The following is a 144,179-nucleotide window of genomic DNA, read 5'->3' as shown; positions in this document are numbered from 1 at the left end:
TTGTGGTTGGATGAGCGAAGCAGCCAAACAGACCAAGAGCATGAGAGCTTCAAATGGAAAACAAAATGGATTTGCTGGATGAAGGCTGACAGCAGTGCCGGCTAAGTGGGGGGCCTGTGGGAGAGTTGGTACTCTGTGTTTCTTGTGTTTAAAGCAATGGCTTACATCCATGCCTACATTGGGACAAGGAATGGGAGGGGAGGAAGGACCACAAAATCAAAATACTTTGGAAATATATCTCAGAAATGTGTTGACACAAGCAGGTACCTGCAGCAGCATGGTGGGAGAGTGCTCCCCTGCCAGACTTTACAGCTGTCTGGAAACTGAACAGGCCAGCTTTGTTCTTTTCAGACCTCTCCCTGTTTCACATCATACTTCTCAGTGTTTTTCATCACATGCTTTGTGTCTTTTTCAGGGTATGTCTGCCAGGTACCTGAAGCACTGCTGGCCATGGCCATGATGGTTTGACTTTACTGATTTGCTTAAACCTCACAATGGCCTGGCATCCACCATGTATAGCAGGGCAACTCATAGCCTGGACCCTCTGCAGTGTGGCTTTATGATCACCCTTATTTCACTAGCTAGGTTAAAACTAGCTCAGATGTACTTAAATAATGCTATAATCCTAACTATCCCAGAGAATTACAGAAGTGTCTTCTCAGTTGTTACATGTGGGAGCAGAGAGGAATATTCATGGTGCTAAGGAAAAGCTCATCCTGGCTGAAGCCAGTGCAGACAGCTCAGTGCTGGCAGAGTCACCACAGAGTGCAAAGACTGTTTTTTGCCTCAGAACTGTTCAAGCCCTTTCTATATATCCCAGCAGCAGCTTTTTCTTACCCCTCCCTTGTTATGTCCCCTGTCCACTTCTATGTTCATGATGTGCTGCTTCTTTGCTTTTGCTATACTTTTATTTTTCTGTAGTTTAGTTGCCAGCACTGGCAACTCTTGGTGGCAGCAACACTTTATATGTATTTCCACTTTTTACAATTTCCTGTGGCTTAAAGTCAGCTCAGCCTAGTGCTCTTTGCTTGCTGATTAGCAAATCCAAACACAGTTAGAGCTTGCTTTTGTAACTAATGCCCTGGGGATGCAGGAAAACTGCAGGAAAAGTCAAATGCTGGGGTATTATTTGTAACTGAACTGGCCCCAGAGTGCCTGTATGCTTTCTGCTGAGAGAAGTGGGATATGAGTCCCTTGGCAATAGAAAGATACAATGGAGCAAAGCTTTGGCCTTTGTTGTGTTGCACTGGGTTTTCCTGCTTTAACAGAGACCTTTCATGAGCCAACGTGTATGAACACTCTTTCACCAGACTGTGCCCCACCAAAAATCACATGCAAATAATGAGATCTTCACAGAAATGTTGGGAGAAACACAGTTTCAGGGCACCCTGGAAAATACATTTGTCCCAATAGGATGGTTCCCCAAGTAAACTTCTATCTCCAATCTCCATTCTCTTTTTCTCTTTATAGCACTACAAATCTGGGGCAGGAAGAGTCTCAAAACATGAGTTCACTCGCCCACAAGGTACAAAGTCAAATCCAGTAGGTTTCATGACACTAAGAATGATCTGCCTGTCTGTATCCATGCTGTGCAAGTCGGTAGGAAGCCTGTCTTTGTTTCAACATGAATAAGGATTGTGGAATGGTTATGCCAATATTAGTTTCTGTTTAAAGGGGAATTTAGGATTAACTCAGGAATCTCAGGTAATTTTCCTTCAGATGCAGATTAATGGGAAGGTGCTGATGGGAATTTAGTTTTTCTGAGCTGATGTGGCTTTATATTCACTGATAATGTGGTGTGGCTGGAGATGTGTAACTCCCTTTACTTTAATCAGAGCTGTGTCTGTCCTGTCACTTTAAAGCACAAAAACTCTTTGTATCTACAGGCTCAATTTCTACCACAGCCCTTAATCTCTCTGTGGGAGAAAGGTTTGAGCCCCATGCAGTTTGCTGGGTAGCATTTGTTCTAATGGCACCCAACAGTCAGGTATCCTGACTGTGTGCGAGCACTGCAGACTTCCATTTTTGAAGCTTTTTTTGTCCTGTGCTTTTCCTCTTAAAGATTACAGGAATCAGGTCATTAGTGGTGCCTTTATAGCTTGTAACAGTCTTCAACAGCCTTTGAGATGCAGTATGTCTTCTGAATGGGGAAGTATGTTCACAACTCTCCAAACTGCTTATAATGAGAAGTATTAGACAGAGAAGGCTGGCATTTGAACATGTGCTGAATTAGTTCAGACAGTGAAAACTAGGATGAACAAGAGGATGGCAGAGGGGCTGGCAGGGACTATTTCACATTGACAGAGAAGAGGACAGTTAGAACATATCGAGTGACCATAATTCCAACTGATTAGGAAGTGTTTGGACCACCAGGATGGGTTATTTTTTCCATAATGCTAGTAACTGACCTCAGCAGCATTTTGAGATGATGAGTCTTGGCTCCTGAGGGTTAACAGGTATTGTAAGGGTGTGCAGGAGCCCCAGCCACCATGGAAGGGTAAGCTCAGGACTAGGAGCAGTTGTACATTGTCTCTGAGAAATGGCAATATACTGTGCTGCCAGCTTGGTTGTACACCCCATTTCCCTCCTATGGCAGTGGTTGGCTTCCCATTCAAGCTTCAGACTTTTGAAACTGATTGCTTTTAGTTTAGTGGTTAAATAAGCTCAATGACAGTTTTTCATTGTCTTTTTTATCTTCAGCCTCTCTCATTCTCAAGACTTGTCTTGAAGGATTTTTTTCTAATAAACTCCCACTAGACTTCCTTAGACTCCCACCAACCTTCCTTAGACTGCTATCACTGACGTGGTGAATGTAAAACTTGCCCTTTTTAGACAGTGGTCCCATCAGTTTCTCCCCACTTGTAAGGTATCTGCTTGTCCCAAAGGGAGGGTGGTATGACCAAAATTACCTGTCCACCCCCAACCTTTAAAACCTTCTTCCTCCTGACTGTCCTATTTCAGTTTGTACTGTCTGGTTTCTTAATTATTTTAAAAAGGTGCTACAATGTGATATGGAGCCTGAAAGGATAGAACTTCAGAATTATTTTAATATGCAATTATAATACTGCATAATTAGAAATGATAATTGCAATTAATGAATATAATTGGCCCTTTCTGTAGCAGAAGTTGCAATATATTTTCAATTGAAGTGATCTGAGATCTTTATTCTGCTGCAGAGTCCATTAATCTTTGTTGATTCAGTCATTGCATAGCATTTTAAGCCTCTTATGCACTAAAAGTTGCAGAGACATGGAGTCCAAAGTACAGCTGAAAAATTAATAGATAGCTATCTTCATAATTTCATATAATAGCATATAATATATATACCTGTGGGTTGGTTTTCAGCTACATGATGAATTTTTTATTCTTGTATTTCAGTGTTTACGGAAGATGGAAATTTATGCAAATTTCCTTTCCGGTTTGGTGGAAGGTTTTATCATTCGTGTATATCAAATATGTTTTCGAGAAAGAAATGGTAAGTTGACATTGCTCATAAATGAAGACAGCCTTCAAATGAAATTGTCATCCTTTTAGTGCTTTAATCTTGCTTTTGGAATAATTAAGTTGAGCTTGACATTGTGCCCAAGGAGGCCGGTGCAGTTCTGTGATAGTCAGGGCCTTCAGGTCAAGACTCGTGCTCAGGGGGAAGGGAGCACAGGCACTGCATCTCTTGTGCCATGGAAAACTCAGGAACAGCAGAAGTGGTTCCCTGCTGCCCTTCATATTGGAGCTGTGACTCACATGAGGGACAAGAGCTTGTACGGAGAAAACAAAACATGTAATGACCTGATGGAAACCCTCTGCTGAAGGAGAGAGATGCAGACACCTGCAAGAGAGGACACTCCCCCGAGGAGCTGTTTGATTTGGGCAGGCTGTACTTGTATTGCAGCAGAGAATATCTGATTTTTGAGGAAAGTTGTTTTCCCCACCCTTCCTCCCTGCCGTATCTCTAATTTCTATCCAGATTGGCACCAAGCCCTTTTTGGACAGTGCAGTACTAAGAGGTGAGGTAGTACTCCTGTTTGTTGGGTAATGATTTATTCTCCTAGTGTGTTTAAGGCCAGGTCCCCTTCTTTTGGGCAAAGGTTAATCTTTTACATATGCAGAAACTGTTAAAATTATTCATGATTCATTTTGGGGTAGGGACACTCAGGTGGGAACCCTACTGAGGCAGTCACTGAATAAACAAGACTAACTTGGCAGATAAACCCATATAATAGGTGCTAATTAACAGAAGTCAAAGGTAACAAAGCAGAGAGTATGTGGGTACCAGTAATGTGAAAATATATGCCCAGATGAGCCCTGTGAAAGGCAAACACTTGCATGGTTTCAGGGTGGAGATAATAGAGTTTATTTTACTTGCCCATGCAGGGGAGAACTCTCATTTTTTATACCTGTCTGTCTAATTTTTTCATGATCTGTGGTGTCTTTCTGATGACACATCTATTTCAAGTGTAAGTGCTGGCGTAGTGTAAACAGAACAACATACCCCTGCTTACACAGACAGACATAGAGCTCCAGGCCAGGAGACCACTTTGGAATTTCCCCAATATCCATAGATACAGCCCAGATAAGAAAAGACTCCAGCAAACAAGGATTTGAGACTAGCTTAATAAAGAAGGGGAACTGGAATAATTTTCCAGTTTGAACCCTGTCTTTGATGAACTGCAGCCACAAAGAGTTTGACCTTTGGACCCACTTAACTTCATACAGTGCTTAAGATGGATCCTGTTAATACATGACACTCTGTGTATTTGTTTTTAGCCAGTTAGGCCACAGAAATGGAAAAACCTGGGAATAGATGGGATCCAAGGTTAGAGCACACTTTAAAGCTGACCTTGGACAACTTGCTCTCATGCTTCCGATTTTTTAAAAGCCATTTACAAGCAGGGAGACGAGGAGGAGGACAGCTGGAGCTGTTTGGTTTTGACAGGCCATTTCACCCTATGGGTGACCTTCTGGCCAGTGTTTGCTCATCACTCATAAGCTAAAAGCAACTTAATGTGTGACTTCAGGCACAGAGGTGCTGGCAAAAGAGCCCCGAATAACAGTTGGGAAACCAGTTCCGTGCACTTTTGTGTGACTTGGCATTAGCCCAAGCTGGAGTTATGCTGAATAATTGATCCCAGGGGACCTGGTAGGCAGCAGGTGAAGGCAAGGTTCATGTCCTTCCTGCTCCTGCCTGCCTGCAAGCTGCTAGTAAGGACTGAGTTGATGGGAGGCTGCATCCAACCTGCCTCTTTGGGGGCAAGTGCAAGAAGACCAGATCAGGAGAGTGCTGGCTTTTGCATTTAAGTTCATGCCCTTAGTTGTCAAGTCATACTTTAAGGCAGGACTTTACAGTGCAGGCCAAAGCCCACTCCCATTGGCTTTAATTTTATGTTCTCTCCTACTACATATGTCACAGGTACTATGTTCCAACACAAGTCACCTCCCAACTGCAGAAAGCTCTCCCTAGTTTCTTTGAGAGCAACAAGCAAGTTGTATCTTTATAAATATTTATTTAAAATACAAGAAAGAAGACAAAATAATTGCAGTATTTAAATAGCAGCCTTCCTTTAACAGCATCCTGTATTGCATTTCCCTTTAATTATAATCTATTTTCACAGATACATTTCTATTTAGTGGCCTCTTACCAAGTCTTACATGATAACTTACTAAAGATACCATACAAATTTTCCTTTTGTGCTGAGGAGAAAAAAAGCCAGCTTGAGTTGCTGCTGAATTTCATTGGTGCCTCCAGAAAGACAGAGCAGTGTAGGGACAGACAAAATGGGGATGCAGTGAACCTCTGTGAGAGCAAATGGGGAGGGTGGCCTGAAGTGAACAAAGCCATGGCTGCAGGGAAGCTGCCAGCACCCTGCCCCTGAGTCCCATAGTGGGACAGGTCCCTTGAGGTTCTGCTCAAGGGCAATGGCAGGAGCAGGCCCAGGCTGAGATTTTGGCTGTAAATTGGAAGGTGTCCACTGATATCCTGGAGAATCCTTATCCCATGCTTGAGTCCTGGATGTCCCCTGTGCAAGGCTAGGCTTGGGTCTGTGTAGGAAGGGCATGATCTTATCACCTTTCCTGGAACACAAGAAGATTAACTTTTGGTACTTTGGCCATAGACTGAAAACAGTGCTGAGGAGGGGTTTTTGGCCAGCTGGATTACAAAATGGAGAGTTTATGACAGTCCTGGAAAGGAGAAGTACATGTGAGTTGAGCTGGATGATGCCAAGTATCAGGCTTGGAATTTTCCTGCTGCGTGTGGTGGTTGATCTGGTGTTGTCAGGTGAAGTCTGTCCATCTCTCATGATCAGAACAACACCTAAAAGAGTACAGGCAACCTCCAAGTCTCAAAAACAGTGGCAGCACCAAGAGTGATGGCAGAGCTCTTTCCTTCCACCAGCCTGTCCTGAACCTTTGCTTGTTCTCTGAAACATCCTGTTGTTACGGCTCCCAATGCTCCTGATGGGTAAGATAGCCCACTTTCCATTATCTTGCCTGCCAGTTAGACCTCATGTGTGGCACACTATTTTATTTGTCCATTCCCGTGTTGTTCATCATGTATGAGTTTAAAATGTTATTTAAATCTATCCCTAGGAGTGGACTTTTGTGGTGTAATTAGTTCAGTATCTGTGTCTTTAAGTTTTCACTGTTTTTTTAAACAATTTTATATGACAGGCTGATGTAAAGACATTTGTTAACTTATAAATTTCGAGCGTGGGTGCATTTGCAAATAGCACCAAGAACTAATAAGTCCATTGGGTTGATCTAACTGCTGGAGGTCACGTTCCACAAGACTGAAATACCATCAAATTTTTGGTAAGACTCCAAGCAAAGAAGACATTTTAAAAAGAAAAGGAAGGAGGCAAGTGAAGTAGCTTTGAGGATGTGCTGGGGTTCTCCCAGGCAGTGAGAAATATGTGGTGGAACATAGAAAAGGATTATGTGACTGTACAAGAAGCCTGGAACTGAGAAGGCAGCTTGGCATCACAAGTGAGCACCAACCTCTGTGTAGTCACTGCGAGGCCATAGGGAAGGAGAGGACTGGCTGTGGAGAGCATTGAGTGGGAGGACCAGTGGGTTGTGGAAAGCTGGTAGAAGAAGTCAGGGACTTTGATAACAAAATTAATTTAATACAGAAAAATTTGAGATCCTTCTTTGCTTAGAACTTGGCAGCTGCTGGACAGACTCCAGAGAGCATTAATTTGCATAGAAATGTTTCCCCCCCTGTAGTGATCAGAGTTTTCTTTTTTTTCTTTATTTTCTTCTTTATACAGAGCCTTTTCCATTTACTTCTTTCATGCTGCCCAGAGTAAAATTACTCAGTTAAATCAGAAATTAGTCAGAAAAGTTTGGATTCTCCTTCCCCATCATGGCTGGAAGAGATGAAGTGTTCAGTCAGAGATGGTTTTGACAACAGTGACAGAAGCAGTGATGAAAACATTTTAACTCATTCCTCACCTCAATCCTCATACATACTAGACAATCCTTTACAAAGGCACAGTCCACTTCGCAGCAAAGGTTCACAGAGAAATTTCCCAGCTCCCAGCAGAGTGGCATTGACCTTAATGGCTGTAAGAAAACAGCCTCTTTAAGTATGTGCCAAGTTAATCTTCACTAGACTTTTTTAGAGCACCTTATATAATTGAGGTCACCAATCTTAATATTCATGGCCTATTCAGATGCTCCATAGGAATTAAGAATTTAAATACCATATAACATCTAATTAAGACAGAATGTAGGGCAGTTAAAATGGTACACATGCGCTACAATAAAATTTCAATTTAGTTTGTGACATTCTAGGGTGAAAAAATATTTGATTTTACAGCTATTCAAGGTATGATAAAACCATGCATAATAAAAATAGATCATCAGGCACATTGAGTAAAGCAAACTCCAATTTCTTCTAATGCCATGTAGCTGATGTTTATTACTTTGCATTAGAACTGGTTAGGGAGAATGTTTTGGTGGATGGCACACTGGGACATGACATGGACCTCCAAGATTCAGTGTCAATTCAGTCACAGGCTCCCTGTGTGGCCTCAGGAAAGCCTACAAGTCTACTTTGCAAATGAAGAATAGCAGCTCAATGCTTTTTGGAGTGCTCTGAGCCTCAGAGATAACAGACCAGTGAGGGCAAGGAAATTGTGCAGAAAGCAGTTGTCAAAATTTGCCTTGGTAGGATCCCCACAGGCGATGTGACGTGCAGGACTCCATCCCCTGCTCTGTAAAAGGAGAGGTTTTAGCTGGAAATCACCACCATGTCAGTTATTTCCTCATTTCATCTAACAAGTTCCAAAATGAGAATGCTTTAAAGGAACTGAGTGTGAAAAATGTTTGTCACTAAAACCAGGGAAAAGTCCCTCTGTGGACAGTCTCCTGCCTCCACAGATTATTAAAGTAACTGTCAGGCATCAAAAGTGGGCTGGGTCCTGTTTTGCTTGTTTTGTAATGAGTAAAGGAGACATAATTAATTTGCTTAGGTTTTGTTTTTTATTTCTGTCTTTCATTTTCTTATCTTAGAAGTAGAAATAATGTTCTTTTTTTTTTCCCCTGGAGGATTTATTGAAAATCTCAGGTCCTGATTCTACATCCAAGTTTTATTCTGTATTTAATTTGAGAGAAATGGTGCAGAGCAACTCTAACAGATGAAAGTGTATTTTTTACTCTGGTGTTAACACAGTTTGAATGAAAATGATGCTAATTAGGAAAAAAAAGTTGTGAATTTCCAGGTTGCCAAAGGGTGAAGGTCATGTAGTTTCAGTGCAAGCATCCAGGTTGTTTAAAGTTGCACTAAGCTTCACCTTTGATTTTTTTCAGGTGTTCAACAACATCTAACTTTGACCGGGACAGGAGCTGGGGACACTGTGCTTTGTTACACAAAGACCACTCAGGTAAAGTGGGTCATTGCTGGGTTGCTCCAGACATGTGTCTCCTACTTTGCAGTAAGGAGGGATGGTGCCTTCAGTACAACTTTTATTAGGTGTACACAGAGCAAGCCTTTGCATCAGCTGCTTCCATAATCTCTCTGTGACTCTACACAACCATAGAATTAAATGGTGAATATTCACACAGTCTTTAATTCACTCTCTGTTGACTAATTTGAAGTCATGGTGAGAAATTACAGTAACGCCAACACGGAAATCTGAACTCCTGCAGGAGCTGAACATAGAGGTGATTATCTTTTCCTCCCTCATGGCTTGGAAGTGCCTTTTAGCTTTTCCTTCTTTAATCAGCTACTTTTTCTGTTTGTTTGGCCAGTTAATTTTTCAGAAGGTACTGAAACATTTGACACCCTGTACAGCACACAACTATCACTTTCAGTTGTCCTTTCTTGAGGTCTCACGGGAAAAAGCAGACCTCAAACCCAGACTTCCTCAGGCTTTGGGCTGTGGCAGAGAAGACAAGAGGCCAGACACGTTCATTGCAGCAGTCCCAAGGGACAACGAGAGGATTACTTAGCTGAACAGTGGCTTCATGTGGTCACCACACTCCAGTGCTACAATTACCTCGTTGCCAAAGTCTGCCTAAAATGGGAAGTCAAGGTCTGAGACAAACTATCCTTTCTATATGTATAGATATAAGTCACTTTAATTGACACGCTGGGCAAAAGTACCACGTCCCAGGAAGTTCAGCTGGAACCACACATCCCTCTCCTCAGCAGTCCCTCAGTGACTGGCCTTTGCTGTCTCTGCCTTCCTAGCTGGATACTGGGGAATCTCATTTTATAAGGATCGTATATATCTAATTCTCAATTCATACAGCCACAGATCAGCATTGAAAAATCAGGTGTTGCACTGGTTAAACTTGATGGCCCTGAGATTTTTTTTTGCCACCTCACTACTTTTAAATGGGACTTGTCTTATTTGGTCTGCAGGATATGACCAGATGTCCTTAGACATTCCTTTTCCACTTTCAAATGAAGGGCATTTTCCACCATCCCCTTTCAGGGAGTTCTCCGCAGTGTCAGGAGTCTTACTGCCAAGCTGATTGCAATCTACCAGAGCACTTGAAAAGCCAAGGTTAGCTGAATCATGCTGACAGTCTAAAATTAAGCAGTGCATAGCATCACCCTTTTAAACTTAATGACTTCAAATTATTTTCCAGCCTGGCTTTATAACAGATTAACAGTAGTTCAGAGACAAATGACCTAACTCCCAAACAAGAAGCAGGGTATGTGCCTTTGTAATGCAAGTGTGTCAGACATGAACACAGACTTTATAGGCAGTTCATGCCTTATAAGAGCCAGGTTATGGGGGCTGCACTTAGTTATTCCTGAGTGGCCTTCCAGAGCTTAAAATATTGGTAACTGTAACTCGTGACTGCTATAATCCTCCAGTGAAACACTGCCTGTCACAGTGACAGCTGGATGACTCAAGGAGACTCTTGCAGGAGCTGAAAGAGCTCTCCAAACTTAGTCTTGTGTTTCTGGGGGTGCCCTGTGCCACCTCTGCCCCTCTCTCTGCCCATCACCATTGTCTTGCCAGACATTTGGCTGCCTGCAAACCTTTTTGGGCTTCTCAGCTCATTTTTGGCTGTTACCTGCAGCAGTGTTAGATAAGGTGGGTCACCTTATCCAAGAAAGCCACACTGTCTGCCTGCCCCTTTCTGAGGGGTGTCTCTGTCAATGTGCCTTAACATCAGTGAGGGCTTTCCCTGACTACTGTTTTTTCTCCAGGAAAAAAACCCAAACTGATTTATAAGTGTGACAGAGGACAGGAAAGGGAAAAAGGATGGGGTAACTGGAAGAGTTCACTGCTGGCTGTTGCAAAATAAAAACAGCTTTATTTCTGGAAGCATTTAGAATTAAAAAAAGAAGTATTTTAGCTGCTGTTTTATTTGTAAACATAGGTGTGTGTGTATATATATATATATATATATATATAAACAGCAAGCTTTGTATTTGGAGTTAGAAAATGTTTAACAGATCATCAGCCACAGCTTAAAGAGAAAAGTTTTGTGGTCAAGTTGAAAGGAAAGGAGACATAATAGATGAAGGGAATTTCAAGCAAACAATGAGATAGTTCACCTGTTGAGGAAGATAAGTGGTAGTAAATAAGCAGTCAAAATGAGCAATGCTGATCTTTAAAATAATATAATTTTGTTGGGGAAAAATCCACTAAAATAATAAACATTTTGGGAAATCTCAAGCAAGATTAAATGAAATTTCAGGGCAACAGTATGCTTTGTCCATGAAGGATTGGTCAGAAGTGTGTCACCTTGGATGGAGAAATAGTTTCTTTAAAGTAAAGGCTGAAGCACAAACTCTCTCCAGACCAAGAATACCATGTATATGTGGGGAACTCACTTCAAAACATTGGAGGCACTTGCAAATCAATGTTAAGCAAGTGTTGGATGCATTGATCCAGAAAAATACATCAGCCAAATTCAAGGAAAAGTTTAACCAAAGAGCCTTTAAGCTTCAGGATGCAGTGAAGCTCAGGTATGTAGTTTGTGCTGGAGGGAGGTGTTAGTACTGAAGTGTGCAGACTCAGAGCTTGATGGATCTGCAGCCACGGCCCTTGTTCAACTCCCCGTAACATCTGTGGGAGCTGTCGCTGCCTTCAGGGGTTATTTGTTCAGGTTTCTAGACATTGTTCCCCCCTGCCCAGAGGATACCTGTGGTGTGTGTGCACAGGAGCTGCCCAGTGTGAGCCCCCTCATGCACATGGACCAGCTGGGTTGTGCATGCATACCTCACATGTTTGTACACATATGCATAAATGTGCAATGCCCCTATATGTGGGACTTTCAGATCTTGGGCAGTCTGGTAGAACTACTGCTCTGAATGTCTGAAAATCTTGGACAAATGGCCAAAACCCCAAGAAGGCCCAGACATGGGAAAAAAGTGCAGAGAGTGAGTATTTTTAAGATACTTCTGGGCTCATATGAAAGAAGAAGTAGAGCAATGTGGGCTGTGCATCATCTCAGAAGGGGCTCTGGGGACGATGAGTGGCAGAAACAGAAAGTTTTTGTTGGGATATAGAGGTGGAAAGGTAAGACAAGGCTACTGCACATTCAACAGAGACTCAGAAGGGTAGAGCTGAAGCCAAGATGACCACTAGCAAGCATGGAGTGTTTTGCCCATGAGGGTGCTTTAGACATTGCTGAGAAGGCAAGGACTTGGCACTCCCCAGTTAATAGATAGTTAACGGTGATCAGGATTCCCTGCAGGGAACTGTGATGTGTCCATGTGCTTATGAGCAGGAGTTGTTCCTGGGCTCAAGGAAAGCTGGGATGGAACACAGAACACCTGTAGGAGGTCAGACTGGGGTCGTAGGTGGGATGTAGTGAGGTGGGAAAGAAATGGAGGACTGGAAGTGCTTTTTGCAGATTTAAAAGAAGTACAAAAAATTATATGAGCACTTGTTGCAGCAGAAGATGTCTTGGAGATCAAGCCATGGTTTGGATGTGATGGGAATAGGAAATACGGGATTTTCCTTTGAGGAAACATTACCCCATCAGAGATTTCATAACTATCAAAAGCAGGAAGATAAATGCCACTGACTTTACTTGCTTTCCCTTGATGTTATCCTGGAGTGAAACTACCAGTAAATACACTCAGACCTGCTATCTGATAGGAATTACATCACTCTCTTCTGAAGTGAACATTTTGGTCTGTGCAGGGGAATCTCACATTTACACTGCTTTAGCAAACTTCAGGATGTAACTTTTGTGTTTTGCTTTAGCCCTGTATGTGTGTGCTGTGCACCTGTGTGTTGTATCCTGTGCTTAAAACCACACTCTGTAGCTGAAGAAGCATCTGGATTGAGTAACTCTAGAGCTGGCAGAATGTAAACAAGCTGTTGGACCAGCTCTGGAGCAGGTGTAAATATGCTATAGGTTAACTTCAGTGGAATACATCCCTCAGCACTGACTGAAATCAAGAACATTGCCTGGACAGCAAGACTTACTATGTTTGCATGGCACATTGCCATCTAAAGCTTCTGTTGCAGGAATTAGAAGGTTGTCCATAATCCAAAAATCTGTAGCAAATTGTTGTGTCGAGGGTTGTCCTCCATGTAATTTGAAAAAGAGATGCCTAACCCCGGTGACTGATGTTGCAATGTGAAGGTTGCAGGGCAGAACACCGGGCAGAGGCAGAGCTGCAGCCTTCCTCCCTCCCCAGTGTAAAGACACAGCTCCATCTTGTGGGCACCTGTCCCATCTTCTTCCTCACTGCGGTGCCAGCTCTGGTAACTTCAGGTGTGCCTGGACCTACTGCCTTTTGACAACTTACTCTGTGGGAGAATGTTCAGCTTAGTGATTTACCATACGATTTTTAAAAGCTGGATAAATGTAGCTGCTATACAGCTTAAACCCAACATAAATTGGTTGGATAAACTTTGTTTTAAGTTAGTAGGTGGTATTAAAAGCACCATATATTGAACCAAAATGGTTCATGTAGCCAAACAGACACCTGACACAACAAAGCATGACTTATCTGGTGCCTCTTAGCAACAATTTCTTCTCTGGCCTCTCTAGATCACTGTGCAAGCAACCCCTGCCAAAATGGTGGGACGTGTTCTCTCACTCACAGCCATAGGAGGTACCACTGTACCTGTCCTGAGGAATTCACAGGCGAGGACTGTCACCTGAGTAAGTATCTTCTTCCCTGAGTGTTACAATATGAAATCTGAGTAGTAAGTAGAGCTTATTAATATTTGCTTAATGAAAAGGTAGTGCTGTTGTGATGGGAGAGACCACTGCAGCATGAATGCTCATGTAGGTGGATTTCCAAATGGTTATGACAGACAATCCATTCCTGACGGAATATCTGAAAATAGCTTGACTGTACAAATATAAATCCAACTATGTTTTGAGCATGGGAAACACAAAAAGCCTCTTCCCCTTTCCTTGCTGTTTGTAAAATTGAAATAACCCTTACATGTTTGAAAATTGCTAGTACCTAGTAGATAGGGCATAGATACATGAAAAAGCAACACAGTTTCTGGTGATACCTTAACATATGCACATATGGATCTATTATGGCTTTTCCTATGATGTCAGCTTTGTACCTGGTAGCTGCTCCACCTTCAGAGCAGTCATTTTCAAAGGAGTAGAATCAGGCCAGAAAGCTTTGCTTGGGTTATTTTTCTAGTTTTACGGTGTTGTCACTCCCAGTTTGCTGCATATCAAGCAAGGAGTCTGGCTTTTTCACTCAGGGTTTTCAGTTGTGCTTGCTGATGTTTAATGCAGGCTTTTCATAGAAATGTAGAATTGTTTAAGTTGAAAAGGAGCCTTAATATTATTGAGTTCAACCATTAACGCAGCACTGGCATGTCCACCACTAGCCTATGGTCCCCGCAGCTCCAGACTTCTCTGCTGACAATAAACAAGGAAGCCTTTTTCCAGTGGATGATGCTTTAAAATGGGGCAAACACAAGTGTATACCACTGATACGACCTTTTGTGTTTGCTGAATGGACTTATGAAAGAGTTTAAGTAATGGTGATGCTGTCCTGCTCATAGGGCTTTAGGAGAAAGCCACCTCTGTCTCCAGGTTCTTGCAGTGCTGCTCTGGTGGCTTGGTACCTCCACACAACAAAGACTGGCTTGCTTGAGAAGCACTGTCAACAAATATGCATCTGCTCAGCAAGAAAAAAGGGATAAGCAAGGAATAATGGAGATTGTGGTGCCATTTTTTGCAGGAATAATATCTGAAAGCCTGTGTTTGTAAAACTTTGTTTCAGAGAAATGTTTTGACAACAGTCTCTACGTGTTCTTTGATGTGGGTGTGAGCTGGTCAAGAGTCCAACACGGAGTTGTGGAGCAGTGCATGTGTGAGGACGGCCAGATCGAGTGTAGGCGTGTTGCACACAAAAGTAAGGCACTATTTTGTGTTACAGTTACAGGCCTGCATGGAGTGGGGGGTAAAGGACAGTGAGGGTATCAAAGCCCCAGTGGTGTTAACGTAATGCTACTCTTGCAGCTCACATGCCTTCCCTAAAAGAGGTCATTTTAGCTTTCCTTTTCATGTGTGAGCAGTAATACTGACCCAGGAAATAATTTCAATATATCCATCCTTTTTTGAGGATGTAATGATATGCATTATGATGAATTTTAGGGACATCCCTCATGGTTTTCTTTGAGAGGGATGTAATCCCGATCTGCAGCATGTAAGAGTATGCAACAGATTATAGAGTAGAAGTGGTAAAATTTGTCCTCCAAAACTGTAACATGCTTGAGAGGCACACCCTGCTTGACTCTTCCTCTACACACCTACAATCATTTCATAGTGCTGTTTCACTCTGTGCTTGTTCCCAAGCCTGTCCTGCTCTTGAGTCGCTACATGTAAACTTCACCTACCTCCAGGATCCTATATGGCCTTCACTGACCCCAGAGTCTCCATGTTTTTTGGCCCAAATTACCCATTTCTGGCTGGGTTGATGCTTAGGTTATGAAGCATCCTCAGCTGGCCAGGATATGCACTTCGGTTTGACACTTACCTGATAAAGCCAGAACAGCACCTTCCATTTGTAAGGAGAGATGTGAAGCAAACCATATGTCTCACCTCAGCCATTCAGTTAGTCTGGCTGACTTTTACCCTGCCCGGACTCCCAAGTAACTTACAGTACAAATAAGCTTCATAAAAGCCCTTTGAAAAAGGTAGGTGCTTTTATTCCCACCTTACGTAACTGGAAACTAAAGTATGGACAGTCAGTGGCTTTTTAGGACATTGGGAGTCCATAGGAGAGCTGGGGAATTTGATTTGATAGGACTACTCCCTAATCACAGATGTTAAATATTTAACTGAGCTACCTACTAGATACCTTATTATAAGTTTTAATACAGTTTAGTACCAAGCCTGGAATTGACAGAACAGTCCATAGAGAAAGAAGTGCTAATACCATCACCACCAGTAATAATAATCACCACCCCCTTTTTACCTATTGTTTATTGATAATATTTTTCAATAGCTGACATTATCCAATAGCAGTGAAAACAACAAGACAGACCTCAGTGGGCAGAAATCTGCTGAATTGCCCTTTCTTTAGTTTATATCAAGTGTAATTCTGAGATGAGTAAAAAAGGAAGAACTTCCCCAAAATCTGTATGCATGGAGAAGATGTACTAAAGTAAAATAAAATGGAGTGATTCTCTGGAATATTTTGTACCTTTGGTTTTGATCTTTGGTTTGTGCTTGTAGGTTGTGCTCATGATCCTTGCATGAATGGTGGAGAGTGTAAAATGGTTACCTCCAGTGGGAAAGTAGTATGTGACTGCAAAGAAAATTATGGGGGAAAGTATTGCAATATTGGTAAGTATAATAACCTACTGGCAAATGGAAGATGGAGTTTTCATCTGGGTGTGAGGCTGGTGGGTTTTTCCTCTGTGTTGTACTCTGCATTTGAGGACATTTCTTGTAACAACCGAAGAGTCACCCAGAGCAAGGATTTAATACACTTCTACAGTGTAAAACATAACACACACTTCACCACTGAGACTCTGATTCTGAAAATATTTGTTCATGTCCTCAACTTTATACAAAATCAAACACAGAAATTTTAATCCAATTATTCATTCCCGTATGATAAGTGCATGCTTCCTTTTGCCTGGATCAGGCACAGAATTGTGGTCTAGAGCAACTGCCACCACAGATCTCTGCATCCCCTCATAAAGCTGCAATTTATGCTCTGACAAAATGTAGCATCTGTGTTTGGTAGCACTAGATTACTGTGGGAAGAAGACAAAGAGAACATGCACACCCTTTGGGTTACTTTGAACTTGAAATTAATAGCACCTTTAGCTCAGTACATCTTGCATAGGAACCCTTGCTTTCTCTGGTGGGTCAGGGCAGAGGAATCTGCTTTTTGGTCTCTATGCGTTAGTCCTGTTTTTGATATGAGATTCCTTTGGAAGACTTAACATTTATCCCTGCAGGGGTTGAATCTGCTTGTAATGCTTGTTTGCATGCTAAATCCTCAATTTGTATCAGTGGTTACTTTTTAAATACAGCAAGTTTTTGGCATAAATTATAACAGACCTTCAGTCATACCAGCCTGTGATCCTGTCAATTCACGGGCTGTATCCTTCTGGGTGCATAAATCAAATCCCATGTTTCATCCAAACTGAAGACATGACTCCCAGTAGCTGTGGTGGGCACCTATTTGGTCTGAAGGGTTAGTGAGGTAAAAAACCCATGGTAATGAACACTGTAATTGGTATCTGGTATTCTTTTTGCTATTCTGATAGTTAACAAATTTTGTAGCCAACTATTCAAGCTGGAAAAAAAAATTTGTTTGGTAGACCAGAGGTACAGCTGGAATAACAAACAGCAAGAGTGAACTGGCAAAGTGGACAATGTGGGAACTGGTCCTGAATCTTCACTCACCAGGTACCCAATAAATCATGCTAAAAGGGTCTGTGACTCTTTTAAGTTCTTCATAGGGGCATTATTTTAGCTCTGTTGTTCTGCCCTTTAGTTGCCCCGGGGAGAATGTGTCAGGCTTTGGGAATGCTGCTGCATGGATCTGGGTGAGGGGCTGCATGGGCACTGTGCACATGTCACCTGGAGCTGCAATCTCTTCGTACTCAAACAAAACTGTTTTTCCAATCCCTATTTTTTTGCCACCTTCCCCTGCCCAAAGCAGCAGTGCTGCACACAGACACCCACCCAGCAGGGCCTGGATTATAAATATCAGGATGGCAGTGTTACAGCAGTAATGCGGGTTTCTGTCTGACTAGCTTAAAACAAGAAATAAGCAGGTGCTCTTTGATTACTTGAAAATAATAAAGCAAACATTTGATTTGCTAAACAAATGGCTTTGGATGCTTACAATCCATCTGTGTTCAGCTGCCTTACACTCCCACACAAAATGGGAACTGAAGGATTGTGTTTATTTGTCAGGGCCTTGGAAACATGTCTGAAAAATGTAAAAAACTCTTTGCCAGGATTTACTTGTTCTAAATTAATGCAAATAAGTCAGTGCTTGGTAGTATAGACCCGGTAGTATCAGCACACTTGGGCAATGGCATTGTGGTGAAAGAAAGAGAAGCTTGAACTGATTTTTAAATATGTGTTGGATTAATTTTTTCTTCAACCCTTCAATCTGATGCTGTGAGCACAGCTGGCTTTTTTCTTTGTTTCCTTTTGACTGTCTTGTATAGTTTCTCTTGTCTAACAGGATGTAATTGTGAGGGTACCCTTTAATCTGGACAGCTTATGGTTATAATGCTTGATTTAGGGGAAGTTACAATGTTCCTAAGTGTACTTTATTCTGAATTATTCAGTTATAGAGGCAACCTTAAGCTCAAGGTGTGATGCTAAAATATTTTAATTTTATTAAAAAGAAAAAGAAATAAATTAATTTAAAAACCAGTAAGTCTCCAAGACTGTCACTGAGCTATGATGTGTTTGAGGTCTCTCTGCCCTTACCTTACACAAAGAATAACCAGTCTTGATATGACTCTAATGGAAAGCCAGCTAATTTATCTTAACATTATATGCACAAATATTAATAATCAAAGTACCATCCTGAGGCAGATCACAACTCTAAGTACTACTGTGACTAAAGCACTGGAAAAGTAGACAGAGGAGTAAAGAAAGTATAAGGAAATTACTGAGAAGTACTTCTTGTTGAGGATTTTCTCAGCAGATGCTTGGACCATCATGTCTGATAGACCTTTACCTCTTTTCCATGAACGTGTCTAAACTCTAGAACTTCTTTATGCTTTTCCCTTTCACAGCATGCCATGTCAAGAAGTTCCAGAATTTAAATAGATATGATGAGGAGCAGTATTTTCTATTGTTAACTAAAACCCTACTGCCTGGTAATTTCATTCTTCCCCTCTGAACAGTGAGTAATGGAATAATCACAACTTTTGTGATTTTAAAGATACCTATTTATCTGTCCATTTCTTTTTTTGGACTACAGAGTCCCTGTCAGCACTTAAAAATCATCTTGTCACTGATCCTAAAATTCTCTTGCAAACTATCATAATAAATATGTCTGTGTATTTATGTATGTATATATTTCTGTATGTATATATGTGTATATATATTGCCAAGCCATTATCATAAAAGACCATGCAGATACTGGAAAATTATGGGCTGACTTAAAAATATGGGAGGTGATAAAAGTAACATAGGAGATATCCATAACAAAAGAGGTTGATATACAAAAGAAAGTTTCTAATAAAGATTTCTATTCTTTGTGCTAATACATTATTTTCTTGCCCTTAAAGAAGAAACTTTCAGTACTAAAGAAAGAACTGCCATTTAAAAAATGTTCTCAGACAGTTTATATGCATAAGATTTTAGCAAAGTTTAATTTCAAAGGAAATCAGATACATCATCAACAAATCTCTCCCCAAGCAGATGCTGTTTAAAATTGTTCAGGGATCCACGTTTAATTAAGTTTAATTCATAATAATTACCCTTAAATATGCATCTATTTTGAGAAACAAGGATTTCCTATTAAGAGGGGAGCTGCATTCTCTTTGGAAACAGAGGTCTTGCTGAGAGAGCTCTGAATCCAGGCTGTAGGTGAAGATGTAGAATTAATTATCCAACCATGAGTAGCAATGGTTGTCTCATTATACAGAGTAAGTTATAAAAATGGCCCAGGCCCAGCCACTTTGTCAGTGTTAAATGTGAGCAAGAAGTGAAAGCTGAGAAAGATATGAGTGGGATATTTTTTCTCTGGCCCAAGTTGTTATAGGAAGTGATGAGGGAATTTTTTTTGGAGATATTTAACTTCAGAAATATTTAGCTTCACTTGAGATGATAACTGATGACAAAGTTATAAACATGTAATTTGTGTTTCTTTGACAGATGGGAGCCATAGTGGAGATGTTGCATGAACACAGAGGGACACACAGCTGAAGAAAGAGCAGTTATAGGCCAAAGGACAGATAATTCATTATAATAAGCAATTATGAAGAAGCCAAAGGAAGTTGAAGGGTAAAGGAAGGAGGTGTAGAACTCTTTTTTTAAGGGATTGGTGCCCTTCGGTTTCTGTGATTAAAACCCTACCACTGCATTCACAGTATTTGCCTCAGTTGGTATGTGAGTGGAAATTAATATATATTTTGCCCAATTTCCATGTAAAATCACTTTCTTCTCCTTACCATTGCTTTTTATTGCATTTTGGATGTGGATTTTTAGTAAATTTGGGGTTCTTCGTTGTATTTTAAATTCATTCTTGAATTATTGGAGGATATGTTAGTGGGGTATCTTTATTCTGTTTACTTAGGTGTCAAAGGTTTTTCTGAAACAGTGTCTTTAGGGGAATAGCTGATAGACATATGTGGGGTTTAATAAGACCTATTTCAACAGATGGATTTTTATGGTGTAGAATTACGTTAGGCATCGTGTGGTCACTGTTCTTGATGGCTGTCTGGCATTTATTTATGGTTCATGTGTTGCATCAGGACTCAGCAAAGTTCAAGGTGTCTTCTTGTGGAAATATTTGTGAAAATAAGGTAGCCATGTACTAAGTAAATCAGTGGCAGATTTTGGTGCTTTTCATGATTAAATTAATGCAGAGGTAGAAAGCAGCCCATGGACAGCCTGTTCGGATTTGTGTCGCTGTGGCTGTGGGTTACAGTAAGTCTGAGAGTATTGGGAGGACTGTACAGGGGATTATACATTTTGAGTTTTCGTAGGATTAAGGTTTAGGTAGCAATAATGGTTGTGAAAGTATTTTGGTCATGATGAACTGTGAATTTGGTGAAGGCATTTTTGAAATCTCTTTATGTTTTCTAGTTTCTTTTTCCCTTTTGTTTTTGTTTTTCTTTGTTTTGTTTGGGGTTTTTTGTTCCATTTTTATTTCCTCCCCTAATTAGGCTGTGGGTAATGGAACTAGAGGGACACCATAGCTTTAAAGAAAGTATGAGTTGGAATGCTAATTGTAGAAGGCTTATGGTTATGTAAGGAGATGTGGTGTATGTCAAAAGTAGGTTGAAGACTCTTAGAAAAGGAGGATGACAGAATAGCTGAATATATAATTACATACAGGAAAAAACCCCTTTCTTGGCCACATCTTTGAGGGTTAAACTGGGGGAGTTTGAGGTAATAGAATTAGTAAAAATGACAGCAAACCCACCTTTTTAGTGGGTCTTTAACTGAAATAGGGTGTTTGCAGTTTTTCTACTATAAAAGGTACTTTAGTAAAGGAAATTCAGCTCTGCAGGTTGGAAGGAAAGTTTTAAGACTTTTTCTTCTGAAGAAGACAGAACATAATGCATCTTAACTTTTTGGTTTGAATTTACCATCTGCTAGAATGTTTTTGGATTAGTGTTTATTTTTTTTTCCTAGGATCATAGGGGGGAAAAAAAAAAGAAAAAGAAATAGAGTGAAGTTAATGAGGTCTGTTGGCTGACAATAATAAGTGAGTCTTCAACCAGTCAGAGAGACCCCCACCGAGCTTGGACAAGTAGATCTGTGACTAAGACTTGAAGAGGATTTCTAAGTGGGGCTGAGATGATCCTTGTTGCTTGCATGTATGAAGTACTAGGATTAGCAATAAAACTAGGTTGAAAAAGAATGAAAGTATTTCTCCATGGTTGTGGAAAAATAAATTGAACAGCAGATAAAAAAGCATCATTATGGCTGAATATAGCTTGGAGAGGTGATTGTGTTATTTGCAGAGGTAAAGTTGTATGGGTCCCCTGGGAAGCTGCATGAGTGGAAGGCAATGGTTAATGATGCAAGGACAATGAAGAGGAAGCCCAGGGCACCACTGCAGAAATAGTGATGGTGGATTGGATTTCTATCAGATTTTGAATTATTCCAAAATAATTCAAATAATGCTGGAGTTACACGGAGAAAAGGTATGTCTAGTAGACTGTCACCTGCAGTGATAAATGGTAAGGGGGATTGGAAGATGAAGACATGACTGGGCATGGCATTGCCAATGGAGTACCACCTCTGATTCACTGCACTGAGATGGTGCCAGTCTAAGGAATGGGGAACAGGAGACTGGAGATAATTGTGCCTTTGCCAAACAACAACTATAAGGTGTCATTTATGCAGATGTGAGCAATAATTGAGAGCTATTATGATCTCGCAGCTTTCTTTATGGTTTTAGGACAATAATAAAGATTTTGGCTAATACAGAGAAAAACCTAAAGGAGGAAGGCAGCACTGTTTGCATGGAGATCATGGATTAGTCATTTATATTTGACACTGTGGCAAATGTGGGCTGAAGAGGACAGACATAACGAGCTGTACTGGTAGCAGTGTAGTGTATAGTAAGGGCTAACTCTGGAAGGACTGAGTGATAAGGCAAATGCTAAAGAAGAAGCAAAAATTTCTCAAGACAGAGTTTATATCTCCAGATAGGAGTAGGTTCAAGATCAACATAGGACTTCTTTATTTTTACAAAGAAAGGCATTTTCAAGATATTGGTGGGCAATAAGGTTTTTGTGGTATCCTCTGCTCCTACAGTGGTGCCTTTTTAGATTACAAGTCTTTGTTGTAATCCTAGTATAAACTAATATGATTAATATTAACAGCTGCCAATATGAAGCAGCTGCTTAGATCTTACTCCTGTGATAGAGTGCCTGACTTGGCAGCAGTGTTAGTTATTGGGTGCTGGTTAATTCAAAGCCATAAGGGTGTTTTTAATCCTATTTTTGGTTTATCTGAGACATGATAGTGTCATCAGTTAATTATGTTTTATAGAGGACACATCTTCTCTGAAATGTGAGGGGACCAACATCTCTTAATCCATGCAATCTGTTTTCCTATACGATTGTCAGTTAGGAAGGTGGTTGGAGGAGAGATGTGGAAGACAGTACAGCAGCTCACAGGCTTTAAGCTCATCCTTGGATTACTGTATTGTTTGTCTCTCCCATCGCCTGCTTTCTCCCCCAGGCCCACACCAGGTGCTTCGGGGGCTCCAGAGACCCTCAGCTCATTACTGTCTCCCTGCAGAGCAACTGCTCATCTGCTGGCCAACATTAATCACTATACAGTCTGTTCCTTTTCCTATCCAGAGACTTATTTTGGCTCATACTCCAAACATAAGGACCTAGAGGTATAGGTATAAAATTAAAACTTTCACCATGAATTAGGCACTCTGATACTCTTGAATGTCCTTTAAGGAAGTCTGAGCAATAAGTTGTTTCCCTGAGAAAGTAATATAGCACTGAAATTTGCTTGTTGCTGGAATTTCTTTCCCCTAGCTCTTGACAACCTACTTCTTAAATACATTGCTCCTCTTAGCTCTATGTATTTACCTATTTGATTGCATTCAGGACTGTAAATCATAACTGTAGTACTAGAATTGGAGATAACCAATAGAAAAATGAAATGGAAGAGCCAGTCCGAAGAAGAGCCAGTCCTTTCTCTATCTCAGATATTACTTTTCTAAGCTGTAAGAAAATACTGTCAGAGTTTATAGATTTCTAAATTTAAACTTTTATATTAAAGAATTCAATTTATTCAGAAGGTAGCTTTGTACATTAACTTTTATAAGAAAAATAAACCTCAATTTTAGCTCTGCTGGTCTAAGCATTTTCAAGTACAAAGGTACAAAGATACTTTGAAGAAGAAATATGTTAAAAAGTAAGTCTAGTTTCAGTGAATGGCATATCCCATCCTTATTTTAAAATGCAACTAAAAGAGATTTTTTGTGCTATGAAAATCACTTCATTTTCCTAGTCGTAAACCCATTCTTGTTTTACATTACTTAGTTTTTATTAGATTTAGTTAATTAGAAAAATATGCCAATTTTCCCACCTTTCTGCCTAGTTTTTCTCTCGGGCAGATTGCTTGTGTGTGTCATAATCAAGCTATAGTTTCGGCAGGAATTCATTTCAGTGTTAGGTGTTGTCAGTCCAGAGGTTTTGCTGCTGTTCAACAAACCAGAAAGCACAATTATTTGAATCAATTGCTTGTTCTAAATAAGTGAAACCACTGAAATCTTGGTATGTATTACAAATGTATGATAGAGTTATATAGAAATACAGCTATATATATATAGCTTCCCTTATACTTCACCTGTGGCATATCATCTTTAATTTTCAAACTCTGGAAGATGTAGAGGGTGATGTGATTCTGACTTTCACAGACAGGAGTGAAAAGCAATTTGTTTCAAGCCAGGAACAGTCCAGGCCTAGGGCTGCTGCCATGCAATCCTCTGCCCTAGTCATTAGACTTCACATTCTTATGATAAAGAGTGAAAAAAATGGCATCGCCTTCTTCTGTGAGGTCTGTGCCCACCTGGGCCTCTTCCCAGATATTTACAGAGATTTTTGGTGGCACAGGGAGATGCTGGAAGATAAACCAAATCTTCCTTTGGAAGCAGACTAGGTTAATGTGGATGTCTTTCAAAGCTCTCTGTGTGATATTTGTTTCATTTTGCACAGGAATATTTGCCTTAATTCTTTCAGAATACCTGGCAGGGTGTGTGCCTCTGTGTGTTGTGCTTCAGTGTGTTATTTGGTGAAATGAGATGCCTGTAAGAGCAATCTCTGTGAATACTGGAGACTCCTTTCTGTCCCACATTTATTGCCAGCCCAGACCGGTGTGCAGCTGCGTGTGCAGCGGGGGAAGTGCAGCTCCCTGAAATCAAAGGATTTCACACCTTCCATCTCTGAGGGGATCTCCCAGATACCCAGGAAAGGGGGTCAGGGAACTTTTAGGTGAATCAAGAAATACAGATCCTGCTGCAGGCATCTGATGAGTCTAAGTTCATGCAGAAAGGAAATTTGAAATCAACCTTGTAAAGGATGTCCTGAAAGCAGCACATCTTGCAATGCCGAGGCTGTGTAAGCAATAAACTTATGCAGAGGCATAAAATGTCATTGTTCATTGCTTTTCATCTTGAGGAAATGGCATGAAGCTGAGTCAGGGGAGATTTAGGTTGGATATTAGGAAAAGGTTCTTCACCCAGAAGGTGGTTGGGCACTGGAAGAGGCTCCCCAGGGAAGTAGTCACAGCACCAAACCTGTCTGAGTTCAAGGAGTGTTTGGATGATGCTCTCAAGCAGATGGTGTGATTCTTGGAGTGTCCTGTGCAGGGCCAGGAGTTGGACTCAATGATCCTTATGGGTCCCTTCAAATTCAGCATATTCTATAATTCTGTGATTGTTAAAAGATGAAACAGGTTGAGGTGGAAATACACATTCATAGAGGTGTTAGGGAGTCTTTAGAGAGATATGTGTGCCCTGGCTTGCAAACCAGTTGCTACTTAGTGAGTGCTGAAGTGCTCTCTCTGCCCAGCACAGGGGACGTAGGGCTTAGGCTCAAAGCACTCCAGTCTTTGGCTCTGGATCTTCCTGAGGCACTGCAACAGGAGTGGACATGTGCTCCAGAAAAGCTCTGGATGGAGGATAAGGATGTTCTCCTAATTCCACCAATGTTTTGCTTTAGTTTATAGTTTCATAAGAACTCTTTCACTGGGGTAATCAGTGTTTTATACACTGGAGAAGACCATGTGTAAAGGCATTTGTAAGTAGAGAGGGGACTTATGTTCTCTTCCCCTTCCCCCTTCTGCCTTCCTGCCATCAGCTTAGACAGAGCAATAAAAACTCAAAAAACCCAAAAGAAATTCACCAAAATCAAAAGCACTGCAGGTTGTTTGGGGAAAAAACCCAAAGCATTGCTGAATGAAAGAGTTACTTAAAACTTAGCTGTCCCAGAATTAGGGCCATCAGGGGAAAAATGTATTTTTATTACCAGAATGAAAAGCTTATATATCTGGAAGTAAAATACATTCAAAGTGCAAAAACATCAGGAAATTGCTGATGAGATGTTTTGTGGAAAAGAAAATCCAAAAGATACATTGTTTTCTGCAGAAAGACTTCCAAGGCAATCTCCTAAAACTATTCTGGTATGTAACTACAAAACTTGAAAAAAGAGCTGGAGAAAAAAAGTTTGTGAAATGTTTTCAGGCAGTTAGCAATTAGAACTGGTTGTATAACAGCTACTTCAGGTTGCTGGTAATTTTAAGGCCCAAATCTGCTTTTTATTGAAAAATTAAAAAGCAAAGACTTGGTGTGACATGCTGATAAAATATGCCACCCTAACACAATTGGAATGTTTTATGTGAACTATTGCAATATCTTGGACTTTAGAAATAAAACATAACATGGAATTACTTCTAGTTTCAAATGTTAATTATTTTTTTCCCCCAAAGACATGAACAGCAGTGATAGTGGCATAGGACTTAACCTGCATTTGCATCAAAACTTTCACAATATGAAAGTTTAGGCCATTTCTATTCTTAACATAGTGCCTGGCAGTAGCACAGGGAAGTGAATGAACCAAAAAAATACATATCATGTCCTCGGTTACTTTCTTCCACATAGGAAAATAAATATGTTTGAGAGCTATCAGACATTGTGGAACCTATATAGATTTGGGAATGAACAATTCCCAGTCAGAGCAAACCATTAAGAACTGCTGAAAGCAGACCACCTACACACCATTTCTGACAAAGAGGGAAAAAGAGATTTTTTTCAGTGCTGTAACAGCTCAAAAAAAAAAAGAAAAAAGAGGGTTAGAGAAAAAAGATACATGACTCCAATAGTTGCAAAGTTTTGGGGTCTTTGTTTGTTTTGGTAATTTTTTTTTGATTGTGTTTTTGTTTTTAACTGTTTGTCCTGAATTATACGTGATAAAATGTATTATACCTCTCATGGCCTTAGGTACTTAATGAAGTGCCCTTCAATGAGAGGTGCTGTGGGTGCTGTGGTGCCGCTGCCAACCAGTGACATAAAGATTGCTGGAGTGGACCACAGAGCGATGGAAAGCTACTAATGAAGCAACTGTGTTCACTCAGAAGCTTCTTTACAAGATATGAGATTAAGTCATGTTACACTTGTGTCCAAAATACTCCTTATAAAACCAAAAAGCAACAAAAATCTGAGAGATATTACTGTTCCTCTCAACAAGTGCAAGATGTAATCCAAAGTTCTTAGTTACAGAGCAGAATGTGAGGGATGGTTTAAAAAGGAGCCAAATTCTTCGAGTTAAAATATTCTGTCAGCTTTAGCAATGACTGGCAGACCTGATGAAACAGAGATGCACTGGAATTTAAGCCTGAGAAGGATGAACACAAGTTCTAAACACCATCTGCAAGATGTACGAGCCATTGGCATTGCAGAACATGGTCCTAGTTCTGCATTAAAAAGAATCTCTTGTTTCATTCTCATAAATATAGTCAACTCTAAATTGATTCCGAATGTAATAATACAGCACAAATGAAAACAGCATCTGGCACTTGCCCAGGCAAATGAAAGAATTTAGAATACAGCGAAATGACACTGTTTCAGGGAAACAAAGGAGTGTAACTTGCAACTTGCCCAGAAAATAAATGGCAGGATTGCCAAGACATGGTTACTGTTGCTAGCAGTACACATGACATACAAATTATTTTCTGTGAGCTCCTAGATTATGGTTGTTAAAATATAAGTTTGATTTAATGATATATTCATAAGAACTGAAATAAAGAGAATTTGATTCAGTGTGAAGGTGGGACAAACTATGGACTCATCAACTGAGAAGTGTCTGCCAGGCCAAGCTAGAAAGTGAATTTTGCTAAGTGTTTGTATGCTAACTCACACTGAAGTTCTTGCACCAAACTTTTTTGACCTCCAGCTCCCAAATTTATGCCATATGCTTGCTTGTGGTTTTGAGGTCTGTCACTACATTGAGATCAGTAGCTCAGTGCTGTGATTCACTGTTTCAGTGCTGTTTGTGGGCCCTGGTTCATGTGTCACATTATTCTGTCAGACTAAATAGATCTTTGGCAATAGCTGTCTGCACTGTGTGGTGTGATGGATCATCCTTGCGGTGTGTTTTTCAACAGCCAGGCAATATCATGATGTTACATCTTAAAGTATGTTTATAAGTTTAGAAGAAGATTCCACCAGTCTTGCAGATGTCAATGGTAAGTCACATTGACATGGCTGGGCTAAGAAACCCTCTGAGGCTCGTTCACAACTAATCCTCTTTGTGCATTAGATGGTTTTGTGTTTCCTTTGGGGTACTCTAAGCTGTGTTTTGAGGTGTAGGCTTTCTGCTCAGTAGAGCTACTTGTACACAAATGCATCCCCATATGTTTTTCAGCCATAATGCTGGTATGTGCTGTTGATAGATCTTGGCAGCTGAGTATACAGACCATAGAATATATATGTTGTCAGACCTATCTGAAGAAATAACCCATATGACAAAGAAATGAGTTTTGAATAAGAAAAGTCAATCTATTTGTTAAATTTTTGCAAAATAGATGTATTTGCAATATATAACTACATATATGTAATGTACATGGGTAAAGTCTATATATAGGTACATATGAGCCCATAATAAGTATTTTCAAAAATCAGACGTTTTAAGCACTTGCTGACAAGGCAGGATTGTTTTCAGCACTTTTCAGCACATACCCTATTTGAGCTGGTTGCCTTAAGCATCCTTTACTATCATTGGAGACACAGTCAATGTTGGCAGGTGTACATGGCATCCACTACATCTTAAAAAAGTCACCTCAGACAGGCTGGATCTGTTTGGCCCTACCAATTCCTGTTTCTCTTAATTGACTAAAAAGGCAGTCTCCAGTGATGAGCTCAGTTGGGCCTAAAATTAGACCAGAGGAATCCCAGCCATATTGCTGACTTTGCTACAGATTGCTGACTGAAATCTTCCATACACAGTACAAATTTTAGGTCTAATTTTCTGCCGTTCTGCCTCTTGAGTAGTTATTTGTGCACGTGTAAAATGAGATTCACTTACTACTAATCTTAAACAGAAGATTTAACTGCTTGGGTTCCTTTTTCTTTATTAAAAAAAAAAAACATTTGCTGCATTCACTTTCTTTGCAAGGTGAAAGGCACTTTACAGACCTGGGCCCACTGGCTCTCCTTTGGGAGCTCAGCTATAAGGTAAGTATTTGACATGCAGTGGGCATTGGTTCCTGACAAGTCTCTTTTCTCTGCCAGTCCCGAGCCATCGGTGCTACGTTGGCAATGGCACAGAGTACAGAGGTATGGCCAAGACAACCATTTCTGGACACAGCTGCTTGCCTTGGGATTCAGATCTGCTTTACCAAGAGCTTCATGTGGACAGCATTGGGAAAGCAGTGCAGCTTGGCTTGGGGCCGTTCCCCTACTGCAGGTGAGCAAAGTTCTTGTTTGCTCTGTATTTGGGCAGCAAGAGTTGGATGTATTGAGGCAAGAAGGGCCAGGAATCTCAGAGCAGGTGTTCTGCCTGTCTCAGAAAAGCCAGATTGAATTTAACAGCCTGACAAGAGGGGTTGTTCAGAAAACAAGACCTGGTAATAGGCTAAGTCAGTAGCTGAGTCTGCCAAGTCAAGCATAGACACAAAATAATGCCAGAAATACCAGGTCCTTTTTTCCCTTAGGCAGTGTTTTTTTTTTTTCCTCAAATGAGACCACAGGATGAAACTTTTGAAATTGTTCATTAATGGCTGTTCAAAAGCAGAAAGCAATGCAGTAGGTAAATTTAAATGGTTAAATTTAATTTCTAATTATTTGCTCATGAAAGACGTATCATAAAGTAAAATATTTTCAAAAGAAAGAAGTTATTTGAAAATGAAAAAATCAAAGCACTATATTTATGTAATATTAAAATGGGATGTCAAATTTATTTCTTGGATTTCTTACAAAACAACTATTGCCAAATAAGATTTCACAGTGTTTCAATTTTGATCGAACCACATAGTGATAAACTACATTTCTGCTGAAGTTTTCTGTTGAGCTATCCTAAAAATAGCTTGTACTATATATGTTTCTCCCTTCTCCTCAGTCACCTTCTGTTCCCCCTATTCTGAGATCTGCATGAGATCAATGGATATCCACAAATAAAGGAAATGATTCTATTTAGAGAGAACATCTCTCACCCTGGAGATGAGCGAATGTTAAACCCAGCAAACTTTGGATGATTCTCTTTTAATTACTGGTTGATGTCCAAAGGTTTTTTTTATCCTGGCAGAAGTTAGACCAGTGTTTCAGGAAAATCAGAATGTACTGCATTTCCTAATTTGTTTGATGATAAAAAACATGCATGCATGCTGAAAGTAGCTCCTCTCTATCTAACACAAAGTAACAATACACAATTCCTACCCCCTCCTTTAAAACCTCCCAACTGGCTTTCCAGGACTTGGTCCTCATGCCAGCACTTCAGTATTTGATTTATGGTGTCCCAGGAGAGTGTGGAATTTTTCTCTGGCACATATCTTATGCTTTGATAAAACTTGAGCCCTTTGATTTGCATCATTTATGCCCAATATTAATTTTCAGATTTGAAATTCAAAGAACAAAATGGTGTAGGAGCTGATGTGTTCATGTTCTGTAGAGCTGAGAAAAAAAAGCTTTTCACTTTTGTGTCAGCTTGCTACAATTTCTGGGGATATCTCTGCTGCACTATATAATCCTGCAGATATCTTCTTCAAATAGTCTAATTTAGAAACATTGTTGGCAGAAGATGACTCAACCTGTGTTGCTTCTTCAGTTCTGAGAATTTGAAACTGCTCTAATCTTTTTCTGAAGAGCAGTCAGATAGAAAAAGAAAATTATTGAAGAAACATACAATAACAGACAGGGCTTGTGATAAATCCAAGTGAAATTAGAATTGCTGTTTATCTGGAACCCTGAATTACTTTGTTGATTTGTCTTGCTTTAATAAAGATCTTCCTTGGTTTTCAAAGTCTCCCTATATTCTTGGAGGAGTAAACTGGACAAATTTCTGGTAACTTATAAGGCATTGATAGAGACAATTAGGCTTTATCACAGAGAAACCTTAAGGGAGTCAAGCAAAAACCTGTTTAACAGCAAGGTAACAAAGGGCTAAATCATTTCCATTACTCTTTCCCCCCCACTTTTTAAAGGAATACAATGTTTTCTTGAGGTGGTCTTTAACTTCCTCAGACTCTCCAAGGAATGCGAACCCGAGTTTTGCAAATTTGTTTTTGCTAGCTGTTCTTGTTACGGATTTTCTGTGAATCCACCTGTGTTGGAATTTCCTCACATAAAAATAAACCTCAAAAAGGAATCTCTCCTATGGGATTTAGTTCTGAAAATAGCTGAGCTCGTATCTGCTAAAGCACTTCATTGTGGGTAGTAGTTGAATGCTGTGAACGTGCTCATGCATCCAAATACTTGCAGGCAAGTTTTACAGAAGTTTAGTCATGTATCTGTATTTCAGGTCCTAGAGTACCTTAGGCTTGGTGATGAATTCTATGATGAAGAATTCTACTGAAAGGCTGCTCATCCTTGAAGGGGTTAGCAAGTGCTTCAGCACTTTGTCAGGTAGCTCAAAACCTGAGAGTTCTGACAGCCTTCTTCATGGGGCAAGAGAGAAAATCAGAAAACCTCTGGGAAGCTTGCAACAACACTGTGGTTAATGCTTGTAATTCTCTCTGCCCCTGAATTGATTAGAAATCCAGATGATGATGAGAAACCGTGGTGTTACGTCATGAAGGACAACAGTTTGTCTTGGGAGTATTGTGACATTCCAACTTGTGGTATGTAAAGGCTTTCTTAAAATCCATGTTATGAATGAATGAAGATTTGTTGATACTGCAACAAGCTTTCACTGTGTAATTTTGAATGTTCCACTGTTCCCATGAGTGGTTAATATTTTACTGTTTGCAGTAAATCAAATGACAACAAGCTTCTTTTGCATTTTTTTGAGTTGTGATACAATCTGTGATTCTTGTCCTGAAATAGCAGTGGTGTCATACTACTATTTTCAGTCACAGTCATGCCAATATCCCCGATTTTTCTGCTAGAACATGCAAGGTGTCAGAAATGATTGATGCTTTGGTACAAATTGTCATCACTCTGGGAATTACAGGCCCAGAGAAAGCAATGGGCTGCTGTGAGCAATGAGAGGTCTCCATCCTGAAGATGTATAAGACATAGTATTTATTTCCAATAACTAAAGATTCTGCCCTTCCCTTCAAATAATATTTACCTTTTAATAATGTTGAAGCCACCCTTTAGAACACAGTTATAATTTGAAAAGTCAGTTTATAATGTGTTCCTTTTTTTAATCTTTTATGGTTCTAAACTGTTTAATAGGTGATATTAACACAAATGCCTTGTCCTTGCTATCTCAATGTCAAAGGTCAGTCCAGAATCCGAAAATGAAGATGTGATGTGTCATGCATAATGGGAAGGTTGTATTTGTACTGGCTAATGAAACAGTGTCTGGGAGGGTTCATAGGTGCATTTAAATTGTACTAGTACACGTGTAGTCAGTGTTGAGAATAGGCATTGCTTTCTATCTTACAAGTCTCCCAAGGAACTGAATAAAACTCAGTTGTATGTTAATGTTTAAGGATAATATTCAACCTGGAGAAGAGAAGGCTTGAGAAAGATGTTACAGTCCTTCAGTAGATAAAGGCATCTGCAAGAGAGGTGGAGAGAGACTTTTGACAAGGAGCAGTGACAGGACAAGGGATAATGGCTTTAAACTGACGGAGAAGAGATTTAAACTAGATAGTAGGAAGAAACTCTTTACTGGGAGCTTTGTGAGACACAGGCACAGGTCGCCTAGGAAACTGTGGCTGCCCCATCCCTGGAACTGTTCAGGGCCAGGTTGGATGGGGCTCTGAGCAATGTGGTCCGGTGGAAGGTGTCCCTGCCCATGGCAGGAGGTTGGAATGAGATAATCTCAAACCATTTTGTGATTCCATGATTTAATGAATTTTTCTTTTTAAAACTCCTATAAAAGTTACAGTCCTCAAAACCCACAAGGATTCATAGTCTGATGCCATATCCCTTTTTATCTCAGCAAGAAGGGAAAGGAGGCCACCAGTTCCAGACAAGGTACATACTTATGCAGTTGCCAGAAGACCATGTGGGAGAAGACATAAAAAAAGAAGTTTTGTGAGACCTAGGATTGTTGGAGGATCCTCATCTTTGCCTGGATCTCATCCCTGGACAGCAGCTATATATATTGGAGAGAGTTTCTGTGGTGGAAGCCTGATTCAGACTTGCTGGGTTGTGTCAGCAGCACACTGCTTTGCCAACAGGTAAACTCAACCCTTAATGGGACAGTAGGTCCTCACAACAAACCCAAACTGAAACGAGTAAGAAGGAAGATAAGATCATAAAAGACCAATGTGTCAAAAGGAATTTCTGGCAATTTGAGTGCTGTTCATGAGCTAAAAAATAGTTTGTGGTTCTATAATCTCATAAGTTCTTATCTTGTTCCTTAAGGAGTCTCAAAGGAGCTAAATGACCTGACCGAAGGAATAAGTTAGAGTGAAATAGGACACAGAATGAGAGCTTGCATGTGGATGAATCTGCAGGGGGTAGAAGTATTTTGCTTCTTCTCAGTTACCTTTTTCAGTATTTATGCCTGTTTTGAGATATAACAGAGGAGACTATGCTCACTGCTGTGTTTTGTTTAAAAACGCTGAGACAACCAAACAATGATTTATTGGAGGCAATAAATTATTGTTGGTTGACACAAGTAAAGTGGGCTGAGCTTTACAAAAAGGCACAGGGAAGAACTAAATTTTGAGGCTGAACTTCTTGAGAAATTTTTTTTTTCTTCTATGGGCACTGGAGAAAATATTGACTATAGGATGTTCTTACTTTATTCTAAATACTTAATTTTTACAAATGTTGAACACTTTCCCTGATTTAATTTTGATCACATTGAAGGGAAAAATATTACATAATTTCATACCTACTGTTCCTTTGTATAGTAAAGAAGCCAAGAGAAACAGAAAACCTTCTGCCAGAATACATACACTGATAGCTTGTGGCGCTAATAATACCACTATGAATGCTGTGCTGAAGCATTTGGAGCTTAAGCCACAATGCATTTGTTTTTCAAATGTTGTGAAATAGCTACTAACTTTGGCAGCTATTCAGGACATTTCCACCCACTTCCAGCTGGTGGTTTGGTACATAGAGATTTTCTATAACTACTGCATTGTGATTTGCTCTCTTCTGTTTGTTTAGTACCTCTGATAGTCACAATTCCAACTGTTTTTCACTAGGAGACAATAGATACCTGTGCAGCTCAATTATTTTTTCCCTTTTCTGTAAACCCTTCTGTTTTCTTTCTTTTCCTGAATGAACCATTTGTAAATCATAGTAGAACCATTCAGTGCTTCTTAAATCCATGTGAACTTCCACTCTGTTTTATAGGTCCAAAATTTGATTTTCAAGGAGGTTGGTTTACTACTGCAAAAACACTGAGAAAATCATCGATCAAAGAACATTTTATTGTCTGCTTGTATTCCAGCAATACAAAATAAACATTGTCCTTTCATTTGTTAACCCTAAGCATAGTTCCTGTTGAAGGGTCCTTGCTGTCTCTCTGCATTGCAATCAGCCAGAATCTCTTTCCTCTAAGTCCATGACTGCAGGGAAACTGCAATGGTGGTAACCACTCTGCATCCATGCGTGATGTGGGACAAAAGATATTTTCTATGCCTACACTGGATAACAAAACATAAGAGTGCTCCAATGGTGAAGGCACTTGCTAACTAAATTCATTGTAGAATTATGCAGATGCAGATTGAATTGGTTTTAAAATAAGAGAGAAATGTGAATTGTATTGCTTTCAAAGCTAGAGAATGTGTTGCTTTCCCCAAACATTGATAATTTCCTGATTACTCCCAAATTTTCCTTACTTCACAACTGCTGCACTGGTTCTTAACAGTTTTCTGTCCTAGGACACTGGATATGAAAGGACTGTGGTCTTCTTAAAAGTGAAAAATGGATAGTTGAAAAAGGTGATGGGAATTGCAAATACTGTGTTCTCCCCTGGTTGTGGTGTCTCCCATTAGATCCATGTGCTGTTGGGACCTTCCTTCACCAGGTTACTTTTGATTCTGGACAACAGATTTAACAGATCCATCTAATCTCAGGGCAGAAGTCATGATATCTTTCAGGTGGAGGGTGTCTATATGTTCCTGATCTGTCGATGTCCCAGCACCTTTAAAATCTTGTCCCATGCCTGTAATTTTTTTCTGGGGACTGATTTCCCAAAGAAATGAGATATCCACCACTGACTCATCTTTTGATCCCTAGTTTCTCTCTCCATAATTTTTGTACTCCCTGGCAAAGTCTGGTTGAGGTTGACTCAGTTAAGTTCCCAGAACAAGAAGTGCATACAGCCCCCAAAGATGCTTGTTAGCCAGACAGCAACAGGGCAGCAGTGCCTGTGCTTGCCTTTTCCTTCTGTCAAGAAGCAGAAGCCTTTCATTAGACTAATCAGGACCCACAAAGTCTGGATCTCACTGTAACATTAGTTATCTTTTTCCTTGCCCTCAGTAGGCAGGAAGCCTGGGAAACAGGTCAAGGCATTATAAGAGAGTAAATAATGGACTTGGTGGGAGTGTGAGGTTATAGCAATTCATAGGATACACAGCCACTGGAAAATTGGCTGCATTTGTACTGCCAATCACAGAACTGCTTCTTCTCTCTTTTGTATTACAGTCCACTAAAATCCACTATTAGAGTAGTTCTGGGTCAGCAAATATTTAATAAAACGACGGATGTAACCCAGACATTTGAAATAGAGAAATACATCTTGCATCCTGAGTATTCCGTCTTCAACCCTACAGATCATGATATTGGTGAGTATTTTTGTTCCTACAGTTTTATTTTCCATTTACTCAACTTAGTTTCCATTTAGTTGGTGTGATAAAAAATGCCTTCATAGAGAAAAAAATCATAGATACTGTGAGAGGCTTTTGAATCCAGAGGTTCTTAGTTCCACTGGAGTTATAACAGCATCTGAAAGCTAGACAAATTCAGATGAAAAATAAATTGCAAATTTTAAATAATTATGATAATTAACCTTAGGAGCAATTTACCTAGATGTGTGGCAGATTCATCATCACTTCAAGTCTTTGTGAGATTAGGCATTTTTTCAACTGAACTAGAAACTGTGGGCTTGATGCAGGAATTACTTGGTAAAATTCTATTGTCTGTATTGTATAAAGGATCTGACTAGATGAATGTAATAACCCCATCTGCTCTGAAAATCTGTGTTACTAAGAATCATTTTTTACACTGAGATGGGTTTAAAAATTAGCTATCTTATCAGTCAAAAGTTAAATGCCCTTCTGATTGACCTTATAATATTAGTCAGAATGACAATGGAACAGCAACTCACTTCTTGTTTTCTGATCTGCTCTTGTGAAAGCTGGCACATCACCTCAGTTTATCAAGCTGTGTGAGCACTTTGTCTATGAGACTTTAATAGGCTGACACTGGGAATATTTTAGGTCAGGCATGTACTGGCTTTTTTGCTCCCAGATGGTGAACATTTTCCACTCTGTAGCAAAAAGCATTCAAATTCTGTGTTGGTGGGAGCTCTGTCACAGTATACCAGGAGATTTGAGGCATTACTCTGCTCTGAAATATCCCACCAATGACATTTTGGGATCTCACAGCCTTTTTATTTACTCTGAAATTTGTCATGCCTCACCAGTGTGCAGTGTCCAAACCTAGGGAGAGCTGAACAGGGAGTGCCTGAGATGAGGCCAGTTGGAAGAAGCAAACGAGCAGGCAGAAACTTGGGGAAAGATGCAGGGGTGTATTCTGTCCAGTCAGTGATTTCTACTGATGTAGCAGAAGAGATGTTTCCTGCTGATGTTTCCTGAACAGTTTTCTAAAGGAAACAAACTACAACATGAGTGTTTGTTAGAAAGTTTGGGGGGTTCAGAAACAGTCAGAGTTGGTAGGGAAGAGGAGCAAGGCGAGGAAGAGCAAGCTGCTGAGTGTTGGAGCAAGATTTGTGCTGCCTTCTCAGCCACCATAATCTTCCACCATGGCCAAAAATTGTAATCTGTAGAGAAATAAGACTATCCAGTGGGATCACTTACTTTCTGCACAGCTGTGCTCATGAAACCTTGAGCTTCCAAAAAATGCAATGAGAAGGTTTAGTAGGCATGTCCACGTTACCTCAGCTCTGTTCTCTTTTGAGTATTAGGCCAAACTGACATGCTGCCCTTATTCCACCAAGTACAAAGCTCCCTCTGCTGCTCTACATCCAGATGAAAGAGATTTGCTACAAGAGTCTGCTACAGCATTTTGAAATCTTTCAGTATCAATCTCATGATGCTGCACAGCTTCGTAATGGCACTGTTTTCAGCCCCATGAGGTGTTAGTAAAGGTTGTTCAGAACATTGGATTTGAAATATCCTGGGGTTTTTCCCCTTAATTTTCAAGATCTTGAATTTTACTGAACTAAGTGATGACAGAGCATGAAATACACCAGCTCTTGGCATAATTAATTTTTTTAATGGAATTGGAATTAGGCCAGTGGCCAGTCTTTTTGAAGCAGTGCATACTTGCACATCCCACTTATTTCAGCTGGAAGTTGGGTATATGTCACTGTTATTTAACTATAAGGTGGGAGGAGACATATGCATTTTCTATCTTCCTCCTTCTCTACAAAGGCAGTGAAGCAAAATCTGCTCAGTGAGCACAGCATAAAATAAATATTCCCACAAGGGGAGTAGCTGAATGTTTCAGCCTTCAATTTGCTGTGAAATCAGGTGCTGTTGAAATGAGTCTGTCTGTCTTTGATTGAAAGATCTTAATTAAGAGAGGCTTAGGGGATAATTAAATTTGTATCTGAGACCCATTGCTGCCAATCCCATTAAAGAAAGGGAACAGTCACTTTCTTCCTCCTGTATTATCTGTTCTGCAGCTTTGATTAAGCTGAAGAAGAATGGCCAACGTTGTGCAGTGAAGTCCCAGTTTGTTCAGCCCATCTGCTTGCCAGAAAGTAACACTGTTTTCCCTGACCATCGGAAATGTCAGATATCTGGATGGGGACACAGGCATGAGAGTGAGTAAAATGAGAGCTGGTATCTCTAGAAAAAAAAAAAAGATGATAAAAACATAATGCTCAAGTATATGTTTAACAACTGAGAGGTCATTAAATATTTTGCAAAGGACTTCTGGTGCGATTCTTTTAACCTGCCTTTAGACATTTACAAAATTTGCATCTGAAATAGTCATTCCGAACTTCCTTTATAGTCCTCTCAATTTGGAGTGTGGTTTCCTTGACCAAATGTTTGCACTGATTTTAGGATGAGATGAGCTTTGAGCTAAGATCTCTGTGGACTGGGAGGGGAGCAGGTAGCTTGTTAATGGTACCAATGACCTGGCACCTCAGTAAAGTGAATCCTGCCCCTGGTCTCTCAAGAGAACTATCAAAGACTGCAAACCAAACACAATCAATTTACTAGTCTGTGATAGAGGGGATTTTTGACTTCATAATCAAGAAAATTTGGAAACATCTACTGGAGAGGGCCAGATAGACTTTGGGCTAAGAAGTTCTTACATCCAACCTGAGAAAGGTGGAAAAATCCATCCCATCATTTCAGGTGAGGAGTTTCAGCATTGTGAGGCTCGACCATGCTGCTTCAATGCAGAGACAGATGTAGATAGATGAGAAGGACTGAAGAGCTGGCTGCCTCATTTTGGTAAGAAATGTAGTATGAGCAAGTGTTGTTCTGGTCTAAATGTGAAGTCTGAAGGCAAAAACAAGAAATGGATCATTCAATAAATGGATGATTTACTACCACATCTGGAAAGAGAGGGGAACAGGAGTGGCAGGGGACTGAGCCTCTAGGAAATGAGAGAACCCAAAGTGGATTAATGTCTGGACATGGTATACTGTTATTTTAAGGGTCACAGAATCCAACTGGAGGATCAGAAAGTTATCAGATCACTGTAAAAATTATTATCTTCTAAAGATATCCACAACATGAATATTACTGAGAGGTGTTAACTGTGTTTGTATGTTGTATTGTGCCTTGTGTTTTCATGTTATTGAAAATCTAAAAAAATTACTTTCTTTTTCTCTCTGGGAATTTTTTAAAGATGTATCTGGTTATTCAGATGTCCTGCAAGAAACACTGGTTCCACTTATTCCTGAGGAGAAGTGCAGAAGTCCTGAAATTTATGGAAGAGAACTCACTGAAAATATGTTCTGTGCTGGCTACTTTGACAGCAAATCTGATGCTTGCCAGGTAATGCTGTGAGTCATCTCTAGGCAGGGGATAGAAATGCATATTATGGCCAGAAATGCTGCAGTATTACAATTCTTACTTTTGATATTCCAATGTTCTTCACAAAAAGAAATGTTCCTAAAGAAAAGAACCTTATGTGGCTGCAGTTGCTTCCACCTTCATTTTTTAACCTGCTCCCCGTCAATTAAATTCTAGGCTCCAGGGTGTTATATTTCTCCTACCTTCACAAAAGACACTGGATGTGTTGCCTTAGCTCCTGGCTGAGCCTGCAGGTGGTGGCAATGGATTCCTGGCCAGCTGGCAGGGATACACTGGAAGGACAGCTGGCAGGAACCTGTGTGGGGCCACATCCCTGAGCTGCTGCTTCTTGCCTGAGGGGAAATAAGGACACCTGGGGAGGAGGTGAGGAGCAGTCTTGAGGTGTGCAGAGGGAAGGAGCTGAGGTTTCTGCAGTAGATGTGATTGAATGTGTAGAATATCAGTCAGTTAGAAACTGTTTTGTAATCTCAGTCCTTCATTGAATGACCTTAACCTCTTACTGCTTTGCATCCATGCTCTCATAGATGCATGCTCTTAAAACTTTCAATTATGCCATCCCTTGGCTCTGAATAAGGATTTAGAACTGTTCTGGCAATAGATGAAACTTTTTAAAATGAAGGATCAGATATTATTCCTTACATAAAACTTCGGATTTTATATTCAGTTCATTTTGAAGGAGGAGGGTTATGCTTTATTGACATAAATTAGTGAAAAGGCAGCACATAGCTAATAGTTGGCAGTGAGATGAAGTGAGGCAAAGAATATCATGTATGTGGTGTGCTGGAAGCCCTGTAGTCCCATATATGTGTCATAAACATATCCAAGGAAAAGTGCCAAGAGTGAAATGGAAGCAGCCAGCAGGGGTTCAGGATTTCCAGGCCAGAGCTGAGCACCGATGGTAGTTACTGGCTGCAAGAGTTCATACTATAGCCAGAGAGCTGAAAACTGCCCTGCTTGCTCAGCGTTCCTTGCCTTGCCCAGGAAGTGCAAATACAAGAGGCAGGACAACAGCTGATCCTCTCCCCCTGCCCTGGAAAAACAGAGGTCAGGAATGAAGGGGTGAAAGAAGAAAAAAGAGGGAAGGAGAAAAGAGCTGCACAAAGACAAGTGGTCTGGAGAGAATAGCAAAGTCAGATGTTGCTGAAGAACAGTGTTCATGACATGAAATAATTATTAGTGAATCAATAATTAATTTTTTCCCCTGTTGTTAGACTTGTAGTGTGATCTGAGGAGAAATAGTGTAGACCTCTTAATGTCACAACAGATGTAGCTGATCTCTGGGTTTTCTTAATGTACATTTAGGTTATTAACCTGTAAAAGATCTGGTACCTATAAAAGTATTTCAAGACCAAGCAATGCCAAGCAGATAATGTGTTTTGCTAGATTGTTTTTTTTAAGATTTTCTTGGAAACCATTTTTTTTATAAGTGCACTGATACCAAAATTGCAATCAATGGGATTAGTTGTGGAAAATAAACAAGGTTCTGAGAATTAAGCTGGTCTCAGATGCAAGACTTCATTTGATGACCATCATTTATCACAGAAATTTCAGAAATTTCCTAGTATAAGGACAACATAATTTTTCTATGTGTTTTGCTCTCAAGGAATTTTTTTTTGAAATAGGAAAAAATGTGTTTCTCCTTGGTCTCAAGTAGAAGTGTTCCAAATTCATCCTTGCGGTAGTGTGGTTTGGGCTGCTTTTCCGTTTATGGTTTTAATGACAAGATAAATGCTCAGTAACATCAAATTCAACAGATGCCAAACCCCCATATGCCACATAAAATTACAGCATCCTACAGTTACATGGAAGAGTCTGTCTGTATGGAACACCTTTCTTTGAAAACTCTCATGATCTCTGGCAGTTGCAATAAAGTGTCTAGAGAAACTCTCCATGTAGCCCATCCATGCAGTGCTGATATTACAACACAGTGCCAAGCCTCACAGACTTGCTTACTCCCATTGAAAGCAACCTCAATCAACTGCGCTTTTCATGAGTTGTCTAAATGTAAAAGAATTTCTGATTTTCAAACCAAATCTGATATATGATACTTTTATTCAATGTGTAATTAAAAAAATTCCACCATTATATTAAAAGTATGACTAAACAAGCTTTCTATTACAAAACTTCAGAAAAATGCTGCTTCCTTTTTTTATTTTTAAGTTTAAATCTCACATGCAAACATTCCCAATTTAGGACTTTCCCAAACTGATCTTTTTCTGACTGCTTTCTATCAAATTAGATAATCTTTGTTTATTTTTAAAACAGGGTGATTCTGGTGGACCTCTGGCCTGTGAGGAAAATGAAATCTCTTACCTCTATGGAATCATCAGCTGGGGAGATGGCTGTGGCAGAGCCAACAGACCTGGAGTATATACACGAGTGACAAACTATGTAAACTGGATTAATGAGAAAATAGCCCCCCGAAAAACTAGTTGAACAGTTAAATATGATGACATTTGGAGCAGGGTTCAGGAGTCTTTTGGTTTCATTAAAGTGGCATAAGTATTTTATTATAAGCTGGTATGAAAACTGTCATGGTAATTTCATAGCAATTCCAAGCCAGACCACCAAAAGTAGGCCTGCTCCATCTGATGTCACCAGCCTTAATCTAGAATTCTGGGGCTGTGGATTGCACAACATGCATAAATGTCTTTATTGGTCTTAATATAAAAAACCCCAAACATGTTGAGACAGTGCACAAAAATCTACAACTCTCTCTCTGCTTGGTGGATTACATAAAAAGTGATTAGATGTGTTTCTGCCATTTCTGGTGGAGTTGTCACCCCCCAAACCAACCCATAACAACACTGTACTTGTATTCTCAGATGAGATAATAAAATAAACAGGAGGAGCACCAAAAATGAAATTCCCTGTACCTCAGAAATGACCTCTTGAAGTTCAGGTCAAGAGACACCCATACAATAATATAGGTAAAGCTGCTCCTCAGCTAACAGAAACAAACCAGTGCTGGAGAAAAAAAGCAGAGGGTTTAGGTTTTGTTTCAACCAAATATGGAAGCATATTTTTATATAAACATATTTCTATGTTCCACTGACGTAAAATCAGGAACGTGCCTCAGAGCTCTGCTCAATATGGTGTGCAATTTTTCAGCAAGGCCAGTGCAACGTCTCCTGAAAGCTCAAAGTTTCTTACTGAAAAATGTTGGAAGTTGGAGCACCTGATTTAAGCCAATACAGCCACGACCTTTTACAGACTGACCTGCTCCTTGCCCCAAGGATAGCAATGGAAATACTTCACCTTGATGATAAATCCCTAAGCATTTCTTTAATTTGACAGTGTTTTGAAGGTGTCTTAGATTTTGTACTAACAAATTGTTCAACTGTTTAGACAATTCAGAAAGGAGGTTTTTCTTAACAGATTTTTCAACTGGATGACTGAGGGACCAGCTTGACATTTTCCTTGAGGATTTGGTGTTACCATAAATCCCACTCTGCTGTCATGGTCTATGGAATTGTTATGGGAACAATCAAAGAAATTATTACAATATATAGGTGTTTAGAGGTCATGGACTCAGCATGTTAGAAAAAAAGGCAGAAAATTATTCAACAACAACAACAACAACTGGACAAAGAAGAATGGAAAATTCCAGTTCCTTTTTTTTTTTTTTAAATACAGAGACTCTTTTAGCCATATCAACCCTTTACATTTGATGTGAAATATATTTCTTCCCTGGAACTGAATGTTTATGAACTCTCTTAAGTGTTTCAAGCAAAGTTGTGCTTTAAGATACAGAATTTTAAAGTGGTGCCTAGATACTCAGATATGTGTTTTGTTTTATAGTACTGGCAGTGTCCTCACAGGTTTCTTAGTAGAGGTGAATGATCTCTCTAGTTAAAAGGAACTTTGTAAGGAAAAATAACCAAAACCTGAATTCGTGTAAGTACAAATATATAACAATGATAATCTAGATAAATTATGTAAACTGTTTAATAAAAACATTTACCCTCTGTTTCTTGGACTTATGTATAAAGTTACAATAAAATTTTTGAATCCCTCTGTAGGTTGTTCTACAGGTTGAGAGCTGGTAGAAAAATGAAATAACACTTTTTGCTGGAAGGCATCTGAAAAACTCTGCATAAGGCTCTGTTTCAGCTGGTGGTGCTCCCAGTTCTATGCAAGGGTCACACAAATTTCCAGTAGACAGATATAAGCACTTGGATAGTTTTTCAGCTATGAATACTGTGAATCCTAAGATCAAAGCCTTTAGTTTGTTTTTCTGAAGCACTAAGCACTTGAAAAACTGGGATCCACCTCCGGGATCTTGATTCCAAAACAAGTTGAAGACTGTCCTTGTCTGGCTCTGCCGTCCTGGCCATTTGCAGTATGAGTCTGGCTTGCTTACCTCCCCAAAATTAATGTGACTGTGTAACAAGACTAACTGTACCTGCTGCTGAAAGACAAGCACTAAATCAGCATGAAGGAACTATTTACTCTCCTTTGGAAAGGATTCATTAGGAACAGGTTTCCACTCAAAGCTTAAGCCATTCTGAACATCTGTATCTGTTCTGTGACGTCAGTTTCGCTTTGAAATGAATATCCATCCACGCTGTGAATACATAACTTTGATCATCTGGTTTTGTGTTCTGTATCTTCTCTTGGTCTGTTGCAGTAAAGAAGGTGGCTGTTTGATGGGAAAGGTGTTAGACTGATGTTTTTGATAATTTATGTAGAGCTTTTAAAAGTCTATTCTGCTTGTAGCACTATACAGCAACACCAATACAAACAATAACACATTTTTAAAAAATATATTGAGTGGTCTGTTTTCTGCCCTCAGAGGTCTAAATGACAAATCTCCAGTTGATACAGTGATACTTTGAATCCATTAAACTTAATTTTTTGCTTTCAAAGAAGGCTGTTTGTCCACTATTACTGCATTGACTTGGTGGAACTATTGTAAAATCATTTGAGCATTGGCTGTATGGTGACTAGCACTGTATTAAAAGCACAGATCCAGAGCAGGGGTGGCAAGGAAAGGTCCAAGTTTAGTGAGATGTCCTTGCCTGACCTCTCACACCCCTGACATCAGTCAACATTCCCGTGGGGCACTCCAGCACCTTATGCCTCCCACCTTTCTGTTGAGCATTACCCTAGGAAACTCATCCTCCATATTTTTTGCCCTCTTGAAGTGATTATCACTTTGGTTAAAATGAAAGCCTAACTTAGATGTACTAGTGAAAGTTTATCTTCTATTTTTCCTAACTTTATATTGAAATTTAATTAGAATGCAAAGCCAGTTGAATAAACACTTCCTTAATTCATTATGAAACACACTTAAAGATGGTTTTATTAAATTGTATGTTATTCCATGCAAACTGACCAATTAAAAGGAAAGAAATAAATGCAAATATCTAAAACAACTCTTCTATTGTGCTATTGAAAGAAAAATGTGCTGTGGTGCTGTTTAAAAAAAAAAGCTGAAGAACTAATTACCATCAAATAAGATACAGCAGGATTATTTTTGGAATAATGGCCTTTAATTAGTCCATTGCTCGTGGAAATAAATCTGGGGACATCATTAACACATCTTATTCTACTAATTGTGGTTGCCCTGGGCTTGGTGTAAGCCTGTTGTTATCCTGTGACAGTTGCACTGCAAAACAGAAAAAAAAAAGAGTATTTTTATCTGAGATAGTTGGCTGTATGTCTTCTGGGAGCCAAGGATAGCTATAATTATACTTTTGAAAAGTGAAATTTGGGCGTTTTAAGGAAGGTGCGGGAAGGGGGTGCTTTGGCCGTTCAGAGGCGGGCCCCGCTCCGCGAAGGACATCCGGTCCGGGCTTTGCGGCCGCCCGGGCGCGGGGCAGCGCAGGGCGGGTCAGCGGCAAGTCCCGGAGCGGGGCTGCCCCGCCGGGCGGCCGCAAAGCCCGGAGCCGGATCAGGGTGGGGGTCGCGCCCGGAGCGGAGCCACCGAGGTGGCCCGCGCAGAGCTACGACGCTCCGGATGTCCTGGCGGGCGCCTCCCGCTCTGAAACCCCGGGGAAAAAAAGTAATAGTTAAAAAAGAACCAAACAAAAAAACACAAAAGCAACCAAACCACAGCCACAGTAAAATATGTGAACAAAGAATGAGCGAAACTGCTCCCGGGACCCCCGTTCCTCCCGGTGCGATGGGGCCGGGCAGTGCCGCGCCGCCCGCGCGGGGCCCTAAGAAAGCTATTTTGGAAGTGACCCCTCGGGCGGCCGGAGCGCGGGGCGGGCGCAGCGAGCCGGCGCAGCTGTCCGGAATCATGACTGAAGATGACGGATTCCGTGGTGGTGGAGGGTCACGTCAAGTTGAGAGACGGGAAAAAGGTCCCCGCTCCGAGCGCCCCTTCGGCCCGCGGGTCCCCGAGAAATCCCCCTTTCCCGCGAGGGCAGAGAGCCCGCTCTGCCCTGCCCGGCCTCGGCTAACCCCTCTCCCTTTGCCTCTCGTTGCAGTGGAAGAGCAGGTGGCTGGTGCTGCGCAAGCCCTCCCCGGTGGCAGGTAAGAGGGGGCCCGGGCTGGGAGGATGCAGGGCCGGGGTGTCCCTCCTCCTCCTCCTCTTCCCGGCGCTGGGGGACAGGGGACAGGGCTCGGGACCGCGGGGACTCGCAGGGCATTCCCCTCGGGGTGCGCACCCTCGGGGCTCCCCCAAAGCTGCACTGCCCGGGCGCCGTGTCCGGCCTCGGGGAGAGCTCCTGCGCTGCTCAATGACAGGTTACAACCAACGGGAAAAAGTCACTTTCCAAGTGACACAGCCATTGCATTTGGTACCTCTTTAAAATGGGTATTTTTCCCCATTTTTTTAAGTTATTGTTATTTCTTCAGGGTGATTGCTGAGTATAAAAAAAAAGCTGGCATTAAGCTTGGTAGTTATTTTTGATCCGTGTTTTGACAGAAAATATCACTTCAATTTAAAAATAAAATGACATTTTGAATTAAGGGGGAAAAAGAAATCGTTTCCATGCTTCTGAAGGGGAAATTGAAAATGTTACACAGAGCTGATGTTTTACTGCTGCAGAGGGAAAAGTAGGTTTCAGGTTTCCCCATCTATTCCCAACAGGGAAAACATTTGGGCCCAAAAGTGTATTTTTCCATGGCTAAATGTTGCCTACACTTAGCAAATATGAATCTGCATTACTGCAGAATGTATTATGGCATCTGTTGCTAGTAAACTGAGGATTTCATGGTAATTGACGCTCTTCAAACCTGAGCTCTTCATTGTTACCTGTCTTGTTACAGTAACATTTTATTGTCTTAAATACTTGTATCTTATCTGAAACTGTGAGACTTCTCTGTGTGAAAGGGCATCTGTCGATCCTAGAGCATGAATGTGGGCCTGGATTTCTGAGTAAGCCAAGTCTGAACTGAATAGACGACGGAGCCTGACTGATAATATAGCTTATTCCTCAAAAATAGTATTAAATTAAACAGGCTTACAATAAAAGCCAGCACTGATTTCCTTTTCTTGGTATGTAAAGCATAGCTGAGTTGTTTCTTCAGACACACAACTGTCCTGCAGAATGCTTAAATATTGTGGTTGCAGCTGTTTTTGCTAACAGGTGCACAAAGACAATTGGGGATCCGAGCAGAGCTCTGCATTAGTTAGCAGACAGTTCAGTCTTTCAGTCATTTTTCATGTTTGGAGATTTGCCAGTCCCTTGACCAGCTGAGAGCCACAGGACACCTCACCAGGGTTTGGAGCACCACACCCCAATATTCATAAAATGGTGTAGGGAGTCTTTTTTTGTGGTTTGTGCCTCAGTTTAAGCTGTGGATGTTGCAGCTTTGATACTGACCATTATTTTAATTTACAACTGAGTGCTGTGTGATAGGGAAGGAACCTGGAGGAAAGATGGCTGCTTTTGTCATAAATGCAAGAATGGGGAGAGGTCTCTTCCCCTTTTTCTTGTTTTTTGGATTTGCTTGTGAAATGTGCCTTTCCCATTGAATTGTGGCACTTGATTTGCTGCCTTCTGTTGCATGGTTACTGTGTAATAAACTGTGTAATTAACTCCTAGGAAGGAGTTAAAAACAACTGGTGACACAAGCAAACATTAAAAACAAATAAATAAAAGAAGGTGTGGCACATAATGGTTTTTAGCAAGGGCTACTGTGTAGCATTTAACTGGGAAACCTGAGCTGACTCACAGTGCAGTCTGCTCGCTATTTAATAGTTGGGTAATCTGTGTGCTACTGTAAGAATTTCATTTGTGGTTCAGTATGTTCTAATAGAAATAGACATGACAATAGCCTCTTGGTCCTTAGAGTTTGTAATGTGAACAGGTAACTCCTAATGTTCAGAGCTAATGAGTCCCCTGCCAGATACTATGGAGAGTATCTGAAAAGCCACTGGATTTTGTTGAGCTGAATAGGGAAGACTTATTACTGGCTTCCTTATTTCTGAGCCAGCAGATACCCTGGAAACATGCCCCCAGTGTTTGCTTCCTGAAAACAAGGGTTACAAACTACCTGGGGACGAGGTGGGAAAAGGAATCAGGGTTCTTACATTGCTTGAATAAGGCTGACCCTCCAGTTGTTTGAAGCACCTTTGTATTGCAGCAGAGTGCTGAGAAATGTGTTACGGTCTGTGCTCTGCCTCATCATCTCTGACAGTTTTGCTTCTTTTAGACTGTTTGCTCATGCTGGTGTACAAGGATAAATCTGAACGAGCAAAAGGGCATAAGGAGAGGAGCAGCATGACCTTAGAAGACATCTGTGGCTTGGATCCTGGGCTCTCCTATGAGGGCCTGAATCACACGCTCGCAATCATCTGTCTCTCTCAAGTCGTGATGCTGGGATTTGAGAACAAGGAAACAATGTATGCATGGGATGTACGAATCCGCTACAGTCTGGGGGAAGGTAACCTCTGTCTTGCACCGTTTTCCCCCCTCCGTGCGATAAATAACCAAAGAAAAGCAAAGCTAAAATGCCAATAAAAAAGTACAGTTCAGGAAAAGACACCCTCATTTGAGAGTGAAAAGACTGGTCCTCCCCTTAGATGTTAAAGCAGGTGTTCCTTATGATTGGTTTTGACTACAGTACTGCCCTATACTGGTGGAGAATTATGAGACCTCTTAACTTAGGTTTTGGATTTTGGCACTGACAGTGAATAGCTTTGAAACAAAGGGGTCAGATTTGGTCTTATGATTTACTCAGTGATTCTGGAAAAATGAATTAAGAGATAGAGTCCTGAGTTGTGCTTGGCTAGCGCTGACCAATTTTGCTGAGCTGCCTGCTAGGTGTTGCATTCACAATGCTTATTGCTATGAATGTCCCATTTTAGAAAGAGACTTCTTGCAATAATGACTGTCATCAGACACATTCTTTGCATCTAACTTCACTTTTCTGCATCCTTTTATTTTATTTTCTTGGTTAGCAGCTCTAACCAAGCACAGTGGTGAACAGAGTGACAATATTGGTAATCCATAGTATCTGTCTTATGTTTGTTTAGTCATAACTAGGGAAGGAGGGTAGGTGTGTGGGAGACACACATTAGCCATTTTTATCATTTGTTACATATGCTTTGCCATATGTTGGGTTTGTGGCTCGTTCCTTTGCAGTCTGTATGTTAAAAGATGGCCTGGGAATTTCACTGTAAAAAATGTAGAAGTATCAGAAGTGAGGTGTGTAGATGTACTTCTCAGAGCTATCAAATATGAAGTCTTGCATAACAGAAAAGGTTAGAGGGAGTTTCTGGGTAATACTAACATGAAAAGCTGGAGTCATTGGTACATTTCATGATACAGCTGTATTGTCTTCCAGTTGTAATTTTTTTCTAGATTTGGGATCTATATATAGCATAGAACTGTCCTAAAACCTGAAGGAGAGATTGAATTTGACAGGATAGGTCTGGTTTTTATGATTTTGCACTGATTCAGTGCTGGGAGGCACAGAGTAATCTCAATCTGGATATGAGGGTTATGCTTGTAATTGGAGGAAATGCAAAAGCAGGGAAGAATTTTTTCAAGAAAAGCTGTGAATAAGGTAGGAATAAAGCCTATTGGATGATGACATGCAGCCATTGAATAAAGGTGAAGTGGCAGAGAATGTATGTGGAGGTGGAGAAATGCAAACGTAAGAAAACAAATATAGCTGGTTGAACTGGCAATAATTTGCAGAAACTTAATTGCAAAAGAGCTTAGGGGAAGGAAACTAAACCAGAGCATAGAAAAATTTTCAGGATTTTATCTTTCAGTGCAGGTTCAATTAGAAGAAAGAAGTCAAATCAAACTGAGTCTAGTTTGAGTAGACAAAAATATAAGAGAGGAGACTTAGATGAAGAGAGGATGGTGATTAGTGTTTTTTTCTTAAAGTGTAGTAAGGGTGCCTTTGTGTGCCTTGAAAGTAAGGTGGCTGGATGATAAAAATAGACTAGGGACAGATGACCTCAAAGTCTGGGAAGCAAAAAAAAAAAAAATAGAAATAGTGAAAGGAGTGGACACTGTTCTTGAATGAGAACCTCAGAATGGAGTCATTCACATTGGAGTTCCTGGTGTTTTCTCTCAGTTCTTAGCAGATGAGGCAGATGTGATTCCTGGAATGTGCTCAAGCCCACAACTCATTCTGAGAATTTAGCATACTGCAGATCAGTGAAAAGCTGTGAAGATGAAAAGATTAGCTGAAGAAAATGATGAATTTAAGTAGTACCTTTTGTTCATGGGTATATTCAGCTCTTTGTTGTCATATTTTTTCCCATATAGTAGAAGTTGATGGCCTGGGAGAATTTTGAAAAAAAATCCAATTTACCAAGAAAGCAGCATATGGAAAAAGCTTCATGGTTAGATATGCCTTTTCCTCTACTTTGGCTTTTTCCAGATTTGGATGTGCTGGTTTTTTGACAGTGGTCTAGAATTTGAGCTGGAGGAATTTGTTTTGAGCAGCTGTTGTGATTATGTGAAGAGTGGGCTCCATTCCTCATTTATGAAGCAGAAAAGAACTCTGATGCTTCTGCTCCCACAGTTCAATTGCCAGCAAAGTACTGGGCAGAGTTAACTGAGCAGAAGGGTCCAAAAGACATTAAAGATTCCTTACTGAGTGTTGTCCATCACGATGGTTTTGCTACCTGTTTCACAGTTTATGTTTAAGCTGGTTGCATAACAACTGTGTGCCCAAAAAGGGACATCGTGTGACTATTGATTTGCTCCCCAGCAGTACTACTGGCAGGGCTGTAAGTAGAGCTGTGGTTAGTTAGATCTATCTCTGTCTCCTTGCACATTTCACTGGAATGACTTTGTGGCTAATTCTGCTGGAGCCTTAGGGAACTTACCAAATGCGTGTCATAACTGAGGAGTTGACTTACAGCTCAGATCGTAACTAAGAATATAGCGAGTAGTTAGATGAGAAGCAAGACTCAGACCTAGGTGAAATGCATGATGCTTGGAGAAGCATAGGCAAGAAACAGGGAAGAGTGATTGTAAGAAGTAAGACTACCTGGAATTTACCCTGTGGATTTCACAGACAGGGAGCTGTTTGTGTGATCTTTGATACATAACCAAAAGCTAAATCTATGTGCTTCTTGATAAAAGCTCCACTAAAAATCTCTGCTGGGAAATATAATAGTCTTGATGCTTCCCTCTGCCCAGACAAGTGGGGGATTTTTGGTAGTGTTTTTTAATATTTTTTTTCACAGTTATAATTATTAATTTTTGTGCTGTTATTCGATTTTTTTCTTTTGCTGTCTAATCACAATATGAAAGAAACTAGAGGAGTAGTGGAGGTCAAAACCATTGTTTGAGAATTATATGCTTGCATACTTAAATTACTCCCTTTGAAACACTGAGATGTGAGCCCTTGCAGCGATCCCAATAACTTATTCAAAATGCAATAGCTCTGGAAGAGAACATGAGAGACCAGCCTAGAACAACTGCTACTTTACGTAAGGACCCTTGCAACACAGGGGATACTGGAGTTGGGGTTTGAACCTGAATTTTGAAAACTTGAATGAGATTTGTTTTTTTCTTTTTTTTCCCCCTCCACTCCTTTGAAATTTAGGCTGTGAAATATGAAGAACTAACTGACATCTAAAAGTGATTATTACCAATGAATCTCTTAATTTCCTAGGAATTTTAAGTGTCTGGGCATCTACCATCGCTAATTCCTAAAAGAATCACAAAGGTGGAAAAATGCAGTTTTCCCCATTTTTAATACTAGGGAGGAAGTGAGGCACTTTATTACAGGCTGCAAATGAGTCAGTGACAGATCTGGTTAGAACTTGCCTAATTCTTTGAGCCTTGGGTTTTGAGCTCCTTCAGCACTGTGTTATTTGTGTGCATACATGTAGGAAAGGAGAGATACAGGTTAGATGAGAAGACAGAAAGAAACCCATGTAGTGATGTAAGGATGGAAGAGGTAAAGTGAAGTGTTGTCTGGTTAACTGACTAACCTGAGATAGGGAGTAACCTGGAAGACTTAGGATAAATTAACATAGCATTACAACTTTAATAGTTTGTAGCATTAATCCAAGGTATGGTGTTTTTTTCCCAATTCTAGACTGGCATAGTACAGAGTGAGTAGCTTACATTTACTTACATGAGGCTGTCTGCGCTCCAAGTAGAATCTCGTGGTGTGGGCAGGGGTTGGTCCAAGTACCAACCATCTGAACAGAATGACTTATGTAACATAAGTCACAGTACCTTACTTGTATATTGTAATTTTTTTTCTTCCTTATTTGATAGTTCATAGATTTCAAGTCTTTGTAGCACCTGGCACTAAGCTGGAGAGTGGGCCTGCCACCCTGCACTTCTGCAATGACATTCTTGTGCTTGCAAAAGACCTTCCTCCCGCTGTCATGGGACAGTGGAAGCTCTCGGATCTGCGTCGCTACGGAGCTGTCCCAAACGGATTCATCTTTGAAGGGGGTACCAGGTGTGGCTTCTGTAAGTACAAATGGAACCTTCTAAAAGTTGCTTGATACCTTTTGTGGAAATATAAAAGTGGAGACTGCAGCACCAGCTGTGCTTCTTTGTCACACAGGTGGCCTCATATTAGAGGGTCTGTTCTGAGCAGATTTCTGCAGTAAAAGTGTAACTGTGTGGAATCCTGACTGAACATTGTCCTGTGGCTCTCCAGAAGATGTTTAGTCAAAAGTTGCTATTGGACACAAAGCAAATACAAGGGAATGAAATTTTATTATTTTTTTCATGTAAAATATAAAGCAAAATGGTTTAATGTTCAGATTATCAAATTATGATTAATTATTTAGTTGTTTGCAGAGAGGAAAATGATATGGAGCTTTGAGGTTACAGGCAGCATCAGTGTTCTCATTGTGTAAACAGTAATGTGTCTAAATCCTGTAGAGGACTTTCGGATCCTAAAAGTTAGGAACATCTCTCTGGTTCCTTCCCTGTTAGTAGCTTTGTAACTTTATGGGGCCGTGAGATTTATGGGTTCAAAATGAAAGCAAGCAAGGTGAAACTAGTTTCTCTGGCCTAGAAGCCAAGACTCACCTTCAGATGGAGAGAAATCTGTTTTCCAATGTCCGATTTAGGACTTCTCAAATTCTCACTTCAGATAAAATGCAGAGTTCCTGTGAAAGAGCTGAATAGGAAAGATAATTAATGCACTGGTATAGTAGCACATACATAATTATGTTTATATTTATTATTATTGTGATTATATATATAATATATATAATATATCATATATATATTCCATAGCTGCATATATATATATATATATATATCTCATGTTTTTTTATTGTGATTATATACATATCATTAGGCTTATATTCATAAAGTTTTAACTTTAAAGCAGAGCTTTAACTTTAAAGCAGAGCTTGAACCCACGGTGAATTGATGACCTGTGAGTAAAAGTGGCTATGCAGATTGCCAGTTTGTATGTGAAGTTGTTTGACTTCCATACTGAAATATGAAAATAATGGATTTCTTCAGTTAACAAACTGAAAAGTTTAGAAGGTTTCAGAGTTGATCCAAATCCAAATGTGTTCTGCCCTGGGACATGGACAGTTGTTCTGTCTATTCCTTGGGACTTGTGTGCTGTTGCTCTGCATGTTAATTCTAGTTGCCATACTTCTACAGAGTGGGAAACTCAACTTCCTGCTTCCTTCCATCTGCAGGACTTCAAATCTTTTCCTTCCTGAGGAATGCTTGGTGCCAACATAAAAACCAGCCTACTACAAGGCTTAGAAGTTGCCTCACTGTGTAACCAGGCATGCAAATATCACTGAGATCACAAGAGAAAAACTGAGTATGTGTTTATACCCTAGATTCTGTTCCCTCTTCCTAAGCTTGAATGCTTAGTTCCCAAGATTAGCTATTACATGTATAAGAAAGCCCAGAAATAATGGAATGTGTATATATATATATAGAGAGAGAAAGAGAGTATATATATAGTCCATCATTTATACTCTTTAGTTAAATTGTGGCATCTCTTCTGTAGCTTGTTCCAAATCTGATGCAATTGCTGTGCTCCAAAACTCATTTGGCGTTACTGAGTATTGCTGTATGTGACCTCCACGCTGCAGAAAGCATGTGCTTAGTCTAAACATTTGATTTAATATTACCACTGTGGGAAAATATTTGTTCTAAAGACAACCTAAATAAAAATATAACTGGTTATTTTTGACAGAAGAGTGTTGGTATAGAGAAAGATCATCTTTCTTCAGGTATCTGACTCTTTTACCTCAGTCCTCTGCAATTCTTGAGTAATAGGCAAGCAAGTTCAGGAAAAAAGCCTGGTCTCTTATTACAGTAGTTGTTTTAATTCCTAAACAAAAGCAGTCTCCATTACCCTGTCATGGAAATGCCATATAATATTATGCAGACTCTATTATTAATGTTACTTTCCTACAAGTTAAACCATATCTTTGCTCACATTCTCTCTGTGGAGCTCTGAATGCAGAGGATTAGTAAATTTAGGGTTTAAATACCCCTGTAATAAATACCTAATTAAAAGGAACCGATGATCTTGTGGTTTGATTGCCTCTCCTCTCCATATTAAAACCCATGAAGATCCAAACAGAAGCAGAGCTTACTTTTGGATATGTCTGTGGTAGAACTGAGGTCTAAAAGGGTATGAATCGGTTTTCACTTTCTGATACTTGCTTCCTCTCAAAATTTTTCATAAATATAAAATCCTTCATTATGTTCTGGTATTAGTTACTCAGTGCAGGTTTTGTTCATCTCCAAAGGCTTTGGTCCTCAGTCCAGGTAGAGGAAAACCATGTGAGATAGTGCTGATATTCCAAACCTTAAATCTGGGTGTGTTTTCAAGATGGTTAACATATGGTTATTCACAAATAGGAAAAAGAGCATTTATGTTTTGAACTTCTCTTGCTTTTGACATCACAACTGTACTGCTAGAGATTAGAAAATATTTTTTCTGCTTCTGAAAGCTGCAAATAAGTTATTCTCTGGGGAAAAAATTTGCTTTCTTTGTAGCTGAAGCTTAATCACACATACTGTTTGCAAAAAAGCAGGCATCTTGGCCTAGGATCCAACTGAGAGGAACACAGAGGAACAGGCTGGAAAAGCGGAGCCTCTCACTTTCCTGAGTTGCTAACTCAATTACTGGGCACCAATTAAAATGACCAGCTCCCAGGAGAATCTTGGCTTGGAGGTCAATGTGAAAAAATTCAAGTACAGTAATAAAAGGTCACATTAACACTGTGAGAATTCAGGCTCTCCAATGTTCATGTGTTTCAGGATTAGCTTCCAGAGCCTGGTTTAAAGCTGCCTTGGGTTTTCTGACAGCATCTTCTTAAAGAAAGGAACCTGAAGGATCCTTAGAGCTCTTTGAAAGAACAAATGCTGCTGCTAATTGCAGGATAAGCAGGAGTATATATGTGATTGTTTTGGTGTTTTGATAAAATTAGGTATTTCCTTCCCTCCTTCCCTCCTTCCCTCCTTCCCTCCTTCCCTCCTTCCCTCCTTCCCTCCTTCCCTCCTTCCCTCCTTCCCTCCTTCCCTCCTTCCCTCCTTCCCTCCTTCCCTCCTTCCCTCCTTCCCTCCTTCCCTCCTTCCCTCCTTCCCTCCTTCCCTCCTTCCCTCCTTCCCTCCTTCCCTCCTTCCCTCCTTCCCTCCTTCCCTCCTTCCCTCCTTCCCTCCTTCCCTCCTTCCCTCCTTCCCTCCTTCCCTCCTTCCCTCCTTCCCTCCTTCCCTCCTTCCCTCCTTCCCTCCTTCCCTCCTTCCCTCCTTCCCTCCTTCCCTCCTTCCCTCCTTCCCTCCTTCCCTCCTTCCCTCCTTCCCTCCTTCCCTCCTTCCCTCCTTCCCTCCTTCCCTCCTTCCCTCCTTCCCTCCTTCCCTCCTTCCCTCCTTCCCTCCTTCCCTCTTCTGCATTTACTTAAGAAGTAGAAGTAGTAGGGGTGGTTAAACTGAGGCAAGATCTGGAATTTCTTGAAAAAGTCTACATATGTGGATGTTGTTGTGTGCTGTCTCCTACATAGACCTACAGCACACAACAACCATCCTTATTTTATTTTCAGTAGTTGTGCCCATATCTTAGTTGGCAATACTAGGAACATCCTTTGTCATTTTCCCCAGAGAGAAGAGCAGCCTGAGATACCTTCTAAAGGGGCTTGCTCAAGGCCAGGGTTGAGATGTACTGGTTGGACAATATGCTGATGGCCATGAAATGAATGGCTACTCGTACCTGTCCTGTAGCTAAAAGACTTGAGGCTGTGGCATGGTCTGCCCCCTGTTAGGAGTAGTAATTAATGAAAAGGAACTGACTCTTCCTCCTTGCTTTCGCACAGTACAGAGATTGAAGTAATTTTTGGCTATTGTTGATTTTGAGGGTGTGTTTGCAGATGGCTTTTCTTTATTAATATGAATTAAAATCAAACATTAGCAGGATTTAATACTATTTAAAGAGTTCTATGAAATTGGCAACTTTTCTTGAATGTTTGAAAGACTGTACTGTGCTTTACTGCTGACTGACACAGAGGACTGGCTTGTGAAAGTGGCTGCAGGCTGCTTTTCACCAAGTCTCTTACCCTATGGAGAGAGTGAGCGAGCCCTTCAGTCTGGTAAACAGCTGCATGGTATCACAGTGATGCATACCACATATTCCTCAGCTTCCAAATGCCTGTGCACCAAACCTGTTTCAGCACATGACTGAGATGTGTAATTTCTAGTACTGAATTTGTCAGTTTTCTCAAGAAAGCAGAAAAGAAATGTAACTACTTGCTTTTATGTATGCTTCTAAAATTTTACTTAGTTAAGCCTTACCTACTCATTTATCTCCTTGATGTTTTTTGCAAGGACCCTCAGATTTCTTCCTTCACTTGCAATCTTGTTCTATCTAGCAAAACAAGAAAGAAAATGTTTCCCATGAGAGTCAATCAGCAATTAAGGGGTTCATGTGAAAAATATCATCTGCAGAGAAATATTTTATGTGTATGTTGGATTTGTTTCCACATGCACATGGACCTCTACTGTTTGTTATATGAAGGCAGTCACGCTTGGTTTTGGGATTTCCAAATGAGTGATAGTTCCTTGCAGAAACAATCCTTTGAGTTAAACAGCCAGCTTGCATACACACATTTACTCTTTTTGTTTCCATTAAAGTAAAAGGCTTGTGGAGCCTTTTAGGAGTTTAGGCAATTCTTGACAATAATGATAAAAGCATAAAGTGATCCAGATATACTCTTTATGTACACAGATACTCAAGGAATCTTTTTTTTTCCCTGAGTGGCACCATGGATGTGTAAGATTCTGCTGAATTATCAAGCCACATAGTATATCACCGTGCTTGAGACATGATTGTTCTCTGCTGTGTTATCTCTGTATCCTGCCTGCTTATTGTGCATGGAATGTGAAGGTCGTGCTCAGAGTGCAGCCAAACTTTGTGCTGCCTGCTCGCTCAAGAAAGGCATGACTTCTGGCATTGGTGTGATTCACGGGGGAAGAGTCATACCATCCAGATTAGGCAAACTGATTTCCATAGCCTCCCTCTACTCTGTGCAGGGAGGAGAAGTCAGCTCAAACAAAAAGCTGAATTTCAAATCATGAAATCAAACCTGAATATGTTGCACCCAGGGGTTTTCTTCCTAATACAGTGTTCTCTGACTTTGGCATCTCTTGGCAAGGGGAAGTGGTGCAAGACTGCAAGTGAGTCACCACCAGAAGCCTTCATACCTGTCAGACTGTGTGGTTAGTGTTGTAATCTCCTAGATGGTCTCTGATCCTGAAGCCAGGGTGTGTATATGTTTCTTTGGCTGAAGAATTTTTGATCAGCAAGATGTGAAGAGATGCAAATGTGATGGAGTGACAAATCAAGTTATGAAGATGCTGCTAACAATGTTGTCTAGAATAGATTTAAGCAGAGCAGGCATAGACCTATATGTGACACAAATTGAGAATGAAAAAAGAATGTGGACCAGAATCTGTTTTTCCTGGAGTGGTCAGTTTGCTGGTTATATCTAATTTTCTAAAATATTTAGTGTCGTTTATGGTCCACTCTTTATTATTGCTTTTGTTTGCATCCCAGTCCTTTTTTCAAGCTGTCAAAAGTGTGTCCATTGTTTAAGTGAAATGTGAGTATCCTGTTGGATATGACAGGATATATACGTGGAAAGTGTTGGGGTTGCAGTAATTCTGATCAAGACCAGCTCTGCTGCTTTAAGTAAAATTGGAAAAAATATGTATGCAACTCAGAATTGGCTACAGACATGCAGAAGTCACACATCTGTCCACATTAGGGGCTCAAGTCCCTAGGAAAGTCATGTGCAAACTCCTGCTGCAGGTTAAGGTTTGGTATTGTAGTTTTCTGGTGAAGTGGCAGCACTTCTTCAAGGTCTGTATACTAATTTAATTTCCTTCTGTGTCTGGTATTGAATTTTTATGTCCCTGAAATTGCTGGTGACTGGGGTGGTCTTTTGCCTGATGTTTTAAGGTAATATTTTTTTCCTGATGTGATTTATATTTGGACTGACAATTCTAAATAAAATGTTCTGTGGAGCCCTTCTAGTGTTTTGTGTTGTTCATGTAGTCATGTATCACAGAGCTCATAACTTGTTTGTTTATTTAGTGATTCTCATTCTAATTTTGCTTGGGGCTATTCTTAATGAATGGAAAGCAAATATCAGAATAGAGCAAAGGGTAAAGATCTGATGACAACTTGTGGAGTTGTGTTACTTTCTGTTAATAATAGACAGATAGGACTTAGTCTAGGAAAATTTATACTATAATCCAGCAATATAACCAAATCCTAATTTGTTGGTACATAAAAAGCTTCTCTTGGTAAAAACCAGTTAAAAGCAGAATTAATTTGGTTCGTTTTGCTGGAGACACTCTAAGTATCCCTGACACTTACCATAAGATTTAGCCTACAAAATTTTAGGGGTAAATAAGAATAAAGAGCCAGACAGCTGTTGAGAATACGTCTTCTATTTTGACATTCAGGGTGAGGGCCTTTGAGGGCCTTTCCAACCCAAGCCATTCTATGATTCTATGACATTACTCTGTGATTGAATGTCAGAAAATTAACATAAATTATTAGGTAACTATTGAATTTTTACACATTTGTGTTATAGTGTGTGTGTGCTGACCTGAATTTTTTATTTCTTTTCCCAGGAGAATGTCTCATTGACTTATTTTCATGGCTTGCACTTAATATTCCATTGATTGCTACATTATAAATAACTTCAGCTAAATATATTTCTAAAGTATCCAGGTGAAACCCACATATTTATGCTGTGCTTTCTTGCAGGGGCTGGTGTTTTTTTCCTCTCTTGTGCTGAAGGAGAGCAGATCAGCTTTCTGTTCGACTGCATCGTCCGTGGCATCTCCCCGACCAAAGGCCCTTTTGGGTTGCGGCCAGTCCTCCCAGGTTAATATAGGAAGTATAGAGTAACTGAGTGGAGCAGGATTTGCCATGTCTGCCACTTGCTGCTGTGCTTGTAAGAACAGCCTGCAGACACTGAGGGTGTGGAGAGTGCAGAGTGGTTTTCATTCTGAAATGTCACAGTACAGATTTATAAGTTGAATGTACCCAGTTTCCCCCTGCAGCTCTGGCTCATTCATATTTCTGGTGATACTGCTGGCTTCAGTCTTCTCCTGTGTAACAATACTAAAAGATGGCAATTCGAGTTGAAAGGAACCCTAACTTTTAGATTTAAACTTACCAATTTAACTTGGATCCATGTCTGCTTCACTATTTTGATAGTTTAATGGAAAACTAACTTCTGGAGCATATGAAGCTCATCCAAAACACTAAGTCTTGTCGACCTTAAAAAACTTTGTCAGGCCTCAACATCCTATTTCAGTTTTGCAGTTCAAGCTTTTTTTCTGATGTGTGAGGATTAAATTCCTTTTCCTTTTTCATGGTAAATGCTGCATGCACTGTAATGTTCAGTGAGGAAATTGGATGGCATCATGGTAAGCCCTATTGCCTTTTGATTTCAGCAGATGGAATACAATATTGAGTCAAAATGACTGTGTCAAACAGGACAAAATGTAGAAATGAGATTGCAGAGAAGTATCTGTGACTTGGCAGTGGAATACAGTGGGAATAGGCTGTAAGAATGGTGAAGGATGAGGTGGGATTTGGGGGAAATACTTAGTTTCTATTTAAGTGTTTGGCAGTTGATAAGTGTTTGACAGGGTTTTATTGCTGTTATAAGATGCAGATAATTGCAGGAAGGAAATGTGATGGAAAAGATTAGATCTGCGTGTGAAGCTTGTGAAAATAAATGATGAAAAGTTAGTTAAAGTAAATACAGTAAACATGAATACAGTAAAATAAATACAGTTAAAGTAGATACAGTAAACATGTCTTATTTCTCATAATTGTAAGATTGAAGTAAATTAAATAATCAAGTAGAACAGTGGACAGGAAAGTCATTCTTCTTGTATGATGATATGTTTGCCTTAGATTAAGTGTAGTGTTGAAAAAAAAAGCAAACAGCAAAAAAACCAACAGAAGCACAGAAATTACTGGTGATACTTAAAGCTTTGTTATTGAATTCATTTTTGTACATGTCTAAATCTGCATTAAATATATACAACTCCTAAATCTTTCATTTAACAAAAACTTTTGTCCAGAAAAATTAAGCCTACCAGCAACTATTCCAAAGTGCATAAAGTAGATGTGGGGGTGATCTGCTTTTTTGTAAGAAAAGACCTCTTTTCTGAGGTCTTTTAATTTCTCTTCTGTACTTGATGGACTTGCCCCTAAAATAAGGTGAAGATGTACTCAGCCACTTGATTTTATGTCATTTCCTTGGACAGAAGTGTTTTGTAGGGAAGTGTGCTAATGTTCTTGTAGACTTCTCTTCCTTTATCCAAGATACCTTGACCCCCCAAATTTTCATTCCTGTGTATTTTCCCCTTCTCTTCCAGTTTGTTGTCACACCCTATGTACGTGTTCATAGAAAAAAAATTTTTATGTTGTCCTTCATTTATTATCCCATGCAGAAACTTGCACAGATCTGTTTAAGGCACATGTACAATACTAGTGATTAATTCATGAACTAATTTTCCTTATCAAGTATGTTGTTACACAGAATGTACTGTATTGCTTTAAAAGTCATTCAGCTGCATACTGTGTCTGTCAAGTATTGAAATTCACCCAACCTTTTGAAAGGATTAGCTGTTAAATAGATTAATTATCTGTACATTTCAGGTAATTAGATCAAAACTTCCAGACTGGGGATTCTACCAAGACACTTCTAGTCAATGTTATTCATATGTACTGTAGTGCAGAAGGCTACACAGCCTCAGCTGTACTTTATTTATGCAATGTTCTGCTTTTGTGTAATTTAAAAGCTTTTAGTGAAAGCAACCTCCTCTTCACAGTTTGCTATTTGAATTTGGCTTCTTGCCATCGTCTGTACCTTTCCAACTTAAACATGACATGTACTTCAAGCACTCTGGTATTTTCAAGCAAAGAAAACACACAAAGGGCATTTGTACAGAGAAAGAACACAATATGGTAAAAAAGTCACATTGACAGTGTTAGACACCAATGCCCACAACACAAGTATAATCTGTAGATGTTATGCAGTCAACATGTGTGTAGTCTGTAAAAAAAGTAATGAACGAAACCAGTTGCTTCATATTGCAAGCAGCTCAATCATATGGTTAAAAGGAGTGCTGAAATATTTGTTACGTTAGCATGAAATTGATAGGAAGTGGTAGAGACTGGTATGAAGAGGACTGGAAAATGATCAGTTTTCTTACTTTTACCTCTCATAGTGATACTTTGAAAAAATGTAAAATACCCAGTATCCAAATGAAGTTTGTAAAGTGCATGGGCAAGGGATACTTGCTCAAGGACAATATTCACATCTTCTTTTCAGGATTGTAGTTTTAAAAATATACTTTATTTCCTTAAACCCATGGTGTTCTTATCATATAGATATATGATTTTTGTTATATATTTGATTATGTCATCTGTAAAATATGTAATTAAAATCCAGTGCAGTGGAACTCATATCTTGACTGACCACTGCACAGTGTCACAGTCTGATCTAATCTCTCATAGTGGACCCTGCTTTGAGCCGTAGGTTCGGCTACAGAACTCCTGAGATCCCCTCCAAGCTGAATTATTCTGTGCTATTTTGGAAATGGGCATTAAATTACTCTTCTCATGATAAAAAATAATTCTCTATGTGTCCAAAATAAAATTGAAAAGGAAAAGAACATTAGGTATTTTACAGTCTATTACTTGTGGTACTTACCCTTGGAGTCCATTAATTCTTCAGAATTGTACCAGAACAGCTCTATTGATATCTCCATTAGCAGATTGGAGGGTTTGATTTATTAAAAGCTGCATGTTGAGGTCTCATTAGAAAAACCCAAGGACATTGAGTGGGAATGCAGAGGTAGTGTTGGCAGTGTTGGTATAGGTATCTGTAAATGTTTTTAGGCAGTGTAACACTTTAAATAAAGGGCTCAAATGAGTGATGTGATGTCTTTGGATGGCTTGTTTTGCCCAGTTACTAGTTGGACGGTACCTGCTGTAATAATTGGCTACTGGTATGGTCTCTTTTTTGTTCCCCTTGAAAAGATATTTAGAAAAAGAACAGAGAATTTTACACTATCTTGACAGAAGTCTAGATATTGACTTAGTAAGAAATCACTGACTGCATGGTTTGTAATCCATACTGAATTTGCACGCATGCTATTTGAGAAATGTTTGTTTATCAGGTATGTGCTGAGTTCCTTCTTTTCACTAGCAAGATTCATGTTGAATTCCAAACCTGAACACAGCAAAGGCCAAATGGCCAATCAGTGATGTCTTTCATCAGTGGGCAGACCAGTACTCTCTAAACCTGACTAAGGCTATGTGACAGTCTAGTCCTGCAATCTGGAAAGACTCCAGGTGTAATGTTCGTACTCTTGATGCTCTCTTTTAATTTTGGAAGCTTTTTCAGGCTGCTTTGTGACTGACTGGAGAGTGTACAGTGCTGCTTGCTGAGGATCTAGCTGATGCTCTTTTTGTTGAAGCTTGATACACCTTTGACCATTGCAAGACAGCTCTGTGGCTGCCTTCTGCAGTATCTGTGCCAAGTGGATCCACCTCAAAATTTTAGGACATCTTTTTATTCCTCCAGACATCTTCCAAGGTGTGGAGATGTTAGCAAGCACGTGAGGGTCCAGGCCTGATTTAGAAATGTGTCTGCAATTACACAGGAAGAAAGAAAGAGATTTTCAGCCTAACTTATCTAATTTTGTTTAATGAAGTAATTAACCAATATTGCATTTCAAAGATGCATGTAATCAATTAGGTAGCTGCTGACTTAACTGGATACAATACATTTTTCCCTGATAGGTGCTTATTGAACAACCCTGGAGCTTTGAATTACTGTGACACTTTATTCATATTTTACCAAAGTATTCAAAATCTCCCACGATGAGCAGCTGATGTGGCTTTAATGAATACCCACCAACGTAATATAAAAATAAAGTCTCCATCAGAGGCATTTTTAGTCCACCTAAATTTGATGTAATCCTTCCCCTTTGCCCCAAAAGAGCATTTAAGATTACAATGACTTGCCTCGTACAAAAGATATTTTTCCTCATAGCAAGGGATCAATTTTTGTTTGGAAAATGATAAAACATTTTATTAATTGAAGGATCTAGGTGAATCTAACCATCTAAATTTCATGGGAGTAAATCACAGGGCAGGATACTTTTGTTAAGGACTGGGGAAAGGAAGGTACTAATTGGTACTTGAGTTGTTGGAACTACAGTTGGAGGTTGTGTGGGCAGAAGCTGCCTGACCTTCCTTGGGCAGCTCTCTCAGTGCTGGTCATTCTGCTTCTGCCCTCCTGAGTTACTAATATGGGAAATTGCCACTCAGTTATTTAGAGGCTGTGTATTGTGCATTGTGTACAAGGTATGGGATGATGCCAACAAATCCAAGGTACGGGATGATGCCAACAAATCCAGCTCTGCTGTTTAGAAAATCCTTCTTTTTTTAAGTTTTAAACCATAATTCTACACTCATGTGTCAAGATCTCATTGGCTATATGCTTCAGTAGTGACTGGTCTCTAAAAAGTGGCTGCTAGTGGCTTCAGTCCATAACCTGATCTTGTAACAAAAGCTCCTGGTTAGAGCTTGGCCATCTGTAACCAAAAATATTGCTATAAGAATCTGTGCTTCTGGGGAGTAGTATTATGTGTGTTTTCCATAGAAGTCTGGCTTATCAGCAGAGCAGATTAAAGGCAAAACAAAGACTTAGGTAAGACAGATAGTTGTTTTTAGTATCTAGCTAAGACTGTAGTCTAGCTAGTCTGTATATACTTGGCAGATTTTGGAGCTATTTCTCTAGATATTTCCTAGTACTTGCTGAGAAAGGTTCTACTACTCAATCTTCCACAGGGCTGGGCAATGAGAGGTTGCAGCACATAACTATGAACCTAATTTTGTACACATCTTTTACACATAGGCAATCCTTAAAGTTTAACAAAAAATTATCAATGCTGCAGGACAGAGAGTATGCCTTCAGGTTTCAAGTTGTTTGCTGTAACCTGTTGTGTTCCGTAGCTGTGTAGCTAGTAGGGAATTTGGCTTGTGGAAGCAATTGAATATGTGAAATGCAAACTCACTGACTTCCCTCCTACCTCCTCATCTTGTATTGACCAATTTTTTTTAATTATATCTTTTGCTGTCGGTAAGAGGGATAGCTGTTACTATAAACCTCCTGGTTTATGTGCCCTAGTAATGTTCTGAAAATCTGTATTTGTCAAATAATCATACCCTGAGGAAAGGGGAAGGACCTTTCCTACTGACAGTTCGTTGCTGTGGGAAGGGTTATTGTCTGTTGCATCTTGGTTTGAGTAATTTTCTGATCTCTTATGCCAACTTTATACTCAAAGGGCTCATAGAACCATCTGTGTTGGACCTTTTTTGGACACAAGGGCATTTAAGTAGATACAGCAGAGTAACAAGAAGATATTAAACAATAGACTCAAGCAGCAACTTGTAACACTGTATGCTACTGAGCAGATCCTTGCATAGACCTGTCTGGGTTGCACCATGGGTGATGGTGGCCAAATCTTGTGTTTTCCTTTGCCAGAGATCCGTATGGAAGCACTGGGTGGTTTGTTTGGACAAGTAATTATACAGGTTTGAACTAGTCAGTGCTTAATATGAGTTGTCTTGCTGTGTAAATAGGAATGGAGAGCTAACAAAATAATCCACATCAAACAGTCCTATTTTCTGTTCTTAAGTTTGGAGGGTGTTAAGCACTCTTTGAGCTGGGAGACACAGAGGTCACAGACCCTGTTTGCCATGGGCATTATTGCTTTGTCCCTGTTAGAACATCTTTGGTTTCCAGTGAATGTTATTAGAGGTGGACTGTGCTTGTCTTGCTTTTTCTGCTAATGTTATCCAGATTGCAGACTGCTAAAGATGAAAACTTCTTCTACATGGGACAGAAAGTTAGAAATTTCAGCGTTGTTACTTCTGTTTTGTGATGCACTCAGATCTGTCCAGGATAGGTCAGAAAGTGAATACAGTGAGGGATGAGAAATGTGGCAGCTTCTTTCTCAGGGTAGTTAATAACGTAGGGAGCTCCCATGGAGCTTCTGCTCACCTGACAGTGCTTCTCCCCATGATTGTGAGTTTGCTTTGCTGTGTTGGCAACATCAAACCCAAGTCTTTTAACATTAAAAGACCTGTGATGATAATGAAACGTTTCTGTCATCATTACAAGTGTTTTTTGTCTTACTAACTCAACCACAGCAATGTATAGCCTTTTTCATCCTTTTTAAAGCTCCTATTTACTGATTCAATGTTTTTGTGGTGTGCTACTACTACCCAGTTGATCAGATATACAAGAGAAGCAGTTGTGAGAAAGCTAATTTGTTTTATCTGTCATTAATTATTTTCTCTATGTATTAATGAGGACTACTGAAACTTCTGACATTGAACAAGCTAGCAGACCACATCCTTTGCAGCTGCTGAACACAGCACACTTGTCAGTGCTGTTTGAAAGAATCCATAAAGTTTCCCTTGGGATAATGGTTATGATACTTCCATCTGGTTTTATTGTTGTGCCTGGCTGGAAACAAAATGATTTAGAGGAAACTGGCCTGTTTTACTGATGAAACTTATTCTACATTCGGTGTAACTTTTGGTCTTTCTCTTTTCATTAGAATACAATGAGCCTTCTTCAGTGAAATAATTTCAGCTGGAATGGCAAGCTCCCTAAAATGTATGGGGAAAATTCCTGACAGTACATTTTAGGAGTGTTTTATATCATTGTAAATTGTCTTGTATTAACATGAAGACAAAGAGCCACCAGCTTGCTTGTTTTATCTCTGACTTCTGATCTTAATGACCTTCTGAACATCAAATTCAAAAGTGAAGTCTTCGTAAACAGATGATATGGATTGGAAAGTGTCAGATAGTTTAATCACTATGACTCTGACTCTATGATGTAGATTTGTAAATTTGTAGAATGAAAAATTTTGGTCTTTCTCATTGTTAAAATTCTCAATGAATTCAGTGAATTCAGGACACATTTTACAAGTCAAATTAACTTTCAAAGTCCCCTATACCCACTGGATGCTAATTATTTCTGTACCTATTGCCTTTGGTGCTGTGCTCTTCAATGTTCTGTCCCTGGTGGCAACTGCTACAGACATTGGGTATAATCTCTGACAATCTTTGACACTTATAACTTGGTATGGAGCACGTCTCCATGACTGTCCCATACATTTTTCCAATCAGCCTTTCAAACCTGAGAATATCTAACATAATAATGTATCTTTTTCCTTTGCTTTGTTTCTATATATTTTCCGTGTTTCCTTATTTATTTGGGTTTTGTTTGTTTATTTCTTTATTTTCTGTTTATTTTTAAAGATCCAAGTACAAATCCAGCCTATTCAGAAGAAAGATTGGCTCATGAAGCTTTGCAATTAGAAAAGCGCTTGAGCTTGCTGTCCCATACAAGTCGCCAAGGCAGTGGAGGTAAGAAATATCTTTAATTAAGTAAAAATAAATGATGTTGCTTCCTTCTTAGGCTTTAAAAGTGAGTATAGGTTATAAGATGTGGAGCTTACAAGAAAAGTAGAGAAATGGTCAAGACTTTTGATTACCTGTAAAAGTTCCTTTCTTGCTAGTATGAGTGAGGAAAAAAATTTTTGCAGTATATGCATAAATGAATCACAGAAGTTCTTTTTGTATACAGATATGTAAACATTTTTGTAACAGTAATAGTCTCATTTTACTTGTACAGTGATTTATGGTTGTGTTTCGTTATGGTGACCTAATTAACTACAAAAGTAAAATATGTTTGAAAAAGGGAGAACTTGGTGCATAAACTTAAAAAATTTAGCCTTGAATGTGTTATGCCACATTGTGGTGGGGTTGTGGCAAGGTACCACAGTACTGCGTTTCATTTTTGCCATGGGGATATGAATTATTGCAGGAATTCTGGCTTTCTGAAAGCAGTTCCCCTTACAAAAAGCAGCTGGAGCCTCAGGGTCCTTCCAGTTTGTATACACCTGCCATGCTTCTCTCTTGAGAAACTTCTCTCCTGATTGTGTTTTAAACACAGATTGATGTGTCTTCTTTTCTAGGAGATGACAGGAGTCTCTCAAGCTCATCCTCGGACACAAGCCACTCAGATGTGAGTGTTGGGAGCAGACTGACTGTTTGGCCTGAACAGTCCTCAGCCAGCACCTCTCAAGAGAGCCATGGACTGGCAGCTGCCAAGGGCATTCATCTCGGAGAAGAAAAGACCCTTCCAGAAGCGGCACGTGGCACTACTAAACCACCTCTGAAGCCCCTCAGATCCAGACAGCTGCAGGAAATAGGTCGTCAGAGTTCTTCTGACAGTGGAATAGCTACTGGTAGTCATTCTTCCTACTCAGGAAGCTTCTCTTCCTATGCTGGGAGCCTGGACATTTGCCATGGTGATGAGTTTGGATCATTGCTAAGCTTGCCGTTGAACTTTCCTTCAGATCAGAGTTTATGTACTTGTCCTCACGGCGAGTCCCAGAGAGGTGTGGGATCAGAGTATCAGGTTCCCAGCTCTCTCAGACATGTTTATGATATACCCAGGAGTGTCTTACAGGCAGCTTCTAAAGATGTGCAGCCGAAGAGTGCAGATTCCACGCTACCTAAGGACCAGGCCCTGCCACCTCAAGGTGCTAGTGACTTAAAACTGAGACTACCACACGTGGAAGCATGGAGGGTACCTGACCACAGCCAGGACAGAGGGAGGCCTTCATCCTTACTCGCAGAAAGCAGCAAGGACTCAAGTGATGAGACATATGTGGATTTTGTTTCAAGGTGGTCAGACACAAAACCACAAGGACAGGTGTCAGACTCCAAAAGTAGTGAGTTGTCACCACCTGGTGGGGCCTCAGCTGACCCGTGTGACACATGTAGCCCCCACCTTGGGATGACAAGAGCTCTTTTTTCAGCTTGTCCAATCTGTGGTGGACTAAAGGTAAATACCTAAGACTGAGCAGATGCTAACAAACCTTAGTTAATATAGCGTGATTAATTTAGGATTACTTAAGTTGTAGGTCAGAAGTAATATTGTTTCCTTTATAATTTGAACAGGTAATAACTTTTTTGTGTTGTTCATGCTCAAGTGGAGAGGCTTAGCACATGGTTTCCTCAAAATCTGTGCCTGGTCAAGGAAACACTGAACAGTATAGGCCACTAATCATTATTTTTAAATTGGCGAATTTTGTCTGTGGGTATATGTGAGTGAAAGATAAAAGTTTTGCAGGCAATGAATTTGTCATACAATAGCAAGCAAACATAAAGGATATTGATCTGTCTTGCTGCTGGTATTTACAAAAAAAAAATAGAATGGAGATCAAATGGTATATGCTGCTCTTAAGGTGACCAGAGTGCATATTTTTCTTTTCTTTTCTTTGTCACTGTAGTTTGAGCATGCCTTGCACAAGAAGCCAGATCAGCCATGTTTCTCATTGAGGAAATACAAAATAGTCAAGTCAGCATGACAATCCATAGCAGATCAGCTAATCCAGTACTGTCACTGGCCCAAACTAGAGACTTTAGACGAGGGGCACAAAAACTCTTTAGTAATCTATGACCAAGACAATTTATTTGCAAGAAAAATTGTTTTTATTACCAGTGACATTAAAACCTAAACTGTGGAGATTCATATGCCTTTCTAAACACATTTGCTAGTATCTGTTACTATGAATTTGATATTCTTAAAAATTCTTTTTGAACCTGCTACATTCTTTTCTTTTAATGGCAGTAAGATTTATCCCTCAACTATACATTGCATGAAGAAAATGTATCTGTTTTTATCCATTCTGGAGAAGACTTTTTTTGGTGAATGTGCTTGCTACGCTAGAATTAGTAAAGCTGTTCATATCAGTGAGCTGTTGAAAGGCTATGAAGGTTAGAGGGATTGCTCAAATTAGGGAATGTGTGAAGCAAGGATTCAGCAAGAGAAACTTCTGCTTGAGGAATTAAATACTGCCACTGAAGTGTGTGCACTTAATTCAGCATGTGAGATTACATAAATCACTGCTATGGAAAGGGCTTGAATGTATAATAGGTGATGAAAGAAAAACGTTATAAAATTGAGGGATTATTTTCTCATGAGGTGTTTCATGCATTTGGATCATGCATCTGCAAACTTGAAAGTGCTGTCTGCCTGAGGCACCTGCATAGCCATTGTCACAGCACCCTGGATGGTACTTTGTCATGGCCTTGCAGCATGTGGGAGGCAGGGAGGCTTTTGGGTCACAGACTTTATAAGGAAGTGTCTCCACAGGTCAGGAGGATCAGTGGTCTTCCAAGACCATCCTTGCCATCCATCTGCACCAAAGGCTCTCAGTCCAATTCTGAAAGCTTGTCTGGATGCAGGGAGCTGGGATTGAGTCTCCCACTTCTTTCTGCAGTGTGAGCACCAGGGTACACAGCAGTATGTCTGTTGAATTTCTGTGTCTGCTGCCTGTAGTTTGAAAGAATTTGGGATAAATGCCCAAGAGTGCTTTCTAGAAGGGCTCAGATTTGGGATCCGAAAGTTCAAAGGTGGCCTTTGTTATGGGCAACCAGAAAAGGATTAGTTAAGGTACTGTTAACTCACATGGTCTAAATGTTTCTGGGGGATCTGAGTTGTTGGTTTAGACTTGAATTTATCAAATCTTACCCTGGATATCTGTGGAAAACAGGAAGCTGAAAGTGAATATTCCATTGTATATCTTCAAAATCATTAAAAGCTGAATTATGTCACTATTTTTTTCATTGCCTGTTGACCCCAATGACATGGGTACCCATATCTTTTATTGCAAAGTGCTGTCAGGTTTCATGCTGTTTCTGGCTTCCCCTATACCATAAGTTGGCAAGAATTCCAGGAATTGTCAATATTTTTTAAAAAAATAATGATAAACTCTGCTGCAACTCTCATACTAACTTTTTGGTTTAGCATGAGATATGCACATCTGCTGTTTTGTTTTTTTTTTTAATACCTGTTTGTGATCAGTCAGGAGAGAAATCTCATTAAATTGAATGGTTCATGGGTTTGATTTCACTTTTGAAAGAAAAAATAACCTTTTGATACATTCTCTTGAACTGTCAAGATGAGTTATTTTAGCAGTTTTTGTATGGACACTGTCATTGGCGTTTCTCATGATGAATACAGTGGAGGCACAAATCCATGTGCTGTAACTAAAAAATAATTCTTATTCCTTGTGCTCTGAACAGGATGTGTTTCAGATGCAGCTAGTGCCAGGAGGAGTTGATTTATGGATTAATGAAGACACCAGGTTTTCACATTTATTCAAATTCATGTTCAGAAGGCTTTAGTGTGCCAATGTTTGGAGTTCCTTTGCACTTTCAAGTTCAGCTGTTAATTAAATTGTGCTAATCGTTTTTAAATGCCTACTATTTCAAGTGAGTAAGTGACCTGAATAGAGTCTACAGCAGTGACTGAGGATAAGAGCATTTATTTTTTTTCTACCCTGTATGTAAACTTTGGCAAATTGAGCTTAGTTTTGGGCATGTTGTGTGTGCATGTTGGACTTCAGCATGTGAACAGTTGGAGATGGGTTGGAGGATGAGGACATGCATAGGTGGAGGGCATGGGGGTGTTCATGATTGGGATTGACTCGTTAATAACCACCTGCTCCACTAATGACAAGGATGATGATGAATATAGGGAGAACATACCCTGGGAAAGTGCCAAGGCTGAACAAAAAATAGGGCAAGGAAGTCTTTGTGTTTCACTCGGTGTGATGAATAGAACCAGCGCAAAGAGAATCACTAAATATTTCTTCTATAATTTCTATATTGTATTTCATATTAGACATTGGAGATTAAAAAGCAAGCATGCAGGGTGTTTTGCTCTCTGTTGTACGTAATTGTAGTGTGCTGAAGATGTTCTTTACAAACTTCAAAAGGTGTGCCTTTGCTATGTAATTTTACCTAGTTGATTTCGGTGCTATAGATGATTGCAGAGATGAATTCATTGTGTATTGTAAGTATAATTTAAGCTCAGAATGTTGGATTGTTATGGGATTTCTGAGCAAGCTGTAGAGTTCTATTATTGGACTTTACTTATTACATTTTTGACTACTTAACTAGTACTAATTCGATGAATAGAATTTCATTGTACACTTGTTGCTCTGTAACTTTATTTGATGCTATAGTTTGAGAAATGATGTCAACCTTTTTATAGGGTGGGTTGTTTTTTTTTTTTTACACTACCATTGTTTGTAAATTTTCTTAGAAGTCTGAAAAATAAAATTTTTTTCCAACTGCTTTTGTCCTTTTCCATCTGACAAGTACTGGGTTTAGTTTTGCTTTGCTTTTTGTCCACTGACCTTCATCTTCTTGCAAGTTGAATTAATACAGAATGATTGTGGCTGTCTCTTCATACTACTTAGCATAATACTCAAATCACTGTTGACAGCTCAAAATGTGCCTATTGATAGGAATTACATTTATGTATGTCTAGCTCATGCTAAACTCATATTTATGTCAGTAGGAGTTCTTATTTATGTAGAAATATAGTCTTGATTACTGCTTTGGTAGTTAACTTGCCATGATAGAGGGCATGATAACTTGTCAGTTTGTGTGTGGCTGTTGTCATCAATTTGTATTGGTATTCAGCCACCTACTTAAGTTGATAATTTTAAAATACCAAAACCTTCTTGGAGACAATGGTCCCAAATTAGGAACTGTTCTACCCATAGTAATTGTGTGCCTCAAACTGAATCTTCCAGCATATCTGGTAGTAAGTGGAGATGTTGTGGTCGTGATGGACAAAAGAGTTTAGGGGTGTTGTCAGGCAGCAGGATCCACAGTGCTGAGGGGCTAAGAACTCTTCCTTACATAGTATCTGGAGAACTGGTACCTGCCTTGGGGGGACATGGATCTTGGTTTAAGTAGAACTTTAATTAGGTGATAGGATATTTATCTCTTTTAGTCTGCCCTGTAGAAACTGCTTTATTTTGCATTACAACTCCAAAGGAAGGTGTGCATATCTGCACTGTGATCCTTGAGCAGGCTCTACTAGTGCATTTAATCATGCACCACCATGTCCTGCTTTCAGAGCTTGTTAATCGCCTGCGCCTTGGGTGAGTGCAGAGTCTCTGTGGAGATCTAGAGCAATTCCAAATATCTGTGTCCCTTGTGCATTGTAGGCCAGGGAGAGACTAAGCCCAGAGAGAAGCAAGGCTGGTGTGTCCCCAGGCAGAGAAAGGGCTTGAACTCTAAACAGCATCCTGTGCTGAGGTCTTTTGTGGTCTTGCCTGGGACTGATTTTCCCAGGGTCATGAGCAGCCTGTAACTGGGTTGGGAATCCAGTCTTGGTCTTCCAAATCCCATACAAACCCCTTAACCCCGGAGTCAGCTGGTGTGTCTTCTTTCATTGTAGATGCTACTTTTGAAAGTGGGGAAAGAGAAGACCTATATGGGGTTACTTTGTGTAGTGAGATTTGAGAAATAGCAGCTTCATGACCACATGGCCAGGTCTGTGTAACTGAGAATGTTTTAGCTTTTTTTGGCTTTTAATCAAGTGCTTTTCTAATGTAGTAATAAAGCAGATACTAAAGAAATCACAATATATTGTTATCTACAACTTTAATACAGATATTTTTTTTTCAATTGGAGTCATAACCTCTTTCCCCATGAGACCGAACACCTTATTTGTTTATCTTGTAGTGTTTTTATTGCCTCTGAAAATGTAGGAACATGATTATTTGTAATTGCACACCTTTTACATCTCTCTTCAAGATTTTTTTTACAGTATTGATGTGTGATGCTGTAACATTTCATGCTTCCTCCCACCTTTAAAAAAAGCTACAGGCTGTCTAAGTTCTCAGCTGAGAAGGATGCATTTGTCATCTTCTACAGCATTGTTGCTACTTATATTTCTGCTCTAATCTCAGAGCTGTGGGCAGTTGGGCAACACACATAATGGCAATAACAGGAACAGTTTGCACCTCAGAGGAATCTGGAAGTCAGTTGTTAGTATTGACCCAAGTGGTGATGTATTTGTGAGACTCTTGTGTACTTTGATGACCCTCGATTTTCAGTCTTACTGGCTTTTGTCATGAATTAGAAAACTTGCTCTTGTGCTCTATTCCTTTAACTCCAACTGGGATTTTTTGTGTCTTGACTGTGATACATTAACCTGCAGTGAGTTGCATCTTTCATCATGTGTCACCACTGAATGAGGTGTCTGCACTGGACAATGGTTTGGCAATCTGGCATTTTACTTACATTACAGTTACTGTAAAAGGCCCTGAAATTTTTGCAATAGTGTTATTTTTTGACTTCCACAGATTCAAAAGAATCTTAAACTCCACCAATTTTCCCACAGCATCTTTCTGAAATAGCAGAAATCTGTTGCCATCCCTCCTCTTGACAATGAAATGCAGTAATTTCTGGAGCTGGTTGTGCTGACAAAAGCACACAGTACTGTGAAAATCAGACTGGAGCAAGAATATATTCTCCAGTTGAAGCTGACAGAGGAAAGGGGCATAAAACAGGTGGGTGTAGTGTCAAGACTTAGGGCTGGATTTGTTTTGTTTTCTTTCTGTGGTTTGGGCCAGGACCACAAGTCTATGGAGTTGACTTCCATCCTCTCACAAAGTGCTGTCAGGTCTCCTTATGCACTGTGGTGTGATGTTGCTTATCATTGACTTAAAGGGAAGGAAGATCTTTTTTTCTTAGTTTACCACTATTATTTTGTAGAATATTATGATACACCTTGGCCACAGGCTTCACTCCCAAATAATCAAGAAGAGACCCAGTTTTCTTTTATATTGCCATTGATGGTTAAGGGCTCATATAAGTGTCCTGGCTCTTCCAAAGGTTTGCGTGGAAGAGATCACTTTTAATGGGCAAGACTCTGGATTTGAGATGTCACAGTGAAACACAAGACATGCCAACCCTACCAGAACTGTGCAAATCTGCTTTTAGCTCTGTAGAAAGCTCTCTTATATTTTACCTAAAATATTATACTCAAGGTGCTTTCTATCTCTAATGAAAGAATCCTCACAGCATTTGTGCAAGGAATAAAGGTTCTAATCTAAATTCAGAATAATAAGAATTAAACTCTTGGCACTTCTTGGGATCAGACACTATGGGGAACAGAAAGCCTGTGGTCTGTACTGGGGAAAGAAGTGCCTGCCACAGAAGCCCTGGTAAGTGAAAAGACAATGTCAAGAGAAGAGAGCATCTTTCCTACATGAGGGAATGTAGACAATGTAGCTCAGCAGAATTAATTTTTCTGTACCAAACAGAAGTGTTGCTGGTTTGCTTTCTGTCAGAGAGCCTTGGAGATATTGATAAACCATGATATTGACCTTCTATACCCACCAGAATGAGAAAATGGGAAAATTTGCTTCCTCCCATAAATACAGTCAAGCTGGATAATGGGGTTTAGTTTTACTAATACTGATGGCTACTTCTTTCTCTGTTGGGGGAGTAATTTTTCTGAAGGGAGAGAAAGAAATACTTTGAAGGGGAATGCTTTATCTGACAGTAAAAGGTAGAAGAAATTACTCCCTTTGGAATGTAGGGTTTGTGAGGTTTTTGTTTTTGATCCGCTTGTGAAGGAGAGTCTTCAGATCTCTAGGAATGTGGTCAAAATGGGAAGATGGAAGGCTTTTCTCCTCTCTTTCTGTCTTTTTTTCCTTTTTTTCTTTTTCCCTTTTAAATAGAAGTCCATCTCTTTCTGGAAAAATTCAACAGAATCCTACAACTGTTAGCAGACACTTTCCATCTTCATTTGCTAAAAAGGAGAAAGGAGAAAGTAGAATTCACCTAGAGAAAGAAAACACAAGAATACATAAGGGAAGCAGAGACTACATGGAGCTGAACTCTGGGGAAGTGAGTAGCTCTAGCGGTAGCCCTGGATTAAGATTCCCAAGTTTGATTCCCATGTTGTTCATCTCCTTCAGCAAGATCATGAGTTAAGTTACTTTCTAAAAACCCTTCTTTCTTGACTTACAAACTTACAATGTTTATAATGTATGCTAACATTCTATTTTAAGATTGTGGATTAAAGAAGGCTAAACAGCAAATGTGTTGTTTTGGATAACAGTCACTGATATCAAAGTAATCGCATGGCTCAGAAGGAATTGGTGAGTGTCAGTAGGATAGCAATCATTTGGATGGGCTGTCTGGAGCGCTGACAGCAGCTCACTGGGAGTAGATGAGAGGACTGAAAATAGATGCTCAGTAGGGGTGTGACCTTTCCAACCAGCCTTTTTGGACAGAGACACTTAAAACTGGAAGCATGCAAATTAAAAGGATGAAATGTGTTCCAACAATATTACACAAACTGTGCTTAAACTTGTACACAACTCATGACAAGACACATGAGTGGAATTCGTTTTGGTAATTCAAGATTCCCAATATACTTATTACTTCCAGATATTTATGGAAATATTTTCAGTCTGGCTGATAATATCCCATATGGATTTTTAATCAGATTAGATCTGAAGGTATCAGACATGTGGAGGTTGTGAGGTAGGAAAATCCTTACTGTTTCTCATATAACTTTGCAACCCTACACCAATTTGTTTTACTTTGCTCATAAAGAGTAAATATTTTGTCCTAGTATTATGTTAGTAAAATTTAATAATCTGGTAACACCATCTTCCTATAGGTAATGCAGTTTTGGCATTTGTTAGCATGAAAGTACGTGACAACAAATCTACTGAATAGAAAACTGTTTATTGCCTGCTCCACTGAACCTGTTTCATGGTTTCATTACACTGAAACCAATTTGAGGAATGAATCACTGAAGGATATTTTTATGTTCAGATCTGAATGAATACTTCCCATGGGCAAAGTAGTTAGTAAATGTGCATAAGCCATTCTGATACACAAATAACTACCAGTTTTCAGGATGGCATGTTTTAAAGTTGCCTCGTGATTTTTATGTATTTCTTTACTATGCATAGTTCTGGTTCTGAATGTTTCTGCTGAAATGCTGGGGAACTTGTGTAGAGGAGAAAAGAAAGCAAAGTCATTGTAAGTGCATACAGAAGACAAGATTGCCAAATTTCTCTCTCATGCAATTTTAGTCTTGACCAAAATGTCCTACTGAGACCAGCAGAAGCCTTGTTGCACCTTTCCTCTGACACTCTTAGAAGCAGGGGCACTGAAATCAGTGTAGCTAAAGTGTTCACTGATTAAGAGAATTGATCAGCGTGGGAGGTAAAATAAATAAGGTGGATCCTTGACATCTAAGAGAAGCAAATTTCAAATCCTGTCCCATAGTGGAAGAGTGAGTTGATTGCTCTGTATTTCAGAAGTACAGAAGAAATCCATACTGAATTCTGGTGTTCTTGCTCTGCCTGGCTTCATGTTGGATGCATTTGACAAACCTGCCCACTGTGCTATAAAGCTGCGTGTCTATGGTAGACTCCTGGCAGGAATCTGTGATGGCAAAGTGGTGTTTTGGGCACTGTCTCACTTTAAATAAAGAGTGGTAAGAAGCTTGAGATGTGGGCTGATCTAGGAATTTTGGTGTTAGGGTTTTCTTCTTGTGGCTCTCATCAGCTTACCTCAGTCTACCCAGCTGTGTAACATCTGTGTCTGGAGGCTGTTTGTTTCCCAAGGCTATTGTAAGAATGGGTGGGATGGTGTTTCTCCAGTACTTTGGATGTGAACAATAATTCTATCCAAGTGCTAAAGATTAAATGAAATACAATGTTTTCCAGGCTGCAGTGAGAGAAACTGAAAGTTATTTCACCTTTCAGGTGAAGTGTGGACAGAAAAAGAAGTAATTAATGAGTACCTAAAGGAGAAAATCAACCTGCATGGATGAAGCAGCTGCTCCCCTATTTTTGTTTTTAAATAATGGGAAATCTATCACTAATTTTTATAACTACAACAAATAATTCAAAGCCATTTTCTGTTTAGTGAAAGATCACAGAACAGTGGCACTGAATATGGTATTTCAAGAGAAGTTTTTTGTGTGTGAAATTGAGCTTGAAGAGTTGTGTCTTTCAAGAACTATAGTTACTGGAAAAAAGTTATTGCTGCAGGAGCCTTTAAACTCGGTGGATTCAGAAAAATCCATGGCTGAGGACATAACGGTTGAAAATGAGTTCTTCCTGAGAATGGGATTAGCCTGAGGGCTGAGCAAGTTTTTAGCATTTAGAAAGGAGCAAGATATCAAGAACATGCTTGAGGATATGGTGAACTTCAAGGTGACTTGTGACAACAGAGGGAGAAAAAGTGCCCGTAATTGTATTAAATTTTCTAAATCCTTATGGAGAGGCATATTGCATCAAGTCTAATTTTGCAAATTTTTTTTGATGTAGTGACTTTTTTCTTTTACTCAACTTTGAAATGTAGGAACTCTGAGTCAGAACTAAGGTGATACAGCAAAACCTCAAAGTTACTGCGCCTGGCCAACTGAACAAATCTTTTTTATAGTGTAAAAAAAATTTTCTTTATTCCCCTGCTTACCAGTTGCAGATGAACTGTTCTGTTCCATTTCTAAATGACATTGCAGAGGGAAGGACTTCCTTGCATTCTGGCCATCCTTGCTAGTGTAACAACATTTTGTGTCTTGAAAAACTGACTTGCTTCAGGCAGAAATTCAACCTCTGAAAGTAGGACAGAAGTGTGGGGAAAAATGTTATCTGGAGCTACTGATGGTTTTCCATCCCCTCTGGTTCAGCTCCAGTGAAGTTTGATGCATCAGTATATTTGTAACAACACAAAATTTGTGTGTGTGTGTGTGTAGAAGTTAGACTGAGCTTTCCTGGGTGGGATGGGGACGTTAAGATCAAAGCAAGTGACTGATCCATAGGACAAATGAAAGCCAGGAGAGAGAAATTGAATACCAGGGTCTAACATATGCGTTTGTAGGCTGCAGGAAAGTGCCTTTACTGCATGCAAGCTCTGCTTATGTGTCCTTCTTTGGTGTTATCTTTTATGTATTTCCATGTTTCTTTTCCTAAAGCAGGGTAAATGAAAGAAAGCAGATCTTGAGACTTTCTCTGAAGCAGTTCAATCTCACACAGGTCCAAAGGGTAGATGAAAAAGGGGCTTTAAAGCTGACTTTGTGCTCCTAAGTCTTGTCACATGAGGATATTGGGCTATTCACAGGATAAAGTGCAGCAGCCAGCTGTCAGTCAACTAAAATGACTGTTTCAACAGCTGGGAATCAGTGGGACATGAACTCTGGCTGTGTTCCCTCTCCCCTAGCCACATCCTCTGCTGCAGTCTGGATTCTGTGGAATCCTCTGCTAATTCAATGCTGATTGGAAGCAATTTTCAATGTACAAGAAATTTGAGCCTGGAAAATATTAAGGAAATATAAACCTTTCCCAGATCTGCTTTATTACAAGGACAGAGAAGTGCTAAGTGGGCTATATCAGGGCTGGTAACTGTATACCTGAATTCCCTGTAGCATGAGGAAAACATTTCCAGATGGAGTTTGCCAATTCATCTCATTCCTTGAGCCACAAAGTCAAGCAGAACATACGTGCTATGGAGATAGCTATTATAGAAAGATTTGGAAAAAAACTACAGAAGTAATTGTACCTAATAATTTATAGCAGCGCTCTCTGATATAGAAGCCTGTGAGCAGCCCCCATGCATAGTTAAGTATCTGTATCCTTTGAAGCTGGGCAGCTTAATTATAGTTTCATTACTTTTGACAAACCATAATTTCAGTGATGGGCTGGAGATAAAGAAAAACACTTGTCTTAGTTTTACTATTTTGAGCTTTCTCTCCCTTATTTGTCCTTCTAGTTCCATCCATTTCTTTCCACTGATGATCCCTGATTATCTTGTTAATAAATTTTTTTCTGGAAGAAGTTGACTAACCTTAGCTCTTAATATGAGGTTTAAAAAGAAGGAAAGTGAATGTGAAGATCATATTGCAAGGCTTTCATTTTTATTCTTCACAGGCCCATAATTAAGCCCACTCTAGTTCTGTCTCTGTGGAACAGGATGCAAAGGTTATAGCAAGGATTCTTTTCTTTGTGTCTTTATGTGGAATGGACTGGAAGGAAGGAATCAAGTAACTAGTCTAATGTAAATTGGCATGGCTCCATCGGCTACAAAATAGGCACAAGTGTATTTTTAGTGCAAGCAGAAGCTGAGCTCACCCTGTGAAACAACATTCTTTGAGGAAAGTTGGAGAAGGAAAAGACTTTTCTTAGGGCAATCAGAATGTTTGAAAATGGTAATTACAGCTTAACATAAACTTTCTCCATCTCTAAGAACCCATAGAAGTAGAATTAATTCCCTTTCCCAGATTTTGAAATATTTTATATTGTGCCCTTCTCTGTCTACTGTCTTTCACTTTAGATCTAGAATTGTAGTTGAACTCTATTTGCAAAAGGAATCCCTTTCCTTTGATTTTGGATCTTGTTGCAAGCAGAAAACTTTAGTAAAGGAATTACTTCATGCACTTTTGTATAATTAGTGGAATTAATTTTCTGTGAAATTTAATTGGGAACTTTTTTATGAGAAGAGTTATGATAATTTAGGTTACTTCTTAGTACAGTGGCATAAGAGCTGTCTTTTCATTTAAAAGTGTACAGTGTCTGTTATGCAAGTTGGTTGAAGGTCATCCTTTTTCCTCATCAGAAAAGGAATGTCTCAGTATCAAGAAATGAATGGATTATTGGACCTTTTGTCTTGCATGTCTCTGCTGGTGTAAATTTTTTATAAATTGCTCCTTTGTTAACCAAGAGAGCAAGGCCATCTGAATTCCTTTATGAGTATTTGCATGGATATATCTATATGTTAATGATGGTCCTTTTCATTTATTTTCAGTCTGTCCAAGCTTCCTGCTAAATAGTGCTTTTGTATTGCCTTTGAAAATCTTGAAATGGGCTAATGCTCTGACTCAGAACTTTTTTTTTTGCTGTTAGGATGTGCTATTTTGGGAAAATATAGAATACTTCCCACTGGTCAAGTTTTCACAGCTATTTCTGCAATAGTGAGATGTTCAGTGATGGCACAGTTAGTTTTTTTGAACTTTAAAATAAAAAGGAAAGGGATCATGTGAGGTGTTGCACCCCACCTGTGCGCACCTTGCCTCTCCTGTTTGTGTTACATGCTGAGCAAGAAGAATGAGCTGAGAACTGCACACTGCTTATATGCAAAGGCATCAAATCTGCTGGGTTTTGTACCAGTATGGGCTCATCTGAGCCCAATTTTCAGTGTTACAGTGGTTTGCTGGAGTCTCTGCCTCGAGTGGTTTTCACTTGGTGCAGAATGAGAGGAAAATAATAAATCTGTTGTACAAAGAAGCTCAGAGTAGCAAATGTGGGGAAACTGGGTGTATTCTAAATATCAAATGTTCTTACAGTAGTGTAATGCTACCCCCTGTTGGAATTCGGGATACATGAAACATAAACTAGAATACATAGAATTGAAGCCTCTTTGACTTTGTGGACATTACTTTGTTTCGCACTTGACAATACTTTAGAAGTGTCAGTCTCTATTAAAAAAACCATAAAAAGCAACCAAACAAAACCATAAATAGGAAAGGGTTTTTACTCCCATTAACAGAACTGAATTAAGTTTAAAATAATCTTTCATGTTAAAATACAGCTGCAGGCACAGATGCCTGCCATTTTACTGTACTATAAAAATGCAAATATATAACCTATTAATACTGAATTTTATTGTTCATAAGCATCTCTCCATAAAGGCCTTACAACTTCTAAGAGATAAACACAGCCCATCTTTTTGCATGGCTAAAGCTACTGTATAAACGGAATAACAGCACTCGTGTTCACCTGTGAAAATGTGAGTGCCTTAAGCAGTGGGTGCTCTGCTGAACCTCCAACAGTCTGGACAAACGTGTGTTTGAACTCTTTTGCATAACCACTGCAGCAGCAGTTTCTGTCTGTACCTTAGGAGAGTTTTAACTGACAGGAGCTGAGCTAAGCAAGGCTCCGAGAAGGGGGAAAGGGAATGTACTGTTGCTATGAAAACATCTCTAAGAAGTTGCCAACACTATTTTGAATCAGAAAATCTGCTGGGTGTCTTAATGATGAAATTAAAAAGTGTTCCTTTTCATAACATTGCAGAACATCGTCTGCTACTGTAAATCAGGACAGCTCAGCTGAGGAGTTAAGGGGAACAATGTAGCTGATTCTTATTACCTGAAAGAATTTGTTGTCTTTCTTTTGGTCCCAAGAAAATATGACATGCTGAACTTTCAGTTATATCAAGAGTATTTTCCTTGGTTCTCAGACCTCACAGCTGGAGAAAAAGCAGTTAACATTTCTGAGCTGAGGGTATTTGATAGCTGAATTTAATGGCAGTTTTGTAAGGAGTCTTTCGGGCTCTGAATGGTGGAATGATTGCTATGAGATATACCTGGTGAAAAATGAGGCAGTGAAGGCTGATGTTAATACAATTTTTTTATGTATCTAGCATCAATTCACAGATGTATTTGTTCAGGGTTCTGTGCTCTGAAATCAGGAAATGCTGCTCGCCTGTTGTCAAGTTTGATGACTATATCCTATGACATTTGCATACTGTATTTTGTGGCGTTTTTTTTGTTTGTTTGGGGTTTTTTTTGTGAAAATTTGTTTTTAGTTCCTGTCTTCTAACTGCTCCACCAATTTTGGCCACATGTTGTCAAATACTTTGGATTAAAATTGGTTTCAGAGGCAATTTGCTATGTCTGACTTAGCCATTTCCTCTGGCTGGTGGAATTCCTCAGGCTAGTCCTGGCTCCTGCTATGAAAGTCCCCTGTATCATGAACTGGGAGTGAAATATTCTCTGATTGTACTTCAGTGTCTTTGTGCTGTGAGGTCTGTCCAGAAGCTTAGATGAACTAACCTGTTCAGCAATATTTATAATCATGTGTTGATTATACAGCTCTCCATGGGGGGTTTCCTACTGCAATCTCTCTCTGCAGCTTGTTGCTGTATTTGTCCCTACAAAATCTCTGTGAGATAATGAAGTGCTTTTACCTGTACCGAAACCAGTGCTTCTGAATTTTACCTGTGGTTAAGATGGACAGACTCTCAAATGCGCAGAAGTATTTAATAATCTGGTTTGATCTGAAACCATCATACCAATCTTTAAACCCTGATTTAGAATCACAGAATATTCTAAGTTGGAAGGGACCTACAAGGGTCATCGAGTGCAACTCTTAAGTGAACGGCCCATATGGGTGATTGAACCCACAACCTTGGCATTATTAGCACCAAGTCTTACCAAACTGAGCCAAGGTCAAGAATCATAAGAAATTCAAACCTTATGTAGTTAGCAACAAATGGTAAGATAAATCCAAAATCTCAGTTTGAGGGAGGTGACAGAAAGTCTTTATTTTATTTCTGTGTTTTAGCTTGCATTTTTGGGCACGTCTCTGTAACCACAAGCTGACTAGGTGTGTTAGGACAGTTTATGACAGTTGGGTGTTGTGTGCCTTTGCCATGTGCTTGAAGTGCATTATTGCTTTGGGCCAGCTGTACATCCTCTTGATTAGGTTTTTTTGGTCTAGCAAGGATGTAAACTTGGCTTGTACTTATGCCTGGAAACAGACACAAACACCACTGTTGTGTTTACACCAGGGGTTTTATATGCCTTGGATGGTATTGCATAGCTGTTTCCTCTAGAATTCAGGCTGAATACTTCTGTACATAATAAGATATGTCTGTGATGTTAAAAGGATGTTATTTAGGTTGAAAAGTTAAGCCCCTCACTGTTACGGAATTGACAGATTTACAGTTGCTCATGTCCTCTTGATTGTCCCCACACATGTGTCCCCCTCGTGTAGTGAATGAGACAGATGTCCCATGGACAAGATGGTATGTGGCCACGTAATTGCATTTGCAGTCCAGTTGTTCTGTACACTCCTAGTGTGACCCTCCAGTATGTAGTAATTCAATGTCTAGTTTTAAAAAGCAAAAGACAAGAGCAAATCATGTGCCTTGTTGCTGTGTCAGCTTCCCCATGTGCTCATATATTATCAGTAGCAGAGCCTGAAATTTGACCGTTCAGAATGCAAATGAGACTCCACCACCTGAATTCCTGGGCTGTTGCTCTGAGCTGGCAGCTGGATGTAGGTACTGGCTTTTGTTAGCAGTGTCAGAGGACTCAGCCCAGTTTCCCTTCTCTCCCATGAGCTGACAACTTCAGAGTATGCTAGAGGCAAGGCCTGTCATTTTTGTAGCTAACGTTCAGATTCTGATGCTAATGGTGTATCCTGGGTTGTGCACAAAGGGCTGGTGGCTGCAGGCAGCTGGGAAGCCCAGAGCAAGAAGCAGGAGACCTCTCTCAACAGAAGCATGTCAAAATCACAGCTGAAGAGGCCTCTTAAAACATGAGAGAGAAGATAGGTACACAAATCAGGACTAGAATTAAACAATGCTTTTGGTTGTTCTCGCCTCTTGTTGTTTAAGCAAGACCTGTAATTTGCAGTAGTGGAACTGTGATTATTCCACAGGATTTAAGGGGTGTATTTCAGTGTGGCACTGCCCATGGATTGCCAGTGCCACTGACTTCTCCAGCCTCATGCCTCATAAAATAGCTGGTGTCTGGGCTGAGCAAAAGGAGATGTTTCTGAACTGACTTCAGCAATCTTTCTGTAGGCCAGCAGTTGGCTTGCAACAGATGAAGCTGAGTGACCAGGAGTTTGTGACTGAAAATGGAGCCCTGCACCTTCAGCATGCCACGGGCAGGAGTATCTGCTTCATTTGGAGTTGTTAGGAAGGATTATAGTTTTAATTTTGTATCTTTTTTTCAGAATCTGATCAACTGCTGGGCACGGTGAAACAGCCCATAAAGGCAGATGACCTTTAAAGGTTGATCCATGTGTCTGTATTTATTGACATTTCCTGGGATTTCTTGATTTTTCTTTTCGTTTGTGTTTTTGTGTGTGTGTGTGTGGTTGGTTGTTTTTTTTTTTGTTTTGTTGTTTTTTTTTTTTTTTTTTTTTACTTGTGGCAGCCTCAGCATTCAAGCTTTAAACTTTTCTGGTGATTTAGAATCATAGGATAAGTCAGAGTCTTCAATCCTCACAAGGAAAGTACTTTAAGTATCATTTTCATTAGGGGAAGTTTTCTTCGTGCTGAAGTATCTGAGCTTTGCAGAAATTTGTATGTGATCAATAATCAATACTTTTTATTTTCCATTTTCTAAAAGAACTTTAAACTTTTCTTTGTGATATTGATTTTGAAATCTTCCTTCAGAATTTCTCATTGAATCCTGTGCTCCTCTGTGAAGTTGCTGACAGTTCAACTTTGTCGTAAACTATAAAATGTAACTAATTGGCTGCCTCTCTTTACACACCAACTATGTGAAGCAGTCAGGGGGTTCTGATGAAGTACCTCCAGCAATATACAGCACACAAGAGAGTGTTTGTTCATTGTTAGAGAAGCCTGCTCCACAGTTTCTGCTTTTAAGGGATTTAGGGATTTTGAGTCATGATTTTGATGGTTTCTTCCTGAAAAACTGAATATTTTGCATGGCCTTGATGCTACATAATAGGTTTAAAATAAAAGAAGGGAAAGGAGAAAAAAGTCTAGATCATCTCCTCTGTGAACATTAAGCAGTTGACCAATGTTGCAATCAAGCCTCTGTTTATGGGTGCATTTTTGGTATGTGCAGAATAAAAATCTCATAATGCAAATATTTACTTCTATTACTGTCAAGTATGAAGTCCTCTTCCATAACAAGAAGAATCTAGGAGCCTCTCATTTTTGTTTCTTCTTCTTCCAGTCTGGGGCAAAATTTCATACATATGCTTAGACTAAGGCAACTGAGACCTAAAAGCATAGAATATTTTGTACTGGAAGGAACCCGGAAAGGTCATCTAGTTTAACCCTTCCACAGTGAGTAGGAACACCTTCCACTGGATTAGGTTGCTCAAAGCCCCGTCCATCCTGACCTTAAATCTTCCTAGGAATGGGGCATCCACCAGCTCTCTGGGCAACCTGTGCCAGTGTCTCACTGCTCTCACAGTATAAAATTTCTTCCTCATATCCATTCTAAATCTACCCTCTTTAAAACCACTACCATTTGTCTGGTTGCAACAAGCTCTGCTAAAACATCTGTCCCCATCTTTTTACAACCCTCTGTAAGTATGGAAGAGCTGCCGTAAAGTCTTCCCGGACACTCCTCTCCTCAAGGCAGAACAGCTCCAGCTCTCTCTGCTTTTCCTCCTAGGAGAGTTGCTCCAATCCTCCCATTATTTTTGTGTCCCTCCTTTGGACCTGCTCCAACAGGTTCATGTCTTTTCTGTGCTGAGAACTCTTAACTCTCAGTAGGTGCAGAATAATGGAGCTATAAAAAGCTACCAAACTTAGATGAGCTGAAAGAAAAGCTTTATTTCTAAAGATACACAAAGGGAGTTACATAAGCTGTGACTGATGAGGTGTATCTGAAATGCGGACACAAGTTACCAGGAGAATGGCATTTCATTCCTCCTGCCAGTGATTATGGAGGCTTGGCATTAAAACCTCTGCTGAAACTGATCTACTTGGAAGTGTAGGTTCCTTCTTTTCAGGAGGCAAAATACAAAACAAAAATATTTTGGTTCCATGAAAATGCATGCTTTATATAGAGCAGCTATCCCTCAGTTTCAGTTTCTGCCCTGAGAGACAGCAGTGGTAGGAAATAGTCTTAAGACAGTATTTCCCTTTTTTTTTTCCCCCCCTTCTTCTTTCTATCCATCTAACTTACAAGCTTCTGGCTCCTTTTCACATCATGAAGTTGAGCTTACAAAGCAGTAGTGATGCCTGTCATCACTATGTATCTGGCAAAACTTCTTCTAAAACCAAGAAATTGTGCAGTGCACTATCTTTGCTCCTTATCCTGGAGCTTATACTAGATGACCAAGATTTTATGGGTGGATCCTGTGCCCAAAGATTAAAATTTCCATAAACAGCAGCAAAGCAGGATTAGGTGTGTTGTGCATAAAATGTTATATACAGAAAGGTAGGCATGCTGCTCTTCATATGGGACAGTATTTTTATCTGCTCTTTTTTTTTTTTAAATGGAAAATAGCGTGATAAATCATATATTTCATGACATTTAAAGTGAATGAAAGTTTGAATGAAATAAAATGAAACTTTAAAAGAAAAGGTGAGAGAAAGGCAAAGATATGCCAAATATACACAGGGGAAAACAATTCCATTTTGATTGTAAAAAGGATTATGCATTACGATGGTTATTTGTACACACAGAAATACATACCAAGGCTTATGTTCTATTTAGCTTTTTGGGGCAATTGAGCTAATCCATGAATAATGACCCAGCATATCAAACCCGTGGCTTCTCCTACCATCTATCATTGAACCCCACCCAAGACATTTGGAAGCAGAACATAAAAAATTAATATCATCTGACAGCAGCCAGATCACTACCAGAGTTAAAATAGCCCTGGACATGTAGCTCATGATGTGTGATATACAAGTGGTACATATCCGTTTACTGTGGGTGTTGTGGTGGTGAGGTGGTTTGAACTAACAACCAAGCATCACATACTTCAGCACTCAGCTCTTGGGGCACAGATAAAAGAGCACATGTTAGAAAGATACCTAACTTAAATTTATGAGTAATATTATAAGAGATGTGGGATTGAGACAATCATGTTGTTAGGTATTGTCTGAGTATCGTAGCAGGAATAACAAAAGCATATTATTTGAGTGAGGTCACTTACCCCTTTCCTTCTTTGATGTAATCACATAGTAGGTTGAGATCCGTATTATACTCTGGATTTGAAAACCGTGCACTGATATTTGTACATTATGCAGTAATAACTTTAAAAGTTTCTCCTACAGGGAAAAGTGTGTTTTGCTGTGTTTTGTACCATTACAAAAGACAGGTTATAAGTCTCACTACTGTTCCTTCTGCTGAGCTGCCTCAGCAGTCACCACTGTTGGTTGGTGAAGTCTTTGCCTTACAGAGGATTGCAGCAGGAGACCCTCAGAGTTGCAGAAATAATAGAATGTGATGTACTGAAATGCAAATGAAGAAAACAACCTTATACATTGAAAAAGTCACTGCATAACAAAAGATTGGTTTTATTTTGTTCTTATCTTACGCTCATTTCTTGATCTAATCATAGCTGATTCTTGTAGTTATTTGTTGGTTTTCATGTTTCCTATAATTTCAATGATACTTTAACAGTCTCCCAAATCTGATGTCATTTCACACATCAAACTTCTGGTTGTTTTTTTGTATCCTTCTTTGTCAAGTATAACATAATACTTTCTAAAATGCCATGGGATATTTTTTCTCTTTCAAAAATTGAATCTTGGTCATGTTTCTGATTTCCTCCCATCACATCTATTTTTACTCTAAATAGGTGCTCAAATTCAGGTTTTAATATTAAAATATATAGCTAACATAAAAACTCAAGTAAATACTGAAGCTGTGCATTCCATGTGTGCAAGAGGATCAGGCAGAAACATCTTCTATGTTATATGTTATTCCACTGTTGAAAGTTGTTCTGCGTTGCAGGGTTCAAAACTGTATTTAAAATGAAAAATGTCCCCACCCCAATCATTTAAAGTAAACTGTTTTAATCTTTATTTTATTAGGTGAAACAGTATCAAGGTAATATTTTCTAATATTTTTCTGGTTCATTGCAAGGTGCATCAAAAAGAAAGAAAGCCTTTCCACTGAACTTTAACTGAAGCTGAACCCAGTTGTTATCTCTGACAGCTTTTTGTAATGATCACATTAATGAGCTTTACATCTTAATGTTTTTCTTAAGAAAATGTGCAGGAATTAGTTGACTTAAACATATAGATGAATATTAAGTAAATCAATTTTGTGTGTGTGAAATCAACATAGTGGCTATATAGGGGAAAGATGTATGTATTGTATATGTAAAGTGCTAAGTGTGTCTGAAAAGCCACCACTTTGTAAGAAGGTATAGGAAATGGAGAGATATCACAGGCCAGAAGTCTGTGTATTTAGGTGAGGAAAGTTACTGTGAGGTGTCAATACAAAATGGAGTTCTGCTGCTTTGGAGTTGAGTAGTGTCATTGCTCAGCTCCAATAGGTATATAAAGTTTTTCCACTTCAAAGTCCAGAAGGCACATCTATTTATCAAATAAAAGGATCATAATGATGAATTCTTCTCACCAAGATGACAGAAACAGATCTCTTTGGTCAGCAGCCCAGACCAGGCTAAATGCAGAGCTTACCTTGATGTTGCTGTGCAGGAACCACCTGGTGCCAGAATGTCCTCCAGGTCAGCTTTGCATGACAGAGATGGTGTAGCTGGGGAGAAGCCTGGCCTGCCAACCTGTTTGGAATGTGCTTCCTTTTTAGTTTCAATGGGCACTGGTACTCTATGCCTGACTCCTTTGATGTGCCCCACTTGCCATTGCACCATCATGGTATGACCAATGTGAAACATCTGAGATGGCAAAACTGTTTTCTAGGAAACCATGATGTCGCAGGTTCAGGATTTGTAGGCAGCCTGAACTCAGTTTAAGCTCCATGTTGCTTTTATGGGGCTGAGTTAGGAGCACACCAGGCTTCTGCCTTCTCACAGCACCTACCATTTAAAACAAATATAGGCCTGGCCTTAATTTACATCTGTTAAACCTGTTACTCCAGCTTCATGTCCTCTTTGTCTCAATACCAAATTTTCTTGCTTTTCACTGTATAATTCAGGACTGATTAAACAGTGCTGAGCTACATCATGCCTGCTACACTTGTTGCAAAGCATCTAAAGCCAAGTTCATTAGCCTTTTCTAAAGCATGTGACTCAGACACACTCAAACACCCCCCAAAACCTTTCCTAAGTCTGAAGGTGTATCTGTTCTGGATTTTAAACTAATTGTTAAGCTTTGGTGATGGTGAAGTGATTTCTCTACCATTCTTCCTATATTTTGTGAAGTTTCTCTATATTTTAAAGATTTTTCATTCTAAAATTTTCTATTTTCTTTAGGGAAAAGCAGTATTACAGTCTGGAGTCTTACCAGCTATATCAGGTAGGAGTCATTTAGTTATTTGCTTTGTTAAAGGATAATGTTTAAGTCTCAGATTATGATAAGAAAAACAGAAGATTCATGGAAGCAGAACTAAAGACTATATTGAGAGGTATCCTGCTTGTGTTTGGTTTTGATGCTGTGATTCATGACTGGCAATTATGAAATACATTGTAATCTGTAGTTATTTTGATTGCAAAGATTAAGATATTTGGTTTTCCCTTCCTTTTTTAATCTAAAGAGGTTCAAAGTTGTCAGTTTCTATATGAAGTTGGTTTATGTTTTTTCTTTTTACCTATTTGAAGAACACCCAGAAAGTGTTCTTTTTAGGCTATATTAACACCAAAGGGAAATTTGATTTATGTGTATATAGCCAGTTTTGTAAATAACACAAAACAACAGGAATGGATCCTTACCAGAGGCAACATGGAGATTCTTCTCTCATGTCAGTGGAACTACTTATTGACCAGCAAAATCACTGAGAGGACACTGAATATCTGGGTCTGGAAAGATCATTTAGGCAAGGGTAACACACTAACCTCCTTTGTGTTGCAAACCTTTCTATCAGTAAAATGTGTTGGTCACCTGAGTTCCATGTCTAATGTAGCCAAACTGGTCTGGCACCTTTAAATTATCATTTTACACCAAAGGTAACATTTTGTAAGCCTTTGGTTTTGTGTACTGTCTCCATCTTAGTCCTTGGAAGGATCTGTGCAAAGAATGTGGTTAGTATCTTAAATGCCTTTCTATTCCTTTAGTAGTTTACCAGATAAATTGTCAGATCCATTAGATGTCATAAGTTTCCAGTTTCAGTAGACATAGAACAACAGCTTCTTGTGCTTGGGTGTCTTTATTGTTAAATATGTAACATAGCTGAGTGATACTTGTGTGAACAAATCCTGTAAGATACCCAGGATAAGGAGGTGTCTCTGGAGAAGGTTATAAGAAATCCTATTCCTTTTGTCTGTCTTAGCAGGAGAAAATCCCAGAAGCATTTAACAGATCTTGTTTCTAGTTATTCCGCTCAAGTCAGTGGAATGACTCTTGGTTTATAGAGGTGTAAGTAGAATTTTATCTTTTCCTCTGGTGCTCAAGTTTCAAGTCTTCCAATCAACCCAAGGAAACCAAAGCACTTGTGATTCAAGTGTGTGTAAATACAGGGAAATGGGTATATGGTGGGCACAATATTAATTTCAATGTCAAGTTAATTATGGATGCAAACAATGTCTGATAAAAACTTAGTCTTTTCATGCATATGAGGGAGCTAGCTGTTTTGAGAAAACCTATCATTAAGCAAATTGGAATTGTAGAAATGCAGGACAGATTTTCATATCAACAGAAAGAGAAGATGCAAGACTGAAGAGATTTGAGTAGGTGGGTTTCCTTGCCTGGTACACCAGGAAAATATTGTATAAGAAAAGAACCGAACACTTGTTGGAGTAAGCATAAATGCTTATGGAAAATGCAGCATTTCAAGCCAGCGACAGAAGTTTTTATCTGTGTTTGTGAAGTTTCTTCTCTCAAATGCTCTAATACAGCTTTATTCCTCAATAATATACTATATTTCCAAATGCTAAAGAAACTGAAGCCTTCTCTGTCTCATTGCATTTTTATTGTCCTTAGATATTTAATTTCAAAGTTTTGTCTCTTATATATGTGAAGATTTCAAGTATCATTGAACCTGGCATTGCAGAGTTTTCAAAATAATTCAGTAGCCTTTGGATCTCAAATCTAAGCTATTAACTGAAGGTCCCAGAATGCTGAGCAGTCATTGACAGAGCTCTGTTGGACTAAGCATCGCTGCAACTTTTCTATGTTTTTCTATGATGAGAGATTATTATCCATTGTTGAGGGTAACATCAGGGCACACTAATTTGAGGTAACTTCTTTCAAAACTTGTCTTGTGCATATACATTGCAAGATACCTTTACTGCCATGAAGGATTGTACAATGACCCAATACTCAGGTATATATTTTCCTAGTGTAGCCATTGACTTAATCACAAATATATTTTTTTTTATCACAGAGAAGACTATATTGTATTTTTATTCAAATACACTGTAGAATGCAAACCCACTCCTTCCTGGGTACAGCTGCCCACATATTCTATACAATATTTTTGGTCTTGAGTGTCTCAATTCTGTAGCAAGCCAGAGTTAAACAGTCAGGGTTCATTGTTTAAATATTATCCAGTTTATTGGTAGTGAATGGGGGTGATGATATTCTCTTTCTACTCTTAGTTGCATATGCTGAGCAAAAGACCCAGCAACTGTAGAGACGTGTGTTTAATTCTAATGGCAAGCTGAAAAGTGTTCATAAATGCAGCAACAAGTCTGAATTCTATTACTAGATGGAACAAACAAGCTGGGGTGAATCATTTAATTCTGGTTTAAATAATTTTGTTGGCTTTGTTATAAATAATATAAATATTGATTTGAAAGAGAGACTGAATTAGATTACTTGCGTTTGTAGGAGGAAAATGCTCCCATTTTTATCATAGCTTTGTACTACATATCAAGGCAAGGGATTCTGTGGAGTTATATGACATGGGAATGTGTGCTCCTCAGTATAATAGGCTGCATTTAGAGTTATGATGGACCTTAAAATACCATGACAGGATAGAGGTTCAAAAGTGTGATTCAGATTTCTGAGAGTGCTGGGTTCTAGAGGCAGCTCAGTTTAGTACACTTTGTGTAAGAAGTTCTCATGGGACCTATACAGAGACTCTCATGTCTGCTTAAGAAATTCTGTAGCTTGATCTAGTGGCTGCAATTTCAGAGATACATGTGTAGGTCTCTTACTCAGGAACTGCTTATGTGTTTTGAATTAAGGGATCATGGATAAGATGCACATTCATGCTGAGAGGTGAAACAAAACCACACTCCTTCACAGAATGTTGAGCTGAAGAGCTTGCCAGTATATTCTTTATCTTTCTGCTATTATAAATCAAAGTATTTTAGGAAACCAGGGCTGAAGCAGTTTTCTAGCTAGAGCATCTTCCCTGGAGTTTGGATGTACTTCCGTGTGTGTGTCTGACAGGTGTTTGTTTAGCATGTTCTGCAATGAGAACCCTTAATCCACCTTAAATCATCCTATTCATACATTAAGAATGTATTTCCTAGCAGTTGTGCTGTTTTGTATTGTGATTTAGGCCTCCTTATTTAAATCTTGTACTCCTTTCTATTTCATTGCAACAGCTTAGATAAGGAACCTCCAACTCTTACTTACAATGTTGTCATGCTCTCCTTCAGAATGCTTGCATTTTCTCAGTTGAGTAGAACTCTGTCACAGCAATCCTGTTTTATGAATGATGTTTAAACCATGAGGCTGTTTTACGTGGAGGGGAAATGCCACTATTTCTGTCATTAATTGCCAATCTGTTTCATGTGAACTGAGCAGCCTAAATCCCAAGACTCCTACTTAGAAAAGCTAAGTCGAGAGGTGGAATGGCTTGCAGGAATGCTTAGGGACACTGCAATCCCTGGAGAAGGCATGTCATGCCGGCTCTATGCACTGTATTTCAGAATCTTGTGTCCCTTCCCAATTTCCACAGGAAGCTGTTTGCCTGGGCATTCCCCTGAGCCAGACCCAACTCAAGAGTATTTCAACACTCCAACTACAGTTCTGTAGTGTGGGCTCTCATCTCCCTGTGCCTCTGTGACACAGGCTCTGGCTTTGCAAAAGTTGATAGTTGAATAGGCAAATAAGTTAAAAACTATCCTCCTGTGAAAGTGGTATAGTTTAATATTGTTATGTGCCTCATAAATTATTGCTCTTTGTTTCCATTTATTTTTTTTCATATTCCACAGGAGCAAATTCATCAGCATTGGAACAGACACTGGCTCTCTGACAGCCTCTTTGCTTGTAATAACAAACCTACACAAGGCTTGATAGGAAAAGTTCTGAGAGGGTGAATTAAGGAATAAACATAAAACAATGCTGTGGATTGGAATTCAGCTGAAATGTCAGCTGAATGCTGATTATAAACATTGTATCTCTATTAAATATTTCTTCAGCAGCTGGGGACTGGAGGCAGGGACACAGAAGGAATAAAATTAAATATATAACAGGTGATAGGTGCTGAAAATGAAGTCAGCTATCTGACAGCTTATCTTTTATGATGGAAAAATAGGCTTTCTTTTGTGCATTTAAAAAAAATTATTGCAAACCTATGCAGCCTGATATTCCAATCTTAGGAGTAAACTTTCAAGGAATTAACTGAGAGCAATGAGAAAGAAGAAACTTGGCTGTACTGTGGTGGTTATTGTTCTTTAGGTTAAAAACAATTTATAATTCACAATTTTTTTCAGGACACATGTTTTCAGCTCTTCAGATGTAGGAAGACCCAATGCCCTCTGATATTTTATTGAGCCAGTAAAGGACTGTGCTGAGCAGTGTGTCCACCATAAATATGTCATGTCATACCTTATAGGGTTGAGCACTGTAATAGAAGAGCATTTTTGCAATGAGAAAGTGACTAATAAAGGCCTGATGACATAATATGACATGCTTTTTCTTGATCATGCTTTATACTACAGGTACACGCAGAACGTGGGGGAAGAAATACAGAAGCTCAGGAAAAACAAGCTGATTAACATATAAATTGCATTTACAAGCTAAATCCTGGCCTTAGTGACTGAATTACTAGGGGCTTTTCCTCAGAAGGAAAAATAAAAAAGCCATAGCGGTGAAACCACATGTTAGTGAATGGTCCAAATGCTGCTGTTTCATCCTCGTGTCTGAGCAGATCAAGTAGGTTCCTGTTTCCTGTTTTGGGGGTGACAGAAGATGATAAGTCCATGCTGCAGTGACCCTCTAGCCCTGTCTTTTCTGTATTCCTGATTTGCTTCCCCATGCCTTCCCTGACATAGAAATCTGGGGAAATTACATATCCCAGTCTTCCAGAACACAAAGATGAGGAACTTTATTTGCAAATATAGTGATTTCAGATTTTTTTTCCAAGAAGGAAACTCATTATGTGACCTTCATTCTTGACCACTGTAGATCCCGAGCTTCAGACATATGGCAATTTTTGGAGTAAATGTATGTATAGATTTGGCGGTATGTTTTTCAAAAAAACAGACACCAAGTTTACTAGTACAGGAAAATGGTAATAATTCTAGCTTAACAATTTTGCATTTTTAAGGTATGATGCTGGACTGGAATGGCCTTCCAGCTTGGGAAGATGAATAAGAGCTAGAGGTAGTTTGATCCTCTGTGATGCTTCTGGACACACTAAAAGGCCTTTCGAGGAGCAATATTTGAGCAGTGTACTTGAAAGCATTTCTAATTTTGAGTGATTCTACCACTTCTGAAATTGTTTGTTAGAGAGATGGGAGGCATTTCTGAATATAGTGAAATTTGTAGACCAAGTAAACGATTTTAAGTATCCCCCTTCAGCTTTTATGTATTGCAGATAATGCCATTTGTATAGCAGAAAATACATAAAATTACTTTGAAATTGAAGAGAACAAACATGGAAGTTTTGTAGGGCAAATATACAGCACCCAGAAGTCTCTTATTATATTTCCATGAAAAATCTCTGGGTGTACTTGCAGTATTTCCCCTAATTAGTCACTCTAGTCTTTGGGTGCTCTTTTGAGCAAGGCATCTGTTTTCAAAGGAGGAGATGGAAATGTTGCTTGGCTGAGTGGTTCAAAGTCCTTCGTAAGAAATGTAGTTTTAATTCAACAGGGAGCAAAAATTTATCACAGAACATGGTGTTATCTTCTGTCCTGACTCCTTGTCAGGAAATTTAATAGCTCAGACCTGAAGAGTTCATGACCTACTCAGTGAGGCTGAGCAGTGAGCACTTGGGACATGCAGTGTACTGTTGCTTGTGTCCCCTCACTGGGCATGTAATGACAGGTCACAAGCTTTGAAAATATAAACTGTCTGGGCTTGGTTTGTAGTATATATCCCACATTCCCTCTAGTTTGTTATTTTTCTTTTGTGGCTCTTTCTTGCAGCACATCTCCTGCAAACTCTGCTTATTTTTGAAGAGTGGCATAAAGCAATGACTATAAAGTTAGAAAAACATTTCAAATAGTGGTTGTCTTCATTGAGCTACATGGGACTTTTAAGCCCAGTCATATGTAGGAATGCAAAATATCCTGCAGATTATTTTAATTTTGTCACATTTGAATAGCTTCTTCCTCTTACACATTGTCAGAACTACTCAGTTCTGACAAAGACTTGAGCAAGTCAACCACACAGAACTAGATGGCAGGGGAAACTGGAAAAAAAGTATTATTAACAATCCCTTGTAAAACTAGAAGTCTCCCACTGGATACTTTATTTGCTCAGAAAATTATCTGGCTAACTTGCTTTTTCCATTCCTGCAAGTATTACCCTAGGATTCATATAAGAAACAAACCAGTTTAAATGGTAGCTGTAAAGGAGGAAGAAAATATCTAGGTTGATCTTGGCTGACATGTGTTTATATGATGCAGTTCAAAGCTTTGAAAAAATTCCCTCAGAGATTTGACTATGTAAATATTTGTTATTTGCCAGATTTGAAAATGAGGAAAATGCAACAGGTCAAATCCTGAAAAATTAACATAGTTCTTTTAAATAAGCTCTGAATGGGAAAATTTAAACTTGACCATAAATGGATTGGAATATTTTATTGTTTTAAATCTCCTTTCCTGTCCTGTGTGCTCTTCACAAATCCCAAAAATGTTGCTTAAAAATCCACATTTCCTCAATAATTATTTCTGCTGAATTGCAATGATTTTTTGAGGGAGAAAAAAACCCACCCCACAGTGGCTTTGTGATGAAGCTGGAATTAGCCTAAGGCTGTAATCTTTCTTCAAAGTAAGGTAAGGCTTTCAGCTTCATAAAACATATCCTGACATTCTTAATGCAGAGACAGGATGCACTGAGGTGAGAAAAATGATGATCAATTACAGAGAAAATATATTAGCTAGCCCGGGGCTGCCCTATTTTTGCATTTATTTTTATCAGCACTCTTGTTAAAAACAAAATTTCAAATAACATTTTTACTGCTTAAGTCCTCCCCAGAGTATGTAAAGGTTCACAATCTGACCTCATTTTTAAAATACAAATCAGATTCTCAGTATGGCATGCTTTAAAATTGGTTTTTGTAGCCTTGTATTGCCCTATATATGCTCATTGTACAGAAAGACTACAAACTAAAGGTTTTAGTTCAATTGTGCACTTCTAAAAGAGGTTTTTATTATTTTTGAATCCACTGTCCTCATTAAGTGAAATAATCTGTCTTTTTCTAGATTTACTGTATAAAACTGTGGGATTAATTTCACAAGCTTGGAAATTCTTAGATTTAGAAAACAAATTGTATGTATCCTTTATACAGTAGGAAAAAAAAAAGAAATGGCCACTTTCTTAAGGTTCCCAGGCCATGCAGTTTTCTCAGGTACTTCAGACTATTTCTCTTACAGAATTTCTCCATGTTGCATAAGAACTATGGTAATTTTTGGATGCTATTTTAAAAACCATTTGCAGAGCAGTGTCTCACCTGCTCAGAGACTGTTCATCAGTTTGGAAGAGTGTTAATTTTGTACCTGCTCCCCAGCCCCCAGCAGCACATGGCACAGCCACCCTGTCACCAGTGCAGGGTTACTCACGGGCACAGCCTCCTACCTGAGTTCTGCTCAGTACCCTCGACTTGCGCAAAGAGTTCCCTCACAATTATTCATGCGAGGAAGCAAGTGCCACTCATCTTGATTAAGGTGCCCACAGTGACAACAGCAGAGAGAAGAGATTCAGGGCTGGATAGAGGTAATGCTAACCCAACAGGAAGGGATAATGGTGATGAGTTTGCAGGGAAATGAAGAAGGAATGTATGTATGTAGGCAAAGCACACCGCACTGGCTGTGCCATCTGGCACATCTGTGGTAAAGCTTTCCTAGCTGTAACACTGAGAAGGTGTTTCACAAGCACCTGCTATGACCTGGATTCAAACCCCATAGAAGGGAAATCCTTTGTGTACCCTTCTCCCTGCCCCATTTATGCATGTCTAAACATGGATGGTGGACTACTGAAGCATGATGCAGTTGCTCTCATTCACTTCAATAACTTTTGGATCCAGTGCGATGAGATTTTAATGAACACTTTAAATTTTGTTGTTGCTAAAGCTACATTACGGATTGCGAAGGCAACTCCTCAATCAATTACAACAACTTGTAATTCTTGGTGAAATTTTTCTAAATGTTTCAAAGCCATCTATAAAAAATGCTGATGCACATCAGGTATCTAAGAATAGCAGCAGCTATTTAGATCTAATGTGAACCTCTGTCTTTGAAAAAGGTGGTGCTTCTATCATGGCATCTTCTGGGTCCTTGAAAGTGCATAGAGGGCACAGTTTCCAAGCTGGTAAGTATAAGTGATTATAAGGTATGGATATGCATGTAAATTTAAACTAATTTAAACTTAAATTATTTTAGATATCAAGAAATACTAAAAGTAATGTATGATTTGATTCCCTATTGTAAGGCTTATGTGTTTCTTTAGGCTTATGCTTTGCAGAGTTTTTGTTAGAAAGGCACTGACAGATGGGATAAGTTTAGAAGAGGCAGTGACAGATAAGTGTCAGAGTATAAGTAATAATCTTATTTACAGTGGTAAAATTCTGCCAGAACCTTAAAAAAGGGCACCCACTAAAAAAACCCTCACCTCAAGCCATGAGAAATCCTGTATCCTAACAATGATATGCTGGGAAAAACACCCACCACATTTAAATATACTTCATGATAATGGAGAAAAAGAACACTGCCAGCAGATAAAATTATGCATGTTTGTCATTCAAAATTAATTGCAGTATGTTCATTCTATGGCCACAGCAATTTTGCTTGCCTTGTTTAAACTGGGGTGGAGTCCAAGATCATGAGGAAACCTGGGCCTCTCTTTTCAGCTTAGTACTCTTGAAGGACTGATGTACTGACTTACTGTAAAGATGATGATTTGCACTTGGAAAGCAAGGCTATCTTTGAAAGGGCTAGTTTAAGCATTTTCTACAGAGCTTTGTCAGAAATCAAGAAGTTACCCATCATGCTGGAGGTGGAATTTTAACAAGAGTCTTCCAGATGCTCCTGAGATCGCCCACACACTGCTCCCTGACTCATGCATTTGAAATAGTTCTGCTCCAACATCAATGCACAGCAAAACCCACTGCTGACTTCAGTGGCCTTCAGTGTGAATACTTGTAAAAATGTCCTGAAGTTTATTCCCTGGTGTTACATTCATTAGAAAATGCTGGCATCACGCCTGCAGAAAAGTCAACACTAGCCACTGTTTATACTTTCTGAGATTATTCCCTATGATTGTTTAGAAGGTTACAAGTCATACCCAGAAAATCATAGGCTTTGATTGTATTGTACAAATCTGTAAATCCAAAGCCATTGACAGTGTTGCTGTATTCTAGGTCCTAAAGGTGGATATGAGATGCTAACACTTCCTTCAGAACCTGGAACTCCAACTAGTTCTGAGGAACCTGGTGAGTATAGATTTTTGCAGTAAGGTGCATCAGAGGACAAGGTGCATCAGAGGACACTAACACCTCCTGTTTCTTTCTTTTTATGTTTTTCTATTTTTTTGTGATCCCTTTTAAGGGCTTATTTTTGAAGTGTTGCCCTTTGAACATGTCAGCTTTACATGCATGCTCATGCACACACTCATCTTTGGGCTGTATTTATGGTGCTGGTTTGCTTTCTGTGTTATTTATTGTGCATTTCTGAGAACAGAGTCTATATTGGGTAGAAAATATGAATAACTAACACTTGCTGAAAGGAAGGCTAAACCACCAGTTTCAAATAGTTTCTTCTTCCATCCTCAATTATACTCTTCGCCTTTTTTTTCCCCTCTCTGGTCAGGGCCACTGAATTTTCACTCTTCTGTTACTTGTTTAACTATCTTTTTTGATTCCTAAATTTCCCGCCTTTCTATTCAAGAAATCATGATATTCTATCAATTCATTCACAATGTTGTAACCGTGCATTTTGGCCTGTTTTTTCTCAAATTCTCTTTTCAGTTTTTTCAAATACTAGTCCTCTGACCCCTCTTATAAGCATCTTCTGCTTCTGTCCACCCAGAATGGACCGCTGTCTTTGTCCACGGCTTTCTGTGTGTGACTTACTGGAGCTTTTGACTATCTCATGCTTTGAAAATAAGCCTTTATCTTAAAAAAAATATAAGCCAGTTTTCAGTGTCTAATGAGGTTTTTTATTGTTTTTTTTTTTTTTCTAAAGGAAAAATGAAAAGCAAAGTATTTCTATGATAACAAAGAAAGTACAGTTTCTACTAAGACGGCACTGACTGAACAACAGAAGACTTTTCCTTCCCTTCCATTTCAGTTTCCCAACTTTGTTCTTGGGTGGTTTTTCTTTTTTTCTTCTTCCCACTTTGAGAAGAATGCTTGACTGTTGCCAGAGGCTTATTTTTTCTGTGAGTTTCTTTTGCTTTTCTTGCACAAAGCCCTACCAATTAATACATTATTCTCCATGTGTGGTTTTTTAGTTCTCAGGAAAATCCCTTTGCTTGTCTGCATCAGGTATGACATTCAGCTTCCTGAAACCTGTCAACAGTTTAGCTCTGCAGAGAAGATTGCTAGTTTTCATGCTAGCTAGCTTTGAGGATGCTTCACTTAAGCTCCTGCTACATCACCTTAATAGCATGCAGAAAGCCATCAAAAATTATACTTTCCTTCATGGCTGTTTGTGACTCTACATTAGCCCTGAAGATTGTCATTTGCTTACAATTTCTAAGTATTTGTAATGCAGGCTTTCAGTGCTGTGATTCTCCTGAATCCCTTTTGGCACAGTCAGGCCAAATGCCTTTGAAATACTTTAGACAGAATAATTGAGAATAATTTCTGAGAGTGATGGTTAAGGAAGACATAAAAATTTCTTCTTTTTGATTCTGCATTGATTTTGTAGTTTTGTTCCTAACATCTGGCTTTGGAACAACAGCTTGAAGTCTGAATGTCAGGAAAATATTTGTATACTTTGTGGGTGTTCCTATGTTTTCTTTATGAAAATCTATTGGAGAATCAGCCAACTTTTCAGACTTTTAAATTTTTGGATGGCATAGTATACTCTTGGGAAAGCCTGGGGAGATTCCATTGTCCTGGAACATGCCCCTATTGTTGCCACACTTTGTATGAGCTACCTCTGCTATTCATAATACTTCCAAGGAGATGAAAAGGTTTCCCTTTAATGATTATTCAGGGCTGTTGTTGTTTTGATATAAGAAGTCATTCTTCCCTATGCTCTAAAATGCTTTGTTATTCTACTGCTTTTCCATTCGCATCTCAATAACATCTAAATGGCAAATGAGAAAACCAGCAGTTCGGACAGATTTGAGATGAGTTTTATGTAGGAACAAGGAAGGGCTTAATGGGAGAACGTCATGGAAAAGGAGAACCTGAAAGTGGTACCACTTTTCCTCTTCACTCCTCTGTCTCAAACTGACTTAAGAACAGAAAGCATTTAAGGGTAACAACAGGACAGGACAGGCAGACAAGATTAGAATAATTGAAAGTAGGGCTTGAAGAGGTCTTTAGAATTAATCCAGTAAACAAAAAAAGTTGTCTCTAAGTCAAAATCACTTTAAAGGAACTGTTTCTTGGTAGACATTAATCTCTCTCTTTTTAGAAATTTCCAGAAAACTGTATGATTTGCTCTAGTGTTCTTGTGACCTTTACTATGCAGAAAGGTTTTTCCACTGTTTAACCCACCTTTTTTCCTGCAATGAAAGTTTCATTACTTGGTCTGTCCCCACTTGGCATCATGCCCATTTTTTCAATTTGGCACAGGGAAGCTGTCGGTGTTGTCTCCTGAAGCTTGCCTTCCTTTTACTTGAAATAGTTCTTTGGTTCCTTTTTCAGGACATGCTTTCTGAACCTCTAGTGATTTTAGTTGCTGACTCGCAGATGATGATCACATCTTCCTAGAACAGATGACTTCATATAAACTTTACTAACCTAAGACAGAGCTGGAAGCCTTGTGACAGTTCTATGTATATTGCTGCTCTTGGGAAATGTCAGCATATAGTGTTTGTTTTGGGATGCCGGTCTGTGGTCTTCTGCAAAGATCCTGACTTCATCAATGTCTCAAGATCTTTTTGGAGAAACTGTGGTCTTCCCATGTCCCATCTACCACTGAGGAATGTGCTGCTTGGCAAGCAGAGTTATTTCTGCTCAAAGTTTGCTTTCAGTGTGTTTGTATGAAATAGATCATTGGTCATTGAAAATAGGCCTGTTTTAACATGTTATTTATTTTAGAAGGGGCAGTAGGTTATTCAGCTGATGTCCCTACATCTGATCGACCCCACAGTGAGACAGCCACCTATGTTAATATTCCTGTCAGCCCTACTTCCAAGAAACAGCTTCATTACATGGAACTGGAACTTCAGGAACATAGCACAAGCATAAGAGGTAAGGCAGTCTGTCTACAATACTATTGAATCAGGAAGGGATGCAGTAATGCAGAATGTATGGGCATGGAGAACCCTAATTTCATATAAGGAGCAGCTGGGGGGACTGGGGTTGTTTAGCCTGGAGAAAAGGAGGCTCAGGGGAGACCTTATCACTCTCTACATCTACCTGAAAGGAAGTTGTAGCCAGGTGGGCATCAGCCACTTTTCCCAGGCAACCAGCAACAGGACAAGAGGACATAGTCTTAAAGCTGTGCCATAGGAGGTTCAGATTGGTCATCACAAAGAATTTGTTCACTGAAAGGGTAGTCATATCAGAACAGGCTGCCAAGGGATGTGGTGAGGTCACTATTCCTAGAGCAACTCAGCGTGGTACTCAGCGCTATGGTTTAGTTGGCATGGTCATGTTTGGTCAAAAGTTGAACTTGATGACCTTGGAGGTCTTTTCCAAGCTTAATGACTGTATGATCTATCCACAGGATTTTGCTAACAGAGAGTTGAACCCTGTATGTTTTTGAAGCAGTTGTTTTAATTGGCATCCTTTTTTTGAAAAGATTTTTGAGTAATGAAATTCTATGAGATGTTGCATCCCTTTGACAGGAACATTGTATATGTGCTTCTTCTAAAGTGAACCTTTCCATGTCTGTGGAGATTGAAAGACAGTAATTTGCTTTTGTTCTCAAGATTTTCATCCCACACATTAGGACTACACTTAAAATTATTGCCTGGCTTCAGAAACCAGGCTGTGGGTGTAGGTGGGTGTACAGGGCTTGCTCCTGAAGACACTGACTCTGGAGCCATGCAGCAAATGACTAAAACTAGAATGCAGTATTCTCCTGTCTGCTCTCCTTGAAGATGTATTAAAATGCTACAAAGAGAAAGGCAACCCAATTTTTTTTAATTTGATTTTTTAAAATTACTTTTTTCCTTCTTTTTTGTTTATATTAGGTATTTTACTTCTAATGTTTAAGTTGGACAATTAGCATATAAACATGCAATATACTTACCGTGTATTATCATTTAGAGATGCAGTCCTTGTTATAGAAATTGTCTTAGCAGAATCCAGCATTTAATTCCTCACATTTGGTATTAATGGATTTTCCATCTATAGTTTTCAGCTATTAAGATTTTAATTTTTATACTTTAAAAATCAGTAACTTTATTACCTTTGAAATGTTGGCACTTTTCCCATTGGGTTTTTTGTAATTTTTATATGGTTTTAGTTAAGTAATTCTAAGCTTCTACCAGACTTAAATGCACTTCTCTTTACAACCTCCTGTTGAAATGTAAATGCAATGTTTTATCTTCATTTCAAAGCCAATGAAACATGGCATTAAGAATGAAGAGTCAAATTCCATAAACTTTCCTAAATGCCAGCTTACCCTCCCAAGCTGAAATGGTGTAATTTTGAAGGTGCCTTTAATGACCATAAATAATTTGCTTTTTTCATATTAAAGTTTTCCCAGCCTCTAGCCTCTATGTCTGCACCTATAGAGAACCATTTCACTTTAGGACAGGCTGAGGAGCTTTTGTCTCCCCTATTGCATAAAATGAACTAAAATGTTTGAGGCTGAAGGTGGTTGCTCTGGTAAACATTCACAGAGTGTCCAGTCCAAACAAAGAACTCTGCCAACTGCCACAAGTGCTTTCTGTTCAAATACCTGATGTTGTTCATTTACTGACTGGTAGCTTGGTGATGAAGCCTCACAGAAGTGGGAGAGCTGAGTTAAATTTTGTCATCTACTGGGAGTAGTAGGGGTGGAGATTTGAACCTGGAGCAGAAATGCAAGTGGTTCATTTGAAGAAAACCCGATAGCTAAAATAGGTAGACCACAAAGCTTTTGAGGTGTTTTGTTTCAGTTGTGGTTATCATCTTACTCCCTTTGTGTAACTTGCTATAAGACCAGACCAAGATCATCCAGGAAACCTGTGAAAGAAGTGTCTCAACAGTTTATCCTGTGTCAGCTTCACTGAGGAATATATGAGGGGTATAGCCTTTTACAGGATTTCCTCTGGTGTTTCAGGGAGTGGCTCTTCCCGATACGCGCAGATCGACATTGCAGCCACCGAGACAGCGCACAAAGTGGGCACGCAGCACGCTCAGTGCCGCGAGGAACGCCTGCAGGAGCTGGAGCACAGGAAGAAGGGGGCTCAGCAGTGATCTCTCAAGGAAGGAACTTTTTGCTCACCACAGATTGATACTAGTTCATCTTCCAAAAGAGTCACATTTATTGTAAAAAAATTGTCATACAAAATGCTGCCACTGCTTCTTGCATTTATACCAGATTCATTCCAATAACTTGATTCCTAATTGGAAAGCTGGTAGCATGAGGGATATGTTTGGTCTTTCTTTTTATTTCAATGCAGTTGTAAAGTCCAGATTTTTTTGTTTTCATATGCAATGACAGATGTAACTTACCTTTTTCTATAATTCTAAAATCTTGGAAAACCTGGAACCAATTTCAGTGTTTCTTAACTGGTGGCATTTTCTTTAAAAATAGAGAGCTTGAATGTGTGTAGATAAGGAAATGTGAGTGTGTGTGTGGTAAGTGTACACATATGTTTGCATATGTGCACATGTATGTATGTAAACACACATTACTGATAAAATATATGTATATATCTGAGTGTACAAAACATGTAAAACCTCTATTAATATATTAATGGGCTCTTACAAAAGCAAGAAAATTCAGTGCCTACTTTTTTGCAGGCACAGTTTTGTTCAATTTATATGCTTATTTATGGACATGCTTAATTTTACATATAATTCAGTTTTATACCTCACAAAGAGTCCTGCATCTTTGGCTAAAGTTGCTCAGATTTAAAAGCTCTGGTGTCAGGGATGCATATGTGTCTGCATACAGACAAGAGCACACAAACAAGTTATTTAATTATGTCTCTGAACTACAGGAATGTGAAGGGGCATTTTGGGTGTTTCTGTTCTTAAAAACCCTAGATCAAACCATAAATTTGATTTTGTAGTTGCTGAGTACTTGCAATTCTCAGCAATTTTCCTGGAGTTGAACTTATGTATAACTTGGAAAATCAGGCCTCAGGTTGCTCAGACAGAATATTTTAAAATCAAGGTATTCAAAAGAAACGTTCGCTTTTGAAAATTGAGTCCTTTTTATCGGACAAACTATCCCTACTGTAAACCAGCCTCAAAAGCAGAGCGTCCACCTTAAATCTAAAACTTTCATTGAATAATTCTCTGCTGTCCCTAAAGAGCATAAAACCAGTTCTGTGTAAGAGGATGATGTCTCCAGAGATGCTGCAGAATTGAGGCACAACAGGATTCTAGCTTGTAAAATAGTTTAACATGAGTCTGTGACATTCTGCTTTTGTACAGTGAGATTGTACGGTTCAAAATTTGGTTTTCCATGTTGCATTGCCTATATAATTCTTCTGTTATTTTTATTTGTCCTGATATAAATTTTTATTTAAATAAAATGTTACATAAAATGTTATGCCATTGACACTAACAAGGAAGTGTCAACAAGAAAATGATTTTTTTTTCTGATAATGTATCACCTTGGGCTTCCAGAACTCACCAGGAGAAATGTCTTGGGTATTATCAATTTTTGACTTTGTCTTTTTAAGATCCAATATCACAGCCAAATTCTGTTTTTCAGATATGCATCATAAATTATATTGGTAAGTGGAAGTTTTGCGCCTGTGAGGCTTTCACTAAGTGACTTAGAATGAGAGATGGGTGTTTGTTTTTGAGGCAGAATTCAAACTACAAAATTTATTGAATGTTGCCTCAATAGTAATGTAAAATATCAGAAATCTCTCAAATAAAAAAAAAGGTGTTTGAGAGTTGACAGTTGCCATTCTCATCTGTCCTGTGCTCAGATGTACATTTCTGTTAATCCACCTTGTGCATTTCTGAAGGGAAAGGAAAAGAAATATTTCTTATGAGATTCTGAGTTTAAAAGATTTTTCTTATTACCAAGTGAACAGTGGTGAGCTGCTTTGTAAACACATGCTCAGTACAGCTTGAATGACCTGGACTGCTTGGGGCCAGGTTTATTTAATTGAACTCTTCTTCAGTCAAGGATCCTCCAGTGGAGGACTTGCAGGGTTAAATCTCTTGCTCTGTGCCTATTTACATTTAATATTTGAAATGAGCATACCTTCCCTCATGCATTGAAATGCAGTGTTATCCATGACAATATATAATGAAACTGAAATATTTCTATCGTAAAAATCTGTTTACTAGGAATATACACTGCCCAGGGTTTCTACAGAGGCTCCCTTTCTGTATGTTGATCAAAACTGTTTGCTTTGAATCTGGGACTTGTAGCATAGGTAGGGATTTGACACAATAGGAAAGGTCATCAGAATCCCAATTTGAAAAATATGGTTTTCAGGTTGAACAGGGCTATGAATCTGTGTATGCACATGGTTCTCTGTGCACATGTGTTTGTGCATGTCATAGCAACTTCAGCTAGGATTAACTAGATGGGCTAGATGGCTGTATATAAATTTGCATTAATAGCCTTTGTTAATGTGATCTCTATTATCCTCTAAGGCTTTCCACAAATGAAATATTTTACTTTTCCATCTTATGTTTCTCTCTCTGTTTCTTTTCTTTTTCCTTTTTACTCACTTGAATAGGACAAATAGAACAGATGACTTTAACTCAGATTTTAAATTCACTTATTCTCATGCACTAAGTTGTACACAGGAGGCTGAAGCAGGAGGCCAAACCATTCTGTTGTCACTGTTAAAAACTGGTTGGTCGTGGTTGGTTGCTGTTTTGGTAGTACCTTGCAGGTAGTACCTCCCTGTCAACTTACAGGCCTGGCATTTAAGCTGGAGAAATTAGAGCTTTCCCTTTGAACAATAAGAGATCACAGAAATTAAAAACCTTTTTCCTAAATACATAAAATCATATGCCTTCAACTTCCACTAGCTGGAAGACTAGGTGGGGACAATGGAAGTCAAACCATAAATCCTCTGAGCAGATTTGTGCTCACCATGTGGCTTCCATGAGTGTCTCATGTTAACTCTAGTACTGCTGTTAATGTCCACATAGCTGGGGATTTGTTCACACACCTTGCCATAACATTTGTGAATAACTGATCTAAACTGATTTATAGTCTGTGATTACTGTAGGATGGTTGCAGATTCATGGCCCTTTGCAAAAAACCCCAAAATATCTCCCACAATTTTGGAGATAAATGTAACTCGTAACTTCTGATGATCAAAAGAATGATTTTTAATTTAACATTCTATCAGGGTCAGATCTCCTCCTGTTCTTACCAGGAGCACAAGGAATTAATTAACAGAAGAACAAAACCATGTGATGTAAGCTGATATTTCTCCAAGATGTTCTTGAAGTACTTTAACATGGCAGAATTGCTCTTGGTGGTAAGAAAAGACAGTGTCAGCAAGTGCAGCATTTGGGCACAAGTGTTAGTGTGCTGTGTATGTGCCTCTTTCTGACAGACCTATTCAGTAGGTTGGTGCCAAACGTAACTACTAGATCAGTGGGGTTTTATGGCATTGGTCATAAGCTGTTATGGACCACTTTTATATACAAGTGTCTGGGTGATGGATTTTCTCCAAGGTAAGGTGCTACAGGATGGAGGGCTGGAATTTGTAGGCATTTAATTGCCCAGCAATGCAAATGGTTGTCTGGGTTTTAATAGCACTCCGACACCTAATTGTGAAAAATGCCAGTAGGCATCTTTAGGCATGTAAATATTTGTGAAAGTCTGCCCTGAGAATTGTTTTTAGCAAATGCCTTGGAAAAATTCCACATTTTTCCTCTCTGCTGTAAACAAAGCAGTTTTAAATTACTGTCACTTGCAAAACTATATTTGAATATAACTTATGAATTATTACATTATTTGTGAGATGCTGAAACATGCACTCTGTGGTAAGTTCCTCTTTTAGTTTGTCTGGGATAACATACATACTTGCTAAAATGACCACGAGAGGAAGACACAGAATTTCATGAGTTACTGTAAAAGGATGATTATTTTTTCAGATGACAGTGCTGTTATATTTTTATGTCACCTTTTCTCCAGGAAGATCCTCAGCTCTCATTTGACCAGTCATACAAACAGTGTTTTTCAATCCACGTTGAAAGGAAATATTAATTTAACATCATACAGCAATAAGAACAAGCAAATCAAAGTAAAGATGGGAGAGTTAGAAGTTATTAAAAGGAAGTTTGTAAGGAGCAGGTCTGCAAACATTGTCTTTTCAGTGCAGGTGAGTACTAAGTGCCATTTAAAAAAAAATTTATATGGGTTCTGATAGATTCAATTTTATGCTTTCCCCTGACCAGCTGTATGACTTGAATGGTCTCAAATCCATGGGGCCTGATGGGATTCATCCCAGAGTGCTGGACTAGCTAGCAGGTGTTATGGAAGAACCCTTCTCAATCATCTGCCAAAGGTCTTGGGCATCTGGCAAGGACCCTGATGAGTAGAAGCTAGTCAGTGTTCTTCCAGTACACAAAAAAGGCATAAGGGAAGACCCAGGGAACTACAGACTTGTTAGTCTAACCTCATTCCCCAGAAAGATTATGGAGCAGATCATCCTGAGTATGATTGAAAGGCATTTAGTGAATAATGCACTCATCAGGCTCAGTAAACGTGGATTCATATAATTTGACATCCTTCTGCAATAACGTCACCTGCTCCTGGATGAAGGGATCGTGGTGGATGTAGGTTTTTTGATTTTAGTAGAGCTTTTTATGCTTCCATCGTAGCATCCTTCTGGACAAGTTTTTCAACTGTGGGATGAGCAGGTGTGTTGGGTGAAGAACTGGCAGAAGGGCAGAGCTAAGAGGGCTGCAGTGAATGGGGCTAGACCTGTTTGGTGAGCAGTCACCAGCAGTGTTCCTCAGGTCTCAGTCCTAGGGATGATTCTAGTCAATAAGTTTATCAACAATCTGGATGCAGGAATGAGTGTCCTATTAGCAAGTTTGCTGATGACATCAGAGAGGTGATGTTGACTCTCTTGAGGGACAGGAGGCCTTGCAGAGGGATCTAGATAATTTGGAGCATTGGGTTACAGGTAATGGGGTAAAAGTTAACAGGTCCATATGCCAGAATCTGCTCCTAGGAAGGAGTAACACTCAGCACAAGTACCAATAGGCAGAGGAGTGGCTGGAGAGCAGGAAGAATCTGGGAGTGTTGGTCAACAGCAGCTCAGTATAAGCCCTGGTAGCCCAGAGAGAAAACCCAATCCTGAGATGCATCAAACACAGCATGACCAGCCGGGCAAAACAGGTGATCTTTATTCTGAGTTGGTACAGTCTCATCGAAAGTGCTGTGTGTGGTACTGGGCCCCACAACTTCAGAAGTAAGGGAAGGTCCCCGAATGCATCCAGAGGAGAACAGCAAATCAGGTGAAAGGGGTGGAAGGCTGTCCTGTTAGAGATGACTGAGGACACTGGGTTTGTGTTGTTTGGAGCAAAAGGAGCTGAGGGGCAACCCTGTTGCTCTCTACAGCTTCCTGAGAAGGGGAAGGAGAGAGGCAGGTGCTGAGCTCTTCTGCCTGGAATCCAGTATAGGATTTGCAGGAACAGTTCAAAGCTGCACCAGGGAGGTTTAGATTGGAGATTAGGAAGCATTTATTTACCAAGAGGGTGGTCAAACACTGGAACAGGCTTCCCAGAGAGGCGGTCAATGTCCCAGGCCTGTCAATATTTAAGAAGCATTTGGACAATCTCTTTATGAACATGCTTTCTTTAACTTTTGATCAGCCCTGAATTGGTGAAGCAGTGGGCCTAGATGGTTGTTGTTGCTCTCTTCTAACTAAAATATAATTTTCTATTTCTTTCTATTATTGCTATTTCTATTGTTATTCTATTCTATCCCTTCCCATCCTAAAGCTGACAGGCTTCAGGGTAGCCTCACTCTGAGGCTCAGGACAATGATAACAGTTGGTTACTGATCAATCGCTTATCAGTTTTCTCTCAAAGGCTGAAATATAAGTGACAGAATAATACATGCAATTCTTGTCCTGGATTCTGATAAAATAAATAGCTTTTTAAGACAGTGATCAGGTTTAGGAAAGTGCAGGTCACATGTAAACTTTGAGTTTAGTGAAAACTTGGGGGTGAGTGAAGTTTAAAACTTACATGCTTTCAAACGTTTGCTTGCATCAGAGCAGCTAGAAATAATTTATTATCCCACTGTGTACACAGAGGTGTATGTAACATCATCATTTTACTGAAATAACACGTGTCAACTTATTTGAGGAATGTGCAGTGTGGGGGGTGGGATCAGAAAGCAGATTTAGCATGACAGTAATTTGTCTCTCCATTACATTATACTGTTGTGAAATCCTTAAAAAGAAAAATAAATAAATAAATAAATCCCTAGCATCTGCTATTGTATAAGTTAAATTTTACTCATCTGTGGGCTGAGCTGTCAATTTATGCATAGTTCATATACAGAAAATAGAGCAGGTTGTATGTTCACAAAGGAACCTTACCTTTGGATATGAGTTTTATTATGTAATGAATTGCTCAGATGCATCACCCCCCATGACTCTGCCACATTTGGAGAATGTACCCCATGGCCTGCCTTTGGCTGCTGTAACAATATATCCTTTTACTACCAACAGCCAGCACTACTTGGGAAGCACAGCAAAAGCCTTACTGGGAATTTGATGAAGTAGGTGTCAGCACAGAGCCCGAAAGAAGTTGTCCTTTGCCAGCTGTTGCACTGACAGAAGGGCAGCACTAGAAAAGTGTACATGTCTGTAAAATGCAGTTTGGGCCAGTGCTGGAGATCTGCCACCTGGATAGTTATCCTTGTACAATGTGTGGGTATTGCAAGGAAGTGGTTTCCTGGAAGAGGCTGAGGTTGAGGCTGTGTCCTTGGTCACACAGAAGGTGTTCCTGTCTCCACCAGGGATGGAGTGAAACATCAGTATGGTTAAAAGCTGGAGCCCATGGCACACAAATGGTTTCGATCTGTGCTGTACATTCAGTCTAAACCTTGCACAGAATTATTCTCCGTGTCTGTTTTTTTTCTCCTCTGTAGAAAGTATATGAAAGCATAGCATGTGTATTGGATGAAGGATGGTGAGAGCTGGGCCATGCTATGAAACAGCACTGTAACCTGATATGAAGGTGCTCCTAATTCAGGGTTCAGCTATAGCAGTGTCATTTCCAGCAGCTGGGATATTCCCTAGAGATGGATCAGGTCTACTGAAAGCCCAGGAACTGGTCTCAGAAGAACTTTTGATGTCTCTGTGCATTTTACAGTGAATGCAAGATCCTAGTGACCATAAGAGATAGCTGGGAGAATGCATTTTCTGTGGTGACTGGACTTGAAGCCCCAGGTGTGCTGCTTTGGAATTTGCAGACACTGAATGCTCTTCAGCATGTCTCCCACTGGCCAAGCCCTCCTTTACAAAGGCAACATTTAGCATTGTTAGACTGTCTCATCGCTGTCCCCGTTTGGGGAACTGTCTGCATCTGGCCACGTCTTCAGTTTGGACTGTGATGGGAATCTTCAACCTCTGCTGTAAGTAGTCAGAACTGAACTGGGGGAGTTGTTCTGTTCCTTAGTTTGAAGGAGCTGAAGAGAATTCATGTTTATTCACACTGTATTTTACTAGCTAAACATGCTCACTCCTGTTTCTTCTGTAATCAAACTATATACTGTGGCAGTACTTTGATTTGGACTTCTGACTGTCCTAGTTGGTTACATTAAGTCTGGCTTTTTCTTTCAAAATAGTTAGTACAGCTGTTCATACATACGGTATTAAAATGAGAAGGAAAACAATTCCTAAAAACACCTCTGGGAAATTGTGATTTTAGTCTGAATTAATAACAAATCATAAAGAAAACTTCATTTTGCAGCTCTGCAAAGAATGAGGGTCAGTTTGTACAAGACCTGAAACAATTGATCAATGGTAATGGTTTAGTGACACCAGCAAACTGAGTCTAATGCTAACATTGTCTAAGATGCAGCATCCCAGACTATGGTTATTAGCTGCTGAAAGAAGGGCTTGGAGAAGTGTACCTGGAGTCTTCCAGGCTGCAGTTACCAGCGTGGAAGGTGTTCAGATTGCTGGAATGTGGGTTTTGTGTAAGAATCGGTGTCAGTTCAGTACAGGTCAGGAAGAAGGTAGAATCTGAAAAATTCCTAACAAAAACAGGGAGAAACTTGCTGCATTTCCCAGTACCAGAAGTCTGCTTTTGAACCAAAATGAGCAGTATACCCTGGTTCCTAAGCTCTTGCCCTGGCAGGCTCATCTTTCAGAGATGTCACTTTTTGCACATAGTTCTTCTTCCTCCTCTTGTGTTTCCTTTGACTTCAAAATGGAAAAAGTGCAGTGATTAATGGCCCCAGGAACTGGTATAAATGAAGACTCTTTACACTGTAACTGGGTGTATTTGGAATTGTAAACTTGAGTCCCAGAACTTGGATCTGAATTGTTTGGAAAATGGACTCTTTCCACATTGAAGGACTATTTAGTTAATGGTTTTGGTTCAGATGTCTTCTTGAATTAGAAACTGAGATTTGAATTTTGCAGTTGGACTAATGGATCCATTTTCAGGCATTGCAAATTACTGTTTCTCATATGCAGGTTTCTACTTCTCAGTGTGTTTATTCTTAAAATAGTGTAGTTTCCTTCTCACTTCAAATTGCCTGGAAAATTACAACTACAGAACATTAAGTAGCATTTTATTTTAGTAGCAGGCTTATTTCAAAGCGATTCAACACTCACTTTGCCTATAGAAATAACCAGGTTTAAGTTACAGTAGCCCAGTTATTGACAGGCAACCTTTGAGACTGAAATGTGAGTTTTATTAAAATGGATGTATGCAGCTTTCTCATAAATTAATGCATCAGTGGAGAAGCAAAGTTCACATGTTAAACATTAATGCTTGTGTACTGTTTTCTTTTTGATTTAGGAGAAGCTATTCTGTTGAGCAGTAGGATAATATACTTGAAGATTTGGATATGAAAGTGCATTAAGGGCTACTGATAAAAGCATTTGGGTTGCAATCATTGCTGTACCTGAAATATTTACTGTGGAGGAAAGTTTATGAATTTTTTTTGGCTCTACAGGACAGATTTTATGAATGCTTCCATTTTATGCCTCTGGATACTTGTAAAAGAAATCCATAGTCTTTTTTTTTTCCTATAGGTTAACATCCTGCTTGCCAATAGGTGCTATGTGACTACCCTGAAATTCATGTCAAAACTGGGTGTTGTATTTGTAAATGTACATTTTGGGATTTAGATGCAGTTTGTTAGATAATATAATGCAAAACAGAAAACGCAGCACCCCATTCTCATTTACAATGGTAGGCCTGTATTGAAAGCAACAAGCTATTCTATTTATTAATTACTTTATTTCTTCTATTCTCATTAAATACTATGGAAAGAAAAAATGCATTTAAAAACTACTTTAGAACTGCCTGTTTGCTACTTACTGGTAAATTTTTTTGTATGTGAAATGGCACCTTTTTAAAAGAAAAAACAGTCTGAAACCTTCTCTGAAGTGGTGCCAAATGATGACAGGTAAGGCCTGTGGATGATCAGGATGTTTGGAATGAAGAATGTCAACGGTGCTTTACCTCTGTCCAGGTTAGTCCTGAGCTGAACACTCTGCTTGGGCTTTTGACAGGTGACCCTGGGTTAGGGCCTGCAGAGGAGCTCTCAGCAGCCTGGCTCTCCATGTGATGCTCTGGTTCTGTGCACTGGGGCATGCTGGATCCAGGCTGGAGACCTACATTCTTTCATGGGGTGTAACTAACTGCACTAGTTCACCTGAACTCACATGATGAATAAATGGCAGAACTGAAAATATGACGTTAGGGCCCCTCCAGCTCCCTTTGGGGTCAGTGGGGTGAGATGGCTGCTGAAGTGGAGCTGTAGACCCTGTGAACTGGGATCTGGGCAGCACACACTGAGATGTGCCTCCTGTCCTTGAATTGCTTTCCTGACAGGGCTTGAAGCCCTTCTGAGGTCCTGCTAAAAGCTCAGCCAAGATCAGCAGTTGAGAAAATCATGTCCTGGTTTCTCTGTCTCTTGCTTTCTATCACCTTCTCAGCAAAACCTCTCTTAACCCTGGCTTGAGGGAACCCCCCAGAGAGAGATGGACACACAGTATGCAGAAGGAGAGCCCAGCCAAGGATCCTGCTTCCACCAGCTCCTGAGCACCAAGATCTCTACCTGCAGGAACTAGATCTGAAAAGAGACATAGCACCTCAGCTTACAAAACATAAATTATCTCTACTTGATGAATTTAAATACTTTTGCTATTGCTGGAGCGATCAGACATCAGGATTCCTTGGGAGGGAAGAAGGGAAATCATTGCAGCAATACATCTGCTGTAGTGCTGTTCTTGTCTTGGTACAATGATGCCATCTTAGATGTTGTACAAACATGTAGGATGTGTGTATTTTAAGAAAGACTTGGTTATTTGAATGAATTATGTATTTATTTCCCTCTCATTTGCACCCCCAATCTTTTTAACAAATAAAATCTGCCCTACTTATAGTCACTGACATGTTGACTTAAATTGAGCTGCTTTTTCAGGGCAGAATTTGAGTGGCTGTATAAAATACTAAACGTTTTGAGGGTTTTTCCCTAGCAAATGCAGTTCTTTCCTCCTTCTTCCATTCCCGGATTTGTATTTCAAATTGTTTCTCAGAGTAGTTTGGAAAACTTGGTAATCTGAATAACTACAAAACAATCAGATAAAATACCTATTATGGAAGAGAAGGTTTTCAACCACAGTTTAAAAGCTGTTACCGCTTTCCTTTTCCGATGCCTCTTCAGGCAATCTCACCTATGATCTCTCACGAGGTACAGGTGTGTATGTGTATTTCATTCATACCTTTTTTGTGAATTTTTGTTCCTATTTACAGAAATGCAAGTGATGACTCAAGTTGCTTTTTAATCTTTAATGTCTCAAACACTATCCACTCTTGATATTTTGGTCAAATTAATCGTCTTTGGAAGCGTAAAAACTGCAATAATTAACTGACTTATACATACATTGATGTGCGGTGCAGACCATAGAAATGAGTGAAATCAGACTTTACACCTCACTAGCCTATTCACTAGTCTGTCCCCAAATCTGAAAAAGCAGGGAAAGCCACAAGGAGCCTTTAAAGGAATGGAGACTGTTCCTGGCTTCCCTATGCAGTTGTAGACTCTTAACTCAGCCAGACTATTCAGAGGGCAGTTGGATGCAGGCAGATCAATGACCTTTTCATTCTTTTCCTCCTCTTGTTTGTGTGAAGAGTCTTTGGGCCTGATGACTCATTAACAGTTACGTTCAATGACCAGAACAAGTGACTCTGCTGCCCATCTCCAACCTTTGCTGCTGCTGATCTGTGACTCGTTTCCAACTTTAAATTACTGTGACATGTAAATATTTTGCCAGCATCTTGTACTTTGCAGTGCTTGCCAAGCATTCTCTCTGCTGGAGCCTACCTGGCCTTTGAGACCAATTACTGTCAAAGTGTGGCAGGTAAAGACCCGGCATAACCACCACTGCCTGTTTCAGCCATCCCCTCTCTTTAAAGTCTGCACTGAAGCAGCAGCTCTATGCTTGCTCAACAACTGATCAGACCCTGGTTCTTTGTTCCAGGAAGCCAGCACCTTGCACTGTTCCAAACTTCTTCAAAAATTCTTCAATAAGCATATTCTATTTCAGGTACATGCTGAAGATGAAACCCAGCTTTCTGCACCGCCCTCTTGTGCGGAGCATACAGCTACTCTGCCTGCCTGTGGTGTAGGCTGAGAGACTCACGTTGCTTTCCCGTGTGCAACACATCTCTCTCAGCAGCAGTGTCTGAACATGCTCAGGGAAAGCTTTCCCACTCCTGTACAACACAGCAAGGACTGCTGAGCAGGAGTGGCTCAGAGCTTTGTTTAGCTCTTCTCTTCTGCTGGTGTTTTTAGTGCATGTGTCCAAATTCTACACCCAGGAGCCAGTGCTGGGGGTGTGTCCAGATCCAGGCTACAACCATCAAACTGACCTGTGGCACATAGATTTAGTTCTTTAGTACTCTACCACAGGGAAAACCAAAGGACATAGCGAAGTCTGCACTTTCCAACATAGTATAGAATACATTTCTGTTCTGCATTCTCAGAGAATTGATGAAGACAAACCTATAATGTAATACAGCTACTGCTCTGCTACAAAAGCTGAACAGCCCTTAAAGTGATCATCAGGCGAAGAAATAACATGCTACATCTAGAAAAAAAACAAACCATTTTTCTCATAAATGGGCTGCAGTCATTTTCTGACTTACTTTTTTTAACTTACAAACCAAAGGGGATGTATACCATAAACTACATGAACTGAACCATCTCTAAGGAGACTGATATTAATTGTAGCCTGTTATTGTGATGGACAATGATTCTCTTAAATATTCTTTTAGTTTACATTAAAAAGTAAAAAAAGTTTATTGCTTCAAAGAAATTCAGAATCTCCAAGTAAGAATGTTATCACAGTTTTGGTTCAGATCACTTGCACATGACAATATAGTCCTTATGTACAGAATCCTGCTTTCAACCCATGACAGACTCAGAACAAGTGGCTTATTCTGACTTAATGGAACTCTTCAATGTTTCCCAGGGAACAGGTATGCAGAGCGAAGCTCAGCTTCCTTATGTAGCAGCTGACAGCCCTGCCATGAGCGAGTGACAATGCTCCTTAACCAAGCAGCTGTAATAGTTTAACTACACTGGACCTTGGTCTTAGCCTTATTCCTGAAGAGTTTCATTTGAAATAAAGGGTCAGTATTGTTATTACAGACAATTCCAACCCCGATATCTGGTATTTGCCAAAGGTCTGACCAGAAAGATCTGGTCTTGAAAGGAAAAGCAGTAATAATCTTTACTGGAGATTGCACTGGAAAATGTGCTCAGAAATAAGCTGCTTTAGAGAGCCTGCCTATTCAGAACATATAGAAATACATTCTTGTGTTGCAAAACTATCCCTCCTCTCTTAAAAACTAATGTGTGAAAGAACATTACAGGAACAAGCAGCATGCTCAAAAACCAGGTCTGGTTACTTCTCACTATATGAAAGAGAGAGAAAAAAAGCCTCACCAGTATCTTGTTCTGATTTTTTTTATTGACTAAGTATAACAAAACCAAGCAACCATGAACAAGGTAATTGTACACAAATACTCAGTAACTTCAGATGTGTTAGTCAATAACTAAACTGTGTGAACTGACCTCAGTACTTGTTCCCTCCTTACTCCTCCTCCCTCTCTCACATGGAAGACTGACCCACAGTGCAGCTCTGAGCCATTGCTCAAAGTCAGTAGAAATACTTTTGTTACCTTAAGCAGGAAATGTAATAGGCCAAGCATTGAAAGAAAGACTTTCCCGGCCTCTGTTTTAACTCCTTGTACCTCAGTGTTTGCCTTCATTGATAAGAATACCTCACCTGACTGACAGATTAATATTTTTTTACTGGTAGGAATCCTTTGAGAATTCACGTAATTTTTCTTTTGGCATCACTGATGATTTCAAAAGCTGCCACTCAATTTAGATGTAAGTATTATATGATCCAAGATGTGCAAGTTAAATATACAATCTAATCATGAAATTTTATAGTGCAAATATAAAACTGGTAATTAAGTAGACAAAAAAAATTCTTGCAGGACAAATCTGTTCAATCCTTACTATTTCAGAAGAATTCCTAAGTTAAGTCCTGTTCAAAAAAATCACATTATCTGTTTAGTGTTAATAGATTGATCCCATGAAGTAGAACACGTTTATAATTCATTGTGTTGAAGACCTTGAGAGATTCTGCTGGATAAGTCTTGCAAGTGCTTCTTTACCTATCAGGAAAACAGAACACATGGAATGAATTTTAGTAAGACAATAAATTATCAATATAATTAATATATGCAGATTTTGTTATCAGTATATGTGACAACAGGGAGAGCAGAGAACAGGAAGATGTCAGGCCTTTTAGAATTAGATCTATAAAAAACAATTATGGGTATGCTGTACTAAACATGAGAACAGATGTGCCTTGAACTCCCCTTCTGGAAGTCATTCAACTTGCATGCAAAATCAGCACTGGATAATCTACTTACCTTCTACTACTGAGTTAAACTTTCAACATGTACATTCACTGGATTTATACAGACCTTATATCCTAGTTCTTTTGTCTTTTCTTCCAGCATGGCATATTTCTCTTTGTTTCTGTTCAGATGCTCCTTATCTCCAGTTCCCTCTACATGCTTCAGTTTCTGGTGTGAAATCTCTAATTGTTTCTGATAATGATGGTGTTTTTCAATTTTTGCTTCAAAATGTTTCAGCTCCTCCTAAGAAAACAAATACACAAAGCTTCACAGGGTTTTGTTTCCAAGGCTTGCTTTCTCTTTTCTTGCCAGGATGTTCCTAATGATACTATACTAAGTCAAGCACAGAAAGCTTTTTCAGTTTCCCACTTCTTAAGAATGTCTGGACAATCCATTACCATCACCACCCAGACACCTGATTTTGAAAGCAGATGCTGAAAACGACCCACTGCAGAGTCCTCAAAAGGAGATTGTGGATGGCTGTGAGGTGTTAGGAGATGAGAGCAGTGAATACCAAATGAAAATTTTTGCATAAGAACAGTGGACAGGGGAGAAAGAGAAAATTTTTAAAAGATGCCTCTTTTCAAAATCAGGTCCTGGATCTGCTATTTTCTCCTCAGACTCTAATATTTTCTGGGTTTACAGACTGCTATGATGAATCTGAAATAGGATGAATTAGTTAAAAAACAAGTCTTAATTTGCCCCAAAGAGTGGCCAGACTGTGTTGCTCAGTGACATATCAGAGACAGTCCTCAGCTAGCCTGGTTAAGGGGGACCAAAGAGTGAAGGATGTCTCCACCCAGCTCTCGCTTTGCTAATTCAAGGCACAGATTGTTTCTCTGTGACGTAGGATGTGTCCTCTGTGAAGAGGATACGAACAGTTCAAACTGTTATGCCACTTACAGCAGCAGTTCTCTGCATTACATCTAGAAACACTCAAACCCTGTTTGACAGAGCCCTGCTTCATTTTGCTCACTGGTGCATTTCAGTCCTGGTGGCTGACAATATTTCTCTCATTTCAAGACAACAGGAAAAAAGATTAAAACCCATCATCCTAATAGTCCTTTTTAAATTTTTAAAGGTTTTGTTTTCAATATTTCTGGCAAGAAAATGATTTCCTTTTGCTGTAGAACATTCCAGTCTGCTTTACATACTCCATTCAGAACCTTAGTTTGGGGTTTTATGCTCTGATAAATCATTTTAGCTGCAGATGTTTCACTGTGATTCTTTCTGTCCTACTTTTATCAGAATGTCCCAAAAATCACAGTAACAAACAAAACAGGTTTGGTCTGGTGACACGGGTCTGCATGAAAAGATTTCTACTAAAACAGTAAAATTAATAAGCAGACGTGTTCTTGCTTATGGAATTGTTTTCTTCTTTTTTGCTGTAGCAGATAAGGCAGCCAAATTCACCTCTCATGCAATTGTACAGTCCTGACCAAAATGTCCCACTGAGGCCAGCAGAAGCCTTGTTGCAGACTTCAGCACCTTTCCTCTGACATTCTTAGAAGCAGGGGCACTGAAATCAGTGTAACTAAAGCATTTGCTTCGTAAGAGAATTGGGCTGTATGTCAGTTAAAATAAATAAAAATGGATCTTTGATACCTAAGAAAGGCAGATTTCAAACCCTGTCCCAGGCAGTTAAAACCCTCTCATTACCTTAACTGGAAAAGAAGCTCAAAGTGTCCCTAGTCAGGCTGTAAGATAACATCTTTTGTACATGCAGCTCCATGAAGAAGCCCTAAAGTTACTTCTTCAGGCTATCAAACAAAATCCATCCTCTGTTAAACAGGCAGAGTCAGATGAAAAGATAATCAAACACCTTCTCATTGCAACTTGAATTGAATACAACCAGTACAAACTGCACAGGAATTAACTTCTGTATTATAATCCCTTGAAAAGAAGTATTTATCACAGGAGTTTTGGGTTAGTTCAACACAGCTCCAACACAGGAAGTTAACAGTGAAAGAGGCAGGCATGGGAGGGAAATTGTTGGTTATACGGATATAAACATTACTTCCCAAAGAAGTAATTAAGGCACTGGGTAAGAGGGGTAAATCTTGTGCACTGGAAATAAAGAAGCAGGTCTCAATCTTTCCAAGATGTGTGTTGACAGGATTCAGAATTTTCATTTTGTTTTTGTGGTGTCTGGACAGCAACACAGAAGTGGCTAAAATCAAGAGTAACATTGAGTGGGAAAACATCTTTGCATAAGAGATCTCACAGGAATTCTACTTACCCGAAAAGATTCAAGTTCTTTCTCAGTGAAATTGGCTGATTTGGCCAAGTCCCACAAATCAATCACTCTTGGTTCTTCAAATTCTAAACAAACACATACCACTAAATGAAAATCTCAACACAGTGCTTTCATGCCCAATTCTATGAGCATGTTTTCTCATGCACATACACACAGAGATATTAAACACTGCATTACTAATAGATCTATTCAGATGAAAAGGGAAAAAAATCCAAATACTGGATAAAACTACAGTACTGTTATAGCAAGTAGGTTTTGTAAAAGAAAAAGTTCCTCTAGGAACTGAATAATGGCATTGTTTGCCTTGCAAGTTGTCTCATTTACTTGCCCTCCTGGGGCTGAAGGTGTAATATCCCTTCTCATGTGGGCATGGAAGACAGAACTATCCTCTCAACACACTGTCCCTATTCTTTCATCAGGCTTCTGGTGTTGGGTTGTAAATAAAGAGGCTGGCTGTGTCTCTTCAGCCCACTGTTGTACACTATGTACTGTGACTACATCTTTCTACTTGCCCACTGATTTTTATTTTTTTTAAATGAAATTAATCCCAAATAAGCACAAAGCCCACTGTATCATACCACTGGTTGTGTCATATCCTTGATGACTGACTTTACGCAAACGCTCAAACCCCTGATTGATGCTTCTTAACTTCTCTTTGAGTTCTCTGTGCTTGTTGTGCAAGATTTCCTCTTTCACCGGATTCTCTTCAGATGGATTAATAACATTTTTGTGGATATCTGTTGAAGAAGAATGTGTTATTGATTGTGGGCCAAATCTTTATAGGTCAAAAGCTCCACAAATCCACCACATTGGAGGTGAATAAAAGATGCTAAGGAAATGGTATAGGGATGGTTGATGAGTTCCACGCCTTCTCCCCTGGACAAGTCAGAACATCTGACAGTGAAATGACTTTCAGCAGCTTTCAGCTTGGACTATACAATGCAAACATTAAACTATCAGCTTTAGAAATCTTTAGTTCTCACAGTTTTAGCTCAGATTAGTACAGCAAGCTGAATTCAGTTCCTTGATGCTCTAATACACCTCAGGCTCAGTGCCTAAGATATCTGAGTGTATCCTCTTGGGCTCCCAGCTGGTGAGATAAAACACGCATGTTGTGCAGCCTTTAGGACCACATTTTGCAGCTGTGGATCTATGCTTGCTGTGTAAGTTCCAGTAAACTATCATGGCCATCATTGTTAATCTGATGGCATCTTCCCTGCTTGAAATGCAGGCGGAATCAGAAAACTGAAATGGCAACGTTCTCATTAGCTGGCAAGATTTTTGGCAGCCAATGCAGAACTAAACCCAGTAAGTGTCTGAAAATGTCAGCATCTGCAAGCAGTTCTGACAGAAATGCCAGGAGTTTCAAAGAAACTTGGGAACAATGGAAACAATGGGCACAAAAGAGAGTTATACTGATGTAGAAACAACAGAGAAATGTTCAAGTACCTTCTGTTCTGCTCACGGTCTCCAACAGAATATTGTATTCATGAATCTTTTCTTTGTGGTGCTTAAATTCTCGCCAAAGCTTATCCAGCTCCTCATCAGAGAACTTCCCAGAGGTCTTGGCCTGTAAGAAACACGAGCTGACTATATTTTCCAGGCCAAGTGCTTTTAAGCACACTCAGCTGCCAAAATGTCTTCCCACTCCTGCCCCATCTAGAAAATTATTAAGTGCAGCTTTTCCTTAGATCTCTTTTTTAAATTCTCTTAATATTAGTATGAGGTTAGGATGTAGACACTGATGGATAAGGTGCCTTTAATCATGTCAAAAGAAAGTTTGCTTAAGACTTCTAAAGTCAGACTTGCTATGGACTACCCAGTGAAAAGTGTCTGACATTTCTATTCCATGGGAAACAATATAATACAAAAATAAGGGCTGTGGAGCTCCATATAAAACTGTAAGGGAACAGTTTACACAAGAGATCCAGCCTGATATTAAACACAGTCTTTATGTCTATCACTACTGTACACTTGCTCTGTAACAATTAGGGAAGCACTCCTGAAACAGCTGGGGCACTACCCACAAATCTGGTGACTTGCTGCAATGCAGGATCAAAAGCAAATGCTTTTGATACCTATTCAGCCCCAACCCTGCCTTTGCTTAGGGAATATTTGTATCTTTCATTTTACTATTTCCCAAACCATACAACATTATCTAGCTCTATCTAGTTACAGTAACATTTCAAAACCAGCAGATCTTTTTCTCTGCTTTACTACCATTGCATGAGACTGGTGTGAGAATTCTTTGTTTTACCTGACTACTTGCCTCTTAAAACCTGAGTTATTTAATTTCTGAAGATTATGACTTTGCTAGTTTTAACTGCCCAAACTGACAGTACACCTTCTACTTTTTATGCAAGAATGGAAATCCTGGAACTTTTCACTTGAATTTCACTAGATTAGGAAAATCCTTATTTAAAATCTCTCCCTCCACATATTTCACTTTTAAACAGTCTACTAAATGGTTCTATTTGCATCTTTTTTTAAAAAGCCCATAAACAACAACAGGACAACTGGGAAAAACACTACAGATATACTACCAACTAGTGTGATAGTCACACTAAGGGAAATCATGAGTTCAGTGAAATTTGAGCACAACGCTCCATTTGAGCTCACTGCACCCAGGCTCTTTCCTTCATGCAGACTGATGTGGGTGTTTTATTTTGCAAAGACAACCTGCTGCACCTGGATGATCTGAATGCAGGTGAGGTACCCTTGGGGCACAAAGATGTGAGCTACAGAGCACAGCAGCTTGGCCAGTACTTCCAACAGTTCAGTGAAGAAACATTGATTTCCTACACTTCAGTTCTGGGAAACCCTACTTACCTTGCTCCATAACTTTTCCAATCTTGGATCATCTAGCGTGTCACTTTCTGTACCATCTTTAATATAGTTGGTCTCACCTAGTTGAGAGTCTTTCTTTCCATTCATTCCATATTTAGTCATAATGACTGCAAAGGAATAGAAGATACAGAAATGTGAGAACAAACTAAGGATGTGAGGAAGATGAGAGACTGGCTATACCCTTGACTTGCAGAGCTTAATTTTGCAGCTCATGGAGAAAAAACTAACAGTTTAAGACACAGAGGTCCCAGGACCAAAGGATCTGCTAACTTCCTGCAGCTCTCTACTGACCTCCAAAGATCTTGTGTGTGCTCAGTGTCCACAGACAAGCTGTTATTTAATGGTTCAAACTCAAACACAGGTGTCTAACAATGTGTGTATCTGATTCAAAATTTATTCCTTACCATTTAAGTTGCGTCTGAGTTTGGCTTCTTTCTCTCCATCCTCATCTAGCCCTTCAGCCTTCAGTTTTTTCCAGCTTAGTTCATCCTTTTCTTGTATTTTTAGATCACTATGCAACTCTGCCAGTTTCACAGCGGAGAGGTGGAGCTAAACAACAACAGAGAAAGGTCTGTTTTCAGTTATGTGCAGTCACCTCTTGCTGCAGAGTTACCTCAGAAACCAGGATGCCAGTATAGCACAGCAATTTTTCTCAAACAACATGCCATTGCCACTACATGTGTTTTCTTGTGGACCACCTTCCAACCACATAGTTACAGTGAGCTGGTAAACTTTACTGGCTAGTATAGTTTTGCAGACTACCAGGTCACTGAGGATGGCCTTGAAGGTCAAAGAGCCACTTTATCAGCAATTTTTACTATGATCAAAATGAAATAAATTCTCAGATCACTTCTTAACATGGTTTATGTGCATTAAAACATACAAAACCTAGAGGTATTTCTGTCTGGCATAACAGAACAAAAACATTGAGGCTGAAGGTAGGAAAATAAAAAAAAAATAAAGTTAAAATGAATACCAAGTCAGCCTGCAATTTGGTGAACTACAGATAAAAGAGGAACAGAGACAATGACTGCTGTGCAGTTGACTAAGCAGCACTGCTGTCAGTTGAACCCAAACTTCTGAACTTCCAGATTTCAGACACCTTAGTTATTTGGTTTAAAACAAATCTAACATTAATGCTTCAGAACTACTTTTGTCTGTGTCTCCGTGCATATCAATAAAAAGAAAGTGAGGTAAGGAAAAGCCCCGAGAAGAGAAGTGATAAAAAGCTCTCTGACTACTGTGCAGCCAGCCCATGGGAGCTCAGATCCAGCTCTGAACCACCTGGGCTCATCTGTCCTAGGAAAAGCTTATTTACTGGAGGAGATTTTTTGTTCTTAAAATCATATTACAGATACTAAAAGTTCTCAGTTTCAGTGAGGAAGCAGTATGTTTAATAAACACAAACTCTGAAACTCAGTATTATTTTTAAACATCAGAATGTCATTACTCTGCGCTAATGCATTAAATTCCTAACGACAGGAATTCAAGAAACTATCCACATTATTGTTTCTGCTTCCAGTTTAGGCTGCCCTATTAATCAGTTTTGCACTACTGAATGCAATTATTTTAATTTTCAAACTAGGGTTTTTTCCTGTATCTTGCACTTGGCTTACTGAAATAGTTAAGTAAACTCTAGAGCAGTCAGAATCACAGGTAAATATAATGCTTATAGAACACATTAACACTTTTGATTCCTCCAACATTAAAGCAAAGGAGCATCCTGGTTGTCTTCTTTACCATCAGCTTTTGGGGAACTGATTGATAAAAGCTGAGCACTTAGAAGGAATCACTCATTTAGGATTTTTAGGATGTGCTAAAGTGAAAAAAAAAACTTAATCATGTACTTATTTGCTTTCCTGGAGCAGGATGACCTGGCAGTCTGAGAGTCATTGCTGCAGTGGCACTAAGTATCAATGTTTGGCTCAGCAAGAATTGTACATGAGGCTGCAAGAGAAATGTTTGCTACAAATTGTGAAGGGAATGGCTGAACATCTCAGTAGTTCTGGACTTAATATATAGTTAGACTGAACAAATACAGAGAAAAAATCACAAGCAATAACTTAGATAACAAGTAATTCAGCTCCTAAGTACTGCAAATACTGGAAAATACAATCTTTTAATTGTGTAACCTTGTCTTCAGAGGCACAGTATTGTATAAAAGATAACACAGTGCAGTTTATGTCAGACACACTGCAGTTAGTGCAATCTCATAAACACATGTTTTTTGCTTTCTAAAAGTTCCAGAAAAGAATATCAACATAAAGTCTGGAGACCTCATCAGACAAACATTTTAAACTCTCAATAAAAACTAAGGAACTACATGAAGTCTGTTGTTCTTTAAGGGGTCAAAAAAAGATGCTATTCAAATTTCTCCCAATTCCAGTAATATTTTTCTGATTCTTATTAAAATTTGGTATGAAACTAAAGTAAGGGTCCTTTCAAGCATTATAAATTCTTTGAAGCCTGTTGGAAGCCCCTTGCCTGTCCCATTTATGTAACACAGAGTGAATGCATAAGCTAAATTGAAGTATCCAGTTCAAGAACTACTTCCTTCAAGGTCATCTCACACTGGACCCTGAAAAACACCAGGTAAAAAGTGGCAATGGATATGAATCCTCATCACTTTACGAACATCACCCATATGTTGGAATAATTAACTAGAAGTAGAGGTGAAAAGCTAAGTTTAATGATTAAATAACAAAGCAAGAAGTTTCTTACACTCATTCATTATGCTGCCTGGACACTACCAAGACAGATACCTGGAAATTCTGAGGATGACTGCTGGAAATTTGTCAAACATAACAATAATTAAGTTATTTGCTCTTTGCCTGCCTACAATCACTACCTGCAACATCACTACCTAGACTCTTCTTCTGAAGAGGAAAGGGTTCTTTACTACAAATTTTTTAGCTGTAACATGGCCCAGATGCTGGAGCCCAGTGCTGCTTTGGGATGGCCAGGAAGGCCTCGTAACAAGGGATGCTACAAAACCAACAGCAACACCTACAGCACAGTGAGTTGTTAAAGACCAGTAGGACAAATCACACCCATGAAACCTACAGAGTATTCGTCGTTTTTCCAAACAACTATAGATTTGGGGTCTGACTATGAAGAATTCTTGTAATAAATAACTTAATTTTTTTTATATAAAGCATATACCCATGAAAGGAGATGCTGGAGAAAGATTAAACCCTTCCTCACACCCTCATGAAAACAAGAACAAATTCTGGCTTGCCAGCCCCTGGTCCCACTAAGTAACATTCTGGAGCTTTCTTAAGGGCAGCTCATCCAGCTGTGTGTTGCAATGCTGAATTGCAGCATCTATCTTTTATGTCAAAACAAAGAAGTTCCCTGTTTTCAGTACTATCTCTACCACTACCAAAATGAAGGAGACTTCATCATTGGCACATGGAAGTATTTCAAAGCAGGTGTATCACACAGGCACAGTTTTCCTCTTATTTCCTGTGTGCCAGTTGTACTCAAAAGTGAAATTTAGATGGTGGCAAATTTAGTTCAAGTAGATGTTGCATCTCTAAAATCTGGCTCACACGAACAGAATTGACTAAACCTCAGTTCTTTACTGACAGAGTTAACTTCATTTTGGAGATGATGTAAAGTATCTCAAAACTTAATTCCAGAAAATCCAGGTATGAAAATATAAAAAGACTATAATTGGAAAGTTAAGAGGCAACTGACGATACCATCATTATAGATTATTTCTAGTCTCCACGTTGTTTCTTCAGCTGTCAGTTCACAGCTGGAGTTTCATTAACACACACTACCCTATGCCACAAGGAGTATTTTTCATACCTTCTTTTAGCACACTGGGAGGCAGCACTATGGCAGGGTTCTAGTTTTTGACTAAACCCAGGGATGCCCTATGTCTAATTCAGTAGCTCAGGCTGAGGAATGTCTATTCAGGATACAGAATATCCAGAATTAATATTAACTATATTTCTCTGCCCGAAAGAACTGAACCTTTGCCAGTCATGACCCTAATTTCCATGGTCTACAATATTCAGGGGATATATGCAGTATGCTCTTCTCCTGTTGGTGCTGTTCTGCTTACTTCTAAGCAAATATTTTTACTATAACTAAGTAATTTTACCATACTTTCACTTTAATTAAGTCTTTTTTGTAGTTCAGAGTGAGAGAAACTCATGTATCACTGTCAAAATTAAGGCTCTCATCTGGGAATGGTGATACCCATTTGCTGGTCCTCCCAAATGTTTTTACAGCACTTGGTACGAATGAAGGGGTGACACAATCAGCAAGGAGGGTTTCTGCCTCTGCTGTGCAGTGAAATCCTGTCCTGTGCGGAGTAGGAACTAAAAGCTTCAGACAGATGAGAGCATCACAGCCCTGAACGACAGGGATAAAGCATTCAAGGAGAGAACTCTGGAGCCACTCTCAGACCCTCCATGGCACCAGAGGAACTCCCCTCCCTCTTAGCACTTCCTGGGCATGGGGTGTAACTGCAGGATTTAAACACCTCCCAGGGCACAACTAGAACCTCCCGAGGGAAGGCTCTGCCCGGTGGCCGGGGCAGTGAGGGTCCCTGCGCCGCCGGCCGGGACAGCCACGACCGAGAACCCAACAAAGGCACCGAGCCGGGGCCGGGCAGCCTCGCTGTCTCCTCACACACAGGCCCCGCATCCCACCTCCTGAGGCGGCTGACAGGGAATGAGAGCCCGAAGCGGCCGGGCCCGCCCGCGGCTCCCGCTCCGAGCGCCGCCATCGCCCCGCGCCGCCCCACTCACTCACTCACCCTCTGCGCCTTCTCCCAGACCTGGTTCAGCCGCACCACCCGGAACTCCGCAGCCTCCCGCCGCTTGCCGCCGGCCGCCAGCCCCTCGTTGGCCTCCCGGGAGTACTTGCTGGCCTGTCCGCCGGCCGCGATCAGCAGCGCGGCGGCCACAGCCGCCAGAGCCCGCGGAGCCGCCGCAGCCCGCGGAGCCGCCATGGCGCGCCCAATGAGGAACTACAAGTCCCGACATGCCGCGCGGGCCCCGCGCCCGCCTCTGCTGAGGGAGGATGTCCGCGCTGGAAAACGGGCTCAAAGTCTCGTTTAAGTCGAAAATTCAGCGCCTCATTCTAGGTCTGGGTAGTGAGACAAGAGTTAGGCTTGGGGTGTTTATCTTCGGTCGGTTTCGTGGCATTCTCCTGAGTGCTTGTTCACAAAATTAGTGTGGCAGTGCGAGGAAAAGGGCGCGCGGTGGGTTTGAACACCACTGGTTTGTCAAAGTTTGCAGATATCGGCACAGTGTTCAGGGGTACACAAAAATGACAAGGCGGCTCAGGGAGCGTGGAAGGCAAGATTTGAGACTAATCCGTATGTGCTTTGTAGTAAAAGGAGGAGAAGGACTGTCCCCCTTCGGAGGTGGCAGTGGAGGACACCCCTGCCCGGGACAGCACGGAGGGATGATGGTACCGAGGGATGATTGTGAGATATGCAGTAACAAGTAGATGGGGTTGTTCGCGAGGTGCGAACCGTGGGAATGGCTCTGAGTTCAGTGGTGTGTGCTAAGGGTGCAGCTCCTGGTCAGAAGCCACTCTTGCACAGAGCCAACCTCCCACCGCAGCGCATCCTCCTCAAGGAGCCAGCCAAGGGGCGAGGGGGCAGGAAATCTTTGAGGGGATTAAGTCAAGCTGCGTTCAGGAAAAAGCTCCCATGATGCTGTGAAAATGGCCAATATCTAATCCAGGGCTTGTACAGATCCTCACCAGTTTTAAGAAATTTCACTAAAATAAAATGCTGCCATGCAGGATGTGCAGGAGATGTGCAGCAAACTGCATGTGGGTGTTTCTGAGGGGAAGGTAGTGAAGCTGTTCCTTCTTGTGTCTTCTTGATGAATCCTCCTGCACACTTCAAAGCTTGTGTAGTACAGGTTTTTCAGCACAGTCAGACAATTTTATGTTGGGTTTGTTTAGCAAGGCGTTGCTTTCCTGAAACTGGGGGTGGGGACAAAATTTCACTTCATAGATTCACCTCAGAGCTCATGTGTGACCTTGAGCAAATTAAAGTGTAGCTCTGTAGTACTGTCAACACCAAGCCTTCATGCATTATAAATCAGTTCTATGAGAACAAATAGATTGCCTAAACTATAATGAGATTTCTAAAAGCAGTGCCCCAGGGAGGATTTTTACTGGACTCTCATTTTGCCTTGTAAGCAATATAAAAGTCTCTTGTCTCTTCTATGTTTTCCCATGTCAGAGATTCTTGGTGTTATTAATCTAGAAGCTGTTGCTATAAGGCTAAATTGCAAAAGTGGGCAAAGGCATTGCAATATATGTTGCACTGAAGAGCAATTAAAGTGAGCATTGAAATGTGCATTGAAATGTACATGGAAGTACAGCAAACTAGTGGTGGGGAAAGAAGACCATCAGCCTTGCCCAAATCTTGCAGAGCTCTACACATCAATTTTAGGACTTAAAGCCTGTTTTAGTTTCATTATTATGGTGTATATATGTATTGTTCAATCACTTTGGGATAGGTGGTTTCTTCTGTCTTTTGAAGTATTGAGCAAGTATTCATGCTCTCTGCAAATAAATTCAACTTCCAAACTGTATAAACTCTTACAGGTTTCCACCCTTCTTGTACTGATCATACTTGTGCACAGCTTTATGCATTTGTCTGCCTGAGTTTCTGAGCTATGCTGTGGAATTTTTTAGAAATAGAGATGGGCTGCAACACCATCAGTTTGCTTATGTTGGCTTATTGGATTTCATTCTCCAGTACCCTTACATCTGTGTCAAGTGACTGCTCTTTGCATTGTTCTGTGTATCCTGGTCCATCAGAAGTGATGCAGGGCAGAGAGTGGCCATGGGGCAGAGCTGGTGTCAGCTGCAGAAAAATCCCACTCTCTTCCCCAGAGCTGGGCGATGGCCTGAGAATAGGGGTGATATCAGGGGCTGGGGGCAATGCCACCTACTCTTACCTGCTCCTCTGGCAGCACTGTGGGACAGTGTGTGTGTGTGTGGGGACAGCAGCACCCAGCAGCACTGGCACCTCAGCTCCATCACTACGGGGGGCTGTAGTGTAGGAGTTGACTTGGAGTGGGGACATCAGTGCTGTCAAAGACTGTCCTGATCCTCCAGTGTCTGGGGGAATATGTCACTGAGCTGGTGGTAGGCGCCCAGTGGGGCTGCCTGGCCCAGGGTGGTTGTTACTGGGCTCTACATGTGCTGTGTGGAAAGGGGCCCCAAAAAATGGGTGAGATGCTGGTGGCACCCCACAGGTATGTCTGGGTCATGCTGAAGAGCAGGAGCTCGGTCCAGGCTGGGGATTGGGATGTACTGTGGGAGCTGTCATGGGCCCACCTGCACAGGGGATAGCAGTGAAACAAGGGAGTGGGGAGGGCAAGGGGCTCCCCATGGGTCCCTTCTGTTATGTCAGGCCTCCAGCAGCAACTTCAGAGACACCCAAAGGTTCTGACAAGCCCTTTATTTAGACATGTTAATAGTTTTTGTATTTTCACTTTAGCAAACAAATTAGTTTATGAATGTATGTCGACTGTAATAATTTTTCCCATTGAAGAAAGATGCAGCTCAGGCATTCTTGTTGCATGTCTGGTGCTGGAGGCTGAGTCTATAGCACTGAGGCAGCAGTGGGGAAGAGTCAGGATTCAAGTGCCTCAAAGTCCTTCAGATATGTCCGCACCCAAGATTCCTCAGGGTTTGCGCACACGATCCTCCCCTTCACAGTGACCAGGCTGTCGGGGTGAAAAACAGTGCTGAGGTGCTTAGCCAGGACACTCAGGGTGCCCCTGTCCATGCCCACTTCCCCCTCCCAGACACCATTGGACACCCTTGGGGTGCTGCCCCCGGCCCCTGGCAATGTTGGGTACTCACACCACGCCTGGTTGTGGGCAGCTCTGGCTGGTCCTGTAGACAAAGGAGAGGATTCTGCGTGGAATGCGGCGCGAAGTGTATGTGATACAGCAGGGGGTGGAGAAGTCTGTGAGGGCAGAGAGAAAGGCCCAGTGAGACCCCACACTGCTGCAAAGGTGCTGCCTGTGGCTCCCAGGGGATTCACCATCACCTGTGCTCTATACCCCAGGGACACCTTCTGGAAGCCTCCACCTCTGAAGCTGAGTCCCTGCACTGATGATGACCATCTGCTCCCAGCCTTCCCCATGGACACCATGGTCCCATCTGTGGCGATGGGGCTCTCTCCCAGAGAAGGAGAACATACCTTGCTTTTGGGATGATGCACTGATGCTGGAGTCTCTAGGAGCAGCCTCAGCCAGGGAGCAGATGGCCACAAGGAGCAGAACAGCCAGGGAGGCTGCAAACACCTTCATCGTGCTCGGAGGGAACCACAAGTGAGTCTGCAGCTGGGGTGGCTGCAGGGCTCTACTCTGCACAATGCTCAGCCCCTGCTGCTGCTGATCTTTTATACCCTGCCCCTAGGTGGGTGCAGGGTTTCAAGGAAAGAAAATGAGTGTACCATACTATGAAAATTATTTAAGGATCCTCCAGTTTTGCTGAACTGGAGAAGGCAAAGAAACCACAGAAGGGGAAGTGCCAGCCACAGGGCTGTGACTTGCAGATTCAAGAGAGAACAAGTCTTATGAGGAGCAGCTGACAGAGCTGGGTTTGTTTTGCCTGCAAAAGAGGAGGCCGATGGGAAACCTTATTGCTCTCTGTAACTACTGAAAAGGAGGCTGAAGCAGGGTGGAGGTCCATCTTCCAAGTAACAAGCGACAGGAGGAGAGAAAATGGCTTCAAGTTGAGTCAGGGTGTATTATGAAAGTTTTCTTCTCTGAAAGGGTTATCAAGCACTGGAACAGGCTGCTCAGGGAAGTAGTGAAGTCACCATCCCTGGAGACATTTAAAAGATGTGTAAATGTTATGCTTAGGGTCATGGTTTAGTGGTGGACTTGGGAGTCTTGCAGGGGCTGAGGGAAGAGAGAAGCAGGACTGGAGCTGGGATAGCTGCAGTTTTCCTCTGCACAATGCTCAGCCATTGCTGCTGTTTTCCTCATTCTATTCCTTTGGAATTTCAAGGAGAAAAAATGAGTGCATCATAGCAGGGAAATTATGCCGGGATTGCCCAGTTTTGCTGAGCTGGAGAATATCGGTGGATGAAATTGCTCCTTAAGTCGGAGCGCAGGTCTTAAGCTCCGAGAGGTGTAGTGGCCGCAGGCTAGAAGGCAATGCCAGCCCCTTTAGCCACCTCCCGAAGCCCAGGTCAGCTCCTTCTGCACCTAACCCAGCTCAGCCCCCCAATGAAGGACCATACTTGAGGCTAGGTGGCAACAGAAGAAGCAAAGTTTATTGGGGGTGCCCAGCTTATAAAGGGGTCGAGGGAGGTTTCTAGACCTTGGGAGGAGAAAGGGAAGGAGAGAAGCATCCCATTGGTCCAAGCATCAGCTGAGGGGAGGAACAAGGAAAGGACCAATGGGAAACAGGGATCCATATAAGGAGAGCAACTGCAATGCACCAAACTGGGGCCAATCAGGGTAGGGTTGGCGGGAAAATCCTAGGGGTTTATGGGAAGAACTTGGGTAGGAACTACTATAGGGAAACATGATGGGTAGACATGATGACCATCACCATTAAAAGGGGAGAAATCAATATATGACGTGAACTGGGCAGAATCTTCGGAATTTCCTCTCAACTGGCTCAGGCCCACAGCCTCAGCTTCCCTGATCCTCATCGATCCACTGTTTATAATATTTTTGCCACTTAATAAAGTCCGGGTCTAACCCGACAGGAGAAGTCAAGGAAATAGCAGAAGGGTAAGAACAGGCCATGGGGCTGTGACTTTCAGATTCCCTTTGGGAGCTTGACAGCAATTGTGCAGTGCCTAAACGCCTGTGACACCAACCCTGCTGCTGCTGCAGTGATCCCACTAGCCAAGAGCCAGGGTGGGCCACAAGGGTCCCTAACCAGAACCCTGAGGAAAATCAGGGCAAGGCCAGAAAAAGGAGAAAAAAGGAGGGCATAGCAAGCTTTGTGGCTTGCTTTCTGACTGTGCACTGGTGGGGGCATTTGAGAATTACCTTCTTGGAGTGGGAATTATCATCTTTTTATTTGGTCTTTTCCTACTGGATCAATGAGGGAAAATAAGTTGTTTCAGGTAACCTGAATTCTCCCTGCTGACCTTGCAGAGCCTACATCTGTTATCTTTTAGACATACAAACCAACCATTAAGTGTGAAACGAATCTTACCATTAGAGCAGAATGAAAAAATAAAAATTAAAGCACAAACTACAAAGCAACTCTTTTGGTTATAAAAGAATAATCTTTTGAAATTAATACAAATACCACCTGTGTGCAGCTGGCACAGAGAGACAACCCCATGCTGCACTACTCATGTACTGGACACATCTTATACTGAAGGAAAGGTGTCTGAAATACAGCAGGCAGGGTATTTAACAAGATGTCAGCCTGGGACACGCTTCCTACCTGCTGCTGTAGGATTGATATCAAAGTAGCACTAGAAGGACACCTTCCTGGTCATCCTCTAGCTTTACATGCAAGAAAATAATAATAAAAAAAAATCATGATTTTTGCTTGGCAAACAGCTCTGGAGAAGGCCCATTCCACAGTAGAATGGGAGGTTGGAAGAGTCCTGAGCCATGGCTGAGGAGTCGTGGGTGGATCAGAAGTCATGGCAGACACCTCCACTTTTTTGACAACTGCATGTAGTGATAGGACAAGTAGAATGGCTTTAAACTGAAAGAGAGAAAGATTAGATTAGATGTTAGGAGGAAATATTTTTACTGAGGGAGATGAGACACTGGCACAGGTTTCCCAGAGAAGTTGTGGATGTGCCATCTCTGGAAGTGTTCAAGACCATTTTGGATGGTGCTTTGAGCAACCTGGTCTAGTGGAAGTCCCCGACTGTGGCAGGGGCATTGGAACAAGATAATATTTAAAGTCCCTGCCAAACAAATCATTCTGTGATTATCCTGGAGCTGGTCTATGGAGTGAGGGGAAGGGTGATGTCAAGGACTGGGGACAATGCTGGAGAAAAACTGGGAGATGCAGGATTGCTTTCTGCCACAGAGGAAGTTTTGGTGCATTACTGGCCCTGGCAGGTGGCTGAGGTGGCCCCCCAGCTGGCAGATGCATCCTCTCGGGATGGCACAGAGACAGCTGGTGTCAGTGCCACTTGCCCCCAGGGAGCCCAGTTAGCCCTTGCCCAGGTGAGCTGCCTGACTAGTGAGACTGGAACACTGATAAAGACACATACCCTCTCAAAATCCTGAATTTTTGCAGAAATTAACCTTTTGGGATAAATGAGAATTTAATGTGTTACTAACAGCTGTCTGCCAAAGCATTCCTGGGTGTTTGGTGACCTGTCCAGTGCCAGACAAGGGTCATGGGAACCATGGTGGGGACAATGAGCAGACCTAGAGCAGGGATCTTCTCTGCACAATGCTCTGCTCCTGCTGACACTGCCCTCCTTCTATTCCCCCAGAGATTCAAGGGAAGAAAACGAGTGCATCATTCTAGGGAAATTATGCCAGGATTGCCCAGTTTTGCTGAGCTGGAGAGATCAAGGAAACCACAGAAGCAGAAGTACTGGCCACAGATCTGCAACTTTCAGATCACATTTGAGTGTGGGACAGGGACCTTGCTGCTGCAATGACCCGCTGGCTAAGTGCCAGGCTGGGGCACGAAGTTCTCTAACCAAAGCCCTGATGAAAATCAGAACAAGGCTAGATAAAGGGAAAAAAAGGAGAAAGTAGCAAGTTTTGTGGCTTGCTTTCTGAGTGTGCACTGATAGGAGTGTTTAGGAATTGATTATATCACGCTTTTGTCACATCTAACCTGTCTGGGTTCAAGAAGCACTTGGACAGTGCTCGCTGGCACATGGTGTGACTCTTGGGACTGTCCTGTGTAGGGCCAGGAGTTGGATTTTGATGATCATTGTGGGTCCCTTCCAACTCAGGGTATTCTGTGATTTTATGATTTGATGATACCCTCTGGAATTGAAAATGCTTCCCTTTTCCAGCTGTGCTAAGATCTACTTGAGGTTTCATCTGCAGTACTGCAATGTTGATCTCAGTGGGTGCCAGCAGAATCCTCTGTTCCCTCCAGGTCTTACTTTTAATGCACTATCTCCTCCCTGATACTGGAGTGTTTGGTTTTTTGAGGGGTGCTAAGTTATTAGCACTGGATAAAGGTATTCTGGTTCGGCAAGAAGTAATTGCAAAAACTTAACTGCCAGGAGGCTACAGAACACAACCAAAATTAAAATCCTCAGAGTTTTGGTGCATTGCTGGCCCAGCAAGTGGCAAGGTGCCTCCCAGCTGGCAGATGCAGCCCCTCTGGGGATGGCACAGAGGCAGCTGATGCCAGTGCCACACAACCCGAGAGCCAAGTTAGCCCTTGCTCATCACTGCTGGTGGGCTGTGAGGATCAAAAATAACTACTTGATCCCAGATCTGGGAATAGAAACTGGAATAGTTTATTGAATATGCAATTTAAAGGCATCAGGGCCAGGATATGTTAATAGGTAGGATGGATTATGGTAACATATGTTAACTAGGGGATTATACAAGTTTCGGCAACGTTGCACAATTAGTTAATATTTTCTATACCGGGGATTTTACATGAGGGGAAGGAAACAAAGGGTTTCAACATGAATTGATAATATTCATCTTTAAGTCCATCTTTATCTTGGAACTGGAGACAGCTAATCAGCATGGTTGAACATCAACAGGCTTTGTTGTCCTTAGTGATGGTATTTTGTCTCAGCTTCTGTTGACCATGGCTTACTGCTTAAGGTTGTCAGACTCTTGCTGCTCGAAGCAGAATTTCAGATCCCAACAGTGGGCTGCCTGGCTGGTGAGACCAGACCACTGATTTAATCACATACCCTCTCAAAACACCTAATTTCTCCAGAAAAGATCTGGTGGGTTACTTGCAGCTGTCTGCCAGAGCATCCTGGGGATTGCTGGTCTGTGTGCTGCTAGACATGGGGCATGGTGATCCCACAACCTCACCCACTGTGCCACCTGCTTCAGCTCCTGCTGGATATTGGGGAAGTCACAGAATCCCTCTGGCTCTGCCTGCTGGCCTGGTACTGCAAGAGGGGAAAAGAAGGTATGTGCCAAGGTCTGTTGGGGGCTCAGAGTGTCAGCTCTGGGGACTTACTAGTACGTTCTTGTGGACACTGAGCCTGTCATGCTGGCACAGCTGCCCAATGACCTTGGGTCACACTCAACCCACTGGCACAGCCTGCACAGTGCCCAGGATTGGCAGCACTGTCACCACCAGAACTGTGCAGGGGTACCCATGAGGGTAACACCGGGAGCAGGATGAGGGATTGGCCACAGCACCTTCCCACAGTGGAGGGGCCTCTGCTTGCCCATCTGGGCAAGGGCCAAAATCCACCCTGCCTGGTGCCCTGGGGATATTCTGTGCTCACCTTCCTCCTTGGGGACCTGATGCTTCATATTGGTGGGGGAGAGGTACGCAGGAGGGTCCTGCCTGCTCCTCTGGCAGCACTGTGAGACCACACACTTCCAGCCCTCCACAGGGATTTGAGAGTCCCATCAATAGGCATGGGGCTGTTTCCTGGGAAGGGAGAGCATACTTGGTTTCTGGGAGGACTCAGCAATGCTAGGATCACGTAGGTGGGCCTCAGATGGGGAAACTGAAAGGAAATGAGTACATCATTATGGGGAAATCATCAGGATTGCCCAGATTTGCTGAGCTGGTGAAAGCAAGGAAACCACAGAAGGGGAAGGATCAGTCACAGTGTTGTGACTTTGATTCCATTTGGTTCCTGGCATGGACTGGCCAGAGCCTAAACCTGCCAAGGGTCAGGCTGGGCCACACAGGTCCATAACAAGAGCCCTGAGAAAAATCAGGGCAAGGCTGGAAAAAGAGGAAAAAAAAGAGGAAGAAGCAAGTTTACCTGTCACGATATCCCCCTATTGAGTCCCTCTCCAGCAATCTTGTAGGCCCTCTTTAGGTACTAGATGGCTACTCTAAAGCCTCCAGCCTTCACTTTTCCAGGCTGAACAACCCTAACTCTCAGCCTGTTTTTGTAGGAGAGGTGCTCCAGCACTCTGAGCATCTTCATGGTCTCTTCTGAACCTCTGAGCAGATCCATGAATTTCTTCTGCTGGAAGCTTCAGGGCTGAACACATTCCTTCAGGTGGAGTCTCACATGAGCCAAGTACTTGGAGAGAATCACCTTCCTTGACCTGCTGGTCACCCTTTTGATATAGCCCATTACAATGGCAACACCAATTGCAATTCACTTTGTAGTGGAAAGCTGAAAAACAATTTTATCTGCACAATTCCATCACCTGTTTAGGTCTTTGAGGAATGCAACATATATCAATTTAAGTTCATAAAGTTTTAATTTCCCCCTTTGTTTCAGGCCCAAGCCTGAATTACCTGATCTGTACTTTTATCAGACTTTTATATAATTATCACCTCTTTTCATCACTCCTTCCCTCTTTTGATTCTGGGGATTAGAAGGTTCACAAGTAATGCAAGTTCTGCTTCCCAGTTCTTTGTTCCTACTCATGTCCTTAAACTGAACCCCAGCTGTAGCTTAAATACAAACTAAACATGTCCATTATCCCTCCTCACTGATTTTTAGTTTTGCAGATATACATAATCCACCAGTGAAATGAAATTACTGAAGTTTATGTTCCCAAATGCTATAAGAAAATCTTTATTTGTACTGTGGCAAAAGATATTCCATGAGTATATTTTATGATCAGCACTCCACTCTGTGCTGTTGTGGTCTAAGTGTCTGGAATTCTGCTAACTTTCTGCCTAATTTAAAAATATGGAAAGGTCTTACCATATTTAATAGAACATTAAACCTAGTTTCGGGATCACTATAAAGACTGAAAAATTACAGTAGTTATTGGTATCTGCAGACCCTGATTCTATCCTTGGTTTTGTAAGTCTGCAGTGCCTTAACAAGATATTTCAATCATAAACTCTTGTTTTTCTAAAGGTTTAACTAGAAAACAATACAAGCCAAAGCCTGAGCTAAGTGACCCATAACTGTTCCAAAATTGATTTAATGTCTCTCATACAATATACCCTTATATCTGCTGAGAGCATATAGGGCAACACATTATGCCCTACTACTCCTCTTTAACCTAACACTAATTGTAAATTGCCACTGTATGTATGTATGTATGTATATATGGCCAAACTTCGCGAACGAAGATTTGGGAAGGGCTCTCCCCAGGTGGGGGTGTGCCCTTCGAGCCTGCGCAGTGGATTTTTTAGGTGAGGCTCAGTGTGCGCAGAACTGGCCCCACCGTTTAAGTCCCAAGGTCCATCTGCCACGGCCGAGCGAGCTTGGACAGTGACAGGGAAGTCCTCAGGACTGTCTACAGCACCCGGTACTGACCGGGGCTGATCCTGTTGAGCATCCGAGATCTGACAGGATCGGATGGCAGGGAGGCATTTAACTGCCTGGTACGGTCTCCACTGAGACTCCAACTCACGACCTTGTGATCAGAGTCCGGAGTGCTCTCCATTACACCACGGGACTGCCCTAAATTGCCACTAATCATCTCCTTAAATAGTCTTTCTTTTCTGTCCTGGTAAAAATTACATGTACATTTGTCTTTTGGTTCTAATTTAAATAAATTCAGAACATTTTTATGTATGTGGGCGAGGAATTATAAAACTAAATTATCTGGTTGGGGCTTTTTGTTTTGTTATTTGTAGGCTGCACTTGAGGTCATGCTCCCTTTTAGTTAAGATAGAAGCTACCTTTTAACTAACCTTTTGTGTTTATTGAGATAATATAATAAATACATCCTTTGTGCTTATCTAAATTGGACAAATGTGTCCAAACTTTAAATGCAAAAATAATTGGCACTTGCCTTTGCTATATATGTGCAGTTACAGTTCAATTCAGAAAGATGCACTACAAAATTCAATGGAAATTCTGAGAATGTCAAGCAGTTATGAATCTTAAATTTCTTGATTAAGATTAGTTTTCCAGCAGCTATTATATCTGTGCTTTAACTATGCTTTTCCTCATTTAGAAGAAGATTAATCCAGATCTCAGCACTATTTAATGTTTTAGTAAATTAACCACATCATAGCAGGTATCTTGGACAAGTCCTCAGTCAAAGACTAACTTTTCCTTCCCTGTCCATTTGGAAGAGAAGCAATAGTATAATGCCTTTCTACAGCACGAACTAGCAAACAAAACAAAAACATAAGCTAAACTACTATCTAATTCAAAAGTTCCCCCAGTTACATGTTTCTGCAGAGTTCTGCTCTCTGAAGTCTGACATTTTCTACTATTTGGATTTTGGGGATGTTTTATTTTAACAGTTGATCTTACATCAGTAAAACCCTCACAACTCTGTGGTTATTAAATATTGCAGACTAGACATAGAATATATGAATGTGCCTCCAAATAGTCCAGGTTTGCCTGTAGCTTCATTTAAGATGCTACAGTACCTTTCTGTACTAACATCAGTCCTGGTATGTTGCTTGTTTTTGACAGTGGGTAGATAACATCACTTTGGTGGTAACCAGTACAGATTTCACCCTCATGAACACCTTGACTTCTTTTCTTGGTTAAATAGTAGAATTTAGCCAAGGTTGATCTAAGATAACTGGAGATCCTCCATCCATCGGTTAAAATCAACTGTCTTGTCCTGCAAGGGAGTATAGGGGCTATCTAAATGACAAGATTTGGTCCTAAAAATGTGTAATAAATGTGATGGGAACAAAAAACTGTCTTAAAACCATCTGTCTATCCCATTTGAATGGTGATGGCAAATCAAACCTTCCTGCAGTACTTATCTCAACAGTGAACTTCAACCTGATCTTGTGTAGAGCCACAAATGTACCTTAACACTGTACTGTCCTACTGGCTCTGCTTTGATCCACAGGCTTTTTTTATATTTTGGATTAAGTATTGATAGTTTAAAGTCTTTTTGGCCCTATAAAGATCCAGGTCCTTGCTTGGCCAACATTCTTGGATGAATGTCAGGAACAGATAGCATAGGAGTCTTCCAAATCAAGATGGCCTTGGAGATGCCTGATTGCCTTTGCTTGGTTGGTGGCACAAAATATTCTCCGTATTTGCTGTCCACCTCTCAGTATGGTTTTGTAAACATGAAGGGAACCTATTTGTTCTTTTAATTATTTTAATTTCTTTTAGAAACAGAAGAGAAAGCATTGTTCTGGATCTTATACATTGATTTTTTTTACAGAGATTTAAAGTTCTTATATCTTAATTCACCTTAATTTAAAGATGTACTTCAAGTTTTTCAGGACAAGACAGTCACAGATATGTATCTGGACTGAGCTGAACTGTCTCATCAAAGACACAATCCTGTTTGTCAAGGGATTAAGCTTGTTCCTTCACTGTGTGCTGTTCTGGGAATCTCAGACCAAGGTCAGAGTCAGCTTTTAGACCTCAATTTTGACTATTTCAGCAGCACTAACAGGACCTGGATTCCTCTGATATTCCTTTAAGGCGTCTGCAATAGCTCACTGGGATGGAAAGTCACAGTTGCCTTAAAAGCACTTTACACACTCATTCCTCCAATGGCCCAGGGGTTTACAGCTGTACCTGGGCATCCCTGTAAACCTGCCTTCCCTGTGCAAACTCCATTTTCAGCTCAGAGAAGCAGACTTCATCACAGCTTCTGCCTCTGTGATTCTTTGCAGGGGTGGCTCTCACTTCCCTGTCCAAGCAAACACAGAGAATGTGTCATTTTCCAGCATTGAAAGTTTTAGGTCTGCTTTGTTCCAAGTCTGAATCATAGGAAAACTACTCTGCTGTCATGGGGATGAAAACTTTTTTTTGTGCATTTAAATTAAGTTAAACTATATAACTGTTTTCTTTTTCTGAAATAGCTCCTTTATTTTCCTCAGGTTTAATTCTGTGCATTCAAGCAGAAAGTTAAACAATGTCAAACTGAAGAAAATGAATTGCATAACATGCCAAAACAATGAGCTGGGGAAATGTTTGTTTTTATATTCCCTCCTTACCTGTGTCCTTGATGTGAATTACTGGAATGTCAAAGAGAACTAAGCAGCTTGGGTATATATTATCATATAGAAGATCCTTTATTCTATGCACTTAATTTTAGTGAAAGAAAAAAGCAAGTGTTGATATAATATTGCAAAACATCTCTCTAAGGTGGTTAATTCTCAGAAATGGTAACAGCATTCTATTGCCATTATCCTCCTAAAATTAGCTAAATTGTTTAGGGCTCATGCTGAAGATAAGCATGTGAAAACCAACTTATGAATTCTGTCCTTTCAGAAATTATCTTTGTGGCTGATTAAAGTGAAACATGACTTGTTTTGAGAAGAAGAAAAGAACTCACTGGCACTCTTGTCTCTTTGGTTTGGTGCTCCTGACTACAGCTCTAGATGACTTCCAGCTGCAGGGGAGAATCCAGCTTTCCTTTCTATCTAATTCCCAACATGTGCTTTTATAGGCTCTTTCATTTTTCATAAGTGTGGAGGGGATGAGGATTTTGTAGGTGAATCTTGACTTGTTTCAATGAGACAGAGTTTAGGTACTGAACAAGTTTAAGATTTGAAATGAGCACTCACTGAGCACTCAAGCACTCAATATCCCAGAAACCATTTTTGTTCTGTAACAATCCATGAACTTTACTGTTGTGAGGCTACTTGCATTTTTAATATTAAGGATATAGGTAATTTTTGAATAGAATTTGAGCTGTAGATTATTTGTATAAAATAAACAATGAATGTAAAATAAAGAAGTTAATTGCTAACAGGTCTCACTTGCCTGTGAAATGCTGCTCCTCTTTGAGATGAAGCCCATCAGGGCAACTCACAGTTGGGTCTAGTTCAGTAAAAAATGCCAGAGAAGTTCCATGAAACAGAACATGAAATAACAAAAAGTATTCTGAAAAATGCCAAGTGCCATGTCTTTGAATACAATATACCTAAGTGCTGTATTTTTGTCTCAGAAAACTATTATAGATAATTAATTGTAACTCTGTTCCCCCTGAATCATCCCTTCTGGAATTTGATAGTGCAGTGTAGAAGCAAACCTGACAGATATTCTCCTTTACATGAGTTTTTTGTCAGAGTAACTGTGTTCTTTTTGTCAGGAATTTAGTGAAGGACTTGCTAAAATTATGGCTGCAGTTAACTTGATCCTGTTTCTCGTCAAAATGTAGTACAGCAATCCTGATGACTTCTACCCTGCTGATTGTCACTGTGACCTGTGACAGTAGGAAATCTTCAGTACTGAGCAAAGGTACTTATGTGTTCATCTTTGGCTGTGTTGCTAGCTTGAATCACTCCTGCCTCTTGCTTCTCTGCCTCTCGTGCTTCTTCTTCCACTTTCCATCCAGCTTGGGTTACATTATTATTTTCCATACCTTCATGAGCTCCCTTTTTTTTGTTTAGTGCCGACATCAAAACTTTCTAAGTATACATTCATACTACATACATTATTTTGCTCCCATTTCTTCTTCTTTCAAACTTTACCAAGCCATACCTATACCTTTCAAAACCCTTGGCTCTCTTTTCCTAGATGCTCAAGGAAGAGTTGTATGTTGCAGTTCTGCATTATTCAGATGGAGCTCAGTATCTTTTTTTTGTATCTGTTGAGACATACAGACAACTCATTATTTTCTGGCATGTTTGCTATCAGAACTCTTGAGAGAAGTAACAATATTTTTCAAGCTATGGTTATATGGGGAATTGAATGTTTGATGAGCAGCCTTCAGTGGTGTCTTGGCATTTTAGAGCAGTACAAGCTCAGGCATGGACACTTGAGAATTTAAAAGGAGTAGTTTTCATTCTCCTTACTGTTCCTGAAGTTTCAGCTGTTTAGGCAGAGAAGAGTCATGGGAGCTGTAGAAAATGAAGCCAAAGAAGCAGATGGGATCTTCTAGTCCAGCTGAAAGAACTACTCTTCCCATGGAAGGTTCAAAGGAGAAGATTTTGGAGGTAGAAAAAATTCTACATCACCTGCTATGTCTGAGATCTTAGTGCTTTCTAGTGGGCATCACAGGGAATTCCTCAAGGAGGGAGAGACTCCTGTTGAGTTAGAAGGACTTCACTGACTTCAGAGTATTTTGTTATCCTTACGGGCTATGAGGAATTCAAATATAAAAAGCCATGGCTGAACTTCTGCTCAAGGGTAATGAACCCAAAAGGACAATACTTGTAGAGAGGGGTGAGGTCTCATCATTTTCAAAAATGAAAGTAATTCTCATAATTTTGTTACAACAGCCTGAAAAATAACATATGGCCCAGAGGAAAAGACCTGCTCCTTGCCTGAAGTACAGACTATTCAGGTAGAGATGTGCTGTGAGGAAGTGCAGGTGGGTTTTACAACAGAGCAAGAAGTACTGAGCTTACAAATATAAGATAAATGGAGAGTGTGAGCTATGGGAGGGATGATGAACTGATTTTCTTGGGTATACCTTGGATCAAAAGGCAAGAAAAGAGGCAGAAAAGCCTGCATTAGCTGGTGGCATCCTGTTGTCCCCAGTTTTTCAGCTGGATTCTGTTGGTTCTGCGAGATGGACTAGCAATAAAAAAAATCAGTGTCATTGTCAAGAGAATTATTTTCTGGGGGAAAGTGGTTGCATGAAAAGAATGATTCTGGATAGGAATCATTAAATGTGGCATAACTAATATTCAGCACTACAGATGACAAGTTTACCAGCCAAAAACATAGATAAATGGAAATCTAAATAAGAAGCACTTAATAATTTCTATTTGTTTGTTTTTCCCAGACAGCATCCAAAATTAAAAGCGATCAGAAAAAATGGAAAAATAAAGTGAACAACCAAAAATTTGCTGCACTTGGGAGTGAGTAGCAAGATCCAAATGTGGGTGTTTGTTGCCACAGGGTTAGGAAGAAGGTACAAAAAAGGAAATGGAGTATGTCTCCGGGGCTCTCAGGAGAAATCTGAATATCCCTCTTTACGTATGCTGCGGGACATGTTGCTGAAAGATATGGCCAGTGCACATCCATAACAAAACAGTGGAGCTTGAGCTGGAAAAATGCTGGGTTTTTGTACCTCCATGCAGAAGACATGGGTTATCTGCGCAATTAGACCAAATGCTAGCAAACCTGTATCTCTAAATGTGCATTACACAGAGTTCTAATGAGCAAGTGAGCTGTGTTTACTGCCACCTTGTTGATAAAACCTTTTCAAACATTCTCCTTCCTTCAAGGCTGCAGTTCTATATGCTTGGTCTATACAAAATGTTCTTGGAAGAGAAGCATAGGTAAAAATACATTTCAGGTATTTTCAAGAGACTGAGAGTTATTCCTCATCCTACCCTTTCTCTCTATATGTACCCACCTGAGTATATAGTCCTCACATTTCATCACATTGTATAGACCCTTCTGGAACTTAATACTAAGCAGATGATCATTACAATTAATTGTTCAGAAATTGAACAGCAAGTAAAATTTGCTGTCAATACTTATCTGAAACAAAAGTTTGCTTTTGTTGTTTTTTTTTAAATTTTATTCAGATTTGATTTTACTTTAATCAGAACAAAGTTGTGTTGTGGAGTGTGAATTTTTAACTGCATTCTAGTGCATTGAAAAACTACACCTATAGCCAAGGAAGTTACCTGTGGCCAAGAATTCCTCTTTATCTTCTCTTTTGGGCTGTATGTTTTCCAGAAGCAACTTATAATATTTTTGAGTATTTTGAGCATAGACGTATTACCTGACTGTATGGGTTATTTGCAGCTGGTTTCTTCAATTTAAATGGAGAATAAAAAAAAGCAAGGATAGAAAATACTGAAACATATGCATAAATCTAAGTCAGACTTGACTAAAGACAAAATTGTTGCCTTGGAATTGATTCTGACCTATCAAAGTTCATAGAAGACTTTCTTCTTATAACTACACCCTAAAGATAACATAAATCAGTTCTAGAAAGT

General features: G+C 40.1%; 3 protein-coding genes across 4 annotated transcripts in view; 2 read left to right on the top strand and 1 right to left on the bottom strand.

Annotated features, from left to right (window-relative positions):
• The window catches only part of HGFAC (HGF activator), a 43,202-nt gene extending 271 nt beyond the window's left edge, over positions 1-42,931 (top strand). The window contains exons 2-14 of the mRNA XM_071556886.1: positions 1,471-1,525; positions 3,379-3,475; positions 8,809-8,882; positions 13,474-13,587; positions 14,681-14,812; positions 16,138-16,248; positions 28,877-29,051; positions 31,334-31,419; positions 32,694-32,934; positions 35,360-35,499; positions 37,584-37,724; positions 38,765-38,913; positions 41,218-42,931. Coding sequence (XP_071412987.1) covers positions 1,471-1,525; positions 3,379-3,475; positions 8,809-8,882; positions 13,474-13,587; positions 14,681-14,812; positions 16,138-16,248; positions 28,877-29,051; positions 31,334-31,419; positions 32,694-32,934; positions 35,360-35,499; positions 37,584-37,724; positions 38,765-38,913; positions 41,218-41,388 — 1,686 coding nt within the window. The 3' untranslated portion in view covers positions 41,389-42,931. The remainder of the gene's footprint in view (positions 1-1,470; positions 1,526-3,378; positions 3,476-8,808; positions 8,883-13,473; positions 13,588-14,680; positions 14,813-16,137; positions 16,249-28,876; positions 29,052-31,333; positions 31,420-32,693; positions 32,935-35,359; positions 35,500-37,583; positions 37,725-38,764; positions 38,914-41,217) is intronic.
• A 2,217-nt stretch (positions 42,932-45,148) lies between these two features.
• On the top strand, positions 45,149-104,786 carry DOK7 (docking protein 7). Of its 2 annotated transcripts, XM_071556884.1 has the most exons (12): positions 45,149-45,263; positions 45,390-45,435; positions 47,563-47,793; positions 51,609-51,809; positions 58,603-58,722; positions 66,208-66,315; positions 66,927-67,801; positions 88,704-88,746; positions 97,033-97,098; positions 98,147-98,218; positions 101,003-101,155; positions 103,179-104,786. In XM_071556884.1, exons 1-12 carry the CDS (start codon positions 45,210-45,212, stop codon positions 103,313-103,315), a joined length of 2,106 nt encoding a protein of 701 aa, XP_071412985.1. In that variant the 5' UTR covers positions 45,149-45,209; the 3' UTR covers positions 103,316-104,786. The 2 variants fall into 2 exon arrangements, with proteins under 2 accessions (XP_071412985.1, XP_071412986.1); XM_071556885.1 differs by lacking the exon at positions 58,603-58,722.
• An 11,434-nt stretch (positions 104,787-116,220) lies between these two features.
• On the bottom strand, positions 116,221-127,298 carry LRPAP1 (LDL receptor related protein associated protein 1). The gene is made up of 8 exons (XM_071556883.1): positions 127,078-127,298; positions 122,711-122,855; positions 122,289-122,413; positions 120,909-121,029; positions 120,038-120,196; positions 119,442-119,524; positions 117,269-117,445; positions 116,221-116,953 (listed from the first exon to the last, which is right to left on the bottom strand). The coding sequence occupies exons 1-8, from the start codon at positions 127,270-127,272 to the stop codon at positions 116,888-116,890; spliced, it is 1,071 nt and encodes a 356-aa protein (XP_071412984.1). The 5' UTR covers positions 127,273-127,298; the 3' UTR covers positions 116,221-116,887.
• Positions 127,299-144,179: the final 16,881 nt, after the last annotated feature.

This window comes from Pithys albifrons, chromosome 5 (assembly GCF_047495875.1).
Source record: "Pithys albifrons albifrons isolate INPA30051 chromosome 5, PitAlb_v1, whole genome shotgun sequence".
Taxonomy (NCBI): domain Eukaryota; kingdom Metazoa; phylum Chordata; class Aves; order Passeriformes; family Thamnophilidae; genus Pithys; species Pithys albifrons.
Note: the sequence above shows the minus strand (reverse complement) of the source record. Positions and strands in the feature narration are given on the sequence as shown.

What these genes read in the sequence shown, in the direction of transcription:
- DOK7 (XM_071556884.1), top strand. Translation starts at nt 45,210, where the DNA reads ATGACGGATTCCGTGGTGGTGGAGGGTCACGTCAAGTTGAGAGACGGG. An exon ending in AGGGCACAGTTTCCAAGCTG is followed by an intron (nt 97,099 to 98,146) that starts GTAAGTATAAGT and finishes GCTGTATTCTAG; the next exon opens with GTCCTAAAGGTGGATATGAG. An exon ending in AACTAGTTCTGAGGAACCTG is followed by an intron (nt 98,219 to 101,002) that starts GTGAGTATAGAT and finishes TATTTATTTTAG; the next exon opens with AAGGGGCAGTAGGTTATTCA.
- LRPAP1 (XM_071556883.1), bottom strand. Translation starts at nt 127,272, where the DNA reads ATGGCGGCTCCGCGGGCTGCGGCGGCTCCGCGGGCTCTGGCGGCTGTG. An exon ending in TGGAAAAGTTATGGAGCAAG is followed by an intron (nt 121,030 to 122,288) that starts GTAAGTAGGGTT and finishes TGTTTCTTACAG; the next exon opens with GCCAAGACCTCTGGGAAGTT. An exon ending in AAGAACTTGAATCTTTTCGG is followed by an intron (nt 117,446 to 119,441) that starts GTAAGTAGAATT and finishes TTGTTTTCTTAG; the next exon opens with GAGGAGCTGAAACATTTTGA.